This window comes from Ambystoma mexicanum, chromosome 10, assembly GCF_040938575.1.
Source record: "Ambystoma mexicanum isolate Mex_15411 chromosome 10, UKY_AmexF1_1, whole genome shotgun sequence".
NCBI classification, from domain to species: domain Eukaryota; kingdom Metazoa; phylum Chordata; class Amphibia; order Caudata; family Ambystomatidae; genus Ambystoma; species Ambystoma mexicanum.
In genome coordinates, this window is record NC_090932.1 from 296,951,425 (window position 1) to 297,095,603 (window position 144,179).

Genomic DNA, 144,179 nt, shown 5'->3' on the forward strand with positions numbered 1-144,179 from the left:
CAGGTTGAAACAGTGGGACTCGCTTTACAGGAATCACGCTGAAGTGTTTGAGCAACACTTGAATGTGCTATGCAAGAAACCCGGAAGGTGATCACAGCATCCTTGCGTATACTCTTATTGTTATATTTAATGCTATAGTAATTCTGATTGCTATTTTATTTAAGGGTCACATGAGCACTGACCTGCAATATATATCCTGCCAATTTCTTTTTTAAATGGCGTCATGTATCCTGACCTATATTGTCGGTATTTTTCTCCAGTGCTGTGGGGCACACTGTCTCAAGTTTGGCTTCAGTGATGTATCGCAAACGTTGGTCCTCTGTGGATCCACGGTTGGCATCAGTTCCTTGTGGAGCACATGCCCGATTTGCTGCAGAGAGATGGGCGCGTGCACTGCGGCAGATCTCGCGCCTTCGTTATTGGAATCTCGTGTGCTCCCTTTCACAACTAGCTGTAAAACCTTTGGATCCTTTTCCACTTTTCTCCTAGAAGCTGCTATTAAGCGCATCATTTCTAACCATTATTTGAACCCGCCTCCCTTAATACTTCAAAGAACCATCATCTTGCTTGCGTCATCATTCTCTCTCCCATTGGGTCTGGATAATTACATCCTACCATTCTGAAAGTTCACCAGCCTCCACTTCCCAGGTATGAGGCGTTGTTCTGCATAGGAAACAGTTGCCAACTTTCCTGTTGAAGCACTGGTGCGGGATCCAATATGTAGTAGGTGACTGCCACCCATGCTAGTGGCCCAGGACTGAAAGAGATGGCTTCTAACTAGGGCAAAGATCACCTAGCACACAACAGACCATGCTGAAAAGAAAGGCCTCTAATGCTATTAGAGCCCATGCAGGGGCAAGGGTGGGGGGGACAGAACCCTCAACTCAGGTTTCTGTGATCTAGCTTTTCCAGTTCCTAGAGTGAACACATCACAAAGGGAACCTTTAGAATGCTGGCTTTTACAGGTGGCTAGAGCCTGCATTCCAAGCATGCCGCCGATTGAATAACGAGAAGCATGAAATGCAGGCTCATACTTGTGGTTAGAACTTGCTTTCCACACTTTCTAACTGTCTTATGAGAAGAAAATCTACTCTTATTAGTCAATAAACCCCAGGCAGGCGTAATGTAACCGTTGCTAATTGCCCGCCAGTCCGAGGTAACCACCTGAGCAAAGTGAGACCCAGAAAAGTCCCCCTGCCTTGCTTTCATCAGTATTATCTCCTATGGGCCAAAACCTGGTGTGGTAAGGGCACATTGATGGAAAATTCAGTCAACACTAAAACGAAATTCATCAACTTCTAGAACTTTTGTCCATTCTAATCCTTGAAAAGGATCCTGGCTGCATTCAGCTAAAGCAAGACCAGCCTTCTACACAAAAATAGCAGTTGCTAAATTTTATAAACATCAGGGGTGTTGATTCGTGCCACTCCAGGGAGGACGATTGAGTACAACACTCCAAGATAGTAAGCCAGTTATAGTTACATCAAGATGGAATCTTAGACACACAAACAGAAGAACGTGCAAATATGTGTTTGTGTATTAACGGGGAACAAGATTGATCTACCACAAAGTAATTGCTGTCCTGAAGATGGCCCCATACTCATTTTAGTGACCACGGTTGACAAAAGTGTTATGTTATAATGGGCCGAAACATATGTCGACTGTCTAAGGAAAATCTAATGTTTTTTTCCATGTCCAAAATGCATACTCTGATTGAATGTAATGCAAAACGTTTTTTCTTAACGATAGAACTCCCCTGTTAGATGTGATAATTGAAGACTGAATGGTATGATTGATAATCAATTTTGAAATGTTTTTTAAGATTTGTAAAACCATTAAAGAGATAGATTTTTTGTGCAATAAGTTGCAGTGTTTGACGCAATTTTTCTCAACAAGGCGACAACCTAAACAATGATGCAGATAGGTTGCCTTTAACTCTCACTTGAGATCCATATAAGACTAAAAGAGAGGGGTAGTCTATCTGTCTTTCAATTTTTTCTGGAAAATTCAGTCATACAGGGACCCCCGTTTTTCCAACAAAAATCCTACGCTAAAGATAGCCACCACGCAAATGAAAGCCAAGGTTCCTAGTGGAGGCCTTCTTCCATTTCCGTTATGTCAGCGTCAGAAGGTGTGATGGTGCAGAAGGGCAAGTGCAGAAGAAAGAGCAGTGGGTGTGTGGCTGAGCAGGTTACTGCTCTTAACTTAATGTAATACATATTTGGTGTGAGCCGGTTCCAGTGCTAGATGGGGCAAGGGATGTGGGAATTGGAATGCTTGAGGAATGTGGGAGAGCACCAGCAGCCTTCGGCTTGCTCTCAACAGGACGGTATACTGTCTGGTATAGCTCGAATTAGGAGCAATATGGTTGGCTGCTCATGCCAAACAGGATACTAATTATCCTTCAGTCCATTAAGGAGGGGCAACAGTCCTGGCATGCTGCGTTCCACGTGTATGGAGACTTGGTGCCCCCTAGAGGTCGCCATACATGTTACCCTCTGTCCTGCTTCCATATGCCAGGCTGTCAGTATATTCTGAGATGCCCCCAGATCAAGTGGGTCACACACCGCATCAGCCTACATGAGTGATGGGAACGGTTAGGGAATCTTAGTCCAATTGAATGTGAAGCTATGCTGCACTGGGATTCCTACAGACACTGTGTGTATATATATCACATTCATGTAGATTTCATCATGAAAACCAGACTGTCTTCAAACGAAAACAAGGAGTGCAAGTCTTTTGAGATAAGCATCTTTTTATTGCTCTCAGGAGATATTGCAAAACATGATCCAATTCTGCTATGGGTTTGTAGAGTTCCTAAAAGGTTATCAGGATTTAAAACCAGAATTAACTACTGGGAACCGCAGCAAGTTTTTGGGATCTACCAAAGTTATAGATCTTTCAGTAGAGCAGAAACTAAGTGGCACTCTTAGAACAAAAGTCCATGGACAAAGCATTATGTATTATTAAATGGTTTGGATACAATACAGCTCTTACTACAGCGCCAATCGCACAGCTGCATTGAAATAAGAGACATTTATCAACAATATGTTATTGAAATCTATACCTGTAACAGTAATATTAAATCTGCTGTGGATATGTCAGTCTTGCTCATGAACAGACCTACTCGAGAAGAGATTACAATACCAAATCAAAGTAATGGACTGATTCAATTTCACTGATATCCTGACAGTGGCTAATGTCAAAACGCAACCTGCACTCCCAAAGTCCAAATTTGCTTCCCCACCTGCACATGATAGCAGATTCTAATACTGGCTCATGTCTGGGTAAAGGAGGACGCCCATGAAAGTGGAATCGTTAACATTGTCGGCGTAGATCCCATTGTAAATTTCTTCGCCATATACTTGCAGCCAGATCTCTTCTCCGGCCTTCAGGTGAAGCAAGACAGACCCTGAGGCCTGGTCCACGTTGTTGGCCTGGAACTGATCGAAGGTGAACATGATTGGCTTCTCGCTTTTATACAGGCTGACCTTCACATCTTTCAGGTACACGGTGAGGTGGTACGAGAAGAAGTAGGTGCCAGGAATTACACATGTGAATTTGCCAGTGCTCTCATCGTAGTGCTTCTGCTCGTTGTAGAAGATTTTGGTGAACTTTATCGGCATGTTGGGTGGTGGTGCCCGGTTTTGTAGCCCAACACTGAATGCTGACTGATGCATGAAGGATCCTTCGCCTTTCTCACCCTTCAGCCCTGAAGTTCCTGGCAATCCTTGTGCGCCTTCGGCACCTGTTGGCCCAATCGCTCCCTCATCGCCCTTTGAACCTTGTTCACCTGTAGGTTTCAAAAACAAATACATTTACATTAAAAACTGTTTTTATTATGGAATTTGGGGGTTAGACATGCATTCCCACCGCAGGCACTCACCCCATTGTGCTATCGCACTGGCTCAATATCCCAAAGACGAACACAGATCCAGAACCCCATCTAATATAGCATCCTGAATTTGTTGCAGTACATTGAAAAGTAATTGCTATAAAATGAGACACTTGGAATTCATTCAGAAAAAAATTAATGTGCAGCATGCTTATTGATGGGACCTATTTTTCAGGATGTGTTTCATGGCTAACAGATTGAGAAACATCACAGAACCTAGTATTTTTTGCATTTCTGGCTTCATAGTTGATTTTGCTACAAATTGTTAACATTTTCGCCTCGATCACACACTTGATATCATGGGGGTCAGCGTTCACGTTTTATTTCGTGAATGCAGAAATGTGTTGTGCACGCACTTTGTATTCAATTGACTCTTGGCTCATCTTTCAAAAACGTAGATGACATATATTTGACAACATCTTAATTTGTAGAACAGTTCCCACTTTTAGGATGTTTCATCTCTAATCATGTTGGAAAAATGGGACAAAATGTCAACAGAACCACATAAAGTACAAACATTTTTGTCGCTGAATTGGAGACACTGAAATGGTAACTTGGTTGACCGATAGTAGCAATCTTGCCCAAAAGACCGAAGTAGAATATGACACATTTTATAATTTTGGCACACGATTTCCATCAATCGGCCAAGTTCACAATTTGATGTTCAGGTCCTGGCACATTAGCAAATATCTGCAAGGCAAGTTCACTTTTTGTCAGGTTGATCAATGGAAACTCGACTGAAACTATGAAGTCATTGTAAATTGTTGCGGCTTGATCAATCTAGCAAGATTACATTGGCTAAATCCGAGTCTGAAAATGTGAATTAATATGTGAAATTGACATAACCTGCTAATGAGTTTAACATTCACTGTAGTCACATTGTAAGACTATTTATCTATTCTGTGAAAATCAAATAAATGAAATACCTGAAAAGGTTAAATTATAAAGCCTTTAAGATGTACAGTCCTGCATAGCAAAACAATCAAAAACCTAAGAAATCACAAATGTGTAATTTAGAAACAGACAAATGGTAGCTTTGTTCGCTTGTTGTAATAAAGTTTAAATGTTTTGTAAACATGGATTTAAAAGAAACACATGCATGTGTGCAAATAATGTAAGGATCCATTCATATTGTTCTAAACAGCAGATTCTTCACATTCTGTGATCTCCATTTTGATTTCAAAAAGGTACACCATTTATTTATTTGCATTTATAGAGCGCGCAAAACAGCCAGGAGGCATCATGGCGCTGTTACAAGAAAGTGGCTTAGTTACTTTACAGGGAAAGTGGCTAGGTTACATTAGCCCATACATGAGTTTAGAAATGCATGATTGGTTACACATGTGATGAAGCAGCACAGGGTTGCATGTTGAGCTGCATATCATGATTAAATATAAATAGGATACAGTTGTTCGTCTTCGGGCACACAGAGGTAGCTGCGTAAGGGCCTTAGTGGCGGTGCATGAGGTTTTTAAACAAATAGTCTGGTTTTGATTTGCAGAAGGTGAGATGGGAGGGTTCAGCTCTGAGAGCACATGGGAGAGAGTTCCAATGCCTGGAGGCAGTGAAGGGGAAGCTAGCACCCCCAGCTCTGGCACACTTAACTCTAGGAACAGGCAGTAGGTTGGTGTATGGTGTTCTTGTGGGTCTGGAGGCAGGTGGAATGATGACTCTATGGGAGAGGTAGGCAGGTGCTGTGTGGTGGATGAACTTGTGAGTGAGGGCATAAAGACCCAATTGTCCTTTTTTTACATGTTATTATTGTGCTGGTTAGTTCAAACCTTGTACAATAGAAAAAAGAAAAGGAAATCGGAAAATGTGTATAGAAACATAATTGACCGTTTAAAATGTTTACAAAACCAGAATAAAAATACAGTTCAAACACATTCTCACCACTTAAAACATAGATACAATCCCTCCATATTCCTTAATTAGATAATACCAGCTCCAGTAATACATCAACATTTAAAATTAATTAAATCAATTGCTTGATTTTTTTTTTTTTACAATTGAAATTAATGGAGCAATTTTGGTTCCACTATACACATTTCTATACAGTTCAGCAATACTAGTACCTACCCCTAAACATATTTTCCACAACATGGGGTTGTTCACAAAAGCGACAAGATTGTGACGCGTGAGGAAGAGCATTCCTTATGCCCAGAGCCTCCCTTTTTAAAATCAAATTTAGCCTAAACCTCATAAAAGCGTTCCTATACTTAAAATCTGCAAAGATCTCAAAATATTTTGAGCGAGTACCCAATTTTTGTTTTCTTGTGCCATAGACTCATAGTGTTTATACTTTTTCCTCCCATCACAGGTTTTGCACCCATCATATTGGTATAATTTCCTTTTCACCAAATCACAATTGGTTTCTAAAACATCTTGCTTTAAATGTATGAATTCTAGGAGATCTAGGCTGTTTTTCTCGAGGTGCTCCAAAATTCCTCCCTTATCTTTTCTCATTTGCTTACGCAGATTATAAAGGTTGTCCCCAGTTGCCAACAAAATGCGCTTATACAGACAACCATCCATGACTAATGAGCCATTGAGGATGTTGGGCCCAATTCAAATCGCAGAACGGTTACAGAAACCCATTTGGGCAATGCCAAAGCCTAATGCCAGATTTTTCCCTCCATCCACTCCAATAGAGCTGTGTCCAGCTGAGCTGAACTCTATGAACGGTTACAGAAACCCATTTGGGCAATGCCAAAGCCTAATGCCAGATTTTTCCCTCCATCCACTCCAATAGAGCTGTGTCCAGCTGAGCTGAACTCTATGCCATACCTCACTGTGGGAACGACTTTGGCTAGATGGAAGTTGATCAAAGGCATTATCGTAAACGTTCTGTTTCTCAAATTCTTAGATTTCATTTGGACCCCAATTTCCACTCAACACCAAGTTTACACTTGGATCCGGAGAATCTAATAACCTTTGTTTTAATCACACTTATCTTCAATTTGTTTTCAACAAATATTAGTAAAATTGGTTAATTAGACATTGGGGGCCCACTTCTGTATTATCCATAAAGATCATGTCATCAGCATACGTGATCCAGGAAATTCTAGTATCCGCTATCCTTGGAGACAAAAGCCACTTTCTGCAGGTACTCACCCATGTCTGACAAATATAAATTAAAGAGAGAGGGTGCCAAAACGCAATCCTTTCGAGGTGGGAATTTATTTTGATAGCTCATCCTGCATGTTCATGTGGACTCATTTCATTGCATTTCGGAATTTTGTATAGCGCATATCCGTAGGTAACTGGGCAAAGAAATTGCATCTGGGCGCAGATAGTATTTCAACTGGAAAAATAACTGACATGAGCTACTATGTTTTAAATAAAAAAAAATGTTTTTAGTTTTTTTCTGAACACTAGCAAGGATTTAACTTCACGGAGCTCATATGGTAGGGCATTCAACACTCTAGGTCCTGCATGCGAAAAGCATCTGTCACCCCAAGAAAACGTAATTAGAATGGGGGACCTTCTAAAGTCTTTGCTTAGACGCAGACAACGTTCAGGTTGATAAGCCAAGATTTTTGACACAAGGTATCTCGGGGCTGCTCCTTGCATGCACCTGAAAAACAAACAGAGGGTTTTAAACAGCACCCTCTCTTGTATGGGCAGCCAATGAAGGTCTCTCCAAAATTGTGAGATATGTGTCGTTTTGGCAGAGAAAATATCATCCTAACGGCCACGTTCTGTGCAACCTGTACGTGAGGAGTTTGTTTCTTTGGAATACCTATAAGCAGTGCATTACAGTAGTCAAGCCTTGAATCTACCAAGGCACCGACCATCATGGGATAATCTTTATGCGATATCAATGGTAATAGCGGTTTTAGCAATCTGAGTTGGTAATATACAGATTTCACTGTATCGCTAATCTGTTGATTACAACTAAGATCTACCTGCCAGGTGCAGACAAGGTTTTTAACCGTTGAGGTGAATGCTGTCAGGGTCTCAAAAAGCTCAGGACTAGACACCTGTGACAGAGTTCTTGCCAGTTTTTTGTTGTTGATCGAAGCAAGATGATCTTGGTTTTATTTGGATTGAGCTGGAGCTTGTTGGCAACCATCCAGCTCTTAATTTTTCTGGCACAGGCCAACACTTTCTGTATGGCTTCCGTAGGTTCAGTTAGGCGTACATAGATCTGTGTGTCATCGGCGTAAGAGTGGTACAGTAATCCAAATTCAGCAAAGATTTCCAGCAAGGGGTGGATGTAAATATTAAAAAGCAGTGGTGATAATGACGAGCCCTGGGGGACTCCATATCTGACTGCCAGGAAATCTGAGATAAAATTCCCCAACTTAACCTGTTGGGAGCGATCATTTAAAAGGGAGGTAAACCATTTCAGGGAGGCATTTAAGTATCCCAAAGTGCACGGTATCAAAGGCAGCCGAGAGGTCCAGCATAACTAACATGTTAATGTCCCCCTCATCGGCTGCCTTCAAGATATCAGCCAAGACGGACAATAATGCTTTCTCGGTCCATGACCAGGTCTAAAACCAGATTGATACAAATCCAAAGTACCCTGTTCCTCCAGATGAGCCTGTAATTGGATTGTAACAACCTTCTCCAAGATCTTGGCCAACCAAGAAAGGCCTGCAATAGGGGGTAATTTGAATAGACCTTGGGATCCAAAGTATTTCTCTTCAACAGAGGTGTGATATATGACCACTTTAGCTCACTAGGAATACAACCTTGCATTAATGAGGCATTTAGAATAGCCAGCAAGGGTGCACTTAGCACTTCCGCATGTTTTCTTGCTAAGTAAGCATGGATCGGGTCATAGATGTAGTTGGTGGGTTTTAATTTGGAAAGAAGACTGCTGATCATATCCAATTCCACCGGTCTAAGATCAAACTTTAAATATGTTTGGTCCGATTCGCACCCCATATTGGTGTTCAAATGAGTGCTAGATACTGACAGTAATGATGTATTTGAGTGTAAACAAATGAAGATAGTAATTCCCCCCGAAGTTTCCAGGCTCACAACTTATTCCATAGGCGGTCTCTATCTTCCATGTTGAAAGCTAGGGATAGGTCTATATGAAAGCCACTTACAGCGATACACTGTCTTTGATAGACGGTTTTTGACAGACAAACTCCATAATGAGACCATTTAGGGTAGTGCTCACCCTCTACCCCCCTCCTGAATCCAGTTTGGAAATCTACCCTCATTATTGGCCCAAGTCTCAATCGCCTCTAAAACCAAGGCAGCAAAAGGTTTGCTTTCCACAACCGAAAGGGCGATAGGTCTATAATTAGTGGGATTGTTTCTATCGCCCTCTTTGTGGATAGTAATAATATTGGAGATTTTCCAATCATTAGGCAAAAGCTGATCGTAATAAAGTGCCATAAAATTACTGGTCCATATAGCCTCACTTATAGGATTCAATTCAACTGCATTCTCTTTCTGTTTTAGAAGAAGACACAGAAATACTCAACATTTGTTCTCCATATTTTGCAATACAAGATGGCAATGACTCTTCAGCCAATTTTTATAGTTTTGGTACAGTTTATGCTTTTTTGTCATTTGTTCTAGGTCTGAAAGCGTTTGTCTATTTAACCGTCTAATTTCCACTCATAGTTCTTTTTTTTTTTTTCAACTGTATTTGATAGTCAAAAACATGAAAGTGGTTACACTTTAGGCTCTTATTCTGTTGGATTCTATCAATCTGCTCCTGTATAAAGAGTGAAAAGCTATCAACCTTAAATTCATAACTTTATTGTCATGTTGGTAAACAATTGTAAATCCTGAGTGTTGTGAAATGTTATATTCTTATGATTCCCTGATACCCTATTCCTATTATAGGAATATGACAGACTCACTGCTGACGTGCCTTCAGTTCTTTCCCTATCCCAATTTATATTCACAGTCAACATGTTATGGTCACTTTCTGAAGTTTCCATAACACTCAGATTCATACATCTTTTGTGCAAGAAATCTGACATAAAAATGTAATTGTTCCTAGATGAAAGGGGGCCCCTATACCATGTTTGTTTACTATGGATATCCCCACTTAGATTGCCATTCAATCGAATGAGGCCCCACTTTTCCAAACAGGCATTCCAATGAAGCCCATGCATTCGTTTTTGTACAGAGTGCAAATTATTACCATAATAGCTGCTTTTCCAAACACATAGAATTATAATCTTCTGCTACTATTATCTCCTACTTGATAGCATATTAATTTCAGATTTTAGGAAGGAGTCTAACCCTTCCAAAACAGCATCAATTATAGAGTGTGTGAGGTTCCAATAAAAGTTAATTAACGGGACAGTTCTTCTTAATGTCCCATCAAGTATTGTCACATTTACCACTAATTTGCCTCGAGATTTATTAAAAATGTCTGTAATTTCAAATATATAATTTTTTAAGGCTTTCATTAATCTTCCAGAACGACGGCCACCCATAATACAAACGTCCTTTTGTTGCATTACTTCACAACCGACCCAGTGTAACTCAAAAGTGGAAAAAATTAAAAAGGAGCCAAGGAAAACACATAGCCTCTCGTTTTGTTTTCAACAAGCCCCTTACGTTCCATGACAGAAACTGAAAACAATTGGTCAGACTAATGGCAATGCCTAGTATGGATCTTTAATTTGTTGTCCTTTGATAAAACACCCGACAACCAGGACCAGTCACTCTCCAACTGCGATCTGCCTAGTACTTGTTCCGTTAATTGTACTATACAAATTAGACGTTCCATTACCAGTACATGAAATTTTGAGGTTTGGCCCGTACTTGTAGATTTGTTGACTTGTATTTGGTCCTCCCTTAGATCTATATTTCAAGTCACTTAAGTTATCACATGGGGTCAGGCCATAGCCCATTAACCTTAGGGCTTCCGTTGCAGCAACCAGCATACAGACACTGCTCTAAAGGGGATTTTTAGCGCTAGACTATCAGTACGTACTGGGTCGATGTATAGATGTTTGTGTAGAAGCTGCATGGCATGGATTTTCCTTACATTGAAGGGAATTACTTACCGTACAAGAACATTTAGCTGGTATCAGATCTATCGGGTCATCCCAATGTATGCCGATAGATTTATATTATTATAAGCGAATGCACAGATTGATCCAAACTCACACATGAATTCTACAGACATGTCCCTTCTGGCTGGGCATGTTTTTGTAATTTGGCTTCAGAATATTTTTATGCACCCTGATCGAGTACTTTCTCTGTGTCAGGAATCGAGGTGGCCGTGTCAAGAATGGATCAGGGCAAGCGCCGCCCTCGTCTTGTCAGACACAACAGGGGCATTCCAAAATGCGCCAGTTACACCATCCATCATTGGTACAGTTTCGTTCTTTCCCTCTGAAAAAAGGGTTAACTCACTGCCGCACCAAGTTCGTAAAAAGTTATCCTTCATTCTGGTCGTGGTGGCGGTTGCCATGGAAATTGGGGAAGGGACACTGACTGCCTCTACGTCAGACGCACGTTATAGTCATGTGACCATCACTTGATAAACTCTAGTTTGCAGTGAGTTCATTGCTTCTGATTTTGCATGAAGTGCGCTACGTTCTTTTGATCAAGACTGTTTCTGCTATTTGACCTTTTTGTTGTTCCTGTCTTTCCTTCCATTTTCCCTGTTTTGAGTTTCCTGCACCTTGGTTTCACAAAGCTAAGTCTTCCATTCCTTGTGTACCCGTCCTGCCCTACACGTCCATTGTGTTCCTCCCCCTTACTTGTTGCCTTCCTACTACCATTTCGAATTCCCCCAAAACTGCAAAAGGCTTCATTCTTGCTGTGTTATCTCCCGTTGCCGAACCAGAACTCTCCCAGGACTGTGTACTGCCTCACGTCTTGTCATTGTTGAAGATATCCCCTTTGCTGACCCGGAATGTTTTCAGGACTGCTTTTGTCTTGCGATTGATCACCGTCTATTGCCAGCTCGTTACTGACCCGGACTTCCTTGGATTGTTTACTACTCTTTGGAATCTACATGACTGCAAGGGCTCCATAAGACTGCCGGTACCTTCCTCCTCACCTCGCCCTGGTACGGACTAGAGACTGCGGGCGTACCATCACAGGGTGAGGGTGGAGTGTCCTTGTTTCGTTGGGTATTCCTTGCTGGACTTCTGTACCCATAGGCATTTGCGTGCCGGCAGGAATAGTCCCATACCCCCCTGTACCTGGCGGTCTTACTGGGAGCATTTGTTCTATTTGGAATATCATCTGACCATCCCATGGTAAGAGGTGTCTGTCCATATTCTTGTTTTCACTATCCAGTTTGGTCTTTGTAAGTACTAAGCCTTCTATGTTCTTGTTTATTGTAACAGATATTTTCCGGCATTCCTTTGATGTTCATGTTGTTACAAAACAAAGTGTGTCATCTTGGAATTTGATCAATAATATGAAGTGAGTCCTCTGCAACGCGTTTGGGTCCATTCTTCCAAACAATTGACCCCTGGTCCTGGTTTATTTGTATCCAGAAACAGGGTTACATTGTAGGGGAGAATACTTCTTCTACACTACGGGGGCAACTTGAGCAGGCTATCTTGACATAATCAGAAGCTGCCATGGACCCAAACGACGCCTTGACCCAAATCATGAAAATGGTCACTGACTTACGAGCGGATATGACAGCAGCACATACCGCTACTCAACAACGCATCAATGAGATACAAGCAGGCATGATCCCTACTGCCCCTCCGGTAGCGGATCCTATGGCCCCTTCGGGCTCAGGAATGGCTAGGTCAGGACAGGAGACAGGACCTGTGTTTATGACAGCCCATTTCCCTTTAGCCCAACCTGAACGGTTTTGTGGCGATCCACATCCTTACCGTACTTTCTTGAATCAGTGCCGCCTACATTATTTATGTAGCCCTTCTTCGTTCCCCGATTCCAAGACAAAGGCGCCTTTTCTGTTGTCTCATCTCGGTGGGACGGCCGCCTCATGGGCAAACCAGTTACTTGAACAGGGTAGTCTGCTGTTATTTGACTGCAATGCTCTCATTGCAGCAATGAGTCAGGTGTTTGATACCCGGTACAAGACTCGGGCCACGGACCTTGAACTTTTGAGTTTATATCAGGGTGATTCCACGTTGTTGGCATACTTGGCCCGGTTTAACCAACTCGTGGCTGAGACTGGTTGGCCCGAAGATAAAAAGGCTTTTATGTTTTATCATGGATTATCAGACTCCCTGAAAGATACTTTATCCACGGTTCCTATGGTACCCACAACCTTTCCTGAGCCCTTAGATATGGTGCTCCAAATAGACTCACGAAGAACAGAAAGGAAAGGAGAGAAAAGGTCTTCTACACCTTTGGCCATGTTACCCCCAACTCCAGCTACGGGAGGACTGGAACCCATGCAAATAGGAGCCGTTCGGGGTCCGCTGACCACAGAGGAAAGGGAACTTCGAAAAAAGAACAATCTGTGTTTTTACTGTGGGTCATCAGAACATCTGTTGAAGGCTTGTCCCAAGAAGTCAAAGCGTCAGGGAAATGCCAAAGCACGGCAGTAGAAGGAGTAAACCTGCCGAGCTCAGTGTTTCTTGACGCCCTGACTACAAGACCTTTTACCATTTCTACCCGATGTTCCCTTTCTCCTAATCATGAATTGTTCATTGATGCGGTGTTGGACTCTGGAGGAACCGGAAACTATATTGATGATGCTTTTGGCAAGAAATTGGGCATCCCGGTAACCACGAAATCTCAACCAGACATGGTCAATACTGTGCATGGTTCCATTTTGCTTTCCGGCTTGGTCACGGAACAAACGGTTGACTTGATGTTAACCACAAGTCATGGTCATGAAGAAACCATCGTTATGCTACGTCCTGACGAAGATGGACATCATCTGTAATCCAGCTAGATGTGTTTTCCATCGAAACTACCTGGTTTAAGGCGCCATGCTCATGATACTGTTTTACGTATTTGTGGTTTATTTCGCATGTCACCTAGGTAGTTGACGTATAGCATCCCATGTTAGACTTTTTAGAGTATGGGTTTATGAATATCATTTTTGTGAAGACCTTTCAGTTTCTTGTTTATTGCAATGTTTAAACTGCCAGATTCAGAACTAACGACTTTTTTTGCTGCCACTATCAGGATTTAATCCATCTTCGAATTCATTTCGAAACCATCCTGACTATATTCGGTTGACTAGGATTTTTTCCACCCGAGGGATTCCCTTCTCTCGAGTGGATTTTATCCTTCGACATTGACTTGGACTTATTTTGGACGATGGGGATTATTACCCAGCTTGTAATTGGGCAGCAAGTTCCCAGCAGCTCTATTGTGATATTAGCATTTTTCTTCACATTTTGCACTCTATTCATGTTGTATAACTGTATGTCCTATATTTATACTTACTCTTATATGAGCTCTGATCTATTTAATAATCATTTTAATGTTTCTAATTAAATAAAGAAAAATAAAGACATTTTTCAAAAAAACTTGTCTATGTATTACGTGTAGTGATCTGAGGGGTTGATTGAGGGACCACCCCGAATACTGGTGGGATTGTGTTGTTTATAATGGACTTGTTTATATCCGCTGGCTTGATTTCTGTGCCTTGTTTATGGTTGTTTCCCCTCTTGCCAGCGATGTAGGGGGTACCCATCTATTGTATTGCTGTTCTAAGTGCAGTGAGTTCACTGCGTGGGTTTCTTCTTCCTCTTAACCTCATTGAAAGGTTTTTTGTTTTCCGTTTTTCTCTGGAATTGGTCTTGCTTCGAGTAAAATCTACAGGTGGCCAAACTATTTGGGATTTTCTCATATTGTAGTATTTTCTCTAATTATTGTTTATCTCTTAATTATCATTTCTTGTTGAGTTGTTTATTTTGTATTTTTTATTCTTTTTGGCTGGACATCTATTACCTTGACCATGGCTGCTTCAGACACTTACTCGTTTAGCGATGAACAACTAGCAGAAGCTATTCGTGTGCCATCTTTCTTTGAGTCATTAAACCAATCTACAGGGGAAGAATCTATACGGGCGTTACCAGCGAAGGCATCCTTAAACTGAAAAAGAAGAAATTTAGGACTGAGATGCACAGGCACTTACTGACTGAATATCTCAAGAAAAACATTATACCACAGGGACTCCTAGTGAGTAACGAACCCTGTCTTTTTGTCGACGATTTAGAATATAAAACAGCTTTCTCTGGGGTAGGTACTAAATGCAGCCGAGACTTGATGCTATTAACCATCAACACGGCCCTCAAGAAAAGCATACGCGTCCGCAATGAAATTGATGAAGCTGAAGCCGTATTTGCCCTTGATACGACAATCCTTAATATCAAAGAAAAGCTTGACCTAACAGAAAGCATACTAAAGAGTTTATCAAACTTACTACTGCTAAAAAAAATGGATAAACTCAAGAAAGACATTTCTACTTTTTCTAAGGAATCTGCCTACCCGTATCTGAGTCCCGATTATGCGGGTCCAGGCCTTTGGTATGATCCGTCTCATCCTAATCAGGGTCCGCAGCATTATAGAAAAAGAGTTACCTTTTCAGATAGTTCCTCAGATGGGAGTGGTTCTTTTCCTAACCAAAATACACGCGGCCCACGAGGTCGCCAATGGAATAGAGGCTCACGTAGACGGAGAAGAGGACGCCAAAATTGGCCCTACCAACAATACATGCAGATGCCCATGTTTGTACCTCAAGACGCTTATCAGGCATTTCCTCCCCCGAACCTCCCTTTTCCTCCCGCCGAAGTAGGACCTCCGCCTATAGAGAACATGTTTCAGACAAGGAGGAGGTCTTACCAACGTTAACTAACACATCGGCAGTTTACAACATCTCGAAATGGATACTTACCACCAATGAAACTGCAGTACTTGAGAAAGGTTTTTCTTTCATTCCTATGCGCAATCCAAGCCAGATGGACCTTGAATTACAACTTCAGAGCTTTTTTAGAAAAATTCGGCTTAGAGACCATTTTGGCACAAACGGCTGTGATTTAGAAAACAACTATACTCCGTTCAGGCCCAAATCGACTTTTATGCCCACATCACAGATGGTCTCTAGCGAAACGATCACTTTTGAACGTGCTGTTCTTCGTGATTTCCATTCCATTTTCTCAGCACAGGCTAATCCCACTTCTAATCGATGTTATAACTTTTCTAAAAAAGAATGGTCCTGCTTGCAAGACCTTAAAAGAGACACGTCTATCATCATTAAACAGGCAGACAAAGGTGGAGGAGTGGTAGTCTGTGACGCAACTTTCTATGATTCAGAAGTACTTAGACAATTGGACAATGGGATCTTCGATCTTAAACTCAAGGGGGACCCTACAGAGACTATACAAGGTGAAATCTTAGCCCTGGTTACACGGGCTAAAGATGCAGATATCCTTAGTACCAAAGAATTTTCATTTCTTACTGGTAAAGGAACACGCATACCTCTGTTCTATATCTTGTTGAAAATCCACAAGAATATATTAAATCCTCCAGGTAGACCGATAGTGTCTCTTTGTGGCTCTATCTTAGAACCTTTGGGAAAATACATTGATTATTTTCTCAAACCATTGGCAGCCAGTACACCGACCTATCTGGCCGATACCACTGATGCTATTGTCCATTTGGAACATTTTCCGTTTGATCCAGACAAAAACTTGTTTATCACTCTTGATGTCGAATCCCTTTATTCGAATATCCCACAGTCAGAATCATTGCCCATTATTAAATGTTTCTTGGATCTCAGAGATGACCCGCAGTTGGTCCCAAGCGAATTCATTGTGGATCTCCTCCAAATTGCCCCTGACCCAGAATTACTTTAGGTTTAAAGAAAGTTTCTAACTACAAGTTAAAGGCACCGCAATGGGTGCAGCATTTGCACCCAATTACGCGACCCTTTTTATGTGGGCTTTTGAGAAGGTCTCTATCTTTGATACCTCCAATCCCTTTTTGCCATCTATTCTTTTTTATAAAAGATATATAGATGATATAATTGTGTGGGACAAAACGACGGGAGATCATGAAGAATTCCTGACTTGGATTAACTCATTGAATGACCATCTCAAGTTTACCATGTCGGTGGACAGTGCGTCTATTTCTTTCCTGGATCTAATACTCAAACACCAGAATGGTGTTATCATTGTGGACCTTTTCCGTAAGACTACGGATCGAAATACTATCCTCCACTTTGATAGTTTTCACCCGCAGTCTTTAAGGGAAAGTATTCCGTACGGTCAATTTTTGAGGGCTAGGCGGAACTGCACCAACAAGAAAGATTTTATGTCCCAATCTAACATCATAGAAAACAGACTTTCCCAGCGAGGTTATCCGGCTCACATATTGCGGCAGTCCCGTAAAAGGGCGAGATATCAACATCGCAAAGTCCTGTTGACTAAAAATATCCGCACCACCCAGAACCAGTCACGTATAGTCTGTGCCATGACCTACAACACCCACCATGCCAAAATCAAGAAGACTATTGCTAAGCATTGGCATTTACTTCAAATGAACATGCCCGATTTGGAACATCCCATGTATGCATTCAAAAAGGGCAGGAATTTGAAGAGCTGGCTATCTCAGGCAGATAGACTGCAGACCAGCCAGGCACCCAAAACCATCACTGAAATGTGGGGTATGGAAAGAGTTACTGGCAACTATCCCTGTGGCAATTGTTGTCAGTGCGGATCTACTACAGTGACCAACACTGTCACCATTAACCACAGAGTCTGGAAACTGAGGGATCACACTACGCGTAATTCTAAAAAAGTGATTTACGTGATTATGTGTTCATGTGATAAATCGTATATAGGAAAAACCTCTAGACCTATTAAACTGAGAATCTCTGAGCACAAGTCTAGAATCAGGACTCGCAATCTTTCTTCTCCCTTAGTTGCTCATTTTGTTGAACACCAACATGACTGTGAAAACTTACGTTGGTGGTGTCTTGAAAGAGTTACGGGACCAGACCATTATGCCATAGCCACGAATTTGTCCCGAAGGGAACAGTGGTGGATATTTAACACCCAAAGCCATATACTGGGCCTGAATTCCCATGAAGAATGGCATGCGCTATTTCAATAGATCCTCTATGTCGTGACGTCTTTTGGACTCAGCTTTATAGGCTTTGGTTATTCCTGGTGCCTTTGATATGGCTTTCAGGCGTTATTAGCCTGTTCCATTCCATTGTTAATCATTCTACGTGTTATGTCTACCTCTATACTGGTAGAGATCTACCACTGCATGGGGTGCATTATAACTTATTTTTTCCTTTATTTTTATTTTTCCTTTGTTGTCTTGACCCCATGGTGGAACGGGTAACGCTGGGCCACCTGTATACCTTCAGGGGGCGTGGTTACATCCATTCGGCTCCCTTCCATTGCACGGTTTGCGGCCCGAGATTATACGTGCCTTTCTGTGCCACTAGTCACGTGCACTAGAGACGTTATAGACGTCAGTCCTGATACGCCCATTGACGTATTTAACCCCGGACAAATGCCAACACAGGAAGTTTGGTTACCGACTTCCTGGTTTGGTGTCTATGGCCTTTGCCGCTGAGGTAAGTAACTTTGAACGGGTAGCTAGGCGGAATCTTTCACGCTTTTGGCTTTGTTTTATTTCTCATTTTCAAGATTAGGTCAAACATCTATATAGATTTACCTATATGTTGGGACCTTGTAGTACTGCCACTTAGACTATACAACAGACACACAGATCCTGTTTGGACTGATGTAAGTTCAGTTTTTTCACGAACTTTCAGATTACGCTTCATGACTTGATTCCATACAGCACAGTGTTGCATTCTATGTATGTGATACTTTGGGACATTACAGATGTCTTACTAGTGTGTTGTACTTTCTATTGCCCCACAGACTTCGCCTATCCTTTAATGACATTTGGAGATTCACCCTTCTGGGGAACTTTCGACATTCGATTCTGTACATGTAGTGGAGGTCGTTCTACACATTAAGGAATCATCTGTTGATGGTTCTTGATTGACAGATCTGGGCTTGATCAATGGTGAGCATAATGACAACTATGATGTCGGTTTTATCCTTCTTCTTTGGGTGCAGGATCTTCCTTTATTTATTTTTATGGATACCACTGCATCACTCATTCGTTTCTTTCACTTTAATTCTCAATTTCTTTTAATTTATCTTTAACATATGGGCAGTCCCATTTTTGGGCTCCTCTTTTCTATACATATGTATTTATTTTTGTATGTTTATTTCATTAGAGTTATATTTATCTATTTTTCTACTTCTGGTTTTCTCTTTGGCTGCTTGTATCTTGCTCGAATCTGTTAACCAGAGAAATTCATGACCAATTTGTGGCCTTCTTTTCTCTCATTTTTTACAGATCTAATTAAATTGTGATTTGTTTTGGTGTGGCCGGATCGCTATTTCCTGGACTTTTTTGTCAGGCTTCTGGGCCCACCCCCAAAGGGTCTGGGATCATGGTAATTAGATTTTCTCCCCTACTAGCCAATATACACGTCCCAACCCAGTGTTGGGGACCGGGTCCTTCATCGGGATCCTCAGATCACTTGTTTTTATGGTCATTATGTATGAATGATTGTGCGGCCTATATGAAAGGCTGCTTTGATGTTAGCATTACTATTTTCTCGTTTCTTTTTCTTTATTTCACTGTTTGGAGAACATACATTTTTAGTGTCTCTTTTTAATCTATAACATTTGTGTAGGTAATTTCAAGACACAGATGAATCTTCATGAATGTTTATATGGGAATGCTACGTCCTGACGAAGATGGACATCATCTGTAATCCAGCTAGATGTGTTTTCCATTGAAACTACCTGGTTTAAGGCGCCATGCTCACGATACTGTTTTACGTATTTGTGGTATATTTCGCATGTCACCTTAGTAGTTGACGTATAGCATCCCATGTTACACTTTTTAGAGTATGGGTTTATGAATATCATTTTTGTGAAGACCTTTCAGTTTCTTGTTTATTGCAATGTTTAAACTGCTAGATTCGGAACTAACGACTTTTTTTGCTGCTACTATCAGGATTTAATCCATCTTCGAATTCATTTCAAAGCCATCCTGACTATATTCGGTTGACTAGGATTTTTTCCACCCGAGGGATTCCCTTCTCTCGAGTGGATTTTATCCTTCGACATTGACTTGGACTTATTTTGGACGATGGTGATTATTACCCAGCTTGTAATTGGGCAGCAAGTTCCCAGCAGCTCTATTGTGATATTAGCATTTTTCTTCACATTTTGCACTTTATTCATGTTGTATAACTGTATGTCCTATATTTATACTTACTCTTATATGAGCTCTCATCTATTTAATAATCATTTTAATGTTTCTAATAAAATAAATACATTTTTCAAAAAAACTTGTCTATGTATTACGTGTAGTGATCTGAGGGGTTGATTGAGGGACCACCCCGAATACTGGTGGGATTGTGTTGTTTATAATGGACTTGTTTATATCCGCTGGCTTGATTTCTGTGCCTTGTTCATGAAGAAACCATCAGCTTCAACCTTATTGCAGCCCCACAATATCGCTTGATCTTGGGCTTACCTTGGTTGAGATGCCATAATCCAGTGGTAGATTGGAACTCCGGTGAACTGGAGTTTGTGTCCTCCTATTTTGAGACTTCATGTTTTTCCTTGAATTCTGAACCTGAGAATCCTTGTCAACCATTGTTACGCGGTATCTCTTCTATTGGAGCCACTGTCGCTAACCCGTTACCTGAGGAACATGTTTCCTTTGGTGATGTCTTTGATGCTAAAGGAGCAGAGACCCTTCCGCCTCATAGACCTTATGATTGTCCTATTGACTTGGTCCCTGGGGCCAAAATACCCGCTGGTCGTATTTACTCACTTACGCAGAAGGAGGACGTGATTCTAAAAGAATATATCGATAAATCTCTAAGAACTTGGTTTATCCGTCATTCGCGCTCACTGGCGGCCTCCCCATTGTTTTTCGTACCTAAGAAGGAAGGAGATCTCAGACCATGCATGGACTACCGTGCCTTGAATGCCATTACCATCAGAAATCAATATCCGATTCCCTTAATATCTGTCCTCCTTGATCAACTCGGTTCTTCCAAGATCTTCACCAAACTAGACTTACTTGGGGCTTACAACCTAGTAAGGATTAGGGATAGGGATGAGTGGAAAATGGCTTTTAAGACCAAATATGGTCTTTTTGAGTATTGTGTAATGCCCTTTGGGTTGTGCAACGCTCCGGCCACATTTCAGCATTTTGTTAATGATATCTTTAGGGATATGACAGATCGTTTCCTCGTCATTTATCTTGATGATATTCTGATTTATTCCAATTCCTATGACAATCATGTACAACATGTCCGCCTGGTTCTACAACGATTAAGGGAGCATTCGTTGTATGCTAAACGGGAAAAATGTATTTTCCATGTGAAATCTGTTGAGTGTCTGGGGTACGACATAACGGACCAGGGTATACAGATGAGCTCGACCAAAGTTAAGGCGGTTCTTGATTGGCCGGTTCCAAAAGACCTCAAAATGTTGCAGTCATTCTTGGGGTTTGCCAACTTTTATAGGCGTTTTGTATGTTCATTCTCGGAGATTGTAGCACCTTTGACAGCCTTGACCAGTAGTAAGAAGTCATTTGCATGGGACCAGGTGGCTAACAACGCTTTTGAAACCCTCAAACTAGCCTCCACGACCGCCCCAGTGCTCCAACATCTCAACCCACTTCTGCAGTTTGTGGTCGAGGCAGACGCTTCAGATACAGCATTAGGAGCTGTTTTATCCCAGTCTTGTCGTGATTCTGCAGCTTTAAATCCTGTAGCCTATCACTCTAGGAAGCTTACCATCCATGAGTGAAACTACACTATTACTGACAGAGAACTTTTAGCCGTGAAAGACGCATTCATGGTTTGGAGACATCATTTGCTGGGCACGACAATCCCTGTTCAGGTGTACACTGATCACCGTAATCTGGTAGCCCTTCAGACGGTGAAATGTATCACTGCTAGACTAGCTGGTTGGCATGAGTTTTTTTCTGCTTTCAATTTCACAATCACATATCGTCCCGGCTCTTGCAATTCCAAGGCAGACGCCCTATCCTGTATACTTGGGAATGATATGTTGAAACCTGCTCCTACCTCTGTATTGCTTTCGCACCAGGTAATATGTGGCTGTACGGTTGACCCATCGTTAAGTTCCCTTCTAGCCACCTGGGTGGAGCAATATCCACAGTCCGTTAAGGATGAGGGTATCAGGGTCATACATTCCTTACCCTATCTTCGTGAGAAAATATTTCTTCCCAACGATGCGACTCGTTCTTTGGCGTTGAAATGGTGCCATGATTCGAAGTTTTCTGCACACCCAGGAATAAGTAAAACATTGAAATTACTAGACAGATGGAGTTGGTGGCCTACCATGAAGGCAGATACGAGTCAGTACATCAAGACTTGTGCTGTCTGTGCTCAAGGTAAATCCTCTCATGCTAAGCCTATGGGACTGTTACACCCGTTGCCCGTGCCCAGGTTGCCATGGAATATGATATCTATGGATTTCATTGTGGATTTACCACCGATCACTGGTTACAACACCATCTGGGTTATTGTAGATTACCTAACTATATACGCCTTGTTCATTCCTTGTTTGGGGTTACCATCTGCCCCAGTGTTGGCTGACTTATTCATTTCCCATGTGTTCCGGCGGTTCGGTCTCCCTAGTGTTATCGTCACAGATCGGGGGTCGCAGTTCACCTCATGTTTTTGGAGGGCCATCACCTTGTCCTTGGGCATCGAAGGCAAGTATTCCAGCGCCTATCACCCCCAGACTGATGGGCAAACCGAGAGGATCAATGCAACTCTTGAACAATACCTCTGTTGTCTCCTACTCCATCATCAGGGTTCCTGGCTGTCTTTATTGGCCATGGCCGAATTCGCTTATAATAATTCCTTGCATACGGCCACTGGGACCAGCCCGTTTTTTGCTCTTTTTGGACACCATCCCCGCACTTTGCTGTTGCCTTTGTTATCTGGTTCCAGTAACCATGCAGCTAATTCTTGTGTTCAGTCACTTACAGTGTTACATTCCCGAGTGAGACAACATCTTTTGGAGGCCCAACGTCGTACCAAGCGACATGCGGATGCCCACCGCTTGGCGTCTCCGGCTTACTCCAAAGGGATGCAGGTGTGGTTATCCACAAAAAAATCTACGCTTACCTGGTCGTAGCTCTTTGTTACCACGATTCTACGGTCCTTTCCCAGTTTCAGAGGTAATTAATCCAGTAGCGGGTCGTGTGCAACTTCCACCCACTTGGAAAATCCACTCTGTTTTTTCATGTCTCACTTCTGAAACCCGTTCAAGGGGGTTCTCGGTTGATCGTCCCGAAACGCCCCTTACCTGTGATTGTTTCAGATGAGTATGAGGTTCATCAGATTCTGGACACCAAGGTCTGTCATGGGATCCATCTTTTTCTAGTTGATTGGAAAGGATATGGGCCTGAGGATCGGAACATATTTACGCCCCGAGTTGTTTGAGGGATATTTGGTCTTCCGGTAGAGGGAGGCATTCTTTGAGGAGGGGTACTGTCAGGAATCGAGGTGGGCGTGTCAAGAATCAAACAGGGCAAGCGCCGTCCTCGTCTTGTCAGACACAACAGGGGCATTCCAAAATGCACCAGTTACACCATCGATCATTGGTACAGTTTCATTCTTTCCCTCTGAAAAAAGGGTTAACTCACTGCCCCATCAAGTTTGTAAAAAGTTATCCTTCATTCTGGTCGTGTTGGCAGTTGCCAGGGAAATTGGGGCAGGTACACTGACTCCCTCTACGTCAGACGCACGTTATGGTCATGTGATCGTCACTTGATAAACTCTAGTTTGCAGTGAGTTAATTGCTTCTGATTTTGCATGAAGTGCGCTACGTTCTTTTGATCAAGACTCTGTTTCCGCTATTTGACCTTTTTGTTGTTCCTGCCTTGCCTTCCATTTTCCCTGTTTTGAGTTTCCTGCACCTTGGTTTCACGAAGCTAAGTCTTCCATTCCTTGTGTACCCGTCCTGCCCTACCCATCCATTGTGTTCCTCCCCCTTACCTGTTGCCTTCCTGCTACCATTTCGGAATTCCCCCAAAATTGCAACAGGTTTCATTCTTGCTGTGTTATCTCCCGTTGCCGAACCGGAACTCTCCCAGGACTGTCTACTGCCTCACGTCTTGTCATTGTTGAATATATCCCCGTTGCTGACCCGGAATGTTTTCAGGACTGCTTTTGTCTCGCGATTGATCACCGTCTATTGCCAGCTCGTTACTGACCCGGACTTCCTTGGATTGTTTATTACTCTTTGGGATCTACACGACTGCAAGGGCTCCATAAGACTGCTGGTACGTTCCTCCTCACCTCGCCCTGGTACGGACTAGAGACTGCGGGCGTACCATCACAGGGTGAGGGTGGAGCGTCCTCGTTTCGTCGGGTATTCCTTGCTGGACTTCCGTACCCATAGACGTTCGCATGCCGGCGGGAATAGTCCCATTCCCCCCCCTGTACCTGGCGGTCTTACTGGGAGCATTTGTTCTATTTGGAATATCATCTGACCATCTCAAGGTAAGAAATGTCTGTCCATATTCTTGTTTTCACTATCCAGTTTGGTCTTTGTAAGTACTAAGCATTCTATGTTCTTGTTTATTGTAACAGATATATTCCGGCTTTCCCTTGATGTTGATGTTGTTACAAAACAAAGTATGTCATCTTGGAATTCGATCAATAATATGAAGTGAGTCCTCTGCAACGCGTTTGGGTCCATTCTTCCAATCAATTGACCCCTGGTGCTGGTTTATTTGTATCCAGACACAGGGTTACATTGTAGGGGAGAATTCTTCTTCTACACTACGGGGGCAACTTGAGCAGGCTATCTTGACACTCTGCCAGGTTATCATCCCCCGAACTGCTGCTTCTTCCGCTGCACGTAAGGATCTTACAATTGGTTCGAGAACTTTTCTTTTTTGTTCTCTTTAATTGCTTGTTTTGCTATTTTTTTCTGAGGCATATAATTACCCTTATTTTTCACCAGAGAGAAACTTTATTAGCACCAAACTTGGAGGCACCTGAATTTTCACTTTGCACATCAGCCGTATCGGTTATCTTCACCCTCAACGGGACTTTTACTACTGGTATTCCAACCGCTGCTAAATCTGTGACTATCAGGCTATTCTCCCTATTTCTGTCATCGACAGATCCAAATTCTCCAATCTTCATTCCATCTCCCCTTCGTATGCTTACAGCCTTAAGTGATCATTCAACATTTTCCAACAATATTTTTATCTCACTTAATATTAACGTGTGCGATTTCACTTCATCCCTAATATTGTCGTAAAAGTTAACAAAGGAACTGAGCACACGGTTAAGAGCTGAGATAGTTGAAGTGGTTAGTTGTATTTGATCAGTGTCATCTCTCAATGTATGATGCAAACGCAGCGTTTCTGCAGCAAGACTTGAGAGATCAGAACTGATTGAACCTTTTGTCATAATGTCTGTCAGAGCCAAGGAAGTCTGTGAACGGGATAAACTTGAAGCATACTCTTTCTTTTGAGTTTTATTCTGTCTTTGGCCCAAGACCTCGTAGTGTAAGATATTTTCAATAGTTGGCCATTGTAAATTGTCATCAGCATCATCAAGCTTAACATACTTAAATCAATTATACAATTGTGTTCACCCGTGACCCAACAAGCCACAGTATTCTGTTTTATTTCGGTGCTAGATCATTTTAAGGGGAAGAATTTAGTAATTGTGTTCCGAGGCGTTTTTGCAAAGGGTGTAAGTGCCTTTCCCCGGCTTACTACGTGTAAGAGAAAATAAAATAACCACCCCTGTCGGGGAAGGAGGCCTGGCTGCAAGAGTTCAAAGGATGGTTTATTTCTCCAGCTAGGAAATAACCCAAAAAACCCTCTCCCAAACATTTACTTCATACTTGTATATATATATCAATTAAAGTAACTCTAACAAAAAATGCTAAATGGACCCGATTGGCCAGGCGGTGTGGTGCTGTAGGTGTGGGTGGCATCTCTTCCTTCTGGTTGGCTGAGTGGCTGACGAGATGATGGACGTCAAATATCTTGTGCTCCACGCAGGTCAAGGTCCGGGCACTGTGGTCACTACCTAAGCTAATATGTTGCATTCAAAAAACACTAAATAACAAATTATCTAAAACATTTTATGCTACTTTTCATATTTCTACACAAGTTACACAACAATTATTGTCAGTATAATTGGGTCATTCGTGGCTCTAATTAGAGGCCTTGACCTTTATTGTGTATGTAAAAAGAATCAAGCTGTGTTTCACATATCTCCTAAACTTCAAACCTATTAGTATGAGTAAAAACATATATTGTGATAAGATGCTTAAGGTTAGTAGTGGGTGTGTTGGGTGGGTTTCACAGCACAGGCGAGGGTCTGGCACTTGAAAGAAATACCTTACAGGGAGCGCAGGGTCAAGATAGCAATAAATTGCTCTAAATGGGGGTGGGTGGCTTTGCACGTTTATGGGGATGAATGAGCAGAAAGTGCTTAGCTCATCCTGGTTCACATGCTGGTACTCATGCTAGCAGTGATCTCAGAGGAAGAAAACTGTATCATATTGGTTGTTGCAACTTTCTCCGGCTTCAGCATGAGAATGGGAGCGCAGAGCTTTCCTTCGCAGGGGGAGTGCAAGGGTGGGGGCCAGCCAGCTGCCTGCGCGCCTTGTGTGTGTGTGTCTCTGTCCTTGGCTGCTGTGGTGGAAGGGGAGCTGAGCATTCCTGTACTATCGCAGTGAGGCCTGTTTACCCAAGATGGAGTCGAAAGGGGGCACAAAAGATGGATGCCTCGTGTCCTACTCAGTAGTCCCATCTATGTAGCAGTCAACCGTGGTTAACTTTACATAAAGGCAAGGGGCAATCCCACTACCGGAGGCACGTGGTCCAAGCCTTGTACCGAGGAGTGTACAGCGTGAGGGGGCCTGGGGACCCCTCACTCCCATACATTCCCCCCTTTCGTTACATCTAAAGTAACAAACTACTTATCTCATTCTTTCCGTTCTCCCTTTGGTAGCGCTCAGCTTCAGCCACAGCCTCATCCCAAGCGGGTGTACCCTTTATTGGCATCCATGCTTTGCACACACTTCTTAAGCTGTTTCCTCTTCTTGACACTCTTCTCGGGTGACCATTAAGTATATTCCACCATCCCCATCTAAATCTATCCAAACCTCGTTATACCACAGCAAGTTCTTTGGTTCTTTAATGGTAGTGTGATGTAGACTATCGACCACGTCCCCATACTGCCTATAGATGGCAGTCATTCTATTCTGCGGTGTGGTGTATTCTCCAGTTTGTACTTGGGCATCTATCATGGTAGCCACCATTGTCTGTCGGCCCACTGTTACCATCATCATCGCTGAATTAGGCATATTATTTTCACAGCATCTTAGTCCCAGTTGGCACACACAGAATATTAGGAGAAGAAAGACAATAATGGGAATGAGTATCTTCGCTGCTTTGTTCACCCATGATGGTATCCAGCTGAACAGATTGTCGAACCACGTGTTGTTGTCTGCTCCACCTTCTGTTCTCATTTTTTCTTCTAAATTATACACTGCTGTTATCACGTGTGACAGTGTCCCTTTATCAGCATCTGAAGTTGGTACGAACGTGCAACACGCCCCCCCAATTTGTTTACAAACACCGCCGTCCATCGCCCTGATAAGATCTAAGACATATCTATTTTGCATCGTCATTAGGCGCAGTGCACAGAGCTCTATTTTTCTGATGTTGAATCCTTCTTCAGTGTCGTTAGCCAGCTGGATGAGCTCCCAGCGTGTTATCTGCAGCCATTTCGTGTTTGCCCTTGCTTGAATGCCTGGTGCTAGAAATGATGCAAAGAATGTCTCTGCAGATGAGAAAAGCTTGTACTGCTGTGGGATTTCAGCAAGGAGTTCTGACGATTTGGACGAAATATAATTGGATCTTTTGCTGCGTGACAACTTGGTTCTCATTGTTTCTTCTGACAATAGTTCGCATGCTGGGGATCCGTGATTGTCTCATCGGGCGCTGTAGATGGTTCAGCTGATTGCCCTGCTGCCGATATGTCAGCCGATTGGCCTGCTGTCGAACTGTCAGCCGAAGGCCTTGCTGTAAACTGAACGTGGCTCTCTGGTATCACCATTAGTGCTGAGTGGAGTGTGGCTAGGGCACAAGTGCCCCTCCAGGATGCTGGAAGATGCAGGTAAGCTTGTTTGCCACAGATCCAGTATATGTCCATTAATGCAGCAGTGCCTTTTTTCATATCTGGTATTATTAAAGTCTTCTTGCACTGCTGTGCGGTTCCCATATTCACCTTCCCTTCTCCATGGAAGCAAAGTTTGTGCAGTATTTCCCTTTGAACCTTTATGGGTCTCTCCAGGGGTGTGACCCATGTCAGCTTGGTGATATGATGTGACCAGATGCGGATGCACGTTTCTTTTGCCCAATCGTATGTTTCGTCTAGCAGCCCTCGAAGCCTCTCAGCTTTGCATTTAATCGTTTCATCATGCCACTTGTCGTCTGCATACCTTGTCCCTTTTATGATGAAAAATGGCTCTTGGAGGCAGATTACTCCTTGTCGTCTACTGGTGCATGTTTGTTCGTTTCCCAATTTTTCCATGGCGACTGTGTGTGCCTGAAATGTCTTTTTTTATTCTACACAGCATCAGATGAATCAAACATTGGGCCTCAGACAAGGGTACTTTCTGTGGAACTAACATTTTTGGGGTTCCAGTTGCATGAGGAATAAGTGAGCACACGTAGCAACTTTCATTACTTGCTTGCTTCGCTGCGGTGCTCATGTCTGAATACCATTTATTTGATTGGTCAGGGTGTCGGGGTCCTCTATTTCATCTAACCCCAGGTTGTGATAAATATCATATCTGTTTTTTCCTGCCCCCCTTTTTCTCCTCCTTCTTTTGTTTTTTAATTGGACACCAACTCGTTGGTATTGCAGCGGGAATATTCTGGACCATGCATCATCAATGTTGTTCATAGTGACGTGTGTATTCAGTAGTGGTTTCTGGTGTCGTGTGTGTGTGTGCATGCTTGTATTTCTGGAGTTAGTCAACCAATAGTAATCGTCATTTACATTCCATCCAAGCTCTATTTCCTTGGCCATAGTATTACTCAACAATGGAATAGCAGTTTTGTTTATATGCAGTTGTTCATAGGGTGACGTTGTATTTATACTATTTGATTCAACGTTATAAGTGTCCTTCAAAATGGTTGTTACTCCAGTCCATATTAGTTTAGACCCTGGTTTTGTCATATTAGCCCCACTTCCCCCTTTGTTCATTTCATTTGCCACAAATAAAACAACGTTATACCAAATAAAATAAAACATCGTTATTTCAAATAGTATGGCAGCATATTTTATAATGCATTCCACATTACTTAATCTACTGGCCCTAGTGGCATCCCTATTTCTATCTAACATTTCAGCCTGCTCAGCCATTTCATCGCATTGGCTCATGTTGAACCTATGTGGGCAAGACAAATTCGTTAAGTCATCATGAAAAGAAACATATTTGCAATTGTTCATTCTTTTTCATTTTTTTGCTCAATTAGGCATTTAACAATTTCTTTCCATTTATCATAAAAACAATGAAGAAAAATAGAAAAAATAACACCATTCATATGAGATTTAAAAGGAAAAAAGAAAGAGAGACAGAATATATATATAAAAAAACATTTTGCTTTTTCACTATTCTTTCCCTGTTTTAGTTGCAGTTTTCATCGTTTCAGACTGTGTTAGCGATGCCATCCACACACTGTTTCATTTTGGGGGAGTGCGACACCGCACGCCCTTCTCACATCTGAGAGGTGCACCCAGTATTTCAGTCCCTTCACTTTAACTGCAGTTAGGGTGCTGTATATCACTGTGTATGGACCATGAAATCTTGGTGAATTCCACCTTCTTACAAAGATTCTAACATAGATGTGTTGCCCTGGCATTAATGGCCCCTCCGGGCTATCTGCTGCCGGCATGGAGGTGTCTGTTGCTACATTTTCAGTAAATGGCGGAGCAATTTGTTTTGCTATGCTGCGTACTGCGTGCGTTAGCTATGCTAGGTATTCCTTAAACTCTTCCCCCAGCACTGTGGCAGCCCTGTGTGCATCATACGCCCTCCTAACAGGAGAGAGCGGCGTGTGCATTCTTCTCCCCGTCACGATTTCGTGCGGGCTTAAATGGTGATCCTTGCATGGTTGATTTCTGAGTTGGAACAGTGCTAGGGGCAGACAATGGGGGTCATTACGACCCAGGCAGTAAGTACGCCAACTTTACCACCATGGTGTAAACTACGTTTACACCATGGTGGATGGCGGATTTACCGCCCCATTCCAAGGTGAGTGGGCGGTAAATCCCCATTTCCCATTTTACCCTTCCCCATTCCCATTTTTGCCCCATAGGGCATAATGGGAGTGGGGAAGGCGCTAATTACGCCACCGTAAATTACGGTGGCATAATTAGCACCAAGGCAGTTTAGCGCCATGGATTTTAACGGCTGCTAAAAGCAGCCGTTAAAATCGGAATCAGGCGTTAAGGGTTAACAACGGCGTTAACCCTTAACGCCTGAGTTGTAATGAGGCCCAATATACCCAATTTTTTTTCAACGTGCTGCATAATTTCGATAAATTGCTTTTGAGCAGCCCGTTGATCCTTTCCACAATTCCATTGGCCATTGGATGATAAATCGAACATAGTTTATGTTTCACCCTCAGAAGGGAGGTTACTTCTTTGAAGAGATCATTCACAAAGTGCGTGCCGTTGTCTGAACGGATCACGTCGCATATTCCCCACCGCGAGAATACTTCTCGCACAAGGAACTTGGCAGCACATTTTGCATCAGGATGGGGACAGTGGCCCGCTTCCACCCACCGTGAAAAAGGGCATACCACCACCATCAAGTATCTCGATCCATTACATCTTTCTCCCATATCGGCGTAGTCGATATGTAGTTCTCTGAATGGACCTGTAGGCCGTGGCAAAGTGCCACGCAGAGTTCGTAATGTCATTCCTGAATTGTAAGTTTGGCATGTAGTACATTCAATAACAAATTTAGACAAGTATTCGTGCAAATTGGGAACAAACCAATCCTCCTAAATGTCTGAGGCGATGTGTTGTTTTACAACGTGAGCTGGGAAATGCAGTAGTTGGAACGCTACTTCTAATAATTCTACAGGCATCACTACCTTGCCTGTCATTTCCTGTCTCCAAAAAAGAGATCTATGGATGATTGTTTACATCCTCGTTTGCCCCACAACTCCTGCTCTTCCATTGGGGCCCTTCTCTGGAGTTCTATCAAGTGTGCTATGGGCGTATTACTATATGCTTCTGCTGGTTGTTCTGCTGGTTGTTCTGCTGTGGCTGTTTTTACAACGTACTCTGATGTTGGTGTCTTATTGAAGTACGAGGCCTCCTTCGCTGCTGTGTCAGCTGCCGCGTTCCCCAATGACACAGCGTCTGTGTTATTGGTATGGGCTTGGCATTTAACCACTGCCACTACCGATGGCTCTGCTAAAGCTTCTATTAGTTCGTTTAGTAACGTGGCATGTTGTACGGGGGACCCGTCTGCTCTTCTGAACCCTCTCCTTCGCCAGCGTGATAGCCCTGAGTGAACTGTGGTGGTGGCGTAAGCTGAGTCTGAATATATTGTTACGGCACAATCTTTGGCTGTGTAACGTGCTGATTAGTGCAGTCAGTTCGGCTGCTTGTGCAGAGTAATGTGAGGGGAGGCGCTTTTGAACAATCACTTTGTATGTGTCTTCTTCCATGCACACTACTGCCATCCCCACATGTTTCTCTCCTGTCTCTGAGTTTATGGATGCTGTCCCATCTATGAAATAGATTTCTCCTTCTGTAAGGGCATTTTCTCTTGCTTTGGGAATGTCATCGTCCTCTCCCTCATACGTACTACAATCGTGTTCCTGTAAATCCTCAGTTGTGCATGGCTCTGTAATGAATGTGGCTGGGTTCACTGTCTTGCATCTGACCACGTGTACATTCGGACTGGATATTATTATTTCATAAGCAGATGCTCTCTGTGTTGTGAGAGTAGATTTTGAACCTATCTATCAATCATTACCCTACCACATACAGGAACAGTGAAGCCCCCACCCTGAAGATGGATCACTAGATCCGAAACGCATTGGTTACCTATGTTACCCATTAAAAGGGGCTTCCCTGAATGGAGCTACCTCACAGTATAAAACCCCAAGAGGGAACTTACTGCTGGTTGTCAAGTTTGCATCTAATGATTGCAATTTGTTAATGAAACGTATACATGTTCATTTGAATACTCACATTATGTTAATACTTATGCTATGCTTTGGGCTTTTTGCTTACTGCTTTTGTTGCATTTATGTATTTTCACTAACCAGGATATACTCTGTTTGAAAATCTGGATAAGAATTCCTGGATGCCTTATCATTTTCTGTGAATAATTCTCTTGTACATTATTTTTTGAAAAAAAACGATCTGGATAGGTCTATTAAAAAGTACCATATCCGTGAATCTGGCTACAAAAGTCAATTTATATATTGGGTCTATTCTGTATTTATGGTATTTATTTTCTAAATTGTTAAAGTTAACATTAAATCAACACTCTTTCCACATGAGAGTAATAAGTTATCAACCAAGAGTGAACATTTAACTTCCGAACGTAGGTTAGGTAGGAGTGCATTTGGGCTTACTGCCTAGCAATAGGTAGTTCAGGTTGTTTTAGATTTTGATCTTTCCAAGATAGCAAATTATGCGGAACACTCATTTAGCGTCACTGAACATCCCATTACGATCGTGGAACTTTTCTCAATGGCGAAGGCCGCTGCAGCGAGGGCCTGTTCGCAATCGAAATGTCCCTGCATTACTGGGTCTAATATTCTACTGTAGTACGCTAATGGTTTGTGGCCTAGCGATGTCTTTTGTGTCAATACTGCTGTCATCAATGTTCCATTGCTGTGTGAAAACAGGAAAAATTCCCTTTCATAATCTGGATTTGCAAGGACTGGGGTGTCTGCAATAAGGTCTTTTAATCGAGAGAATTGGGCAATTGTCTCAGGTGTCCATTTTATTGGGGCCCTATTCTTCTGTGCTTCCTTCAGTGCTTGTAGCGTTGGCCGTGTGTATGCTGCATAATCGAGGATCCATGCTCGGCAATAGTTACATATGCCAAGAAATTTCTGCATGTCCTTCACTGTTTTTGGTATGACAATGTGTTGAATGGCAGCAGCTCTGTCTGGTAGTATTCTTTTTCCATCTTAAGATATTTGCTGGCCAGGATATACAACGTCTGCAAGGCAGTATTGTAACTTTCCTTTGTCCACCTTGTATCCCTTGGCAGCCAATACATTAAGCAGTGTTATCGAGTCTTCTCTACACTCTTCTTCTGTTTTGCTGCAGACGAGTAAATCGTCCACGTACTGTATAATGGTGCTTCCTACATCTATGTTGCCGATGTCTTCTCGCAGTACTCTGTTAAAAATGCTTGGGCTCTCGCAATACCCCTGTGGGAGTCTGCGGTGTTCATATTTGCTGTTTCCTAATGTAAAGGCTGTAAGGTACTGCGACTCTGGTGCAAGTGGCACAGAGAAAAAGGCATTTTTCAGATCAATGACAGTGAAGCAAGTTGCCTCTTTTGGTATACTGCACAATATTGATGCCGGGTTAGGCACTAATGGGAACTCTTTTTGGATGACATCATTGAGTGGGCGGAGGTCCTGGACCATTCTCCACGCCCCTCCTTTCGCTTTCTTAATCGGAAAAATCGCTGTGTTGCATGGGGAAGTTGATGGCACTAAGATACCTTGGCTTAGGAGTGCATTCACTGTTTCTCTAATACCTTCCTCTGCTTCTTTGGATATTGGGTATTGTTTCACTCTGGGTGGGAGGGCACCTGGCTTCAGTTTTATCTTTATGGGAGTCACCTCATGCAACAATCCCACATCTTGTGGTCCTGTAGTCCAAATTTCAGGTGCTACCCTGGCCATGTCTTCCTCAAATATTGTCAGTGGGGCCTTTATGTTAGCCATGAGTGGGTTGTGTATTTCTCTGTATTGGATCATAATGTCACATGGTATGCTTATTTCCATTATTATTTCTCCATCCCCCTCGTAATCGGTAAACAATTCTTCATCAGTTCTATCTTTTAGCATTATGTTTGGCTCAATACATAGCGCACTTCTCCCCTCGCGTCCCTGCGCATCCAGGCCTATGACCACAATGCGTTTGTTGGAAACTTGAACTGCCTCAACGTCTATAGATATAATTGTGCCTGGCACTACATCTGTTGGTGTGATTGGGCGAAATATGAAGTCTGATGGTATTCTCCACTCTTTTTGTGTTATTTCAGGCACTACTCGGGCTAATACCTGTATTCCATAGACGAACATGTCCATGTCAATGGGGATCCCTCTTACTGCAACTTCCTTTGTAATCGTGCTTATTATCAGGAGTGCTCGTACGGGTCATACCCCTGGCGTCGAGCACACTATCCCTCTTTCAGTAAAGGCTATGGTCATGTTTAACTTACTGAGCAAGTCTCGACCCATCAAATTGATTGGCGCGTCTTCATAATACAATAAGGGTGCGCGCACGGTTTTTCCCCCTACTGTTACATCAAGATCATTTGTATAAGGAACTTTTAAAATAGCCCCAGAGAACCCCTGCGTCTCCAAATTTCTTCCAGAGAGCTGAAACCGCCCTTCTGTGAGACATGATTTTTCTGCTCCAGAGTCTACCATGAAGATTAACTGCTTGTTTCCTATCTCTGCCGCCACTAGTGGTTCCTCATTTGCACTTTGTGTGGTGGATAGGACTGGGCACGCAAGTACTCCCTGTGGGCTGTCCTAGTCTTGGTATCTTTGCTGACCTGGCACTGAAAAAACGTTGTCACCTACGACCATTACGCCACAGAATGGTGCAGGGGCTCCGTTTGCGGCTGCTGCAAAAAGGTTTTTATGTTCCCTACTGAGTTTTGTCTTGCCATGGGCTGTAGTGCATTTGCTGTTGTGGCTGCTGCTGCTGTTGCTGCTATTGTGGGGCTGGCTGTCTTTGTTGCATTTGGGGGTCATAGCAGTACTGATCTTGTTGTCCCCCTCTCCCCTGGGTGTGGGCAGCCCCACCTCTGTTCATTGTTCATGGGCTGCTGCTGCCCCTGAAAATAGCCTGATGGTCGCATTCTACAATCTCGTGAATAATGACCCCATCTTCCACAATTCCAACATGACCCCTGTTGTCCTCCTCTTGGTCCTTGCCCACCATACCCTCCGTTTCCCATGCCTCCATATCCTCCCCTCGGCCCACGGTACCCACCTCTTCCTTGGGCCGGCCTGTTCTGCCACTGTGATCCTTGGCATGGCTATTCCTCTCCGTTCCATTGTCCTTGGTCCTCTCCAACCCACTGCGCTGCTATCCCAATGGGTCTTCCTCCCGCGTTTTCCTCTCCTTCGTTTCCTCTGTCTGCGGTTATGCTGGCAGTAAGGACGGCAACTTTCACTAATTTCGTCTACACTAATTTTGCTTCGTCGGCCAGCCTCTTTTGCGTGACCTCCTTTTCTTTCTCTTTGATCCTCCTCCAATGGTGTACAATTATGCTCCGATTTTCAGGCCACCCCTTTGGCTTCTATCCCAGCTATTTTGTCCAAGGCCTTCTGCACCTCTTTCGGCAACCCCTTTTTAATGATAAAATAAAATAAAGCTGTTGATTGATTCCATGCCGTACCAGTTTCGCTTCTCCATAAGTCTTGCACTCGCAAAATGAATTGCGCAGGGTCCTCGTTCTCCTCCATCGTGCACTGCATCACTGGATGTAAATCTGGAACGTCTGGAAATGCACGCCGCAATGCATCCCACACTTGTGCTCGAACATTATTGAATGGTGATCCATCGTGGCGATCACAGCTCATTGTTACTCCCGGGAACCCTGCCCTTTCCCAGATTGTGTCTGCTTGGTCCCCGATTGCTGATACTAATTAGCTTTTCACATCACCTATAGCTAACGGCACGCCTGCCGTGTTCTTCTCAAATACATGTATCCACTTACCTGCTCCTCCCGTCAGCGGGGGGAGGAGTTTTAACAGGTTGTTTTTGTCCATTTGGGCCCACGGGATATAGTTTGGCCTACCTGCTCCTTTATGTATCAGTGGCATTTGTAGTTTCTGTTTCTTTCCCGTTTTGCTCGTTCTCTCTTTTTTCGTTTTACCTACCAGTATGCGTCCTGTCCTCCCTGTTCGTTGTCTTAATCTACCTTGCCATAATGGTGGTGATAGTGTGTCTGGGTAACGGCAGTTTGGCAGTGGGGAACCTTCTGCGGCAACTGCCTCTTCGTATTCATCTAAATCATCCCATACTCTCTGACTCAAGCTCGTTATTATCCTCCCAGTTTTCCTTAGGTTCGCTTCCTTGTCTTTCACCCAGATCTCCACTTTGTTGACTCTCTGGTGTATCTGGGCGTATAATTCTCACTGGCTTGTTATTCAATTGGAATAGGAACTGTCCTGACTGCCACTCTTGTTCTTGTCTTTGCTGTGATGACGTCCCTTGCGATGCTATAGATTGTCCTGATACTGAGGCTGCTGGGGTTGCATTGCTTACTGCCCCTATCGGGGGTGTGAGATCTGCCAGTGACAGCAGGGGTACCTCCCCTCACCCTGGCAACATTTGCCCTTTGTCACATAGAGCTCTTAACCGCGTTATTTCCATTTGTGCGTGTGCTAGCTGGCGATTTAAATCGCCTGTTAAACGTGCTATGTCCACAGGAAGCGCACTTGTGGGGCCGTACAGGCCTCCTTTGTCATATGGTGGAGGCTCGGGGGCTGTTGCCCCGCCCTGAGCAGTGGGGGTGGGTGGTATATACAGGGGCTCACTAAACCCTACTGCTGGCCTGGTCATTAAGGGATAGATTTTTGTTACTTCGTTCTCGGTTGTAGTTGTTGAGCACTCCCCTTTTGGGGTCCCGCTTACTACTTCAGGTATTTTCTGCTTTTCTATCATTCGGCTGGTACCTACCTCTGCTGTGGGGGTAACTTCCTCAAACATTCGCCATAAATCTAATACTTCTCTCCGGTTCTGTAACTGTTTCCCTTTGTATCGTGCTAGTAAATGTGGTGATACTAGGTCCAACACTCTTTTGTCAAATGACCCTCCTTCTGGCCAAATTGGTATAACCCCATCTCCTTTTATCTCAGAGATCCACTGATCATGAAACTTCTGTATCCTGTCGCTATATAGTGGAAGGTGCTGGCAAATATGTGCCAGTGGTGTTACTCCCCCAATGGCAATGCCTCTTTTTCTTTCTTGTGTATTCTGGTACTCTTGAGTCCCTTCCCACCTCTCACTTGATATGTCAGTTACAATATGTGAAAAATACATTCTTTATCAATGCTTGCAATTATGTTATATCACATTAGCTGTTCTTTCTGAGAGGTGTTACCTGGTCACCTCTCACAATTTATTTCTTTGCCTATTATTCATCAATCAAAAAGGTTACTTGTACTGAAATACTTCAGCGTGTTCAACAAGACATGTACACAAAGCAGACCGACAAACAAATAATCATGCAACATACACATGCACTGCCTGCGCGCGTTTGTTCTTTCCCTATTCCCGTTCCTGTCCCTGATTTTTCTTCTTCCCTATTCTACCTACTATTTCGCATTCGCTCCCCACCTCTTTCACCTTTTTTTATGTCTCAAGATTTCTTACCTCCACGGAAAAAGAATATTCTAAAAACTACTCCGAGTCTACTTAATATACGAGACTCCGACTATTTTTCCCTTTATCTCTATTCTGCACTTGGTCGGGACAAATGCTACGCGGCGCCGTCTTCTACCCCGTACGGGCTAGGATACCACTTCTCTTCTTCTCACTTCTTACAACACCTAATGGCCATATAAAGGATGGATCAGAAAAGCCTCACCATCACTCACACAGACCCTATTCTTAACTACCTTCCCTTTGTTTGCTAATTCCCTTCTTCCCGTATTTTTCCCCTTACCTTCCTTTGGGAGTCTTTGCAACCGGGACTCCACGTGTTCAGTCAGGTACTCTGAGGGTCGCCGCTCACGGCCGGACCTCGCTCAGGTCCATCCCCCAACCAAGCCGTGGCCTGCCTTGGCGAGCAGCCTTCTCGATCGGGTATTCGTCAACCGGGAACCCTTGACCCTTTCTTCTTGGTGTGCACAGTTTGGTCAACCGCGGAGGCGATGGTTTTGCGGGGGGCGCCCTGGATCTCGCTGCCGGGCAGTGCAGGCCTCGAGGCACCTCTCTAAATCACGTCGCGGGGGGTCACCAAAAATGTAGGTGCCTTTCCCCGGCTTACTACGTGTGAGAGAAAATAAAATGACCACCCCTGTCGGGGAAGGAGGCACCGAGACCCGGCTGCAAGAGTTCAAGGGATGGTTTATTTCTCCAGCTAGGAAATAACCCAAAAAAACCTCTCCCAAACCTTTACATCATTCTTGTATATATATCAATTAAAGTAACTCTAACAAAAAATGGTAAATGGACCCGATTGGCCAGGCGGTGTGGTGCTGTAGGTGTGGGTGGCATCTCTTCCTTCTGGTTGGCTGAGTGGCTGACGAGATGATGGACGTCAAATATCTTGTGCTCCACGCAGGTAAGGGACCGGTCACTGTGGTCACTACCTAAGCTAATATGTTGCATTCGAAAAACACTAAATAACAAATTACCTAAAACATTTTATGCTACTTTTCATATTTCTACACAAGTTACACATAACAATTATTGTCAGTACAATTGGGTCATTCGTGGCTCTAATTAGAGGCCTTGACCTTTATTGTGTATGTAAAAAGAATCAAGCTGTGTTTCACATATCTCCTAAACTTCAAACCTATTAGTATGAGTAAAAACATATATTGTGATAAGATGCTTAAGGTTAGTAGTGGGTGTGTTGGGTGGGTTTCGCAGCACAGGCGAGGGTCTGGCACTTGAAAGAAATACCTTACAGGGAGCGCAGGGTCAAGATGGCAATAAATTGCTCTAAATGGGGGTGGGTGGCTTTGCACGTTTATGGGGATGAATGAGCAGAAAGTGCTTAGCTCATCCTGGTTCACACGCTGGTTCTCATGCTAACAGTGATCTCAGAGGAAGAAAACTGTATCATATTGGTTGTTGCAACTTTCTCCGGCTTCAGCGTGAGAATGGGAGCGCAGAGCTTTCCTTCGCAGGGGGAGTGCAAGGGTGGGGGCCAGCCAGCTGCCTGCGCACCTTGTTTGTGTGTGTGTGTGTTTCTGTCCTTGGCTGCTGCGGTGGAAGGGGAGCTGCGCATTGCTGTACTATCGCAGTGAGGCCTGTTTACCCAAGATGGAGTCGAAAGGGGGCACAAAAGATGGATGCCCCATGTCCTGCTCAGTAGTCCCATCTATGTAGCAGTCAACCGTGGTTAACTTTACATAAGGGCAAGGGGCAATCCCACTACCGGAGGCACGTGGTCCAAGCCTTGTACTGAGGAGTGTACGGGGAGGGGGCCTGGGGACCCCTCACTCCCATACAAGGGCAACGCACTTCTTGGATTGGTAGCTGGTGTCACCTTTTGTAGGTGATGTTTAGGTGATGTTTAGCCGGCCTCTGTGATTTAAGTGCATTTAGATTTGCAGTCACCATAACTTACTTCCATAGAATCTTCATTCAGGCAAGTATTTACATTTGTGTTGACACAAATATTAGCCGAGATATTCAAGCAGCTTAGAATTTCTGAATCTGACTTACTGTGCAGATAGTAGGCACGTACTGCAGGTCTCTTGCTCTTACCTGCCATTTAACTGCTAGGTAACTGCAACACTCTATCACACTCTCTCTTCGGGCGCTCTGCGGGATCGTTTTTATAGTGCTCGCTCAGTGAATTCTCGTGCATGGTGCTACCCTTATTAGGATCCCCAGGGAAACAAGAGTCTTCCAGCCCCCACGAGCGCTGTCTCAGTAGGTAAATGCAACACTCTATCGCACTCTCTCCGCCCTACCGCACTCTCTCCGGCCCAAGTTTTCCTAAAAGATCCACCCACGGGAGACTGCATGTTGCTCTACCTAAGTGTTTCCAAAATAAAACACTTTTCCCAAATTTTCTGGGATTGGTGTTGGAAAGGTCAATTATAACCTCCTAGAATATTTCGGGGGTAAAGAACTAACCTATCTCTAGTGTTTTCTTATACTTTTTACTTCATATAAAAAACTTTAAAGTGCGATATGGCCCCGGGTACCAAGCCACTTTGGGGCACTATTGAGAGAACCGTTAGGAGAGCTAAAATCTGCATGATTTCTTTTGAGAGATGTCCCAGGCAGACACATCGATTTGTACTAAATACTTCTTGGAAATACAATAACAATGGAAATTACTTGATCTCATGTATGAATCTTTCGAATGCTTTTTTTTTATAAAAGTTGTGTTGCAAAGCAGAAATTAACTTGGTGCACTTATTACACTTTTGCTCGCACCATTGTGAATTTGTAACGTGTCACTTCTCACACTTTACACTTTAGGACTCAGTATCACTTTACAGTTATTTTTGCCTGTGAGATATGAATTGTCTGATAACCCAAGAATCTTCCAAACAGTGTTATAACCCGAGAAACTTTCAAACCTGACACGGCTCATCTATGAAGTGCCCCCTTTTCTTTTGGTTCCTGTAAATCCAGGGCCATTTTTCGCCCCTGTAAACAGAATTTATATATTTTTTTATGTTTCTTTTTGTATAGCGCGAAACATGAGTCCGGGGGCATAAAGGCACTGAACAGGACAAACAAAGGTTTTTTACATAAATGAGTGAAGACTAGAATCGGAAAGCAGTGACCCTTTAGGACTCAGTATCACTCTACAGTTATTTTTGCCTGTGAGATATGAATTGTCTGATAACCCAAGAATCTTCCAAACAGTGTTATTTAATAACCGAAAGTTTTTTAACATAAATGAGTGAAGACTAGAATCGGAAAGCAGTGAAAACATGAAAGAAACTGTCAAACCTCCCAAGCGATTTAAGTAGAGTGCGTTTAATGCTACAAAACAGCTAAAAACTACACTGATATAGTCAGGTGGCAAAATTAGATTTATAATTACAATTGTTAGTTTTTCAGGTTATTCAAAACCAGAAACGTGGTTGCAAATAAAATGTTATTTCATTCAGCAAAACCATTCTTCAAGTGCGCAAGGTGGCTGAAATTCCATTAAAGACTTGCCCTCCCACTATAATGGGAGATCCAGTCTTGGGTATCCAAAGATGCCAGAAAGGTTTGTCTCTTTTGGGACCGAGGGTACGATCCCTTTTGGCAGAGGCACAGGGAAAAACAAAGTGCTCAGGCCCTCCCTAAGCCCCTGGATGATTTAAGGAAAGTTCCTGATTGGTGTGATCTTGGTGATTCAAAACTGCACCCTGTTAGGGCTACTCAGCACCATTTGACAGCTAAGAGTTCATGTAATGGCACAAAAGACAATGCCGGTTACAAAGAGCTTAACCTCTATATGCCAGAGCAGCACAGACCTCTGCAGCACAACTGCAGGTTTAGTTCCAGGTCTGCCTGCTGGAACCCCTGTTCTCTCTGCAGGGAAGCAAATGCCTGGCATTTGTGTGGAACCTCGCCCATGGGCGCCATTAGGGGATTCCCAGAGGTAGCCCTTTTCAGTGCTCAGGTGAGCCGTCTGCCGAGTCTCTGGCATCCATGGGATTGCTGATAGGGTGTCTCCAGTGTACATCCCCTTCCTGCAGGGGAAAGCAGTAAGAAAAGAATGGCCAGGCATTCCTTGGCCAAATAGATCATGGCTGCAGTGTCATTTACAACAGATTTCTTAAATTACTCACCACTTTTCCATGTTTTTTGTGAAGTCGCTCATTTACCTGATCCCTACACTTAGAAGCACGTGCTCACCAAAGTGGCCAAATGCCAAAGAGATTCAGCAACGTATCTCTGTTTCCTATTCTACCCCACTCCTAACATTCAAATGTGATTTGTGTGTGTGTATAAGACCGCACGCATTCCGGTGGGATTGTGTGAGCGAGAGAGCTGCATCCATATGTTTATTGATCATTTCATATTTGGTTCTTGTGTGAAAAGGTGAGCAACGTAGTTTTGGTCTTTAATTATATTTTGTCACCTTTGAGGGATTGCATTGTACTTTTAAACTCCGCTCGACTACACATAGTCCGCTCCGACAACTAAGGCTCCTGTCTGAGCCTGGATTCCCCATCCTGCACTAGAAGCATCACACAAGCCCACCCATCATCACCGTGTGCTGCTGGAGCAGCGCGCCACATCTTGGGAACTAGGTAAGCCTGCTTGCTCTACCGCATCAACGGGATACCTAAATGCAGTTTTAATCTAAATTGAGCGGAGCGTTCAAACGCTCGTTTTATTTTTCCCTTTGGGAAACCTTCCATTGTTGCAACAACCTTTGCACTTGATGGTGCCTGTGGATGCCCAACACCCTTTGAGGCAACATGGCCCGGTAAAGAAACATCCTGACCCTGCATCCTCAAAAATGGCCGCTGTGTAATTTCCCTCGAGCAACAACCCACCAGCTGTAGCTGCTGGGATTTGGTTGGGTGCAGATACCATCTATAGCCAATCCAGAATTGCCGGCAGGCTGAAGCCGGCCCCTCTCACGAAGGCCCAACAACTAAGTATTCTTGTCTGAGCCTGTCAGAGCATATCAGAGCGGCAGGAGACCTCGATCGCCCCACTCCTTGCACCCCTGCCGACACCCTCTCCCTTTCGCAACCCGAGACAAGGTGTCCCAGTGACCGTTGCCATGGCACCCAAGTAAGACAGCCTGCTGATCGCCTACCTATTGTACCTCAGCCACACCACTCCGAGACACCACTCTATGCACATTCATCGGCAGCAGATTAGTCAAACGTTGTGCAGGCCCTTGGCCGCCATTGCAATCTGGGTGCAATTGTTAAATGATCTGCAGGTCCTTGGCTGCCACGCTAATTTTGATGCTACTTTGAAAGTTCTACAGGCCCTTTGGCCGCCATTCCAATCTGGATGCTATTTTTTTTAATGTTCTGCAGGCCCTTGGCCGCCACGCTAATGTTGGTGCTACCTTAAATTGACTGCAGACCCTCTGGCCGCCATTCCAATCGGGGTCCAAATGTTTTGCTGGCCAAGGGCCATGCTCATTTTGATATAACTTTGAATTGTTCTGCAGGCCCTTTGGGCACCATTCCAAACTGCGTGCAATTTTTAAATACTCTGCAGGCCAGCTGGCTGCCACGCAAATCTAGTAGGATTTCCATTCTGCCAGTCCACATCCACCTTGCACTCATAGACGACAATACCTCTCACAATGACCCACCCCATCCCTGTCCCGCGCACCTAGCCAATGATGCCTGTCTCCGAACAGTCAGCCTCTACACCCACTGTCCAGAAGCCATAGCCCAACTCAAATATCTACGCTCCCTGAAAGTGGCACTTGTGCTCCCTAACTGACACAACATCCCACCATTCCCCTTCCTTCCCAAGGCCCGACCTATCCACACATCTACAACCCTGCAATCCCCTGCACACAAGACCACACTAAACTCAAGGGAGCCATGCCCCCTTGAGCATAGAAACAAACGTCTAGCATCTCTCCTATACCCCAAGATAACCCACACCCCTACAACACCGCAAACCACTACACACAAGTTCACCCAAAATTCTAAGTATCCATGCTCTCTTAAGAATAGGCACAAGCGTCTAGCATCCCGCCTATCTACTAAGCTAATCAACACCCCCACAATCTGGTATACTGCTGGATACAAGTTCACCCCAAAAAACCATGCTCCCTTAAGCACAGGAACAATCGACTAGCTTCTCGCCTAAACACCAGCCAACAAACCCCATTAACTACCACTCCATCATCACCCGAAGAAACAAACAACTCGACACCAGAACGATAACCTCCTCAACGTCCAGAAGTCAACACAACAAGCCCACCACACAGCCCTGGCACTCACACAAGTCCATCACACAAGTCCATCAGGGATTACGTAACCCTATCCAAAACCACTGAAGACTACAAGGTGCAAACTTCCTTCAGCCACAGAACCTATGCCCATAAAAAAACACCTTTAGAACCTAACATTACAAAAGTCACCACCCTGGATGACCAGTAATAAGGCACTAAAACTCACCTCAAGGGTGCCCTAATCAATGACGTATCCCTCCTGGCACATGCCCTTTACATTGCTTATCTCATCTCTTCAAACAACCTAGACCTCCTAGCAATTTCAGAAACTTAGTTGCACCCAGCCGCAGGCCCTGCCCTTTCCCTGGTCATCCCTGAGGGATGCACCATACTCAGAAAAGACAGATCAGTATCTAAAGGAGGCGGGGTAGCTGCAATCACCAAAAATAACCTTCCTTTGAGAGAAATTCCCAATTTAGCTATCCTTTCGAGTGAACTCTTCACACTCAAAATGTCCCTGTCTGCCACTTTCACCCTCACACTCCACCTAATTTACAGACCCCCAGTCCCCTTGCTATCATTTGAGGAAGACATAGCACATATGCTCTCCTCCAACACCAAGCCCTTCTCTAAAATCATCATTCTGGTGGACTTCAATTTAGGTCTCAATGACCCATCAGACTCACAGGCTCTCACCCTTGCAAACAGTATCGAAGCACAAGGCTTTATCCATCATATCTCAAACCCCACGCATGACAAAGGACGCATGCTAGACTGGCTAGCAGACTTCAATTGCCACACCAAAATACTAGCCAACAACCCATGCCCCTGGTCAGACCACAACATCATCTATTCTCTATCAACAATGTAGCCTGGCCGAATAACCCGCCTCAACATAATGCACCAGCACTCTCAAACTCTCAAAACATCACTCCAGACAACATGTTCCCCATGCTTCTACCACTAACCACCTGCCCTCACACCAACACTGATCCCACCTCTATGGTGACACTCTAAAATCAAACTCTCCTTGATGACATCAACAAAGTTGTGCCTCTGGGCAACTGCAAAGACAAACCAACAGCCCACCTAAACTCCTAATACAATTCCAGCCTCAAAGACCTACGAACTGGAAAAAGAAGTGCAGAGAGCGTGTGGAAAAAAACACCTTGTTATGTGGACAAATTAGCCTTTAACACCCTATCCACCCAGTATAAACAAGCCACTATCCACTCAAAAGGTAACTCTTAGAGCGAATCAAAAAAGCAAATTCTGGCACTAGAGAGCTCTTCACTGTATTACGGGAACTCAAATCACTAGCCCCCAAGTCCCCACCATACCACTGTAACAAAGACCTACCTTGGTGCACGAACATTCAAAAAGCCCTCCTCAGCAAAATGTCATCACTCCAAAACAAAAAGAAATGCTAAGAAATATAAACTTGCCCCAGCCATCCAGACCACTGATTTTCCCCTCACATCATACACTTACACACCCAGATTCGAATTCACCCCCGTTACCATCACTGAAGCTACTAAAATCATTAATGGTCTGAAACCATCTAGATGCCAAGGAGACATCTGCCCAGCCTCTCTTATCAAAGATTACGCTGAAGAGCTGGCCCCATTCATCACAGCCTTAATCCATAACTCCTTCTCCTCCAGTAATGTACCAGAAAACCTGAAAAAAGCTTGGGTTCTCCCACTGCTCAAAACACCTACATTGGACCCCAATGTCCCCACAAACTACTGCCCTATCACAACGGTACCTTTCCTCCTAAAAATACTCAACAGAGTTGCATATGTGCAAATTCAAAAATATCTGGAAACTCACAACCTCCTTGGCCTCTGCCAATCAGGCTTCCGGCCAGGACACGGTACAGAAACCGCCCTACTGGTCCTTAAAATCCAAATGGATGAGATTAAAGACAAGGGCATTTTGGCCATTCTCTTCCTACTTGACCTCTCAGCAGCCTTTGACTTAGTAAACCATAATATACTCTGCCAACACCTTGCCGTTTGCTGCCCACTTCTCGGCCAATGCCATAAAGTGGATCGAATCCTTTTTATCCAACCGCACCATGAGAGTATTCTCTACTACCACAGCAGCCCCCACGTCCACAGTCAATTGTGGAGTGCCCCTAGGCTCCTGTGTCTCACCGACACTATATAACGTGTTCACCAAGCCACCTTTTGACCTACTAGACAAACTGGGAGTCGTGTATACCAACTACGCGGATGACACGCAAATACTCCTACAAGTCTCTGGCAACAAAAGACACTGACTCCAACTTACTGAATGAAATCTACCTTACTATCCAAGCCTAGATGGCACATGACGAACTATGTCTGAATGACGAGAAAACTGGACTACTCATCATTGGCAGTCAATCTCGCATAAACCACCTACCCACTCCCACACATCCTTTACCATTGACGGTCACCTCATCATGGTGGCAAAAAAAGTTAAAACACTAGGAGCCTCTCTCGACTCCTCACTTTCCCTAACAAGGCTATTGCATCTGCAGCAGCCTACACAGCCAAACTGATCAATGCCAGTAGACCCTTCCTGACCACCAACAACTGCATCACTGTCACAAGAGCCATCATCTTGTCAAGGATTGACTACTGTAACTCCCTCTTTGCAGGCTCTAACGCCAGAAACATCAACAAACTACAAATCACCCAGAACAATGCTGTAAGAGCTGCACTCAACATACATAAAAAAGAACATATCTCCTCAGCCAGACGAAATATCCACTGGCTAGCGGTTCGGGATCGCATCACATTCAAAACCCTTTCTCTAACACACAAATGCCTGCCAAACAGTCCCCCGGTCTACCTAGCCAGACAAATTTCCAAGTTCAGTGCAAGAGACCCACCCGATCTGCATATTCCCAGTGCTTTGCTACCCCTAGATTCAGATGCCAAAAAGCTTGAGGAAGCAGCTTCCCTGTGATTGTGACTAAACAATGGAACTCCCTGCCCCCAGCACTGAGAACAGATCCCTCCCTTCTGTAAAGGCTTCAAAACCTTGCTCTTTAACCAAGATAACTAGACGAACTACATGTCTACAGCCACCTGCAACCAGGTACCTGCATCCTAACTATACCTGCATCGATTTGTACTCACTATGCCATGACTGTACTGTATCTGCCAGAAAACATCACCATCAAATTGTAACTAAATGTATCTTGCAACTACTACAACTGAATACGTATCCTAATATAACATGCAGACACTGTAACCAACTTCTTATGCAACAAGCGCCTAGATGCCTTTGGGCTCGGTGCGCTTTACAAATGTCAAAATAAATAAACATGTTTCAGGTAATGTTAATGTTAAATATCATTTATAGCGTGCACTGTCACCACCGGAGTGGTCCCCTGGTGCTCTGGTGGATCTGAAAGGAAAGAGTGTGGGATGGGTTAGTAGGGCATAGCGGCAAGAGGTAGAGCAAGAGTTGTGATGTCCTATTGACAGCTTCAGTTCAGCTTGCACCGTTCGCCGAGCTTGGGTGTGATTTACGTCTCGGTAGACTACTATGTGCTGTTGTGCGGGACTATGTGTGGGTTGTTTGTTGTTGCAGTGAAGTGCATGCAGATTTCTGTGCAGAGAAGAGGTTGCATTTGTTTAGTGTTTAAGAGGTGTATTTGTGTGTTAAGTGCTGTGCTAGATTATTACAGAAACCTATGTAAAGCAGGTAAAACTAAGGTCCGTTTAGGTAGAATATTTTCAGTAGCATTTCTTATTTTGTTTAATGGTTTGTTATGTGATTGCCTGCTCAGAAACGACACATTTGTTGAATCCAAACTAAGCAACCAAATCATGTGACTTCAACTCAAGTACATTTTTAATAAAAGTTGACTGAAAGGGAAAGGGGCTGATGCAATTTGACAGAAGATCTGTTCACCATTAAACACTCCATCACTGTTCACAAAAAGGCTATGTTCATAGCCAAGCAAGGCTTTCTTTTCAGACATAATTCTTGGCTATTAGGTATTTCTTCTGTCCGACTATTCCTACGGAGAAATCGAGTTGCTGGTGCTCCCCAGTCCATTCCTGATAAAGTGGCTCCGTTAAGGTTTGGCTCTAAATTGTATTCAAGGCGCTAGCTGTCAAGCCGACATATTTATGGGCAGCCAGGGTGCTTTTACGTCTCTACTCATCTAGTCAGGTTGAGCCATCATTCAGCTTTTAAAACCCTGAAAAACCCTGTTCCAAGGATTCAAACTGCCAATGACATTATGGGATCCAGGAACCAATCAGCATTCTGTGGATCCTTTCAAATGTACTGCACTTTCTCGTGTGCATTAATTTCAAGACATAACAGAATTGCTGACCAGCAACTTTGGTGTGAGGGGTGTGCATAGTCTCAGGGGGTCATCTTGATGGCTAAAAATTTGGCAATGCGTGTACTTTAATTTCTCGAGATGGAGGCTGCAGTGCTGCCACACACAGGCATGTCCACCATCGCTTCAACATAGGTGAGAAACAGCAACCATTTATTTCAGATATGGGTTTAGATAGGAGTTCATCTTTAGGTGCACATTTTCTAGGGTCACCAGGGGTTGTGACCAGAAAGTTATCCACTCCTTAATACTGAGACCAGTTAAGTGGTAATTGACCTGGGTGCAGAGGGGGCTTTCTGAAGGGCAAGCAATGAGAAATAGAGGCATGTCTCGAGTCTCTAAGTTTCACAAAGATTATTCAACTATCATATCATCAGAAGCACTCTAAAATTCTCCTGGTTGCAAAGCATTTAAAAAAAACTCTGGATCCGACAGATTTTGTCTGTATGGCTCACAATCTTAACAATTGCTAACTCACTCTACTTTTCCTTCTGGATCTTTTGGTTGTCGTCAACACCCTTGCACATATTAACTGGACCACATTATGGTAACAGTGGTGAGCTATAGGTGCTCATTACGAGTTGGGCGGTATTCTGGTGTTAAACCCAATGGAATTACCATTACTGCCACTTTGTCCGGCAGAATTACCACTGCATTACAAGTGGCAAAGTCAATCCCAATTTCTAGTGTCCTGCTGCGGTAATTCCTCCAAATTTGCTGCTTTTTGGCAGAATGTGGGAGGATTTACCTCCAGCAAGATGAGATAAATCCTCCCCCCCACACCAAGGCCATACGCATAGTATGGCAAAGTTGAAAATGTTGCGGTAATTCCCTTACCCCCAATTTATTCCTGTACTGCTGTAGTCGTAATGAGCCCAGTGTTTGGCTGGTCTCGCTCATTTCTTTGTAACAGAGAGAAGAGCAGTCGAATCAGTTGGCAGTGTGAGTATGTGATGCTTTCATGGTCACCAGTGGCATCCATCATTGTTCACTTTTATCCCTTATCCTTTGGCCTAAGAGGTTGCTGAGGAACCCTGATCTCTAACTAGACCTATGCAGCTCCATTTGCATTCTACTGATCCTCATAACATGTCCTCTAAGGTGTGCAAAGGACGGTATCAGGTAATCATATCGCCCGATATATGGTCGCTGTAAATAATATCGCCGGGAAAATGTTGTGGCGATATTATTTGGGTGACCATATATATGGGGACAGGGGGGAAAAAAAGTTTTTTTTTTTTTAAACAAAAGTTTGGGGGTTGCAGGGGTGTCCCCCGCATGTTCCATGCAATAATGTCGCCACAAAAAACGGCCATTTTTCGGAGATATTTTTGCATGGCGAGATTTTTGTGGCGACATTATTACATGGAACCCAAAGGACTGAGTGTAATAGTAGAGGAGTGGAGGTCTGGGAGTGGGCTAGCGCTGAAGGGTTCCATATGGGCATCAGACTCATGGGCCCTATGTACCTTCTCAACACACATACAAGTTTACCCAGCTGCTCAGGAATATGTCAGTCCTAAATGTCTATCATCAGACAATGAACTACCATGTATGCGCTTTCACCAAAAGGGATTTCTTCCTTCTCTGACTCAAAAAGTTACAGACTCCAGCAGAGACAGACAGCACAATAGTTCTAGGACCCTATGGCAACCTTTGGAAATTTAAATGATGTGTAGGCAGCACAAATCAATGAGGGAGAGAGATGCTTGTTGCCAGGACCCTGCAGCATGTCAGCTCTGTGGTCTCTCAGCCTGCCCACCTCCAAGAATGTTTGAAAGAAGAAGTGCTCCGTGGGGGGCAGACAGACACCAACAGGCACTGAAAGAAGAAAGCCACTTGCCCCATGCGACTGCCCTGCTCCTCTGCCTCTCAGTACCATCGTCCTCACAGGTAAAAAGAAAATATATGCTATCCCATCCAAGGATACTAGGTGAAGGATGGGAGCCTGCATCTTTCAACATATTTTTGGATCTAAGATCCTGGAGAAATGTCCTTGCCAGGACACTGGCGGCAACGGGCTGGCAAATCAATTATACTCGAATTTACCCGATTCCCAAATGAGATTCTAATTTTATGATTAGTACATTTTTCACATCACCACCTGACCACTAACACTAAGAGTGGATGTGAAGAGGGACTACTGTTGAAGAAGCCCAGTATGTACCACCCAGAAGGTCTTCCGTTTAAGAAAAGTGAGGTGCAATGGGGTTGGAGGAGCCTTTATAGATGATACTCCTACAACCACTCGGGCATTCCCTGGCTTCACTCTATGCTCTGCCCCCCCAAAATGCTGTTTGATGTTAACATTCAGAGGCAAAGCAATAAGAAAGCTCTGATGGAACATGTTGAGGGAAGGGGTTCACATGCTGAAGGCTCCCCAGAGCAGTCAGGTATTCCCTGAGTGACCTGGTCTGAAGTTTATTGGCCTATCTCTCCTCTTCCATACATTTCTATCCAGATTTTGAAACTCTGGTTCTACATTTATGCTTTCTGGTTGCTTTAATGTATCATTCAGTTGACCCAGGTCCTAGTGGAGGGTACACAGTCTTCCCACATTTGATTGCATCGGTCCCAGACTATTTGGCTGATATTCTGCAGAACACCATTGAGACGCATGTACTGAAATATCAGGAGATTGAAGATGAGACATTTTGATGTTTGATTAAACCCAGTAGTGCTGACTTCTATTCACATTCTAATTGTTTAGCAAATTGGTGATTTGATAATGATGGCAAGCAGACCAAATAGGACACAGTTCTAGCAAATATCTTCATAAATGATCAGACCTTTGCCCTAGGTAACTTGACTGGTAGTGCTACTATTTGGGCAAATGACCCTGTACTGGGTAATCTTCAACAGCATTGTCCCAAGAGGGGCCTCTTAATTAATCTGAAACCGAGTCATGTTAGATCACTGGGTTTTAAAAGATCAACAATATCTGTTCTTTACAATAATAATATTGGAAACGATATTTTTATCTTCTCGGAATCTGAGTCTGGAAAATGGTTCACACAACTGGAAAAAGTAAGCAGATGTTCTCCCCTTCACGTGCAGTTTTACTGCAATTTAGCGAAAACGCTACACATTTTATATTAAATGAATCGCCAGTGAATTTTTATGCAGGCAGAGGTTTTAATAAGACAGCAATCCAATGCTAGTGTCTTTCTTATCTCCAAAACGGTTAGTTTAGGTCGCTATCAAATATACTGCTGTTGTCTCAATGAGAGTACAACCTTTGACTGATTGAATTGCTTAAGTTCTTACCTTCTTGTGCGGAAAAAACATGCATTTGAAAAATACAGATGTGCCTCAGAGGATGTCTTGACAAGGAGTGGCACTGGCATCCTCTTATGCGTAGCCTATATAGTCTGCCCCCAATTTCCTTGTCCTGGTTTTGAGAATTTGTTTAATTTTATTTTTAATTGGAGCGCTTTCAGCTCAGATTACAATATAGCCACTTCAGTATCAAGTGCAGTATCACCAAACCCTTCCATCACTGTTGGCTAGAGGCGAGGCCAAGAGGTTTTGGGAAGGCATTCTTAAGTGTCGGATTGGCTGCTATTGAGTGTATAGTTTGTTAGTGTATTGAGGTGTATGACTGTAGCCGGATCTGTGGGTCAGCCTGAGAATATTTAAATTGACACACAGCTTTTGAGCAGAAGCCAATGCGGAGACCTTAATAACACAGAGATATGGTCAAGAGAGTAAAGACAAGGTGGGCTGCGTAGTTCCGTACTCTGCATTTTTTGAGGTGTTTTCGCCCACAGCTCTACAAAGATCCTATGGCCAGAGTAGATACAGGACAGGACAACTGCAAGAAACTGAGTGATTTTATGTGTCATCTGAAGAAGCGACGGGTTGGACTGTGTTCACTTGAGGAACGAAAGAGTCAATTGTCAAGTTTAACTCCCACGCTTTATACCTGATGATTGGGTAGGGGGCGAAGTCACAGGGTCAAGTGAAAGGTAAATGCAAATGAGGAGAACCACAGTTTTGAAAGTATTGAGTCAGCAACTGTTCCTGTTCACCCGAATCTGTATAGCATAATTGATAATCCACATTAAAATACTGAAATGATGTGGATTGCCCAAAGGAACCCTTTTCTTAGCAGTAGACATACGGCAGCAGAGCATTTTTTATTTAACATATCAACTGGGAAACAAAAAATTCTGGGTTGGTGTGCCTGGCACCAATGAAGTCCATTTCTGACAAATGTAAGTTGATAGTTTTGCTATTGTTCATAAATCAGTTTAATATGTTGCTTTTTATGAGGTGTGTTCCTTTAAGAGTAAACTGCAGTGCATGTCACCACACATGTTGAATAAATAGGGATCACGTGACGTGCAAAGGCAGTGCCCGAGCGGATACCCACTAGTAAACCGCCTCGGCGCCCGTGTGTTTTTTTGCAGTTGCCTCCTGTTGTTTTATTAGCCATAGGGTGATTGCTCACTCACCCATGCACAAGATAGTGTTGGGAAGGGGACACAATCGTACCACACACCCCCCCAAGCTCTTCAAAATAAGGCAAAGGTCGTTACAGGTATTGTGAGAGACCAAGGGAGAGGGGGGGTGCCCTTAAACACTTCTATATGATTACATTATTGCATGCTTATGGATGTAGCGCACATATGGGGATAGCAGTAATCTTAGATATTAGCAGTCATATTGCAACACAAGGCTTCATCGCAGCACAGTAACCAGCAATTCAGGTCTGGGCCACAACATAAGCAAAGGAATAGGTTGTATCCCGGGGACTGATGAGAAAGGCCAGAGTCACACAGATCCATAAACCCTTCATTGTCTAAAAAGTCCCCAGCCCTCGCACTCTGGGAAGAATGTGCCCTGCAAGGCCAAGGGAGGAGGGCTAGCAGCATCTTTGTATGATACAATCCCACGAGAAGTAGGGCACGGGCCTCCGACCCCCACCAGTCCCAATTCTAAGTACTACCACAGAAATGCCCTAGCCTTAAGACCTCTGAATTCCAAGGTACCAGCCAGCCCCAGACCACCAACCGACTGGACTCCTGATCGATCAAAAAGATCAGAAAGTTGGCCTTTCCAGCCTTCACTTCTAGGCCACGTGATTGGTGCTGTGAGGTGCAGGGAGGGCTGAAATTATATCCCAGAACGAGGGTTAAAGACCTTGGAGAGTTGCTGGCCTGTCTGGGAGCGAGTGAAGTGTGTGAGTTAGTATGACCTCGGCTTTCCCCCAGGACCCCTCTCTGCTCGTACCAGGTGCACTGACATAGATACAGATATGTGGTACACATAATTCACCTATGGAGCAGGTGAACTAGTGTAGGGTTGCACCAACCAACCACGCAGGTTTCTACTGTTTGTAATGATGTCACTGGTGATGCTGTGTACCTTCTTAATGTTCGGCTCATGCAGATTTTGCCAGAACGTTCCCCAGCAGCAGAGTTCTTTGTTGGCGCTTCCATTTTTTGTGTAGAAATAAACCTTCTTATCCTTGCAAGAGGTGTATTGGGCCTTTTTTCGCTAGTGAGTTGTATTTTTTCTGGTTTGAGCGTCTAGGGGCTTTCCTACAATAGCATTGGGGACAAAGGTGGGGACCTCTATGCAGGGGAGAGGATTGGAGGCTGCTGAGCCCAGTCATACTAGAACAGTAGATTAAGACATCTCTATCGCCGTCACGTGACGCAGGATCCCCTGCAGCTGCAGGGTGCCAGTGAACCCCTGCCGTACAGAATTTTCAAGACTTGGAACCCTCTGGACAACTCATATGATGCTGCTGAGCAAGCTTTTCAGCGCAATGGTCAATGCTGATTATAAATATTTCCTTCTGCGTGATGCCAAACAAAAAGAGGAGGCGACACTGGATGCAGTTCATGCACGTTTGAGACAGCTTGCATTTACGTGTGTGCTCCTGCACAAGGAGGACGAAATATGAGCCCAAGGCTATTTCTCAGTCATACTAAGGCTACATATACTCAGAGAACTAGGCATTCGTCTTACCAGAATTCCTGAACTAGGAAGGGCTCATGAGGTGATGGAAGTAAGCGCCTCCAGGACGGATTTGGCTTTGATAGCAGTCAAAATTGAAGAAGCCTATGCAGTGACCAGTTATACCCTGCCTCACACGTGAGATTGCCCTATGAAGGGTCACGTGTGGGAGGTGTGGTTGCTGTGGTTGGATAAACCATTTTGCGAAAGCGTGTAAAGCACCACTCCCGCCACTTGCATCATTTGTAAAGAGTAAACAATGGCAAACCTTCTGAAATAGACACCAGAAGGTCACCCAAGTTGGCACATCAGTACCGGTGGTGGATAACAAATCTGTGGATGAAGAACACGGGGATGTCTTTTTCATAACCAGTGTTCAGTGTGGGTTGAAAGCGCAAAAATAACCCAGATAAGTAGTTTGCATCCATGATATCAATACTCTTGTTCTGATAGACCCTGGAAATTCTGTGAATGTCATGGCTGTGTCGCATTATCGACGAATGCAAAGATATTCTCGGTTGATATGCACCCAAGGAAGGATTTTCACATTTTGGAGTGTGAAGCCAATTCCTCTTGAAGGAGCTTTTGTGGCCACGGTACAACATGGATAACAACAGATAAAAGTTAGGTTTAATGTCACGGCAGCGAGCGAAGATACTTTGCTAGCCTGTGAAGCAGCAGAAGCATTACTTATTGTGAACTTTGCATGTGGTGTGTATGTTGAAGATGTGACCTACTTGATAGAAAGTTTCAGCTCGCTCTTTGAAGGTATAGGAGATCTCAAAGGTGGGCCCATCTATCTACATATTGATGAAACCATCCAGTCAATTGCCCTAATGCACAGAAGTGTTCCGTTTCACCTAAGAGGAAAGTGGAAGAAGAACTAGGCAAACTCGTGGAACAGGACATTATAGAGAGAGTGGAAAGTACCACACCTTGGATTTCAGCAATAATGGTCGCCCTAAACTCACAAGAACCAGGATCAGTGAGAATCTGAGTTGATGCGACTACCCAATAAGTTAATAAAAAGAGAAAGCCATATCACGTCCATCCCACCATAGAAGACATTGTGGCAGACTTGCAAGGTGCTGAATTCCTCTTAAAACTTGATCTGAAAGTAGGTTATCATCAGGTGGTGCTACACCATTTGTCTAGATACATCACTGCATTCACCACCCATCAAAGTTTGTATTGCCATAAAAGACTCTGTTTTGGCGTATCATCAGATGCTGAGGTGTTTCAGCACACAGTTAAAAGGGCCCTAGCAGGATGCCCAGGAGTACTGAACATCGGTGACGACATACTGGTGTGTTCAATGTCAGAGGTGGAGCACTGTGAACGATTGGAAAGAGTCCTAGAGGGAATACAATTGTTGGGTCTGGAACTTCACAAAGAAAAATGTGTCTTTCTTCAGAGAAAATTGGAGTTCTTTGGTTATATTTTCCAAGCGGAGGGCATATCTGCTGATCACAATAATGTAAAGAAAATTCATAAGGCCTCGGCTCCTACAAACATATCGGAAGTGAAGAGCTTCCTTGGAATGGTCACTTATTTTGGTAGATTTATCAAGAATTTGGCGACCATGCCAGAGCCTCTCCGAAATTGACCAAGAGGGAGAGCTTGTGGCAATGGGCTCTGCTGGAGGAGTCAGCGTTTCAGGAGATACAAGGGGCTCTCCCATCTGAGGTCACAGTGGTGTTCTTTAGCCCAGAAACACATTCGGAGATAGTGGGAGATGCCAGTCCTTTTGGACATGGTGAGGTACATCTGCAATCAGAACAATGGCATACATGAGCAGTGCCTTATTGCCAACAGAACAGCGATACTCACAGACTGAAAGTGAAGCGTTGGCTGTTCTGTGGTGGTGTTGCCATTATCATTAAAACAGTTATGTGATACCGATCGTGGTAGTTCCGGATCACAAGCTGCTGTGTCCCATCATGCTAGGTTTGTTATTGCACCTCCCAGCAAAAATTGGGAAGTGGGTGCTCGAGCTGCAAGACTATATGACAATCTCTTACTGAGCTGGTGGTGATAATCCTGCAGATTACCTTTCGAGACATCTGTCTACTGACAAGACAGGTGTGCAAAATGCGGAAAAGGAACGTGAGAATTACTTATGCATGGTCGCAGAAAATGTCCTAAGACCATATCGTTGGAAGAAATGTCAGCAGCCTCAAGGGAAGATTAATGTTTTGTGATCATTGGCTAGCAATCAACAGCAGAGATTGGAAGCACGCCCTTCACTCTGTGGACAGAAGCACACAGGAGGACAGAGTGACACTTGAAACAGATGCTTGCGCCTAAGGGCTGATACTCCGAAACTCGAGAATAGTCATTCTGACCAAACTGGTACCCAACGTCATAGGACTAGCTCGCCATCGCCACCAGGATGAAGCAAAAACAAAGGCAAAGTTGCAACCGAAAGTTTGGTTTCCGGGATTGGAAGAAAAAGTAGATACCAATGTAATAAAATACCTGTGGTGTCACGCAGTGATGCCGGAGCTGAGGGCCCTTCCTATTTAATCGATGGCAAGGCGCGGCGTTCCATGGGATAAAGTGAGTGCTGAATTTGAGTCCTCAAGTGTACATAGACACTTTTTGGCAATAGTCGACCAGTAGTCGAGGTATCCTGAGGTCGAATTTCTGTCCCCACACACCAGCTAATGATGTTAGCCCAGCACTGAAGAAGATATTTGCAACTCATGGCTATACTGCTGTGCTACTGTCAGACAATGGCCCATATTTCAGGGTCAGACTTTCGTCAATATCTAATGGAGAGGGGTGTGCGCCATAGAAAGACTACGCCTGTATGGCCACAACCAAATGGCAATGCTGAGCGTTTTATGAGAACCTTGAATAAGGTTTTCTGAATTGCCAATGGGCAGAATGCATGTCTTGATCGATCCCTGTACCAGTTCCTGGTGGCCTATCGTGTGACACCTCACTCTTCCATGGGGGTTGCACCTGCTGAGGCACTGCTCTGCTGATTCCCCGAGGTCTCGTGCCACATCATGTTTCTTAAGAAACCAGGAAGATTGATGATGAAGTGAACAGAGGCTAAAGAGTACGCTGGAAAGAGCAGGAGGACAGGCACTGAAGACTGCGTGATCAGAACTTGATAATTAGTGATACTGTGGTGGCACGAACACGCAGACAGATGGGAGTGTTGAGTCTCACGTATGAGCCTCACGCATTTTGGGTAGTGGATAAAAAAGGTTTGATGATTGCTGCGTCCAATGGGTAAGAAAGTTTAACAAGGAATTCAAGTTTCTTCCAGAAGTTAAGTGGCTCATTGGAAATATTCAAATGCATGGTAATGTTTAATGAAGATGATGATGATGATGATACAAGCGTTGGTCCCGCGTGCATACGGGCAGGATGTTCCCCGCCTGAGTCCGATTGTGGGACAAGAGATGCCTGTTGCTGCCACCAGCGACCAAGAAAAAGGAGGCGTGCCCACATTGGGTGATCCCATGACCCGATATCCTCAGAGTATCCAGGAGGAAGTATTTATGCGTTGGACGAATAGCTGGGAAGCTGCATAAATGGGTGTTGGCTCAATCACTCATTTGTACACATGTAACATGGTGCATTGGCTGGGTTTTGTTCATTGTTACAGGAAAGGAGAAATGCCATGAAATGTTTTCCTTTAAGAGTACACTTCGGTACACGTCACCATGCATGTTGAATGAATAGGTGTCAGGCAACGTGCGAGGGCAGTGCCTGAGCAGACACCCGCAAACAATCACCCCCAGTGTGTTATTTGCAGATTTCTCCTGTTTGTTTATTAGACATGGGATTCGTGTTCTCTCACACCCACATAAGATAACATTGCTCATAATAGCCTGAGTAGTAGAACAGGCTTTTTTCCTAACTGATTAACAGTATTGCTAAGCTAATCATAGTTAAAATGTGTGTGTATAAAATAATCTGGTATACACTTTGACAAAATTTAGCAGACATGGACATGTGCACAGTAGAGGACTAAGGCAAGCAATTACACAGCCGAGATAGTTCTCACTTCAGGAATGGGAAATAGTATTTATGAAATGTTGAAGTGCATCTGTGCAAAGGGGAGCAATACAAGTTAGTTAGATACATTGGGCATGGTTTATTTTGTAGTGAAATGTGTGTTTTAGGATTTCCTTGTTTTGTGTGGCAGTGATTATTTTGGTAATGTGAGCTGATGGGTATGATACGATAGTTCGTTTATAACGCGTTTAATACCCAGAGGTTTCTAAGCTCGGACCCGGGGATCGAAGCTGTGTTGCTTTGTGTCGTCTTGCTTCCAAGGCAAGCACGCGTTGTCACTGAGTTATCCTCCTGCCCAATAGAAACAGGCACTCACAACCTCGTGACATTCCCTCACATTCCTGTCACAGCGCTGAGACACCCAGTGATTGGTCGGTGTAGGCCGATTTTACAGAGAAAAAATGGTCGCAATGACCAAAAGTTCTAAAAATGCTACCACCAAAGGTTCAAACACCAAAAGTTCGAACCTTTGGTGGTAGCATTGTAAAAAAAATAAACGGGGCTGTGGTGGCGTCCTCCGCATCACCCCACTCACTACACTTCATGGTATAATGCCGGGGCCTGCGTGGGACACCCCCGCAGCCTTCCGTTTAAAAAAAAAATAGAAAAGGATTCTGTGGTGCCGGTTCCCCATCACGGAAGTGAAAGGGAACTGGCACTGCAGGGAAACAGCGTGAAGATGAAAGTAACTGGGGTTTGTTTATGTTGGGGATGTGGGTGTGCTGAGGGTGTGGGTGGGGGGGTGTTATGGGTTTGTTGTGTGTGTGTGTGTGGGTGTGAGTATGTATGTGTGTTCGCATTAGAAAGGTGCGAACCTTTGGTAGTTCGCACCTTTCGTATGCAAACGTTTTGGCAGCAGTAGTTTCAGCCACGGCCAAATCACTTAGATTCTGATTGGTCAGCATGGGGGCGCTGTAGCTGTCCGAGTGAAGGACGGAGGATGAAATGGTGAAAAGTGAATGGCTTGCGATGACAAGTGTGGGTGTTGCGCTGTTTGTCGTGTCTGCCTCTTATGGTCCCAGACTCTTTCACCTCCTGGTTTATGTGAGCAGGATAATTCAAAGAGACAAATAAGGGGTACAGTCCGAAGAGGTACTTGGAGAAGTGGCAATATACTCATTATACTGCCACTTCTCTAAGTACCTCTTCGGACAGAAGCCCTTATTTGTTTCTTGAATTATCCTGCTCACATAAGCCAGGAGGTCAAAGAGCCTGAGAAAAGGGAGGCCCGGAGGACTTAACAGCGACAGAAAAGAGCACTGAAGGAAACTGGTGCTAGAAGGAAGCCAATAGAAGAAAAGGGCACAGTGTTGGCCGGGGAAAGTCTGGAAAAGGCGGGCAAGGAGGTGTTGATAGTGGTTTTCGCTGAATGGGGCCAATGCTGGGGCAGAAGCTGCAGGCTCTCCCAGCTCCTAGACACTGTGAGGCAGATGCATCAGGAGACAAAAGGACATGGAGAAGGCCCAATATGCAGACGCGTGGCAGCAGGAGAGGAACCAGGAGACAAAGGCATGTGTAGGGGAAGGCAGGAGAACACAGATGCTGGAAGTCGGGAGATAGAAGGAATCTGCAGCTCAGGGCTGGGTGCGCCTACCTTTCCCAGGCTCAAAGTACGATTCCCTCCACCTTTCCACCTGCCTGCACTGACAAAGAATTGGCAGTCTTTTCTTTATGTCTGTGCATGTGGGCAAGGATGGAAAAAAATGAGATGCATCAGTCATTTGAAGGAGACAGGTAAAGTGACACTAAGAGAACACATGGAGACCTTGTTTCACATGTGTGGTGGTGCTTAGCGTAGTCAGTCCCAAGCCTAACCATGTGTATTACAAGACGCTGTCATCCCGAGATGCCAAGGCTGCATCTACTCATTACTCGCCATCAACGCAGGAGGAAGCGGTCTAAGAGCGCAACCAAAAGGGTCTGGTTCACAGGTTCCATCTGCGACTTGTGAAAAACTGATGGCCCCTCCAAGTCTCGGGTAAACGCAGATCAAGAGCAAACAGTATTAACCAATCCACCATGAAATGACCATACATATTAGGGAAAAACTTAGCTGGAAAACATGGAGCAGGGCAAAACTGTTTGAACAACCACACCTCACGTTGGAGTAGATCTTTCAAACGAATCAGCAAATCTTTTTGTAATCTGAGCCACTTTCAGATTCTGGACAACAATCTCTTCTGGGAAGCAGGCACCAATTTACATGGCAGAATAACTTCTGGACAAATCATCAAATGCATCCTATGTAGACGAAAGAAAGGTGACACCCGGGTAGCAGAAGGCATATAATTATTATATCCTGTAGAAGGCAAAGAAACCCTCACATTATTCTGAGCCAGAATAATCATTAATTAACGTTCTCTGACTGTGAGTTTGAGCCAGAACAAAGAGCCTGTTTCACGGCCAAAGCCTTATAAACAGCTTGCCAAAAATGTGCATATGTGACGTTAATGTTAATGTTAAAGTTAAAGCATTTCTAAAGCACAGCCTTCACCGGCTAGGGCATCATGGCGTTGGGAGAGCAAGTCTGTAGAGAAGTCTGGAAAAACAAAGGCTGTAATCAGGTTTTGAACAAAAAGGACTCCAGGGCCTGCTGGAATGGCAGTTGGTCACAGATCTTGCGAAGGTAAAGAGAAATGCAGCTCCACAGTTGCGCTGCAACAACTAAAAAGGAATGGGCTCACACCCGAGAGTACTTAAAACACGGGACCAGGATGTGTAGGGATGTAGCAGAGCAGAGAGCGCGAGAAGGAGTATATTGACAAAATTTGGATTGATGGTACTCAGGCCCCATTTTATAGAAGGCCAGATGCACAATACACAGGATCTTAAACTTGATGCGTTAAGCCAGTGAAGGGAATTCAGGATGGTGGAAGCAGAAGCATAGCGGGAGGCACCACTGGCCAGCCTAGCCGCAGAATTTTGAAGTATTTGTAAGTGATGTAGGAGGCATGCTGGTTGTGCAAGATACAGAGCATTACAATAATCCAATGATCCTGGGATCATGGCGGATACGACCAAGGGACAAAGCTGGGAGGGGAGGGGAGGTATGGAAGTACTTTACGCAAGATACGCAGTTTGAAATGGACAGACTGGCACACACCGCTCACCTGGGCTTGCATAGACAAAGAAGCATAAAGCTTCACCCCCAGATCCTTAACTACTGCAGAAGGCAGTGGAAGGGGGCCAAGGTCAATAGGCCAGAAGCCTGAAGACCAGGGTGAAGTCTTAGGAGAGGAACCAACAATTGAGGCCTCTGTCTTATCGCCATTAAGGCAAAGACAGTTATTGCCCATCCAGCGATGGATAGCAGAAGAGCAAGAACAGCCCTCGGCAGTGACGGAAAGCGAAAGACCTAGCCACACCAAGATCTGAGTGTCATCCGCGTGCGAGTAACACTGAAAACCAAAAGAGGGAATTAATTGACCAATGGCTGAATATAGACATTAAAAAGAAGAGGGGAAAGAGCAGAACCCTCGGGTACACCACATGGGAGGGGCCTAGTATGTGAGATGAATGAATGGGGAAAGAGAAAAAAAGGATGGAAACCAGTCCAGGACCGAGCCGGAGAAACCCCAGCCGCTGACAACCGCTCAATTAAGATGCCATGGTCGATGGTGTCAAATGCAGCGGAGAGGTCGAGCAAGAACAAGGCTCCAACACCACCCTAATTCACGATCTGAGCTGAAAAAAAACATAGATTCACTTTCTCGGCGAGGCTCAAACCCAGACTGGAAAGGGTCAAGGAACCCAGAGTCCTCGAGAAATAAGCGAAGATGGGCTGTGTCAAGAGCTTTCAAAAGCTCGAAAGGAAAGGAAAGGAAAGGAAAGGAAAGGAAAGGAAAGGAAAGGAAAGGAAAGGAGAGAAATTGGGTGAAAATTTGAGGCAATAGAGGGATCAAGGTTGGGCTTTTTAAGGAGAACTTTAGTCAGAAATAGTGCTGTAAGCCATTCTTTGAAAGCTAAAGATTACCACCACAAGGGCAATTGCCATTATTGCAATGATACATTCAGACAGAGACAATTTGATAATACTTTATTGACAGTAGAAGTGTGCCATAGCTCCGGCATCACTTGAACGGGTATCAATAGGTCCACTGGCCATGCTCTCACTTTGAGCACACACCAGGAAAAAAAGAATACAACAGCGAAAATATGCATACACTGTAGGCCTCCAAAACCTCCAAAACCTCGACAGTACCAACTCCAAAGTAGCCTTTTCTTCCTTTTACAACCAGCCATCGCTGTATGATGGCAAACATCGAAAGAACTCTTGTTGCTAGAGAAATCCTCCCTAACCAGGGTTGTCCTAGATGGGTAAGGAGACACAACTTCCTTATCTAATTCCATGCCTTCCTTATCCCTCAATAGGTGGAACTTGCACAAGCCCCATGATCCAACTCAGCCATCCAAGTCCCCTTTTAGAGATTGTAAGTTTCATGAATGTATGTTATCATTGAATTCGATTTGGTGAAATAAGTAGGCCAACTCATCTTGGTGACTATTCCATCATTGGACTGGTTGCAACGTTTGCAAATTGACGTGGCCCGTTCAAATCTTCAATGTAAAACAATCCCACATAATAACTGTCTCCCCTCAGAAGATGACTCTTTAATTGCCAACATTTCTTTATCAACAGCAGAGTAGTTTCAGTCGATCAACCTACATCTACTGCAGGCTTTTCCCCAGCAGGCGGTCTTTCCTGAACTGCATTCTGTCAATTTTAATACGATATTTGCACATGCGTTTTGCCACGGAAACCGGAACAGGAAGTGAATACAGAAAGGTGATGTTGGATGGAGGAGGGCAGGCTGCACATGTGGTACAGCATGGGATGGTGGAAGGCTGGGTGCAGATCAAATAAGGAGGATGAGGAGATGGTGGATGGTGGGTTGCGGGGGTATCCTGCACACTAGCTCAGTCAGATTCTGGGCAAAGATGGGCCAGGGGATTGGGAATTTGTTGGGACATGTTCCGTCGCACTGAGACCTACATGGTGAGCGCAACTGATCTGTGCTGCCTTGCAAGACATCATGGATCCGTTTCTATCACATGCAGTTAACATAGCAGACAGGTATAACAACAGGGGCCCATCTGAGGATCCCTCTGTAGCTTTAAAACAACTGCTCATACAGCTCTGTCAGAAGCATTATTCTCCCTACGCGCGATCTCCACGTTTGGGGAGTATCCATACAGTACCAGTGTAAAAGTACATTTGTCATCTCCAGAAAGCTCTTTCAGCCACGAAATCATAACAAAAGCTTTTAACCTGATTCTGCTTCTTCAAGACATTTCACAAGCATAATACCAATAGTCTGGCAGAACTGGCATTAACAATGGGCATGGTGGTGAGATGTGAGGGTCAGGGGTTCTCAGATGCACCAAAGCTGTGGAACCAGCTGTGTATGGAAACCAGAACTGTCCCATCTCTGATGGCTGCCAGTAAGGTAATTAAACAGCTCCCTTTGACCTCAGTTGCCTGTCATGAGATCCATGTTCTCTTCTCCTGCACTGAACATATCAAGCAGGGATTAGGTGCACAGCACAAACTGCAAACCCTGTACACAAATAAGCAGAGAGCGTACCTTGTTCTCCCTTCTCCCCCTTCTCGCCATCCTTCCCATCTCTGCCGTCTCTTCCTGCAACACCATTGTGGCCAGGATAGCCAGGGGCTCCTCCCATCCAATTGGCACAGGGTCCTCTAGGCCCCTGAGTGTCTGAGGGATCCTTGGATGAAGGGTCATCATGTTGCAGCTCTCCTAGGTACTTTTCTGCATGGCCCAACTTGGCAACTAGGAGCAGACACACAACGAGGCTTGCGAAAAACTTCATGCTGAGCCCTGGGAAAGACATAAATCAAACATTTTGTAATATAAAATGGCTTTACACCCTAATCTATATGTCTACTTTCTTTGTTGTGGGATGAAAGACATTTTATTCATTGAATTTGTTAGCTATCAGTAACATGTTTTATTTGAGGTAAATGGTTAAGCTGCGCGGCTGAATGAAGCATGTGCTGTAGAAATCTATTGGTGATAGGCACACAAGCTCTTTTAGCCTGACTCAGCCTTTTATCATTCCAAGGATGATAAGAATGAGTACCTAGATGTGTATCATTTTCACTTTGTTTATTGCAGAGTGCTGTGTTCTTCAGGTGCTACATAGCAAACAAATACATCTTATACTAACACCGTTTACATCAAATGTAGCTTTATCCAACTAGTGGAGGTGCAGAAGTAAGGCTCGGACACAATGGTTGTATGTTTCTGGGTAGAAACCTTTATTAAATGAAAAAGGGTTGGAAACTGCCTCTCTGTCCATAAAACTAAGAAAGGTTTCCCTGCCTAAGGAAATTGTCAGAATATCCAAAGTCTGTCCCTGATGTGTCTCAAAAAGCCCACAATAGCCTAAACCTACTGTGCAAGGACACCCTATTCCTAATGTAAAGTGTTCTGTGTAGATCTAAGCAACAGAAAAGTTCCCAGTCATTTGGGTAATCACAAGTGGCAAAAATAAAGACATGTTGAAAACTGCAGGTCTCCAAGGTTAGGGCTATGTTCCTTTCCCTTAGATTCCTTCTTTTACTGCTTCTCTCCCTCTGGCGCCCTTCAGGCCTATTCCTGCTTATGTAAATGTCAATAGGCAATTCACAAGAATATGCTCCTTATGCTTCTCCTGTTTATCCCACCCACTTGGCACACTCCTTTTGCCCAAGCATAGGATTTATTTGCACAATGTATTGTTCACTTATTTTGGGTGCAGGTCCCAGACTCGCAGTATTCCGAAATAGGTTTTTTTCATGCCAAGCCAATGTCCTCTCGTGGACTGTCCCTCTTTTGGGTGTAAGTCACAGACTTGCACTATAACTGTTTGGGTCACTCTCCTGCCAAGCAGTTATCTTTTCATAAACTTCTTATTTGGGTGCAGGTCCCAGACACGCAATGTGCAAATTGGCTTGGTATACTCACCTCCCAAACTTTCATCCTCTCAAGTACTGTCACTCTTTGGGTGGGAGTCCGAGACTCGTAATATTCACAGTTGCTTGGTTTACTCTCATGCCAGGCAACTTTCCTAACGTGAAATTTCTCTGTTTGGGTGCAGGTCCCAGACTCGCATTATTCTATTTGGCTTTGTTTCAGCTTCTCATATGGATGCAGGTCCCAGACTTGCACTTCATTCCCAGGGTCCCAAACCCTCTTGACCCAGCTTCCACCTTCACCCTCTTCCTCCCCCAGACCTCTGGCACCACTCGTACAGACTGTGTACTTGGTTGCTTCTCTCTGGTAGGTACCCGGGTTTCCCGAGTGTCTGCTGCATCTCAGGAGGCTATGGTAACACATTCAGGGCTTTGTCACAGTCGCCAGCGGCTTTCCTCATGTCTGTTTCTCCCTCGGCGGTGCTCCCTCTCTCCTGGACGCTTTGCTGGTGCGATGGATGCCCAGAGGTTCCACACTGTAGCAGCGCGAGGAGCAGTCCTTGTCACTGAGACCTCGCTCGCGTTCTCCTCCTCTGCTCTCGGCTTCCCTCCTGCTCGCTCTCATCCCTTTCGCCACTGCACAGCTTGCCGGTTTCCTCAGAGGAGGATTGCTCTCCTGCATCTTAAATGTGGGATGTTTACACTCCTGCATTGGAAAAGTGAGTCGCTCTGGGCCAATCACATTAACTGAGAAGCTAGAGCGCTCACTCTCGTCCTCTTCTTCGTCTCATTCATCGAGAAGCTAGAGTGCTCATTCCGTTTCTCCATAGCGATCCTTGGACTCCTGGTCATCTTCTTCTCAGTACATTACATAGAGTCAGATATAATATACTTAGCAATTCCTAAGGTTTGAATCTTGTCAAGTCTATTATGTTGACTAACTTCACCATAACAGAAATTGGCCTCATCAAAAGTAGGGAGGGGCGTATTGAACATTGGGGGCATACTGTGTTCTCTGAACATGATCATCCCTAATCCCATAAGGAGGTTCCTCCATCATGTGATCCTCCCTTGGCGCACTACCCCCAGGGGGACTATTGCACTGTGGACGCACCACCCTGGCCCCATGGGAAAGATCTCCCCCTAGGGGAGAAGGGATGACATCCTCAGATTCGTCACATCCCCCACCATAGGGGAGAACGGGCCCCTCTCATCCATCCCATCCTCTCTCTCTGTAGCTGCATATCTTCAATTCGCCCACATTATTTCTTGTCATTTCACCCCTGTGTCTCATTTTATTTTCTTCTGTGGCGACCTCCTGAATAACCAGTTCTCTTGGAGATATTCTGCTCTCTGGCAACAATATTACCAGGGCAGGATTTTTGATGGCAACATTATTGAGGTAAGATTTTGGAAAGAGGCATTTTTCAAAGCAAACTGTTTCTATCTTTCCAGCCGCTCTGTAAAACACCTTCCAGGCACAACAGAACAGGACACAGACATGAAGTTTGAGGTTACAAACAGATCTAGCAGCAAATAAATGACCTATTGGACCAGCTAATCAGTTTCCGACAAAAAAAATTATACTCATAAATGCTATTCAAGCTGTTTTCTGAACAGCAGGACTTGTGTAAAGGTTAGATAAGGAGTCAGGCTCTGTAACTCTTGTCCTATCTGAACATACCCTTAACTTCAACTGATGCTCATATTCTTGGCCCAAAAGTGTTGGCACAGTGTTTCAAATGTTGTCTACGTTTGTTAGTTTATCGCCCCTGTTCCTCATTTTAATGTAACCACAATGCATGTAGATCCTCGTCCTGTCCCTCCATCAGTCAAGCACAGTGCTCCCTTTCTTTTTGGGGAATAGGTGTTTGCTATTAAAATGCCACGAAGGAAAAATATAAATGATACTATCAAATGTCTTGATGGGATAACTGAGTGTTTGGACTGTTGACCCATTTAGTATGAAAATGCAGTTGTTTTCAGAGTGACCATATACATTTGTAAATATTCAAATTAATAATATGTAAATGTTTGGTAGTGGGTCTATTGCTCGACCAAAAACTCCTTGAATTTATTTGCTATGTTTTGTGCTAGATTTTTACCACCAAAATGTATATTGTGGGTTGGGGTAAGGCAATATTTGCGGGGGTGGCTGTGGGCGGTCTCTCCTCATATTCTATGGTTAAAAAATGAAAGCAAAAGAAACGAGCAAAAGAGTTTTTTTCGAGCCATAAACATGCATCCAAATGTTTCTCATACATCTTCATTGTGGAGATCCTGAAAACCCGGCTGAATTTCACTACTTAGCAGGTGGATGAGCCCAGCCCAGAGGGACGCATGCATCAGTGAAGCTGGATAATGAAGTGAACGAGCTCAAAATAAAGTATTATTACAACAATATGTTATAGAATGTGCCACAACATCTCATTACATTTAATGTAAGCGAGCATGCATTTATTTATTTTTTCCAACGAAAGACACCAATCAGAAATGCATGGGCATTAGTGAAATATGGCAAAGCATTTATTTTTCGAGCCTTTGAGAATAGAAAGCAACATATACATTACTAAATATTAATTGAGTTCTGAACTGAAGAACTGGATAGTCATAGGATAGGCCTGCAATGCAGTGACCGGAGTTATTTTAGCGTTAAACTGTGCCCCAATAGATAAAGAGGTCATTACAGTCTTTTGGGCTCTCAGGAAAAAAACGTTTTCAAGAGTGTACAAACAGCCAGTCCAAACACTCCTCGATGAAATTCCATGAGGTTGGTTTCTATGCACAGTTTCAACTAATTAGAAAGTTGATAGAGAATTTTCAGGACTTTGCGTACTGGGAAATTGTGGAAAAAAGCAAGTAATCTGATTCACCATGAAGAAGCATTGAGTGTTGGGAGACAAAGAGAAAGCACCCCAAGAATGTCCTATTAAAACATCTCTAGAAGTTACATTTATTGAAATAAAAGCTGTCTAAATAGCATCAGCCAACTGTTTGCTGTTTCCTTTGCAGGAGAGTTCAGCTGTGGTCCACGTTGACAGGTTATCATCCCCGTGTTTCCCCGACTTACTTGCCTAAATCCAACCTATCGCTGGTAATTCATGTAGACAAATAGAGATTTACCTGACCATGTTTAAAAATCACAAAATTCTGAGTTTTGATACCTCTTATTGGACTAACTGAGAATATTATGCTGTGATGGAAAAAGCATTAGCTTTCGAAAGTCTCAAAGACCTTCTTGATCAGATCTTAAAAGACAGAAGTGAGGGGAGAGGCACATTCTGGGAGTGCATTGAATGCAGTGCTCTGATCTGATCATCTTAACCAGCAGTTGTAAATGTACAGCATCGAAACCTTAACTTGCAGACAAAGCAGTTAGAAAACAGCGCACTGTTCAGGACATACTTGCATTTACATCATTTAGACACTCCATTCATTTGTGCTTTCCCACTTATTTTCTTTACATAGGAAATATGTCCCGGAGTGTAGAGTTTTAAAAAAACAGATGGGCCAGGTTTTTATTGTGTATTCAATTCGTTTTACAGGTACCATTGCATTGCCGAAAACCTCTGCACCAAAATGTAACATTTCCAAGTACTGACTGCTTGTTCTGAAGGTTCAGTGCTGGCTGGCTGTAGTCGTTGTAACATTTAATAGTTCACAAAAAAAGATTTTACGCCGCTGTGCAAAGTAGTTGGTCATTTCTTTTACAAATGGGCGCAAACACTGTCCGAACTTTGTCTTGGCAAGGGAATATGTTTTCTAGCATGTACATGAAATCAAGAAGTACATTACTAGTGTTTTTATGTTATGTTACCTGATGGAGTTGGCTTCCATAGTTTGCAGTAGTGAGACACAAAACCCATGTCTCTTTTCAAACCTCTGAGCATTGCCATATTGTTCTGTGTCTTGTATTTTGGAGATCCCCCTTCAGTACCCAAACTGATATGATATGATGTGGCATTTATAACGCTCCTGTTCACAAATGTTTCTGATAGGTCTTTTAGTGTATGTCCATCTTGAGTGAAGTGATGTCCTGCCAGTGTTTCTATTTCATGGTTCGAGATAGTATGTCTGTGTAGGTTCATTCTTCTGTGCAGTTCCGGGTGGATTTCACCTATGTACTTTCCTAGTGGACATTTCTTGCATTTGATGAGGTTCCTTGAGCCGGCAGTCTTCAGTTCTGTGGGGCTGTCATAGCGAATTCAGTACAGATGTGTTGGCAGGGTTTGCATCTCCTCGTGTTGCATGGGTACTTTCCAGGTCCCATTTGTCCTTGATCCATTGGTAATGTGCTTCTGGTCAGAGACTGTGATAGATTGTTTGGTTGCTTGTATGCAATCAAGGGGGGGGAGGGATTCATTGAAAATGGCCTTTAGTTCTTCTCTGCTGAATACCGGTGGTAGGGCCTTAACAATTCTGTTCAGTTGTGTTAATGCTGGGTGATAGTTTACCACTAGGTGTATTTGTTCTGTATTTCTGCTTCCTCTGTATTTTAGCAGGTTCTCCCTTGGAATTTTCAGTGCATGGTCTCACTCCCTCTTAATCTATCTTTTGTGTGTCCCTTTTGCAGAAACGATGTATGAGTGCAGCAAGTCCCCTTGGTGAAGCATATGTATTGGTACCTGATTGCCTGGCTGTAAATGACAGATCCTTGTGTGTGGCTCTGATGAAAGCTTGTCCTTTGCAGTTACTTGTTCTTGTTTGAGGGTGTCTGGCATACAGCTGTTTCTAGCCGACCAGTTCTTCCCTAAGAGATAGTGGGCCTCATTATGAGTTAGCTGGTCTGGATTTAACAGTGCCGGTAAAACTGTACCAGCACAGTTTTCCGGACCGGCTAACTCTGACTTAAGTGGCTGTGTGGTGTTACACCCACCAGGTCTGACCTGGCGGGTGTAACGCCACTGACCACACACGGACGTGGAAACACCGGCACCATTACCGCATGGTGCCAGTGTTTCCACTGCCCCCATCCCCGTGGCGGAAATGGGGAGTAACGGAATGTCGGCTCCGGAAATTACCCGGTGATTCCGGCAAGTCTGGAGCCTGTAAATCCCCATGAGTTCGGCGGCATCCTGCTGGTTATACCGGGACAGCTACCACCAGACTCGTAATGAGGCCCAGTGTTATTGGAATTCAGAAAATGTATGTTCATTTTGGAATCACCCATAGTACATGTAGCGTGGTGGTGGAAGCTATTGATTGATTCATGGAATTGTTTGAATCTTCACCACCTTTCCAAAAAATCGTGAAAATGTTGTTGATGTATCACACGCATGTTTGTGGTCTCAGAGATTGTTGTAGGAACTCTTCCTTGAGGTCTGCCATAAACAGGTTCATAGATTGAGGCACCGCTTTCTTGCCCATGACCTTTCCAGTGTTTTGTAGGTATCCAGTAAAATAAAGTGTTGTTTGTGTGCGAGTATGAATCTCATGAAGCCTGTTATCACTCAGATTGGTGTGTCTATCTTGTTAGTCATTTTTTACAGAAATCTCAGTCAGCTATTCGGACTTCAGATGGAATGTTGAAGTAGAGTGAGGTGACATCCAATGTTGCCGGGAGTGCATTAGTTGGTATACACCCAATCTCTCAAGTCTCCTGAGGGAGCGTGTAGTGTCCTGTACAAAACCTTTGTGGCCATTACTAAACGATTCAAGATAGACTCAATGTAGCCAGATACCGGTTTGGGTATTGTGTTCATGCCAGAGATGTTCGGGCAGCATTTATTATCTGGTTTATTCATTTCCTTCATCAATAAATATAATGTCCCAGGAATTGGTTTGTCTGGATTGAGGCTTTGAATGTGTTCACCAATATTATTGGGCATGACTTGACAATTTGTTCCAGGACATTTTTGTTCTCCACAATATGGCCATCACTAAGTTAATTGTAGTAATTTGTGTCAAGGAGTTACCTTTATAATTCTGTTTTTTGTATTTGACTATATCCATGATCACAACAGCCCCAGCCATGCCTGCTGTTTTGATTATGATTTACTTGTTTGCCTGGAGTGTTTGTATGGCCTTTCCCTCTTTTTTGGGCTTATTTTTGACTGTCCACTGCTTGTTGAGCATGTCATAATTTACACGTGTTCTAAGGCAATAAATTTAAGTTTAACGTTTTGGGTTCTGGCCAAAAGGGGGAGACTAGTTTGAGTGTGTTTTGTGGCATCATTATCAGTGGTAGTTTTCTGTGCATTGTTCTATCCATGGAAATAGTCTTCCGATGTAACTGTTTTATGTAGTCTTCAATTTCGCAGCAAAATTGAATTTTGTCCAGTTCCAAATTGGTTCAGAATGTCAGCTCCTTCCCTTACCAAAGTCGAATACTACATTTACTATTTAACTTGTATTTTTTATAGCATTCAAAGACTATATTTAGTCCTTTTTAGTATCCCATAGTATTTGTTTTAAGCTGCATACTATAGGAAGACTATTCAGCGTGCTGAATACTAGTCGATTACTCAGAGAATAGTAAACAAATACTTGCTTCTAGTCTTTTAGTCTTCATTTAGTATTGAATACTGCATTACTACTGTTGACCACTACTGAGAAGATAAAATAAGATGAAAATAAGATCTTCCATTTCAATGAGTGTCTCTGACTGTGAATTGATGTTCAGAGAAGTTGATGTTATGTTGTTTTAATAGCGTTCAAACTCAGGGGTATCAGAGCACTCTGCTACATCAAAATAGTATTCTGTTGCCAGCAATATGGACTGAAGTAAATGTTAAATATGGATAGCTTTAGTCCTTTCATAAGTAGGGCCTTATTACATTGAAATTTCAGATTGTAAGGCAAATCCTTCCAAATGTTGGCATATTGCTCAGAAAAACTCTGTCTGCCAGCAGAAAACAGCTAAAATCTTGGTGCAACCAGATGCAGAGTATTGGTGGAGCTTAAAGTTCGAGTCAGAGTATAGAGTTTGCTTCTTATTTTTAGATATTGAGGAGTCTTACCATAAATACATTTAAGTGGGGTCAGTATGCACCAAATTCTGGCCATGCCAGGGAGCAAGGAGCCATTGGAGTCTGCAGAGAATAGGGTTTATGTGGTGTGGGATCTAAACCCTGATTGACACTTACCCATCAATGTATAGGTTTCCAGGAAATCTTGAAACTGGATGCTAACTACTTTTTAAAAATTATTTTTGTTCAATAATGTTCTGTTCCATGAGCGCTTAAAGTAGTGGGAATAATGCCTGTAGTAAGTGATTCATGTATCATACTTAACAGAAATGGTAGACTATGATCAATACATTCCTGTATGATCTGTGTGTGGCAAAGGTTACCTGGGCAAAATGTGGCTCTAACAGAAATAACTATTTGTTGTAGATGTTCTATAGAAATGTATCTAAAATTATAGTGTGGTATGGTAGGATGAAGAGCAGTTGTAATTGGCGTAGATTGGCCTATTATAGAAGCTTATTATAGAAGCTTGACTTGAGTTTCTAGTTAGGTCACTCTTGCTTTCCATCGTAGATTGAATATCTTGTAGTAAATACTAAGTCTACCACATCACAGGGATCTTTCAACCCTTACATTATCATATTATCTGGTCTTCAGGACAAAATAACAATCTACAGAGTACTTAGAAACATAATGGCAAGAAATGCATAGCATTCTGTCTTAAGGAATACAAAGACAAAGCGAAAGTAATGGATTTTTAGAGTAATTTTTTAAAGGAGCTAAAGGTTTGGCTAAAAGTACCCCTATTGTATTTTTTTGGGTTAATAATTATTCTTGATTTCTTGATTTCCACCTAGATTGCTCAGTGAGCTAAACAATTGCCCAGGCATCTATGTTGAGCCTGCATGACAGAGGCTTGAATTCTGGCAGTTGTGACTCTGTGTTTCATCCCTTAGAGATTGACTAATTATTTACCATTTAAGTCGCTAATAATAACACTTACTATTACAGTGCTAAGGGCTCTATCACAAGGTTGGTGGTATCCCAGTGGTAAATCTGCTGGAATACCACCAACACAAATAGTCTGGCAACTCGGTCTGGCACTATTACTGCTGGATCCTGAGTTGGAGTAAGGCTGTAAGTCCCCACTTTTGTAAGAGTCCATAGGACTCTATGGGGCTTGCTTGGCACTATTACTGCAGCGCAGTTTGCAACCTGGTTATAGTGCTGCAAATGGGCGGAAGGTGGAGGTTTTTACCTCCAGCAAATAACTGGAGGTAAACCTCCCACTTTCTGCCCAAACTCGGAATTGGGCGGCATGGTAACGCAGCGGTAATAGCGTTACAGCTGCATTTGTACTGCTGCGCCCAACTCCTGATGACCCCCTTAGAAATCTAACGTGGTGCGCTACATACACATGACTGTTAAGCAATATTTAACATATCGGCATGAAGTGAGAAGTATAACATTGAAATGCACGGATAGAAATGCCTTTTGTGGAATTACATCACTTAACGGAGCGTTAAGACACCTTGAAAATGTTTTGAATAGGTAGGGTTTTGCTCGATTCTCGTTGGAATGGATGCATATTGAAAAATATGTTTCAGCACTCTTGCTCAGAAATATATTCTAGAAATAATAAGCATCCGCTTAAAAGGTATAATGAGTTTGTAGGCAAGACCCAGCCTTCAACTGTTTGCAAAGCAGTTTGATGCTGTCCTTTTGAAAAAGATGGATGAAGCTGGAGTTTGGCCAAACGGATCTAGCAGAGGGAAGGGGAGCATGGAACTTAGAGCCAACATTGGAGACTGGACAAACATGGCGGGAGAGTAGATCAAACATTGAAGCATTTTATTTATGGCTTTGAAAACATGTGTCTTCAGAGAAATTGAAGCTCCTGAACTTCAAGGGCTTTGCGATATTGAGCAAGCTTTGTCCTGGGAATTGCATGGAAAAGAGGACTGAGCTTCAAGGGCAGTATTATGTTATAGGTGTTAGTATTACATTATTGCCACATTGGGAAATCCGGAGTACACGTTTTTAAAATGGTTGCATGCTCTGTTTCTGTATTTGGACTGCTATGTATCTGCTGCTAAATTGTCTGTAAGGACGTTGCGTTGTTAATGTAGTGTCAAAACGTATTGTCAAAGGCAATACATGAAAAAGAAAAAATAGCAACACAAATGAACACGCACAGAGAAAGAGGTTCACTGCAAGAGGTGACATTTTACGAGTAGCAGCAGCGTAACATGAATGATGCCATGTAGAATAATATGCACAGGCGATCTGCTGGCATACTAGGCCACCCACACAGCGGGCCCCATTGACACACACTACTCAACATAAGTGCAGGCCCACATTGAGTATGTGGAAACTGAGGTGTAACTTGCAGAAAGTCATTTAGATTTCAGGCTTATACGATAAACATTGCATATTTCCATATTTCTACGGGGGGGGGGTGGAGGTGTGTGTGGTTTATTAAAATCACAAAGAGGTTGGGGTAATGCCTACCTTGCCTGATGCCAAGGTGGGATTTCCCTACCTAACTAAAACTAATGATAGTCTGTGACCGGAAGTCCAAAACCTATACTTGCCCTCACATCCATTTGTTCAAACTGTGTAGGGATGTCAGCATCAGCTGAAAAAAGTGCTCAAACTAAAGGTCAAAGCTTCTTCCAGCTCTTGGTCCCAAAGGGGCTCGCCCTTCCCCAGGATCCCAAATAGTTCACTTTCACAAAGGGGTCCCCTTTCCCTAGCTTTCAAGTCTCTCTCTGTTTTCACAACACAATTGCTTGGGATTCTTCCCAGCATTCAGACTTTTTGGCTCTTTCATCAATTTCATAAAGTTCAACTATTTCAGTTCACAATGTACAGGTTTCTCTGGATATTCAACCATAAATGTATAGATGAGTCAAGTGGCTTCTCTTTAGTATGGTGTACTCGGTCTAGGCACAGTTGTCGCACCACGCGGTCCACCCATTACAGGTCACGCAACCGACAAACCTAATTGGCTTCTTTTCCACAGTTACATCACCACTGCTTCAGCTAAACAGTGGTATTGGACTTAGATTCTTTTTAACACTTGTTTTGCCACAATTCACTTGTTGGAGTATCAGCCTTTCTCCTATTGTTTCCTCAGTTTCAACTTGCAACTTGTACAGTTCCTCTTTTCCTTATGCCTCTTGCCAATGCTTGTTTTCTTTCAACTTGTACGATTCACAGTTCTTTAAATTTATTACTAATGCTTGCTTTCTTTAATTTTCATAATTCACAGTTCCTTTGTATCAGGGAATGCTTTTCTCCACGTTCCACTTGTGTGGCATTCGCTCATTATTACTTTCCTTTTATTCGTATTCAAAATTGCAGCTCATTCATATCCAAAACAATGTAATTGCAAATTCCCAGTTCATTCTCGTGCTGGGAATTTGCACCCTGCTAACAGGCTTCTCATTCAATTTCAAGTTTTCATGTTTACTACGTTTCTGGCCCCCTCCGAGGCCTTCCCAATTTTGCTACAGTTCGGTATTCACAAGCCGCTACTTTCATCACATTATCGTAGCTGTTAAACATCAGTGTTTTACAATTGCTGTACCGGCAACCGCATTGCCTCCACTGTCATTCGCTCACACCAAAGCGCACCAATCTTTCTTTACCATGTGGCTTGCAGCACAGTGTTCAGGAGTCATTCAGCCTCAATTGACTCACCGGGAATGTTGTCTTTGTGTGCACTTCTCCGCTTCGGTTGGTCCTTCTTTGCTGCAGCATTTCCCGGCTCGGCAAGCCCCTAGTCCTGGGCTCCAACACCTTGGGTTACCAGTGAGGGGGTCCTCTTGACTCCAGGAGGTCGGAAGCCTAACCCTGCCATCGGAGACCTTCTGACAATGCCAGCCACACTCTGCTTCCGCTGCAGCGACTCTGCAGCACCTCAGCGCATCGGACACGCTTCTCTCTGCCTTTTCCTCCGGGTTCTCTGTCTGCAAGCACCTTCTAACCTTCTGCTTCTCCCTTCACAATTAGCCTCACCTGAGCAGGCCATTTATACCGCCCCTTTGGTTCCAGGTGCAGGCCATTGAAATTGAATTCACAACAGTCTTGGTACTCGGCTTCCCTCTTCCTTGTCTCAGTACCAGAGTGGTGGTTGGGTATGTCTGAGTTAGTAAAGGATGAATGTAAGTTCCTATGTGGTCTCTTCCTCGTCTAAGTACCAGAGTGGTATATATTGGGAGATGGTTTTCTAACACAATAGGGAAGGGATTGGAAATATCCCTTAAAAGTCTGGGGGACATTTGATTCTTTATGAAAGGGAAATGGGGGATACTGTGTCTCATCCAAGGGTGCCTCATCCCCACTCCCCAAGTCTCCTCCCACCAGGTGATCCTCCCTTGCATTTCCACCCCCAGGTTCGGGATCCAAGAGCGATGGCCTTTACCTGGCTACCTGGGTGGAGGATATTTTGGGTAAAGAAGTGAGGACACCCTCAGATTCCTCACAGCATATAGCATAACACATACCCAGAAAAATGTGTGTCTGTTTGCATGTAGAAACATTTAATTTTTTAATATGTGATTTCCTATAACAAATGGTTTTGATGTTAGGTATCTATGATGATTTGAATACACGTTGGGTCAAACCCATAGGAAAACGTTCTGTGGATCAGGCCCATTGTGTTCAACGATCTGGAATGCAGTCTGTCGTAAATGAAGTTGGAGCTTAGGAGAGTGCAGGAGGGAGCTTGCAGGTTAGAAGCTTACTGGTCCACTGAAGCTCCTTCCATGCAAGGTTGACACAGTTCCCCCATTACAAGTCTTCAGTGAGCAGGTAAGAGTTATCAGTAAGACAAGGGGAACATCCACGGGTGCACCCTCTCCTTGGCAGGTCAGGGTCCAACTTACACTGGCAGTAAATTCACCCAAGACATGTGCATATTATTCATACAGCATCACCCAAACATTCTCTCCCACACAGTGGGAGTCTTTTCCTGTAAGCAACCGACACTGTCTATACGTCACACACTGGAACTGAAACCTGCATTCAAATAATAATTAACTGACCAGTTTCTACAGTAAGCTAGGGCTCTCCCCGTGATACGACTAAGAAATGGTGGAAGCATTAGTTTGACCTCCCACATTCTAATTAATTCCTGTGTTAATGATTCAAACAAAGTTAATGGCATGGGGGAGGCATATTCTTCCCCCAAAGTGGATACTTTCGGGGGACCTTTAATTCTGCATTTCTATATTCAGAGTCGGCAGAAACTTTTTAAGAAAACGCGCACTACATTGGAAAATATGCATATGTACAACTCTGCCATTGAATATCGTGTGTGAAGGTGTCCCAGAATGCTAAGTGAGAAACAACACCATTTGAGGACCTGTGTGTTGGGTATCCCCCTCTCGTAGGTTTTCCTCACTGTATCGAGTTCTCAATCGTTGCCGGTTTAAACCCCCACATTCATATATGTTGAAATGGGAAGAGGATTTGAATATTCCCGTTGGAGACCTTACATGGTATAATGTGTGTACTAGAGCTAGTAAATCATCCAGGTCTGTGTTGTTGAAAGAAGTTGCTATTTCAATGGTATCTCACTCCTGTACGACTCCCTAAGATGGACCCTGCTATCTCAAACCAATGCTGGAGGTGTGTGCAGGATCCAGGGACCCTCTTCTATATATGGTGGTCCTATTTGCTGATCCAATCCTATAGGAAAGAGATTCTAGCTCAGATTAAGCGGATTAGTGGGACAGAGGAACCCTTGGTGGTATTGTTGGGAGATGAAGATCTCGAGGGGCACTACAAGCTGACAGCAACGTCAGCCAAATTTCTGATGCATTTCCTGGGTGCTGCCAGGGTAGTTCTGGCGCGTAACTGGAAATCCCCTAATGCGCCCGACATAAGAGAATGGTGGGTCAAAATATTGTTTGTCGTAGCTATGTGTAAGATCGAAGCCACCCTTATGGGCGAAATGTCCAAATTTCTTGCAGAATGGGAACCTTTCATTCAGTTTATAGCTCAGAATGACAATCCTCCTCTCTATTATAAGCCAACCGATATGATGTCTTCTGCATTGTTGTGATGCTTTATGCCCTATGTTGTTTATGTCTACCCATTGCTATTGCTATTGGACTGTTAATCTCCAGTGCCGAATAATGTGTGCTCTTTGGGCTGCTTACCTTTTCATTTGTTTCCCTTCATCTTGTGCCGTGCTGTAATAGGCTCGATTTTTCTGTTTGGGGTCCTGGAACATCCGACTATGAAGCTATTTCTTCGTTCAATGATATCATGCATTTTTCTAATATGCCTGTTGTGATATTGTTCTGTGACTCTGTTTTCAATAAAAGAAAAAGCGTACATATGTTTACATTAAATTGTTTAGCTAATTCCTGGATATGTGCCTGGTCACATCTTGGAAATTATGACATTGTCCATTTCTAATATGTGGATGGCATAAAGGAAGCTACCTGCTTGACAAATATAGTGTGTTACATTTTTTTAAACAGGGCTATACCACATCATGGCTATCAAATGACCAAGGTGGTATGAAAGAATGCAAGTGCAGATATAAAAATGTACAGAAACTATTTCTGTTTCTATGGGAAAATCAAGAATGCCTTCTACATTGGGATTTCAAATTGCTAGTCGTACCTCAAGAATCTGAGCGAGATGTTTACTATTTTATATTACTATATATGCAAAAAGCGTTTGGATGCAGGGTAGGCACTGCACGTGCCACTTTGAAGGCTGGCAACAGTACTGTTCCCAGTCTTCCCGCTTTTGTGTAACCTTTTAGGTTACAATACTCACCATTATGTATGCTCACCCTCAAACTCTGAACTAACCACAACCATACCTCTACCACACACACTTCACAACACCCAACATGAAACCAAACCAGGCACAACCATACCTCAACACCACATGACGGCTACCAACCGAAAATGCCCCAATGGTCAGTAACTGGTTTCTCTGAACTGAAGCTGCCAACAGCACATCAAAGCTCTCTTGCTCTTCTCCCTCTCGATCCGTCTAACATACCCCCCAACCCTCCTTCCATTGAAGATCCACCAGAGTGCCAAGGGGCCATGGAAGTGGCAACAGTGCACGGTACAAGACTTAGTAACATTAACAATTGGGAACCTAGCCATGGCTGGGCTGCCTTGGCCCATACCCTTAGCATCAGCTTTAGTTCCAGGGTTAGATAATTAATCTGCCTCCTTGGCATTTTTTGCCAGATGTTTGCTTAGTGTGATACAGAAGGAAGTGTTTTGTGTCTTGCAACAGTGACTGGTTTTGTTCTTAGATAAATAGAGGCAGGTAGCTACCCACCAACACTAAGTTGGTTAAGCAAACATAACAGTTCAGGCCTCAAAATGGTGATAAAGGATGAACGAGTTGAGAGGTTCGACCACTATCTTTTTCAGGGATTGAAAGTCCTGGATTGCCTGTCGATTGCAGGAGCGTTGAAATGAAAGGCGGAAGGAGAAGAATTCTGGGAAGTCTTTGCCTTCTACTGAGATAGTATTGTATTGTATTGTATTGTCTATTTATAGAGCACACCAGGCCTTAAGGAATCTGGGCGCTATAAAGGTTTCTTGGTTACAGGTTGCAGACAATAATGACACTTAGAAGCATGAATGCAGAAACATTACATACTGATAAAGATTTGTAGTAACGGAGGATATGTACAGTAATATATAGTAATATACAAACATATCGTACGTTATGCAATCATAAGTAGGGGATTAGAGCATCAAGAAGGCTAGGACAGAAATAGTCAATTGACAGCAGAGTGTAGCCATCTCTTAGCGCATGAAGGTATGCGACTCTTCAGACACAGAGTCAGAGGAGGATAGGGTAGAAAAGAAGTATAAAGGGTGGACGAGGATACGATTGATAAGAAGGAGGTGATGGGTGACAAAAGTCAGGAATGGCCATGTAGAAGACATCATCAGGGGCAAGAAAAATAGTCTGAGACGAGAATGGGCAAGGATAGGATGAGTGAGCAAATGATATGTAAAGAGAGTATGGGGAAGGGGAGGAGAAATGAGATGAAGATGCAAGGGTGATACGAGGATTGGTGACATGAGGTTAAGGTGAGGGTTTGTGACACACAGTGAATTGGCTGTGGCTGAGATGAGTGTGACTGAGGCCAGGCAATGCTGCTTGAGGCAATGAAATGTAAAGCAAAAGTCCATATGCTGGTGAGGGGTAAACATAAAAGCCCTATTTCTATTTTGTGAGCACAGTGCCAATTTGTAGACACAGGACTGAACCGTTTTATGTGCATTTCTTTGTTGCACTTTTATAACCATTATGCAATGCTGTGTTGCTTCATATTTGCATAGCGCTTTATTGCCATTGTTATGGCTTCAAAGTATTGAATGGCCCTTCAACAGACCAAAGTCTGTAAACGAATTTAATAAAAAAAAAGCCATTACATTGCAGGCAACTACCATTTATAATTTCAACAACTGTTGAATTATTAGCAGAGATGACTAGTGTAGCAGGCCTTATAATAGCCATAGTATAAAGACTTTGCAGGTGTGGTGTAATTGCTGGCTCAGCGATTCTGTGACAGCTGGCCAGAAATTATTGTAGGACTCCGCCATATTCTATGGGGTTTAGTGCTAAAGGTGGAACAGGGGTTTAAAAATAAAGCCCAAGGGCAACTGTCTACAGCTTAGAGCACTGCTGTAATTTACATGGAGAATACAAGTACAATATAAAACATGCAATCACATGCAAGTGAAGTGCGCGTTAGTCATATACGTCAAAGATACATTCAATGCATGTCTGTGTGCCAGGGAGTATTTGGGAATAACCAGACATATGTGACATTCAAAGGACAAATAACTGGCATTAGCCATATGTGCATAGAGTATGATGAATGCAAACAATGCAATACAACCATGTTTTAGTTTAGCGGTTGTTGAGATGAAATATAGATATCGGTGTTTTAACAAGAAGCAAATGTAATCGAAGGAAGTAACAAGAGCTTCCCTTATTGGCTGCAAGACCATTCAAGGAGGCTGTTACTAGTGCAATGGTGGTATTACGTTAAGTCATGTTGTGGAGGCGTGATATCCTTGAGGTGTACACAAGAGTCCCTGGGAGTTGTGGGGCTACTAACCAAATAATCATATTGAATCTCCTACTGCTGATGGCCGGTGGGGTATTTGGTAAAGCCAACACTGGTAACACAGGGGTCAGATCCAGAAATTGGCGGTGTGCTGAATGATGCTGGGAGGGAGACTAAAAAATGAGAGTTTGACAGAAAGTATCTCCCTCACCCAGAGCCATGCCAGATTGGCCTCAGGTGGAGAAAAGAGAGCGAATGTTGCCCTTGTATCTTGTGAATAAGCCAGTGGAATTCACTAAGAGAAAATTACATTGCAGTCAAGGTTGTAAAATGATGCATGGCAGGCTGGCTAAGCCAAAGTGAAGCTCTAAAGTGCAGACAAACACACACACACACACACACACACACTTACAATTACCCCCAAAGCCTGCAGAGAGCCAAGTTCTATAGACTAGAAATCTGGGAGGAACTGCAGGCACTCTTAAATTAGGGTGGCTTTGCGTCTGTGGCTTCAGTGGGAGATAGGCCCTGTAACGGCATGCCTGGAATATCTTGAGGCATACTAGAAGCTTTATAGGGATGGTAATGATTGTGTGGGAGGTTGGGTTCCTCTTGGTTGAAGGGTGGACTCTACTGTGAATTAATCTGCATAATTAATCTCCAGCCTTGTCTCTGCATCATAACATGGGCTGCAGTTACTTTGTGCTCTTAATAGACAGAGGCAGCATCACCTTTGGTTCATGAATGGTTGTAGAGTCTACTTTTTCAGATCTGCATTGGGTGATGTGACCCTTTACCTGAACTGAGTGCTGCTAACATGTATTATTTAATTATTTGGGGTGTGTGGAGTGCTACATGTCACCTTTCCGCAATTTAACAACCCTTGTGCGCCTTGTAGAAAGTGACATGACATTGCAAATGTGGCATGACATAACATGTTATATCATATCATACTTGTATAACAAAACTGCTGTTATGTCAAAAAATTAGGATCGGGTGGGAAATTAAATGAACACATAGATAAAAACGAAAAAAGAGTGCAACTCTCCTAAAAGAAAAAATGGTGTGCAACTAAATCGAAACTTGAAAGGAAGAATTCAAATAAAATGCCAAAATGAAAGGAAGTGGAAGTCCAACAGGTCTGTCAGGGGAGTACAGGTTGGGAACACCTCTATCAGGGAAAACTAGGGGGGCAAAAATTGGGATTCTCACTATTTTTCAAATCTATGATTGCACGCCGGTGCGATTGCATTAAAATCTGTCAAAACACACATTTATTTCCTCCACTGCAGACACCCAGACCTGTGTACCTCGCTGGCAAAAGCATAAATAGAAAAGGGACAGAATCTATGCCGGTAAATCCTTTGCAAACCCTTTTGAAACTCAGATGGGATTACATTAAATCCTATGAACCCCACATTTATTTTCACCAAGTCTGTCACCCAGAATAGACCTTTTTCATGCAGCAGGGAGATGCCAATTGTAGTCCATTCACTCAAAATATTTTAAAAACCTCTTTCCTTCAAGGGATTTGGAGCACACAGACACGCATGCGTTTATTTTTGTGTGGCCAGATGGTATCCAAGAAACCTTTACACTTTGCTCACATTGGTGATGGTGTCATCTTGACATCTGGGGGTGTCCAGTCAACTCGTTGAAAAAAAACTGGTCGACTGCAATTTGGTCGACGCAATTTGGTCCAAAACCAAATGGTCGAATTATTTTTTTTATTTATATATTTATTTTTCGGGTTTTCGTTTAGTTAAAAAAAGGGGTTTTTAGAGAAAAAAGGGGGTTGGGGGGAGGGGGGAACCCCCCCCAAAAAAAAAAAAGGGTTAAAATAAAAATAAAAAAAAATTTCGACCATTTGGTTTTCGACCAAATTGGTTCGACCATTTGTCTGGTCGACCAATTTTTTTCGACGAAATGTCTGGCAACCCATCTGGGCCTGTCAATATGCATACCAGGCCAATTAGGCTTACCTAGGAAAACCTAACAAAGTTATATCTTTTGGGTTACTTGCATCTTCCAAGCTTCCCTGCAGTTTGGGAACCCATTGTTAGCGAGACATAAGTCCTGTATTATTTGTAAAGCTTGGTCAATAATGAGCTCATATTTTTGAGAGGCGAATTGATTGTCTGGAGGATATTATTCAACCAATGTCTGTCTAGTTTCTGTGGGTTCTTTTAGCTTTGGTGCTCAAAGGAAGACAGCATGCAGGGAGAACACGCAGCACGCATGCACATACAACCAAGTTAGACATGCATGGAAGCAGAAGGTTGGAAGATAAGTAGAAGACTGTCTTTCAGACGCCCTGTCGTCATTCGGACCGTTGTTTAATTCCCTCTGGTCTATGCAACGCTCTAGCAGATGTTCAGATATCCGTGGATTCATTTCTTTCTGATATTTTGAGTCATGTATTAGCTACGTATTTAGATGATATTCTGATCAGCTTATCTTTATGGGAGCTTCATGGGCCTTTACACAGCATTTTGGATCGCTTGTGCAGGAACCGTCTACAGACTAAACCAGAAACGTGTGTGTTTGAGAAGCAAGAGTGGCAAGGATCTCCGGTGTCTGCTTTCTTTGAGTAGGCCACCTGTGGCTCCAAAGGAGGAGACAGCTGTTTTGAAGGATGTATGCTAACTGACCTTTTCACAATTGACCTCAGGAAAATTGACCTTGGGAGAATTGACCTAATTTAAAAGGTCAATTAGGACATATATGCAGGGGGGAACCCCCTGCAGCCCCCCACCCAATCCAAAAAACCCTGCAACCTCCCACCCAATCCCCTTATATTATTTGTAATGCAAAACCACCCCATACATATATAAAATAACTAAAATAATATAAAGTTCAATTGTGCAGAAGGTCAATTAGGACCACTATAATTAGGTCAGTTAGGCCCAAGGGGCAATTATAAAAGGTCAATGAGGGTAATACCATTTTGAAATGGTCTGCCCCAGGGGACTTTTAAGGAAACCAAAGATGTTTTGGGGCTTTCAAATTTGTATACACCGTTCCTTAAGAATATTCTAATGTTCATGTTAGGCTTCGAGTTTATTGACGACTGAAGGTGTTGTAAAAGGGGTTTAGTTGGGATGAGTGAGCTAAGAATGGCCTTAAAGCTGTACAAATTCTTAAACAACTGAGCCCTATTGTGCTGGTATGGCTCTCAGAGTCCTTTCATCCTATAGACATTGCTCTGAAGGGCCTATTAGCTTGGGTTTGTTGCACGTTCACTGTGATGACCTTGCAGAGCATCATTTCTTCACTCCATCTCACATGCTTACTTCCGTTCCGCATAATTATTCAGTGAATGAACAGGAATGATTGGCCCTGAAAGAGGGTTACTCTGATTGGAGGCATTTGTTGCCGAGACCTCAGACTCCCTTTCAAACCCAAGCTAACCATCTTGCCTGGCACGTACGTCAGCAGGGGCAGTGTTGAACATACTGACAGTTATGGTGGGCATAACTTGTTTATGCAGTATGTCTTATTCATTAGCTGGATTGCAGGTACAGATAACGTTATAGTGGATGCTTCGTCTACAAGTTACTTGATGCTGGTGGAAGAGGAAGCTTCACCCCAACAGTACATGTGCATAAGCAGATAGTTGGTTTAGCCATTTCCTTTCTTGCCAGATTAAGACAGGTTTTAATAGTTGGTCCTGGATGGGAAAGGGAAGAATGTCTGTTGGCAAAATGTAATTGGAGTATTCCGTCCATAATTCTGCTCCACTTGTGGACCAGGTTTTCCACCGATTACGCTGCTTTGGGAGGTACAAATGTATTGCAGATGTGTATCATAGAGCATATTTAGTATTCTGACACATTCCAAATAGTTTTAAACGAAAAGTATCAACATGGAGCATGGACAAGCATCAAGTCTTTCCCTTTAATTGCTAAGAGATTGCAAACTTCTCCAGAAAGATGTACTCAAGTCGTAGCTGCTAAATTGTGAATTCCTGCTCCAATTATTGAGATTTCCTATATCAGACGGATCTGAGCATTCAGAGAAAAGTGGGAAACTTGTAGAGAGTTTAAGAACTGTAGATGAAACCATGAAGGCTGGTTGTGACACTGTTGAAATGGGAGTTTAAAACATGCCATCCTGGCATCAGGGCCAGCAAGGTCTTGGGCCAGAGTGTCTGGATTAGTTCCAGCTGCATGGGAATAAGCGGCAGTGTGACATATGATATGATAGGTTATTTATAACACACTTAATACCCAGAGGTTTCCAAGCATGGACTCGGGTATTGAACCTGTGTTGCTCCGTGTCGTCTTGCTTGGAAGGCTGGCCTGTTGCCCCTGAGCTATCCTCCCGAGACGTGAAGTAGGAATAGGGCCAAAGCAACCACTAGTCAAACTAGTCAGTTGCCTAGGATGGCACGTTAGAGGGCGGCATTTAGGCAAAAACATGAAGGGTGACTTTGGTTTGCCTCATTGTGCATCAAGATAAAAAAGAGTCAGTAGACCTCAGATAGGAATGGGCGCAGTTTGGAGGCACTGGAGTGGCCTTTCACACATCAGGGTCAAGGGCTGGGAGAAGTACAGACTACCTGGCTCCTCTTCCAGAAGCAGCAACCTGATTGCCGGCTCTGACACCTTCCTGACCAAAGGCTTACAGTTACAGTCTGTCTTCCTTTTCCATGGCTCTTCTCCCAACTGCAGCTCGACCGCCCTCAGCTTCACTATGCTAGGCCTTTTCTCCTCCGGATACACAAGGAACCTGGCATGGGGCCGACATGCTCGCAGCCCTGGCGAATTACAGATCTGGGGACCTCCTTCATCACTCTGCACATAGAACAACAAGTGGTGCAAGGGCAGCCAAGTTGAACTGCACATGTGTCCGTTGAGTGCCTGATATCTTTTTGTCTGGCCTTGCTGTGATCAATTCCATGGCAGTAGAGCAGCTGCTTCAGCCTTTGAAACGTGACATTAATTAAATAAATCAGATTGTTTGCTTTAACTGTACCTATTGTGTTTAAATGCCTTGCTGTGTCTATGGCCCTCATTATGAGGTTTTAAGTAATGGGTAATCCCTCTTTTTTGATAACGGGGGGTCTGATCTGAAGGAAGGGACAATCTTTAGAGAAAACAAGTGAGAATCAGATCGACTACCCCTCTCTTTTAGTCTTGTATGGAACTTAGGAGAGAGTATCAGGAAACCTAACTGTATCAATGATTAGGAAATCGCCAGCGGAGAAAAAATTGCACTGAACAATTCAAATTGTAACAAGGGTTCTGTCTCTTTAATAGTCATAAAACGTTTTTAAAAAACCAACATTTGTGAAATAACACTCAATCATACCACTCATTCTACATACATCTCATCTAACAGGGGAATTCTAAAGTGAATCTAAATCTTTATAGACATAACATTGCTATTTGAAATGTGCATTTGTGACAGAGGAAAAAACCATTTGTTTTTCCTAGAACAGTCGACATATGTTTCGGCCCGTTGTGATGTACCACTTTTGTCAACGGTGGTCATCCAAATAAATGTAAGGCCATCTTCAGGACGCCAATTGCTTTGTAGTTGATCAATCTTGATCCCCATTTAGTACATACACACATCTGCAAAATAATTTTTCATATATCAATGTAAATATATTCATCTTATATAAGACTTTGCTGTAAAACATTTGTTTTTGTAAAATGAAAACGACAGACCAAGGTGCATATCTCCCTAAAAACTCAATTTAAGAGCGATGGCTAGTTGTATATTGTGCTAAACCTACCTTTACCCCACTAAGACCATCTTAAGCTATTTAGACTATTGAGAAAATATACAGTCAAACGATGTCTCTAAACTGTACTACTACTTTCGTCTTGGGTTGGTGTCACTTAATGGGACCCTGTGATCTAAATTCTTTTTAGACCATTTGCCAGATTTCGAAATATATTGAATACACTTACAACTACTTTCGTATTGGGTTGATGTCACTTAATGAGACCCTGTGATCTAAATTCTCTTTAAACAATTTGCGAAATTACAAAATATTTTGAATAAACTTACATGTACACGTTCTATGTGACTGGAATTCTTCGTTTGTCTCGCTTGTCTGAGCTTGTTGCATTTGAATCTTCAAGCGCAGGTGTGTTTGGATTGCGCTCTATGATGCTTGTACCTAAAATTAATTAAAGGAACTCTTTAAAGAAAGCGCCTATGGATAATTTAGTATCGCTATTTAAATATATTACAGTTCGTCACTGGCCTCTTTTAATAGAGTGAAAAAAAGGGTAATGACTTACAAATTAGCATCCGCTGTTGATAGTTGTTAATGCCTTAGTGGAAAGTTGCCGGATGTCTTCTAGTAGTTTAAGCTGGACTGAAGGGCTGTGAGTAGATTAGTTACCTGTGGTAAAAAACACCGAAGCTAAGTTAGCCCGAAAGCACTTCAATGTGTGAAAAAACAATTGTACGAATGTTCGTAAAATAGAAGCTCTATTGAGGCTGAGAGGCACGCAAACATTGCAAGTGTCTTTATTATTGTTTTGAAATCCATTGTTGCCACAACCCATCGGTTTTTATGCCGTTGGTATTAAGTGTGCCCTGAAGCTGTTTGCTAGCCAACATATTATTGGATGCATTCTAATGCAAAAAAAGGACTCATTGGTTTCGTTGTTTTAAATCTGTGTAAGCCTATTGGTTAGTTACACTCCTGGAGGTATAAAAGACAGGAAAGGCAGGCAAAAGATATTTTCCTGTTACAATCACTCGGATCGAAAGGCTATTTGCCTTTAGAAATCGAACAGAAAGGGCGCATATTTTACCTCTATTAGCTCTTTAGTCCTCGGCAGGCATTCGCTCGCTGGCTGACTTGTCACGGGCTTCGGTAACAAAGCTTGAAGTGAAATTGAGTCTAATTTATATACGGTCACATGATCTACAGTTGTCGACACGTGATCGCCAGTCTATTGTTGCACGCTTAAAGGATGATGGAACTAGTAGTTTGGAACGCTACCGTGATCACAATATAATTGTTAGGTGTTACTGTTCTATATATTGCAAAGTGGTCTTTACTTGGGTTTGTTTGATCTAAGTGTGTACGTACGACTCGCGCGGTAGTAAAGATACTGTTGAAAGCCTAAATGTAGGTAAAACTAGTGATGTATAACATTGTGACCTATATTAGTTCAATTTTTTGGTTCGTATTTACCAAACGAGTTTTTCTAGATTTTATCTGATTTTCATATATCCGCTCAAATGGATTGAATGAACTAATTAAGACTGTTACTTTGTGTAACTTTGGTAAAGCGTCTTGAAAGAACTATTAGTCGATGTAATATTAGGCCCTATAACGGAGCCTAATTTCTAATTTGTGCTTTTTGAATCATGTTTCTATTTGGTATATTTGTTTGACGTAATTAGTGTTCTGTGATAATAGCGCGGGTGTCATGACCCTTGGGTTCGAGGAACCGCGTCTCTGTGTACCTTAAAGAAGTGTGTTCCATTCTATGCCGATATTAAGGCCATGTTTCACAGTATCAAGGTTATATATCCATTTCTGCTCGCATCTGGACAGGTTAAGGTCCATGTTGCCGCCCCTGGGGGATGGTTGGATCACTTGAATTACACACCAAAGTAATTCTGTATATTTGTGTTGTTTGAGGACATAATGTGCCACCAAAGGTTTGTTGTCTAGTTTGTTTCGAATACAGCATTTGTGTTCGCAGATTCTTTGGCGTACCTGTCGTTTGGTTTTGCCTATGTAAACTAAATCACATGGGCATTTAATAGCGTACACTGCCCATTTGGTGAGGCAGTTGGTAAAGGTCTTCAAATGGATGGTGGTATTACATAGTTGAATGCTTTTCATTGTCATGGTCTGTGCACATACAGAGCAATTGCCGCAACGATGATGGCCTATCACCGGTGGTAAGCCCCACAATTGGGTTTGGGTGGTATTTGCCTTTGGGGGTCTCGGATATGTGTGGACTATAAGATCTTTTATATTACGTTGCCTTTTAAATGCAAAACGGGGCATAGAGGGACTAAAATCCTCTGTTTTAATCATGTGCCAGTGTCTTTTAACGATTTTTCTGAGATGGCTGCTAATCGGGCTATATGTGCTGACACATGTGATTTTGTCTTCTTTGTTGCGTTGAATGGGTTCTAGACATGTGGTTCTATTCATGTGTAGTGCTCTTTTGTATGCCTGCTGCACAGTTTTTTTCGGGTAGCCTCTATCTTGTAGCCTTTTCTTTAGTGATTTTCCATGTTGTTTATACATCTCTATTTGTGTACAGTTTCTGCGTATACGCAGAAATTGCCCATATGGCAGGCCTTCTTTCAAACCCAATGGGTGAAAGCTTTGGTAATTCAGCAAAGTGTTTTTATCTGTCGGTTTTCTGTATAGACTGGTTGCTATGTCTCCTGTGTTTGTCTTTTGTATTTGAAGATCTAGGAAAGGAATGGTATATAAATCTGTGTGAATGGTGAACTGTATGTTGGGGTTTTGAGTGTTCAACCATTTATGAAAGAGTGCCAAATTGTCTGGCGTGTCTCTCCATATCATATAGACATCATCTATATATCGTAACCATGTTATGATTGATTTTGAGTAAGGATTTGCTAGATCGAAAATGGAGTGATGTTCCAAGTCGTCCATATATAAATTGGCCAAGTCTGGGGCGAAAGTTGCTCCCATGCTTGTGCCTTTGAGTTGATTGTAATAACGTCCGTTATATAAAAAGAAGTTTTCAGTGAGCGCTAATCTAATGCATTCTAATATGAATGCTGTTGGGACGCTGTCAAGTGTTCTAGTGCGTCTATTTAAATACTTAGCCATCACTCTTAAACAATCGTTTTGTGGGATGCTGGTATATAAGCTAACCACATCTAGAGTAACCAAGATATCTGTTGGATTTACATGGAACATTTCCAAAGTCTTAAGCATGCTGGTGGTGTCTTTCACATATGACTTCATTTGAGAAACAAAAGGTCTCAAAAACCAATCTGCATAGATAGAAAGGGGCTCAAGAATGGAATTGATGGCCGCTACGATTGGTCTACCTGGAGGTGTTTTGTCGTTCTTATGAATTTTAGGTAAGATATAAAAAACCGGGGTGGTAGGGTGTAGATTGACTAGAAAATCTTTCTCTTCCGGATCTATCCATCCCTCTTCCATCGCATGTTTCATTAGACTGGCTATTTCATCTTGCAGCCTTGGTGTAGGGTCTTGTGCCAGTTCCCTGTACGAAGTATTGTCATTCAGATGTTTCATGACTTCTGTTTCATAAGCGTCTTTCCCCCATAGGACTATTCCGCCCCCCTTATCTGCTGGCTTGATTACGAAAGAATCATTTAGCTGTAGAGATTTGAGGGCTTCTCTTTCTGATTTTGTGAGATTATCTCTGGAATTGTTTTTGGTGTTAATAATTGTTTGGATTTCATGGGAAATCCTTTGTTCGAAAGCCACTATAGCTGGACTGACCATTGTGTTGGTTGGAGTGAATTTTGAAGGAGGTTTTAAACCTGTAGTTGTTGGTTCTTTTCTAGTGGACGTGGGATTCCGAAAAAAATACTTAAGGCGTATTTTTCTGTAAAATTGTTGCAGTTCCATTTCCGTCTCAAAGGATTTTGCTCTTGTTGTGGGTACGAAAGACAGCCCTTTGGATAGAACACTGATTTCCATAGCTGAAAGTACATAGGGACTGAGATTGAAAATGGGGACTACCATATCGGTGGAGGCCCCTGCCAGTTCCTGGTGTTCATTCTGGGTGGTCCTTGGTTCTTGTTGCGGCCCCGTTGTCCTCGTCCTCGAAAAAATTGTGGAGAGGGTCCTGCTTGGTCATTGTCTGAACCGCTGCTTGTGGACGCATTGGAGGAGTTGGAGAAATTTACATAAGGTTGCTTCCTGTTTCCTATGTTGTAGCCTCTACCTTGATTGGCTTTCTGTAAATCTTCATAGTAACTTTCTATCAGATATGGATAGGTTTTTGTCTCTTTATATTGTTCCACATCTTTCTTTAATTTCCAGATTTTTTTGTCTAGAGTCAGCTTCTTAAATTTGATGATCTCATCTTCTATTTTTTCCAGAGTTGACTTAGCATCTTTGATGATTTTGTCTTGTTTGATTTTGTCTTCTAGTGCTGTTATTTCTATTTTTTGTAGGTTAGCTTCTTCTTCTGCTGTATCTATGATTAGTATCAATAGATCTCTTGAGCATTTGTTGCTTACCCCACTGAACTTGCATTTGAACTTCGAATTGTTTGTAAATACTCTTGGAGTGTTTTTTATTTGCAAGCCTTCAGGTATTGTACCTGCTTTTAGATAAGCTAACATTAGTTGGCCATGGGATTCGGTCCGAATTAATTTTTTCTTTTTCTGCATCAAAAGGTCAACATCATTTGATTGTGATGCAGGGACTGTCTTGTCAAGGTTTTCACCTAAAAGTAATGGCATACTCATTATCTTCTGGTAATATTCATCTGTGAAAGAAACTAAATTTCCACTGTCCATTTTAGCGGTTATCAGTACACTACTATACGTTTACAATCACAGTAAACCCAACAACCAAGGGTTGTCCAATGGAGGTTTTAAGTAATGGGTAATCCCTCTTTTTTGATAACGGGGGGTCTGATCTGAAGGAAGGGACAATCTTTAGAGAAAACAAGTGAGAATCAGATCGACTACCCCTCTCTTTTAGTCTTGTATGGAACTTAGGAGAGAGTATCAGGAAACCTAACTGTATCAATGATTAGGAAATCGCCAGCGGAGAAAAAATTGCACTGAACAATTCAAATTGTAACAAGGGTTCTGTCTCTTTAATAGTCATAAAACGTTTTTAAAAAACCAACATTTGTGAAATAACACTCAATCATACCACTCATTCTACATGCATCTCATCTAACAGGGGAATTCTAAAGTGAATCTAAATCTTTATAGACATAACATTGCTATTTGAAATGTGCATTTGTGACAGAGGAAAAAACCATTTGTTTTTCCTAGAACAGTCGACATATGTTTCGGCCCGTTGTGATGTACCACTTTTGTCAACGGTGGTCATCCAAATAAATGTAAGGCCATCTTCAGGACGCCAATTGCTTTGTAGTTGATCAATCTTGATCCCCATTTAGTACATACACACATCTGCAAAATAATTTTTCATATATCAATGTAAATATATTCATCTTATATAAGACTTTGCTGTAAAACATTTGTTTTTGTAAAATGAAAACGACAGACCAAGGTGCATATCTCCCTAAAAACTCAATTTAAGAGCGATGGCTAGTTGTATATTGTGCTAAACCTACCTTTACCCCACTAAGACCATCTTAAGCTATTTAGACTATTGAGAAAATATACAGTCAAACGATGTCTCTAAACTGTACTACTACTTTCGTCTTGGGTTGGTGTCACTTAATGGGACCCTGTGATCTAAATTCTTTTTAGACCATTTGCCAGATTTCGAAATATATTGAATACACTTACAACTACTTTCGTATTGGGTTGATGTCACTTAATGAGACCCTGTGATCTAAATTCAATCCTTTAAGCGTGCAACAATAGACTGGCGATCACGTGTCGACAACTGTAGATCATGTGACCGTATATAAATTAGACTCAATTTCACTTCAAGCTTTGTTACCGAAGCCCGTGACAAGTCAGCCAGCGAGCGAATGCCTGCCGAGGACTAAAGAGCTAATAGAGGTAAAATATGCGCCCTTTCTGTTCGATTTCTAAAGGCAAATAGCCTTTCGATCCGAGTGATTGTAACAGGAAAATATCTTTTGCCTGCCTTTCCTGTCTTTTATACCTCCAGGAGTGTAACTAACCAATAGGCTTACACAGATTTAAAACAACGAAACCAATGAGTCCTTTTTTTGCATTAGAATGCATCCAATAATATGTTGGCTAGCAAACAGCTTCAGGGCACACTTAATACCAACGGCATAAAAACCGATGGGTTGTGGCAACAATGGATTTCAAAACAATAATAAAGACACTTGCAATGTTTGCGTGCCTCTCAGCCTCAATAGAGCTTCTATTTTACGAACATTCGTACAATTGTTTTTTCACACATTGAAGTGCTTTCGGGCTAACTTAGCTTCGGTGTTTTTTACCACAGGTAACTAATCTACTCACAGCCCTTCAGTCCAGCTTAAACTACTAGAAGACATCCGGCAACTTTCCACTAAGGCATTAACAACTATCAACAGCGGATGCTAATTTGTAAGTCATTACCCTTTTTTTCACTCTATTAAAAGAGGCCAGTGACGAACTGTAATATATTTAAATAGCGATACTAAATTATCCATAGGCGCTTTCTTTAAAGAGTTCCTTTAATTAATTTTAGGTACAAGCATCATAGAGCGCAATCCAAACACACCTGCGCTTGAAGATTCAAATGCAACAAGCTCAGACAAGCGAGACAAACGAAGAATTCCAGTCACATAGAACGTGTACATGTAAGTTTATTCAAAATATTTTGTAATTTCGCAAATTGTTTAAAGAGAATTTAGATCACAGGGTCTCATTAAGTGACATCAACCCAATACGAAAGTAGTTGTAAGTGTATTCAATATATTTCGAAATCTGGCAAATGGTCTAAAAAGAATTTAGATCACAGGGTCCCATTAAGTGACACCAACCCAAGACGAAAGTAGTAGTACAGTTTAGAGACATCGTTTGACTGTATATTTTCTCAATAGTCTAAATAGCTTAAGATGGTCTTAGTGGGGTAAAGGTAGGTTTAGCACAATATACAACTAGCCATCGCTCTTAAATTGAGTTTTTAGGGAGATATGCACCTTGGTCTGTCGTTTTCATTTTACAAAAACAAATGTTTTACAGCAAAGTCTTATATAAGATGAATATATTTACATTGATATATGAAAAATTATTTTGCAGATGTGTGTATGTACTAAATGGGGATCAAGATTGATCAACTACAAAGCAATTGGCGTCCTGAAGATGGCCTTACATTTATTTGGATGACCACCGTTGACAAAAGTGGTACATCACAACGGGCCGAAACATATGTCGACTGTTCTAGGAAAAACAAATGGTTTTTTCCTCTGTCACAAATGCACATTTCAAATAGCAATGTTATGTCTATAAAGATTTAGATTCACTTTAGAATTCCCCTGTTAGATGAGATGTATGTAGAATGAGTGGTATGATTGAGTGTTATTTCACAAATGTTGGTTTTTTAAAAACGTTTTATGACTATTAAAGAGACAGAACCCTTGTTACAATTTGAATTGTTCAGTGCAATTTTTTCTCCGCTGGCGATTTCCTAATCATTGATACAGTTAGGTTTCCTGATACTCTCTCCTAAGTTCCATACAAGACTAAAAGAGAGGGGTAGTCGATCTGATTCTCACTTGTTTTCCCTCATTATGAGGTTGCTGGTAAAACCTGCTGGTAAAACCCCCGGCCGGCAGCAGGTTACCAGAAACCCTGTAACACTGTTTCCACCACCTGACTTCCCCGCGCCACCGGGATATTATGGAGGGTGTTGGGAACAGTAAATCCCCATTCCCGGGAATGGGGAGACTGAAGCACCGGCACCGTTGCTAGGGATACGTTGCTACCGGCACCCTTATTTCCAGACCACCAAACTTATAATGAAGCCCAATGTATTAAATAGTTATTGCAGAAACAAAACATTTACATTTATCCCTTATTTTATGAAAAGGTGTATGAATGTAGTATATTCAAAATGAGTGGCCTTTTCCAGCCACTAATAAATGGGGAACTGTAATTATAAAAATTACTGTCTGTAGATGTGTGTACGTAGATTACTTGCTGACCTAATCAGAGTTCTCATGCTGCCCCATTGCACCTGGTTAGCTCGTTGACTCGCCTCTTTTTTTCTCTCTGCATTCTGGAATTTGTAATTTTGTATTTCCCACTACAAATGCAGGGTTACAATTCGCAGAATGGCAAATAAAAAACAGAACTGCGAGGGCTACTCATGTGTGGCATGACACAACTTGAGAGTTTTACCATAAAGGGATGATTCCCCACCCCCCCTCCCCCCGCCTCCTCCCCTGCCACCCTTGTTTTTTTACTAGCAATGTTTAGTGGCAATGTGTCAGTTGTATGCTGGTGTTTGCTCTCCCACCCGCCACCTTTGCCAGTGTATGTTTATTTAACAAGCAATATGGGTATAACGTCTAACGTCTAGCTTGCACGATAGTAAAACAAGCATTGACAACTATTGCATTTTACATGTAGCATGCATGCATGCATTACACATGTGGGTCCTGCATAACCAGTAATTACAGCAAAAAGGAAGTATTTTTACTATTTCTATTACTGAAGTTATGTATCTGCAACACTCAGTTGCAGATATTTTTAGCACTTTTAAACTAATATCTGTAATTGTTTGGTCCAGATATTTACTGCACTCATGCCTATTAATGTAAAATAGAATAAACAAGTGCACCTGCTAAAGCTATTGGCTCTGCCAATGCTGGTTTTGTTATATTCTGCAGTCTCTGTTGCTGTTTGCAATTAGTTTGGCAAGAGAGTGGCGCTTTGGCCAAAATCAATAAGGTAGGGCTCCTAAACGCAGAGTCTCTCTTGAGACTGGGCACTCTCGGACATGACACTTGAGTGACTTTGCAGGTCTTTCAGAGGTACTGGCCACTCAAAGGATCTTCAGATTTCCAGATGGGCGACTCCGCCTAATGTTTACTAGTTATAGATCATAACGGGGCAATATTGATGCCAAAACGTCCCATCTTTAATACCATCATTGTTTTCCCGGCTGCTAAATTTTTAAATCAATGCTGTGGTCTCCCAAGAGGGCCTGATTAGACCATGAGAGCGGCTAATGTGTTCACTCTGGCTGGTCAGGCACTTCCTGGCAGGGGGCTGGAGGAAAGGGAATGAGGTCATAGAGCTAAAAGCAAGACAATGGACCTCAATGTGTAATCACCCTGCTTCCCGCTGCATGAAAGATGAATGCACGGCATTGGACCACATTGTTTAAAGGAGCAATTGCTCATAAATGATTTGACTTATTTTGGGTGAACCTCGCCTCAGAAAGCAAAGGAGCACTGTACTTCGTTAGTGGTAGCAGGCAGGGGCGTTGCTGGGGGGGGGGGCTAAGTGGGCTATAGCCCCTGATCTTTTGCTTGTAGCCCCTGATAGAATCTCAGGAGCTACAGCCAAAAGACTAGCTAGCCCCCAGTCCCAACAGTTCCGCCATCAGCTTAGCCTCGGGTCTTTTCCAGACCTAGCAACTCCCCTGGTAGCAGGCATAGATTAAGTGATTACCTGGGCAGACCAGTGACTGTAAATAAAGGCAGGCAACTTGTACCTAATCTGTCTCTGTTTAGTATTCCCAGGGTAGGAAACGGGCTGCACTCCAGCAAAGCCTGTCTTGCCAGTACCCTAAGTCGCAGATCTGTTCTGAAGCCAAGTTCTTGCACACACACAGCAGAGTGCACTTCAGAAGACTCAGCACAGAAGACGAATACAGGAACAGCCAAAGCTTCAGAATGTGTTACTGCTGTCCAAACTGGTATATATGTCTTGCAATTATCAGAAATGTTTTTGTTAGGGTGACTACTATGACCAATAGAAATAGCAGATTTCAATTTCCTTGATTGTCTCAAAAGGGTTTCTTGTTCAATCACTATAAGACATGTTTGAAATTGAAAATTGAGGCCATTTTTATGTTCCCATAATGCTCTTTGCTTTTACGAAAATTTCCATGATTTGGATCTTTGAAGCATAATGTGTTGTGTGACCTTGCCTGGGGCCACGCCCCTCGGCCTCGCCCCCTCAACTGCACGGCCCCACTTCTCCAAGGTGGAGAGGGGTTCCTGTGTTGTTCGTTTCCATTTCCAGCACTGAGTATTCCAAGACTCTGGTTCATTTCAGCTCTGCCTTTGCTTCCTTACCACTGAGAATCAATGTCAGTGCCCTGCAAGTCTCATCCAAATGTTTGAATAGTATTTTTTTCATTTTTAGTGAAGGATAAATTGTAACTTTTAAATACCCCTTTCAAAATCAAGCCGTGGTGTTTTCCCGCACCTTTATTTCATTTGTTAATTTAAAAGATTATATAGGTTTCGCTCCACTTTTAAAGCTCCCCGTTGTCGGGTATGTTCTGTGATTGTTGTTTACTTCAAAATATAAATGATAGCATTCTGGAAGTCAGGGACTGGTCCAGCAAACATGGTAAAGGTTAGGAACCTCAATAACCCATCTATGGCTCTTGCTATTTTTACGCCCAGCGCTCCTAGTACAGTAGGTTTCCCATCAAAATATACGGCTGTGCCATTGAGAGGTCGCTGTAGGCCCTCACAGATTAACTATAATGTTCGAAATTGGAAGCTCTAGTGCCGACATATCCAGGTGTAGTGTCCTTAAAAGGCAGGTACAAATCCCTAGGAAGGCTGGAGCAGCAGCGTCCTCAAAGAATAGCAATATAACCCTCATAAAGCAGCTATACTCTGCCTTCAGAAAACACATCTAGTGCCTTCAAAACAGAAGTAATAGCCACAAAGGGCCTCTGTAGTGCTTTCAAAAAGCATATACCGGCCCTCAAAAACAGGTGCAATGTCATCGAATCACAGTTAAAGTGCCCTTAAAAATAAGCTACAGAGCCCTGAAAAATCAGACAAAAACATCCTCATCAAATACTACCTAGTTGAAGCTCATAGAAAACTGTCAGGATAGTTCTTCAGGTTAGGGCATCTGCTGGAGAGATGTAGGCACAATCTGAAGGTCACATTTTGGGATCCTGAGAACTGGCTCCGCAGCGTTTCATCCTTCCAAGGTAGATATAATGAGAACCAAGTCTGTTGGCCAATGGGGGCTCCGTTGCAAACGTGGAAAGGGCATTGAGAGCTGTATCAGCACAATACGTATAATAAGAAACTGCAGTCGGGTGAATTTACATTTAATTTAACAGAAAATGAATGGAATACTTCCACAGAGAAATGATGCACTGTGAAAGGAACAAATGGGATACACATGTGAAATGGAACCCATCACATAAGCTACAAAATGTCTTTCAGTCAGGGCTGTTAATTAATAAATAATTAGTTCAGTGATATGGCCAAAATAAAGCTTTGCACAACATTTTACTGCAACGATTTATGTCTTGTCAGGTTTGTTGATCATGTGATTTGTGTACTTTCAGCCTTGTGTTTCATATGATATGATATGATATGATATGGTATTTGTAACGCGCCTATACACAAGTGTTTCAAGGCGCGACGAGGCAGGGAGGGAGGGAGACAAGGGGAAGACAGACAAACGATCCTACTAGGCCAGGTGTCATTCAGATCGGGCAAGTGCAGAGGTAAGGGGAAAAGGAGAAAGTGCAGGGGGAGGAGGTGGGGGGGAAAGTGCAGTACACGGTAAGTAGCGTAATAATAATAAATAATAAATAAAAGGGCCAGCTGGTGGCAAGTGCGAGGTAAGTGCAGAGCAAGTGCTAGGAAGGGGGCTGTAGGGATACAGTGACAGTCCCACAGTGCAGGGGGCGCCAGGGAGGCAGTGCAAGTTGAGAGTGGCTGGGCCTTGGACCGAGGTCGCTGAGAGGGCCAAGATGCAGGTTTAGTGCAGAATTTAGTGGGGAGTTAAGCAGGTTTAGCAGGGGAGAGGGAGAGAGAAGGCAGAAGCGAAGAGGAAGGTTTTGAGGTGCTTCCGGAACCGGAGATGGTTCTCCTCAAGTTTCAGGGAGGCAGGAAGGCTGTTCCAGAGGGAGGCCCCTGCTGCGGAGAGAGATCTACCCCCAGCTCGTTGCTTCGAGAAGCGGCTGACCATGAGGGAGTTGGAGACGGATGAGCGAAGGGCCCGTGAAGGAAGATATTTAGGAAAAGAGAGTTGAAGGTATTTAGGCCCCAGGCCCCAGAAGGCCTTGTGGACAATGCAGAGGGTTTTGAACTTAATCCTCGCAGCCACTGGGAGCCAGTGAAGAGATTTCAGCCCTGGAGAGATACGGTCCCTGGGCTTGAGGCCAAGGACAAGTCTCGCAGTTCTGTTCTGGATAAGTTGCAGAGGGCGGAGAGTGGAGGCAGGCAGATTAAGATAGAGGCTGTTACAGTAATCCAGCCTTGAGAGAACCAGGGCTCGGGAGACAGTGAGCTTCTGGGGGAAGGAGAGGAAGGGAAGAATACCTCTGAGGAGGTGCAGCTGGTAGTGTGACTTCTTAGAGACGTCAGATATATGAGGAGAGAAGGAGAGTGTGGAGTCGAAGATGACCCCAAGGTTTTTAGCCTTGCAGGTAGGGGCAGGAAGGGGGCCAAGGGAGGCCGGCCAGAGAGCTGCAGGGAAGGAGGGAGTGGGTGTGCCGATGAGTAGAATCTCAGTCTTACTGGCATTAAGGCAGAGGTCATTGGCGGCACACCATTCCTGGATAGCAGACAGACAGTCGGAGATGAGGGAAGAAGAGGAGGCGGCCGAGGGTAGCCTGAAAATGAGCTGGGTATCGTCCGCATAGCACTGGAAGTGGGGGCAGAGAGCGGCGATGCAGTGGGCAAGGAGTGCCAGATACTGGTTGAAAAGCCAGGGAGAGAGGTTGGATCCCTGGGGGACACCACAGGTGGAGAAATAGATGTCGGAGAGGAAGGAGCCCATTTGGACCTGGGATGGTCGACTAGAAAGGAAAGAGGTCAGCCATGCCAGAGCCTGACCAGTGATACCCAGGTTATCACGGAGACGGTTGAGCACGCCTTACACGCCTCTCTTGCCTGTCATTACTTCTCCCCCAGCAACAACCCCATTGCTCAGCCACTTCCCAGAACCCCTACAGGTTGTGGGATCACTGGGTATTTCTTTTCTATTCTCATCAGTGTACATAGATGCCAAGTAAATTAATATAAAACAATTGTGAGCACTACATGCTGCCATTAGAGAGAACATTGTCTATTATAAACTTGGAACTTAAACTCTGAAAACCTACTGGATCAGATACTTCTATAAATAACTTGCCTTAGATACACAGATTCATGGCATGCCATATTTATCAACTCAGAGAAATGGGGATCATTATGAGTTTGGCGGTAAACTACAGCGGTAGAATTACAGCCAACATCCTCAGCTGTCATTCGATTCTGTGGAATTACCATAGGATTCCGAATGGTTGCGCGGTAGTGCCATTCCCCAATCCCCAGAGGACTTCATGGGGATGTTGGCAGATTTACTGTGAGCGGTAATTCTGCTGCTGTAAATCGGCAGATTTTGGGAGGTAAAGTGGAGGACTTTCCTCCAGTATTTTGCTGGAGGTAACTCCTTCATATTTTACCGCCAAATCTTGTAGTATGGTGGAGCAGTAACGTGGCAGTAAAGTGAATGTGATGGAATACCACCCCTTTACCACTGTTTTTACCCACTCCGCCATACTCATAATGAAGCCCAAATGGCTAATATACAAAAAAGGAAAACCTTTAAAACACATTTCAATGAAGTCTGCACACAGACACGCTGTTCGCTTTCTTTGTACAGCCACGGCCTGGCCTCACCTACCTGCAGCTGGTTGCTACTCTCCTATCTAGCACATAACTACACAGAGCAGAGTTCAGGAAAGTAGCAGCACCAGATCTGGGCGTATATACAGAGTAAATGCTCAGAACAGTTTCAAAAGCAAGAGACAGTACAACTCTCTCACGGAGCAAAAAGCAGACCTTTAACACGTGGGTGGCATGCAAAGGGCCACACTGCACCACAGATAATCTAAGTGTATCGTCCACCGGCAATGCAGCTCAGGGGACCCTCTCTAGCGCGCTCCCACCCGGCATGGAGAGCCCACAATGCACTGCCAGGGGGCGCAGATACCCCAATCTTCCTCTGCAACAATAATAACCGGTACCCCTGGACATCCTGAGTGGCTTTTCTTCCTGTACCCCTTAATCTGCCTCCTAAGAACTGCTTATAATATGGCCTGACAACTTGCCATACTACTGCTCCGCATCCTTCATCCCGAGCGGTCCACTCAGATAACCTACATCTTCCTGAGCTCGTCACCTTGATGCGCTCACCCCCGTGCATGGCTTCCCTGTGATGGAGCTCAAAAGACAAGAAATGCACTTACCTTTGTAAAGCAGAGGGTCGGCCTTTACTTCCCAGGGATATCAAAAGGAATCCGCCGCAGGATGGTACAGAGCAGAGAGTAGCTGGGTCACCCCACACAGTTGCAACTCCCGCCACTGCCCTGGGCGCCGCATCAGAGCCACTCGCAATCCCTGAGGCCACCATCCAAGGGTCGTCCAGTGGCAGACAATGATTGTGTGCATGCTCCTGAGCGGGCACCCAGCACAAGCATGCAAGCAAATTATTATTATAAATGCATAAGCATGTGCAGCTTGCAGGTCACATGGGCAAGGGGTCTGGCCAGTGGGTTGCAGAGTGGTCAACCTGATGCTATCACCTGATTATCCAGCATCTAGTCCAGTGGTATTCAAACTGTGGGTCGCGACCGCTTAGGGGTCCGCGGGTGCATCCCAGGGGGGCCCTGAGAGCTCAGCATGAATTATAAAAAAAAATATATATATTTTTTTTTTTATATTGGAAGAAATGGGCAGGGGTGGCCCACATGGGTGGGCTGAAGCATGAAACTGTCTCAGGCAACAATGAAAAAGTGGCCCACAGTTGTAAATGGATATTCATTCCTTTAGTCACAGACTGGGCCTCATTACTACTATGGCGGTACAGTAACAATGGTGCCGGTAAGCTACCGGCACCGTTGCTACCGTTCCGCCATAGTAAGAGTTGTGCTCGTGGGTGCTTGACAGCCCGCCAGGTCTGACCTGGCAGGCCGTGCGGTACCCGCGAGCTCAGATCGTCGGATGCACCGGCACCGTTATTAACTGTGCCGGTGCATCCGAGCTCCCCATTCCCATTTGAGCCATATGGGGCTCAAATGGGAATGGGGATCTACCGGTACCGGCACCTTCGAAAGGGCAATTATCATGTCCGCCTAACTCGGCATGACCTGGTAATTGCCCATTCGCGGGTGCCAGACCCGGATGCAACTCCAGCGGCAGCCGTGCGGGTTTTACCGGCACAGCTACCACTAGAGTAGTTATGAAGCCCACTGTTTCAATAGTAGCCAAGGGGGTGCTTTGTGTTAAAATGTAAGTAAATTGTGATATATTCAGCAACAATGGTCAACATTACTAACTGCATAGTTAAGTAACTCATCAAAATGGTCCACATTGGCCAAAATGGTGGCCCATTTTGATTGGCCCAAACTAGCATTTTACATTTTTGGTACAGGCATTGCCCTATAGGCCTGTCCGAGCCTGGCGGCTCATCCATAATGGCAAGAGGCGCCCACCCAGTGGCCCCTCACTCATTATGGAGGAGCTAAGGAGCCAGCCCAGTGAAACAGTGAGCACTCCCTCAGCTGCTTTATCCAGCTAATGGAGTGCTCCTGGGCTGGCTGAACTGTCAAAGGGAAACACTGTTTCCCTTTGACAGTTCAGTTTAGTTCCCCAGCCGCACATGCTCACTGAGCCATGCAAGTGCTGGGGCGTTTTGCTTCGCCAGCATTGCATAGCTCATTGGAAATGCTGGCTGGGGCACTGCATGTCTGTATGTCCGAGGGGGAGCTCCTGCGCCTCCTCGCACATACGGACAGAGCAGCTGGAGCAGGCCGTTTCAGCATCCACACGCAGGCCAATGCAGAAGGTACGTTTATGTTCATTGTTTTTATTTAAACATGTGTATGGATGCGTGTATGCTTATGTTATGAGTGAGTGTATGGTGATGGATGCTCATGTGAATGATAGAGTGATTGCTGTATGAATGTGCAGCGCCTTGCATACACACATAAGCATGTTCATTGTGTTAGGACCAGTGGGGCCCAGGGGACAGGGATGGTATCTTTTTACCGGACATCTATCATTCAAAACCCTCTGCCTTGTCCACAAGGCTTTCTGGGGCCTTGGTCCAAAATACCTTCAGCTATCCCTCCGCAAATACCTCCCCTCTCGAGCTCTTCACTCCTCTACCTCCAACTCCCTCAGGGTCAGTCGTTTATCAAAGAAACAAGCTGGGGGTAGATCTCTGTCTTCGGCTAGGGCCTCCCTCTGGAACAGTGCCCTGCCACTCTAAAACTTGAGGAGAACCATCTTTCTTCCTGCACTTATCAGACCTACCCTGTCTGCTGCCTTAAACGTAGCACTTGCAAATTGCTGGCTGCACTACCACTGTTTGTTGCCTTTATTATTTATTTATTGTTATTTATCTGTTTCTCCTCTGCTTCGCACTTTCCACTTCTCCCCCATTCCATGCACTTTTCCCCTCACACTTGCGCGTTCTCAATGTCACTGGGCCTAGTAAGATCGCTGTTTTATTCTCCTCTGTTCCCCTCCCTTGCCTTGTCGCGCTCTGAAACACTTGTGTACGAGCACGATAGAAATAAAATATCAATATAAATATCAATGCCTGCCCCCTGGACTCCCAGCAACAATTGCAAACTGTTTGGCTATTTACCCATTTTTTGTTAAAAGTATGCTCTACAATGCAACATTTTAACCTATTATTTAAAATAAATTCACAGGGGGAAACCCCCCCGAACCCTCCCTTAATGCCCCTCCACTTAAAAAAGAATCACCAGCCCCCACTGGCCCTCAGACTGTGTTGGGAACGGGATGGGGGAACCCAGGGACTATGGTGGGAGCACAATGGGCGGGAACCATGGGATAGTGATGTGAGCAGAGTGGGGAGAGCCCTGGGTGTGTGATGGGGTGGGGAGAGACCAGCGACTGGGTAGGAGTGGGATGAGGGAGCCCAGCGACTTTGATGGGAGCAGGTGACGGCGCGCGATATATACTGTCCATTTGGCATTTCTGGGGGGTCCCGAACTGCCCAAATTTTGCTCAGGGGGGCCCTGGCCAATAAAGTTTGAAGACCACTGATCTAGTCTAACAAAACCTAATAGGTTTAAATGGTGGACAACAAAGAAAATAACAAATTGCCATTCGGCTAATAAATGCCACATGCATTACCACTAGCCATGCCAACCAGATATTGTGCTTCCCAAAACCCCTACCATTCTCGCTTTTATCCGTAGTATTGGGTTTGGCTAGATAGTGGCGCTAAACGCTGCCATATTCAGGGCCAGTTTTACGGGGAAGACTTGTGCCACTGCAAATGTTCTTTATCATCATTCATGGTATTAAATGCCCATGTTTTGTATTTTGTAGATTCATTATTTTTTTATTTTAAAAGTGTATATGGTTTCAAATTAAAATCTTTTACAGATGAGTCAATAACAATTTGCATGAAAGTACAAACAATCATTAATAACAGTAAAATTACATACAATCATTAATAGCATCTATGGAGCATTGAGATGCACTTAAATTGTACAATAAAAAAGGAGCACATGTATAAAATGTCCTCAAAATGGTATGGATCATGATGAATTAATTCTATAATATTGACACTAAGAAAGACGTAATTTATCTCAAATCAGACAATAGATTGGGAGCAGGAGGGGAGGAAATATGTTTCTGCCTCTAACCAAACATGCTATGCTGCTCCCGCCAAAACCACAGAATTTGCTGATATTATATATGCCCAACATTGATTCATGCATATCTTTATTAAATCACATTAAGTTATTAATCTGTATTAAGTTAGTAAACTTAGGGCATTGAGTCAAAAGGTGACGAGAAGGTTCAATTTGACTCTGACCTATAGGACAGATTCGGGTTTCAGAAGAAATATTGTCCCATACACCTATGTACGAGAGCGTATGGAGACTGTCAAATCGAAGACGCGTGATAAATCTCTGAAAATGGGAATTATTCAGCTTAGTAATGCAGCTAAAAGGAATATGAAATGGAATACCCTGTTTGACATATTCTGCATAATTCTTATTAGTTGCAAGTTCTTCGAGATTGTGTGTACAATCCCATTTTAGATATTTTGCTTTGATTTCCTTAGAATAAATGTCATAATTGAAAGACTCACAATCTTTCCTAAATTCAAGAACCACGGAATTAGTTGAATGATCTCGTTTGTATATCTTTGCAAATAGGGCCAATAACGAATTATCGTTACCAAATGCTGCTTGGATTTTCATATAAACGCTGCCTTCCAGCGCGTAAGGAGTTTGCAGCAAATGTATTTATTGGGTATTCATAATGTGCCTATACAGCAAATGGTGTTTCAAGGCACCAAAAGACAAATGAGGGGAGTGGGGTCGGGGAGTGGGGGGCAGAGGCATAGCCATGGTTGTCTAACAAGTGGGTCCTGAAGCTAATGGAGTTGGACCCACCACAGTGACATTAACATCTGTAAATGCCCACACAGCGCTACTGAGAGGGGATTTACAGATTTTGGGTGGGCCTTGCCTGCTCATGCCCTACCCTGTATACGCCTCTGGGGACAGGGAAGAAGTATAACAATGAACGGTCCTACTAGGCCTTGTGACATTCACATCTTGCAGGTGCAGTACCAAGAAGTGCATGTGGGGATTGGGGGTAGTGCCGGTCAGAGGGGAAAGTGTTAATACTAGAATGGGGAGGGAAGAGTGGAGAGCACACAAGAGGTGAGGGTAAGGAGGGGGGAGGGGCTCCTGGGCTAGGTGAGTGCTACAGGGAGGCCAGGTGGACAAGTGCCAAGAATGAGGGTCTCCATGTGCTAAGTGCGAGGACAGGGCTGGATTGGGCTCAGTAGGAGTGTAGGCCCCACCAGGCTAGTACAGGAGGAGCAAGCCCCGGAAAAGGGGGACATTTGCAGGGGAGGCGGAGAAGGAAGAAGAGAAAGGGAGGGTCTTGAGAAGCTCCCAGAACTTAAGGAGATCCGGCTCAAGCCTAAGAGGGGAAGGGAGGCCATTCCAGAGGGAGGATCCAGCATAAACGAGAGATCTACCCCCCACTCTCTGCTTGGAAAAGCGTCTCATCTGCAGAGAGTTGGAGCTAGAAGACCGAAGGGCTCTAGCAGGGGGGTATTTAGGGAGAGAGAGTGGTAGGTAGCGAGTTCCCAGGCCCTAGAAAGCCTTGTTGATGATGCAAAGGGTCTTGAATAGGATCCCAGCAACAACTGGGAGCCAGTGGAGAGATTTTAGGGCTGGGGAGATGCGGTCCCTGGACTTGAGGGCAAGGATACGTTTTGCAGTCCTTTTCTGGATTAGTTGAAGGGGCGAAAGGAGGATTTAGTCAGATTGAGGAAGAGGCTGTTGCAGTAGTCCAGCCTAGAGTGGACCAGGGTTCTGGAAACATTGAGTTTCTGGGGGAAGGTGAGGAAAGGGAAAATGCCTCTGAGGAGGTGCAGCTGAATGTGAACCTTCTTGGCAAGGTCTGTGATGTGAGGAGAGAAGGAGAAAGAGGAGTCGAAGATGACACCAAGGTTTTTTGCCTCACAAGAGGGCGAGGGGAGGGAACCCATGAAGGGCGGCCAGAGAGTAGAATGGCTACTGTGGGAACTGAGTTAGGTAGTTCAAGAGTCGACCACCAAACACTCCCTCCTATAAGTTTTAACCAGGTAATGTACTTCTCAGGAAAACTCCCCAGGCCATAAATCATACCAGGAATAATACTTGCTTTATGCATCTTAAGGAGACCTTCTATGGAAAAGTGACTTTAGAAGAAATATATCCCTTAATGACACAACATTTTTTCAAGGCTTTTAAAGTCCGATTATTCTCAAGGTGCTCCTGGCTAAAATGACTATATAAAGGAACTCCAAAATAAATATAAGTACTAACAACTTCATTGGGAGTGCCATTCATCTTCCATACAAAGTTGTTCTTTCTCCGGTCAATTAAGATCTTAGTTTTATTTAGGTTGAGGTTTAGATTATTCTCTTTAGAGTAGTTATACAAGGCATTCAAAGTGCATTGAAGACTGAGCAATGTTCTATCTAAGATCACTGAATCGTTTGCGTACGGCAACCATGCGATATGTTGTTTGTCAATACATGGAGGAAAATTATGACAGTCCAAAAGAGCATCAGACATGTCCCAAATGTATAAATTGTCAAATTAAGCATCAAGGATACATCCCTGTTTGAGCCCATGATTGGTCGCAACAGAGGAAAATAAAAGGCCTTGTTAACTGAGTCTAATAGTGACAGTGGTGTCTTGATAAATGTGTCTAATTAGGCTGGGGGGGTCAAGCCCCCATTTACACAACTTATTCCATAATCTTGAACGGACCACACCGTCAAATGCTCTCACATAGTCAATGAAACAGAGGTATAACCGTATGTCCGGGGTAGCTACCGTAGAGCGAATAAAGTATTGTAGAGTCCAGATGTTATTTAAGGTGCCCAGGCCTTTACGGAAACCAATCAGTTACTTGAAAGCTGCTTCTCAAATGCCCATGTATTTAACTTTTCCAATAAGATGTTAGAATAATTATTGCTCATGGAATCAGTCATTGCCAATAAACAATAATTAGACAGGTTCTCACGCTGACCCTTTTTATGCACAGGAATAAGAATGGATGTCTTCCAGCTATACGAAATGCAGCATTCCTTTGAAACTTTGATAAAGATTTCTTGTAGATATTCAGGCCAAAAGAAAGGAGCTTTCATAATCACTATATTGGCAATGCCATCAGGGCCGGGGTCCTGAGGTGGTTTTAGTCTCGGAATTATACTCCCGTGGTCCTCTATGGTAGTAGTATAATGAAAAAAGAGGAGCAAATGGGAGCCACAATCAGATCTATTATCGTCAATATGTCGCTTGTAGTACAGGGTTCTAATATATTAAATCCAAGAAGAGGCCCCAGACACACGTTTATGAAAAAGGTACTGACATTTATTACTATCATTAACAGGTAGACTGATAGCCACTGAGCATTCCGCATGGTAAGTTTATGCGCTGTTACCCAATTTATTTATTTTGTACGAACATTACTTATCATGGAGGCCATTTTTTTTTGTTGCAGAATACAAGTAATTACGTTTAACCCATCTGATGTGAGGTTTCAGCTCTCTTTTCTTTGCTGCAATAGCTGCATCATATAGCCTATTAGGGCCCAGTTTAGAGGAGACTATACTTTTCTTGGAAGCAGCTCCACAAGGCAAGAATTGGTTTCATTCCTCCAGATATGAGTCTATACTAAGACTATGCAAATGATCAAATAAGGTATCACTTCTCATTAAAATTGAGTTGAAGTTATCCCATATTCCGCTCTTTCCAAAATATTCTGTTTCCTTGTATGTTAATCCTGTTTACTCAAAGGAAGGAATTTAGATGTAAGAGCACCATGTATGTTTAGTTTGAGTTTCAAGGCGGAATGGTCACTGAGTTTGTTTGGCATGCTCACAAAATCGGCTACTATCTTCTTCAAGGAGCAAGGAACGAATATGGAATCTATCCTGCTATAAATTCGACCATTAGTCAAGGTGTATTTCGAGGAGGGATTACCCGTATTGGTAGGGTCTAGAAACTCTAGTTCATATCCCTCCATGAAAGATAACCATTTGTTCCCAGTAATGACTTGTGGGGACCTAACACCAGGTAGAGGAAAAGTTTCTTTAGCAATATTAACATAAGTAGGATAATTATCCAGATGAGTAAAATTACCCATGTCATTGCTTGTTCCTTCTTTTGTATTCCTAGCTACTTCACAGTAGGAATTAAATTCCCCCAGAATGATAACATGTGTCCTAGGATAGTGCCAATTCCATGCAGTGAAACTCTTTGTGATAAAATGAATAATGAAATATGTCATAAGACCCTCTGGTGTGTCATATTTGTTGATTACAATTAGCGGTGGATAATTATAATTCATGGATTGATAGAAAGCTGTACATAATACCTAAGGATGAGATATCTCAGGCATATATTCCATCAATTTTCATTTGGATTTATCTACAGTAACCAAACCACCCACTGGTCTACCAGCAGGTGTTTTAGTGGCCAGTCTACCAATTATATCATAACCATCCAGGTGTGGTCTATGACATAACCATGTTTCCTGTAAAACAAATAGATCACAAGTAAGAACACAGCTACCCAAAGGATTATCAATAAAAGACTGATAACCTCCAGTGTTTCACAACATCAATACAAAAGGAGCAGCAGATTTATATAAGAATGGTCAATGCTATAGATTTAAAGGCCAGCAGGCAACCACGTTGAGTCCTCTGCTGGCTGAATCGATTTGTCCTGACAAGAGGTTCAGGATTTAGGTAAACCCTCCTACTATCTCAATTCATTGTAATTTTAATGTTACTAAATTCTTGTATTTGATGAGCTGAAAAAGGATCTATCAAACTATTACCAGGGAGGACAACAGGTATATAATAACCCATTTTTAAGAAAGTTGGAGTGAAAGGAATATGCCAATCCACAATGACTGCAGTGTAAAATGAATCAATGCCCAATTACTCACACTTTATAACTCTGTAAGTTCAGCCAGTTCAAGATACTTTGTACTAATAATCTGAGGTTGCGGTATACAATGTATAAACTGTAATACCCTTACTCTGTTTATAAATGGACTATTATCAGTCTTGAGAAATTCAATAATTTTGATTGAGCTAGCCTCTTTTCCCTGTTTATTTTGTGGCCCTCCCAAGCACCCCAATGTGGGCTTGATGCATGGTTTTTTAAGTGCTGAAGAACGCCAGGAACCAGGAACACTGGTGACCCCTCGACCGCTGTAAAGCAAGCAATGGGTTAGTACAATGGCAAACAATATACTGAATAGTGAGGTAACCAATATCAAGGGGCTTACCAAGGGTTTGGGGACAGGAAGAACAAAGATGAAAATGGAGGTGTTCCGTGTGGCTGCAGAGTGTAGCAATCGGCAGTGGTGAGGAGTAGATTGTTGTAGAAATAGGCACTGCAAAACCTGTATGGAGAGGGTACTCCAAAAGGTATCAGAAGAGGAAAATCCGAAAACAGTCCGTTAAGAGTTCCAAGGTCAAAAGCCAGCCAAGTTCGTCGTAACCAGGGGGTAATCCAAAGGAATCCAAGAATACAGTTCAAAGGTCCTGAAACAGCAGAGCAAAACAATATCCAAGGGCTTGACAGAGGAATCCAAGAAGAACAGTCCGTGGTCCAGGTTCAAGGTGCAGAGACAGGAAGACGCCGAACAGTGCCTGATTGGGTCAGCTGTGAAGCACTGAATGAGCGTTCCCTCTCTGGTTTTAAAGGGGCCTAGGAGTGTCACATGACCCATCACGTGACCGATGATGTAGCATGTTTTGTTGTCACATGACCCAAGTTTCCAAAACGCCGCTGCCGGGTCTTCCTGAGGGCGTGACGAAGCAAAGGAAAAAGCCGGCGTCTCCGTTGACTGTCTCCAAGACGTCAGGGCAGCTGCCAACGTTGCAATGGATGACCATAGCACGTTAAATGCCCTAGTGTGCGCCGCTGCCGTGCTGCTTGAGGGAGTGAGGACATGAGATCAGAAGAGGAAGGCAGAACAGGAACTGAGATGGAGGGCTTAGTGACTGCACGAGCATTCGTGTGCGTTAGGTGACCAGTGGATGGTGTAACAATCAATAAGAAACGCAATGCTTCAGTGAAGAAATATGTCCCATGCCGAGCCATTTCGATCTATGAACACATAACTGGTTTTTCAGAACCAGTGACTGAGCTCTGTAATGCACCATTAGCATCAGGTAGCATCCTTACTTCACATAAGGCCATCACTAGAACACCACTCCCAAATAGCCGGATGATATCGAACATCTCCTTCCTTGGTAAAATAATAGAAAAGGTCAATAAATCTCAACTGGCCCATCAGTGATGAGCATTCCCTGCTTCATGAAAACGACCCTGGATTTTTTCTAAACAGGAGTGCGGAAACACGCCCCATTTTCACAAAAGAGGACATTTTGAAATCTCTTGACAGCAGCATACCAAAAGCCTGTGAACTCTCCTTAGCCTATTGACTGCTTACAATACAGTAAACCATCAAACACTGATACAAGAGTAATCATACAGATGGAAATTACCAGGACAGGCTTGGTTTGAATCACCACCTATCTAGATATTTGCACAAAATGAGGGGGTTTCATCTCAAGAAACTTGCCTTTGGAGTGAGGACCCCTCAAGGTTCCATTGTATCCCCTTTGTTATGTAATGGTTATATTAAGCCTCTAGCAGCATGTCCTGGCTCATTCTAGCTTTACATTGATGATTCACAGGTACTTCTAAACCTGGAGCCAGGTGACAGCATCCCTCCTATCACTAAATTGCTTCACCAGGATTGGACCATGAATACTGGTCTCTGCCTTAACGCCTGTAAAACAGAGTTTATCTTTTTTGGGGATCCCATCCCCCACAATTTTACGACTCAATTGACTATTGGGAATTGTATTCCAGTATCTCATCGTCGGTAACGTGTGATGACGTCTTTATCGTGGGTTCTGATGGGTTCCCGCTTTTGTTCACATTAGCAGATGTAAATAAGACGTTAGCTTTAGTTGCTGTCCCAAACGCATTACTCCTGGCAGGGGACCTCCGGCCGATTTACAGCGAGACACGCCCTTGGTTTTGCTTCTTAATTTCGATTGCAAGGGGAGCGGGTCCGCTTTCCTTGATTGGGGGAGTCACATTTCGCAAAAGCTCCACAGCGACCTCAGGCATAGCGGATTCCAGAGTATACATATCATTGGAGCTACACCACACAATTGTTCTTGCAGAGGCCTCCACGAAATAATAAAGTTAGACAACAGAAAGGTCTGATGCACAGGCCAACGAGGGCTGTTCGGCTGCTCCGCTGAACAGCCGCACAGCCTCGCAATCAGCACTCACGAGAAGTGACTATACCTGATGGGTGCAGCATGTACACAGCGTTTTATGGGCTTCTGGGTGAAGGCAGGATTGCCACGTTGCAAATGTTAGATTCCAGAGGCAGTCAAAGTTCATAAATTGATGCGTGTAATAACAGAGAACCCTGCCAAACTGCCCTCGCAATCAGCACTCACGAGAAGCGACTATACCTGATGGGTGCAGCGCTTAACACCTGAAACCAAGTGAAGAGCATAGGGATCAATTGCCATGCCAAGCCCTCAGGGCAATCGCAAATAGATGCATATCCTTAGAAATATGTGCCCGTACTTGGAAATGCATCAACGTAGCAAGGGTCGCCAGAGTGCTCATCCTCTGACACCTGTGGTATTGTAACAGCTTCTACCCAGGGCGAAATAAAAATCAACAGATCCATAATAAGGCAGCAAGACTTACTCTGGGAACCAATCTCAGGGACCATTTCCCAAAGTGCCCTGAAGCGCTCAATCAGCTCTCTGTTACTCAAGGAATCCCACAGAAAGTCAACTGCATTGCATTCTGAGTCCACAAAGTCAGCACGCCGAGATGAATCAGCTCGTACATAAGCAAGCAAGCACCAACAAGAACGTTAGGATCAACCCAGGGCAACAGTTTAACAGAAGCCAGATTCCAAAGAATGAAGCACAGACGGAGAAGCCTAACAGTGCCAAGCTTAACGGAGGCCTGAAAGTTTAGGACGGTCTCCCCTCATGCCAAAAAACAGAACACAACCTCAAGTGATTAAAAATGGTTCTATGTGCTAAGCACGCCCATTGGAGGCCGCCTCAAAAACAGACCACCTTTTTTTAGACTGCCTTGTATCAGCTTCCAAAAAATGTGCCGGCATTGGGGGGTTTAACCCAAGTACCCCCCTGCCCATGGCATATGCTTCCACCTTCACCCTGCCTCCTGCTGGCCTCACCTACTATGTCCAGTACCATCCTCCAACTGATTGGCTTTGTCAGCGCTCAGCTCTCTCGCAGCCCTACTCGGCGTGCTAGCTTGGAAGCTTTTCATCCCTCCCATCCCTAATATGCCCCATCTAGGTTGAAGGACTGCCACCACCAGCATTTCAAACACTCCTGTTTGGTCTATGAGTCGTAGCTGGTCCTTCAAAGTTGCAGTGCTCTGACCACTGCTTCCTGCCCAGAGGCTGCACCCTAAAGGCCAGGATGTCTTGTTCCCCCTCCACTGCTCCCTTTGCTCTGATTCCACAGCACAAGTGCTCTCTGCTTGCAAGCCCTGCCATGAGTGCTGCATCTACGCCAAGTGAGGCAGGTGATTTTTGTCTGGATTGCAGACTTGCTTGGTTGTCCAATGGGGTGTGGCAGGATGGAGCTGATGTGGAAGATTGCCTTTTTATTGTGATTCACTAATCAGAGGGCAGTCTCCTTTGTCTAAATTATTCGTCCAGTGTAGTACTGCCCTGCCATGTGATACCTTCTTTCTCTGGACCGCATCCTTTATGCGACGGCTGCACCGCCACCGGGCCACAACAATCAGAACAGTTTGTGAAGAAGAGCGACCATCTTAATGCCCCTTAGATACCACTTTATTGCATTGTTTTGAGTAACTGCAGCCAGTGGAATATGAGGACACTATGAACAATCATTTGTAAAGTTGGATCTTGGCCAGTCATAGGAATGGAATCAATCCGAATTTCTCCATGACCTGGACAATTGCTGAATACAGGTGGTTATTGAGTGCCAAAGCCCTAATTCCCTTTGACCTGGTCCCATTCATTTTTTTTACCTTCTCTTCACGTTGCCATTAAAAGTAAGGCAGTGAACTGCCTCCCCTGTCACTGAAAGAGCACAGACACATGGTCTAATGACCCTTTACCATCAGTCTTGGGCTATGTTGCTGGAATGCCAACAGGGATTGGCCTTAACAATAGTTCTATTTAGCACCTGTGCATTGCAACTTGCTAAAATAATAGGTGTTACATGTTATAACTACATTGACAATACACAAAACTTACCCACTCTAAATATAGGGTTCCATACCCAACCATCCAGTATATGTGCCGGGGGCAAATATCACACAGCCATCCGAAGCTCAAGCACGAAAAAAAGGAGTTTTGGCAAAGCAATACACACGTACTTATGCACCAATTAATTGTAACACTCACTGTGGAAACCAGCTCCATACCAACACACAAGGCAAACACCCATTGTTGTGTAATTGATGCCAACCTCCAGTTACATCCAAGAAGAGGACCAATGACCAAAGCAAGCGATTTCCACCTAAGAATTCCTGAAAGAATACACCCATTGCTGGCGATGTTTACCTGCAGTGTCTGCACTTTGTGCCCTCGTTCTTTCAAGGGTTGATTATGCCAATGAGATCTACCTTTTTTCCACCATATCTATTTAAGAGATTGCAATGCTTTCCAGATGAGGCTACAGCCTAGTGCTCAGGTTCTTTCACAGGAAACATTACCCCAGCGGTCATTCCCACATCTGGAGAATGGATTTTAAGGCTCTTTGTATCATCTGCACACAGAGACTGCAGATGCTGCTCCGCTCCAGACAGCGATACAAACCTTGCCATTCAGTAGCCCGCCTGTGCAAGCTACCACCATACCAAGAAGTGGGTGACTCCACCCTCATCACATTTGGATGACAGCTTTTACCGCTTGAGGTATCTACCTGTCTCAATACTGGCGACTCATACGCCAGCGTGTCATCCACACAAGGGTGGATGCCCTCACTTACCCCAGCACTGGATAAGTCTTTAATAGAGACCCCAGGACTCTGATTGACTCCATCATACGTCCTGATGAAGGCCTGCACACACAAGCTGCACTCTACAGCTCACTTTTGGGCCGAAACACCTTAGTGTCGACGATCATACCACATGTTCAGTGTACAATCCATGCATTGTCTTTTGTTTGTTTATGTTCATTGAATTTGTTTTTTTTGTTCACATTGTACCTGCATAACTCAATATGTTGTCTAATGTCAGCAGAACATGTTTTTCATCTATCTAAACCCAGTGTATTCCACTGGGTTGTACCTAATTGTATTGTCTCTTCAATATTCCTGGGTGCTCTATCCCCACACTTTGTCAATTATATGCGAATTAAATACATAAAGTGGAAACACGTGCTGTGATTGACTTTTACATCTGCTACACTACAGGAATGGTGTGACCTCTCACCCTGAAATTTTCTTTTGATTATTCAACTACGCCCGCCTGGGTTTTCCAGGGCATAGCCAGGTGCCCTTAGATATATTTTGGTCCTAGTACCACTAGCAACACTACTGCTGGTAGTAGTGTTACTGTTACTACTTACTACCACTATTGGAGCACTTAGCATTAACAGTAGTATTTCTTATACTGCTCATAGTTGTACCACCCCTAGCATTACTGGCGTTAGTACTACTCCTAGTAAAAGTGAGAGTAACAAAGGTGATAGTAGTAGCTATTACCAGTAAAACTGGTATTAATAGTCGTGCTGCTACTAGAATGAGTAATATTGTTGGTGGGAGGAGAAGTACTTCAGCTTTATCAAATGTTTATCAATTTTACTTAAGACATGCAAACTGCAGACATTCTTTTAAAAAAGGCCTTCATTCTAAATATCCTCCATTTGCTTGAAACTGGATATATATTTGACCAGTTTGGCTGCATGTGACTTCAATTTAATGAAGGATTTTTTATTTATTTGCATTTAAAGTTTCGAGGCGCTGTTACAGGAATTCTTTGTGTAGTTGTAGTTGGTTGTCTTAGTTTACTTATTTATAATGTGCTTAATACCCAGAGGTTTCTAAGCGCAACCCGGGATCGAACCTGTGTTTTGTATTGTCTTGCTTCCAAGGCGAGCAAGTTGCCGCTGAGGTATCCTCCGGGATACTAAGGATGCTGACACTAAGTCCACCTGATGTATCAGCATTTAAGAATTCCTGTGAAATCTCTGATGACACACTGTGCCTCAACGTCCACCCACAAACGGGTTAAACACATTTCTCTCGTCCAATTGGATTTGACTAATTTGTATCCAGCACATCACCAATTCGCAAGATGTGGTAAACAGACTGAATGGGCATCTCACTGCCAGGTGCTTTGAGCCGGCCACCATTTTTAAAGCATTCTTGTAAAATATATTGTATTGTGAATATAGTGTTGGAGCTCAAACTGCCTGCACAACACATAGTGGATTCATACAGCCTGTCCTTCTTAAATGTGGGTTCATATAGGTATAATAATCCCCAATAAATATATTGTTATGGCTTACTTATGGTGGGCGATGCCCAGGGAAGAGAGGGGACTGCACTCCGCAGTCCTGGTTGTCTGGTCCTCCACACTCAGGAGAAGCGCCCTGCATGCATTTACTCACAGGCAGCTGCCCGAGGCGTTGCTGGGAGGAAGGGGGCGCTGAGGGGCTATAGCCCGGCTCTATTGGTGGTAGCACCAGATAGAAGCTGATTGGTTACAACCAAAAAGGCTGGCTAGCCCACACTCCCGACAGTCCCAAAATTAGCGCAGCCCCGGATCTTTTCCAGACCTAGCAACACCCCTGGCAGCTGCATTTGCGAAATGGAAAACATAGTGCTTCTAAAACACACAAAACTCTTCTGGCTTCAAGGCACTTATGACTATTTTGCAATTCGAATATTCCTTATGGCTCCAATATAAGGTAAAATGATGTTAAAGTCTGCTTACTTCACTTTTAGCCTACCCACCAGAGGAAACGACACAGAGCGATTGAATTTAGTTAGTTTGGACATGAAACAAATGCACAATTTTAAGAGAATGTCCCCAGAGGACAGCAATGAACGGCTGCACTCCTAATGTCAAACTATATGCAGAGACTGTAATCTAAACGGGGATCCCCAGCACAGGTCCTCCTGTATCAAAGCGCTATTGGTCATGAAAATATCTTTGTTGATTTTGTAGCATATCAAAGACCTTGGGCTGTATTCATTAAAAAAAAATCGGAATCAAACAGTTATGAAAAATAAAGGCTTAGCCGGGTGGTTCCTTACCGGTTGCTCTGGAGTCTTGCTTGGTTCCCCTCTGTCCCCTTACAAGAGTTGTAATGTAGAAGACCCCTGACACCGGATCTGGCTCCCACGAGGCCATGTGCACCTGCCAGTTACAGAGCTCTTCCTCGGGCCGGCCAGATAGACGGCTTATTTAAAGCTCGGTATTCAAGGCGGCTGCTGCACGTGTTTCCAATCGCGGTGCTTGCTCTCCTCGTGGCTTGACCTCAGAAGTCTGACCCCAGTGGAAGTCACGACAAGGTGTTTGCACGTTCATTAGGAGCCATGATCCACAAATGGAGAAAACATGTCCTATAACTTCAATATAAATGTAATGAAACGCATGTTGCATGTACTTTTATCCATAAAGTTTACCAGCGGCTAATTAGATTTTGCACCGGCCACTATCTCCATGTCTTGCCAGCTGAACCATGCCAGCGAGTCTGAACCAGGAAGCAAGCGCTTCTCTACCTAAGGTCTACCCCTCTGGAACAACGGCCCAATGTAAACCCAGGAAGAACTGAACCCCCCGAGAAATTCAGGAGGCAGCACCCCTGAACACCTCACCTGGGTTCATTTGCCCAACCCGCCCGGAAGCCTGAGACCACTCAACTTGGGAGCCTGTGAGACTATCCCAGGAAGACACCCCCGTGGAGCTGCGTTTTGGAAGCATTTATCTTTTCATTGACTATTCCTTGCTCCCTGAAGAGATTGTATTGGTGCACGTTGCGCCTGTTAAAAACATAGAAATAAATTATCCTAGAAGAAAAACATCACGTGTTGCACATTAGTTTTATATATGGAATAAAGTACCCACTACCATACGTTATAAATATTATTTTTTTATTGACTCACAATATACATTATAGGCAACCTTTAGGCACGACTTTGGCCAGATGTAACAAAATTTAAAATCTGCGAAAGTTCACAGATTCTTTCGTAAGCCTTGTTTCATGTGTCTCAGCCGTTTCTGATCGACTATTCTGCTTTTCCACTTAAATCACCTTCGTCAATTTTCTTAAATATGCTCAACAGGAATTTGATCAGAGTCAGACTGATGTGTGTTTTTTCTCCTTCCACCAATATCTTCCACCAGTCGTCTGTCGACCTGCTGCTGTACGTTTTCATTGCCTCGCCTAAGAAGAAGTCTCTCTCCTTTCTCGACGCTCGGCAAATAAGTATCAAATGTTTCAGTGATTCAATTGAGTCCTTTCTCTTACATAATCTACATACACTGCTCGTGTCCTGGTTTTTTCTCTTGTCTAAGACTTGTCTAGTTGTACTAAGGTACGCAGGTAACACGTTCAGCTGACGTGCTCCACACCAAAACTCTTCGTGGTGTTTGTATAGTTTCTTCTTGATTTTACTGGGGTCTCTTGTCAGTGTCTCGTCTGATTCGTTCAAGTCTTTGATGATTGCTTGGCAGATGTTTTGCCACTCCAATATCGTTTTTTCACTCTGCTCTTCTAATTACTTTTCAAGACTTGGAATCCTCCACCAGGATTAACATCAATACATTTACGATAGAATGAGAGCGATTTCCACACTGCTATTGCTTTAAGGGATGTAACAGTGAGCTCTCTTCTTACTAACTTTACTGGTAGGCTCATCGGCAATCGAAGGACGGTCTTCCAGAAAATGCCTTCTAATAACGACGTGTCTTCCGGAAGTGACAAGGAGGTCTCAGCGCCATAGGTCAGAATAGGTGTTACTTTCGTTCGATAGACTGTCACTAGTGGCCTTAGCGTGAACCGGCAGTATCTGTTTAACAGTATGGGACCTTGAGCTACCAGGTTGTTCATCTTTTCCTCAGTATGTCAACTCTGGGCGCCTTGCAAGTGCTGGTGTTTATGCAGATGCCTAAGTAATTAAATAACTTGACCGCCAGGATTTTTTCACCGTCCATTGACCACGTTGGCTTCTTCTTAGTGCCTCTGAAATTCGGTGCGCCAAATCTCATAATGCGAGATTTTGCTGAGTTTATTTTCAAGTTGTTGTTTTCTACAAAGACTTGGAGGGCCTCAAGTTGGTGCTGTAGACCTTGTGTGGTGCATTTACAGACCCTAACAGAAACCCCTTCAACTAAAAAACATATTAAACAGTGCCACCAAAAATGGCTGTGCTTTGTTCCCTGCCATATGTGTGGCAAGCAGTTGAACACTGCATTTAAAAACGGCTCTACAATTGCTTTCCTTTCATCTGAATAATCAAAAGTTATGCCCTGCATTCAGAATGGCCCTGCGTTTGCTGTTCTGTCATCTGAATACCAAAGTTGTGCACTGTACTCAAGACGGCCCTGCGTTTTTTTTCTTTCATCTGAAATACCAAAAAGTTATGCACGGCATTGTAAAACAGCCCTGCATGCTTTATTTTTATTTATTTGTTTTAGTTTTTGTAACGTGCCACATGCCCGTGGGCCTCAGGGCGCACACAGAAACAAATAACAGAGACAGACAGACATGGCAGAGGAAAAAAAAACGAGGAACCATGAGCAAGTTATTCCAGGTTAAAGAAATTAGTTTTTATGGCCTGTTTAAACACAGTGTAGCTTTGGATCTGCCGTATCCGAGCTGGTAGTGCATTCCAAAGAAGGGGACCCTGTACATCAAGGGTGGCACCCCCAAATCTAGCTGTCCTAAATCTGGGGTGTTTGAGGACGACCGCTGTGGATGAGCGAAGGTTCCTCTCATTAGACTTAATGCTAATGCGTGCAGACAGATATGTGGGGTTGCTAAAGCTCAGGCATTTATGCGTCGTAGTTAGCACCTTGTGTGTTATATGATGTTTTACCGGGAGTCAGTGAAGTTTCTTCCTAAAGGTGGAAATATGGGTGCGACGTCATCCAGTCCTGTATGGCTTTGTATATGTTATTGATAGTTCTAACATCATTACTGTATGAGCCAATCAGTTGTATAACTACCTGAGTGTCGTCTGCGTAGTTTGTATATTGAACTCCAAGTTTACTCTAGAGGTCGAGAAGGGGGCGAATATACAGATTAAAAAGCAGAGGCGACAGACAGGAGCCCTGTGGAACTCCACAAGTCTGAGAAATGGGGGAGGATTGATTGTTGCCTACACATACCCTTACCATTCTAGGGCCTAGAAAGGAGGCTATGCATCTAGATGCTGTCGTAGAACAATTGGCGATCTCTCCGAGCCTTGACACAAGTAAGCTGTAATCAACCAGCTCATAGGCTGCGGAGAGGTAAGCAGAGCAGCTTGGTTTTTGTCTGCTATGCCAGCCAAGGTGGATTTAAGATCGAGCATGGCCGTCTCGGTCCCATGACGAGCTCTATAGCCCGACTGTCGGGTGCCAAGGATTTTATGTTCCTCGACATGAGCCTGTAATTGCAGGTATGCAAGTTTGTCTAATATCTTGAGGATAAAAGGCACATTTGTTATGGGCCTATAGTTATCATTGTTGGTTGGATACAAGTTTTCTTTTTTTAATAAAGGTGTTATCCATGCAGATCTTAACAGGTCCGGTACCAGACCTTCGCCAAAGGATAGATTTATCAACTTGGTAATCCACGGGACCAGGATGTCAGTGGACTCCTTGAGGATGCTTGTAGGACAGTCATCGGCAGGGCAAGATGTGGCCTTAAGATCTTGTATAACTTTGGAGATTTCCTTTTCAGAATAGTGAGTGAAAGAAAATTGAGGGATTGTGCCATCCACTTTGTTAGGAGAGATTGTTTCAGTAGGAGTTGGCGCCGGTACTACATTACTGAGGGCCTTCTTGATTTTTTTTCTTCATGTGAATCAATCTTAGATAAAAATGCGTCATGAATGTCCAAAAAGGTAGGGAATCCATCCGAAAACAGCCTTGCCTTACTGTTCATTCCCTACCCACTGCGCTCAGAAATGAAAAATCATACACTGCATTCTGTTAAAAGCAAATCTGTTCAACTAACCTGTACAAGCCCATCAACCTGCCTAACTACCCATTAAGTCAAGGTTCAGCTGTAACCAAGTAACCCCTTGTCTGTATTCCCAAAAGGCTAACCAAATGTTTCATATCATGTAACTGTAATCTATAAGCCTTCTGTAACAAGTGCCACGATGATCATGGCCGCTGTGCGCTATATAAATGTAAATAAATAAATGAGAGGCAAAGATTTCACAAGTGCAAACCGACACAGCTTTTGTTTTCCCTTTCATGTGAACGGCAGCACTCTGAAACACTGCAAATGAAGGAAAAAAGGCTTGGCTATTTCTTCCGTGTTAAATCAAAATAACCCATTGCATAGGGTCTCTCCCTCCGTGTCTATGGACCAACTACAAATGCAAACCCATTCAAGAAGGACAAATCAAAAGAATCCCGTGACTTACCGAACCGCATTTCAAACATTGGATCAAATACGGCTTGCACACGTGTAAAAGAGGAAAAAGGAAAATCACTTTAAAAAAGTCACAGTGAAAAGGTAGCTTTGCTTGCATAGAATTGTTAGTGAATATGTTGTGGGTGGGGGCTGGAAAAGCCATGTATATTATGTTTTTCTACCACAAGACCTCAATCAACTTGGCAGCTGGCTCGGGGATACCAATAAACCCAGTTTGGCTCAGGCAGGACACTTCTCAATTGAATGCCTGGTCTCCCCATGGAAGTCACACTTATAAGTGAACTATTACACAATAACATATGAGGTGGCTGAGGGCGTGATAATTACCTGTTCTGTCAGACTAAAAGGCAGTACTAGCAAACAAGAAAAAAGAAAGCCAATGGGGCTAGTGCTTGACCAAGAAGTGCCAGTTCCTCCAGCACCCCCTCTGAAGGACAAACTGACAAACTTCAAAGGGGCAATAAAAGTCTTTTGTTGCAAGCTGAGCCAGTGGGAGACAAATTACTGTGGGAATGAAGCACCGCCCTCATATGTGACAGATCCTCCAAATTGACATGTAAATCGTGATTCACTTTAGGCATTTCTCCCAGCACTTACAATAAGAAAACAATGTTGTTTTATGCTATTTGTCCATGCAATTTCCAGGCGGATGTTAAGAGACTAAGTACATTTTCCTAGCACTTTGTGGACTGAAATGGCCAGTAAAGAACTTGTTTCTGGCTGATGTATAAATGGGACAAATTTGACACTTGGTGGAAGGATGGAGATGTACACATTATGATGTCATGAGCCTTGCCCCTGGCCCTCACTGGCAAGTCAGCCTTCCCGTTAGGGCCAGGTCAAAGACCTTAAAACCTCATCCAAGACTCTCTTGGAGTCAGTCCTGGTGCCTTGGCGCCAGGCTCATAACCATCATGAAGACCAACATTAGAATGGGACTATTTAACTTGGGACTATTTAACTTGGGGGGGGTTCAGCCAACATGGAGGCACACACATAGCTCAGTTACAAGGAACTGAGCTATGCGGTCTAGTCTTTTTGGTGTGGCAGGCCTGGTACTACTTTACCGGGACTACTTTGGGTGTGGCAGGCCTGGGACTATTTTACCTGGACTACTTTACCTGAGACTATTTAAACCACACCCAAACAGCAGAACATGCTTTGCGTTATTCTGCTGTGGGCAGCGTAACGCTCACCGTGTCCAGTTCTTTGATGCCAGCTTACCTGAAACCAAGGACCTGCAGAGAGAGAAAGAACACTACGAAACTTACCTGGAACAGTATCCTGTTCTCAATCCACCGCTGAATTCAGTTCCACTCACCTGAAGGTACAAACTCCATCATCCGGCACCGCATGCATCCTGGTATACCATAACCTGGAAAGAGGAGAAAGAAAGACAGCATTAGTAAGAGTTTACTCAAGTTTCCTCCCGAATTAAGAAAGCCACACAATTCTTACCTGGGTAGTCATCTTCTGGTCAGTATCATTGCTGGAACATTACGGCGCTCGGCGAGGAACATCGCAACCTGAAAGGAGAGAAAAGACACAGGTTAGCAATATAAAAGGCGAAACAGCGCCGCGCATCGCGCATTACTCACCGGACAGCATCGCGCACACCGCGCTTTCGCCTACCGGCCCATGCTCATCTTCAAACTTCATGACAACACCAAAATACCTTTCCATACCTAAAAGGAAAGTAGCAAGGCATTATTATTCGAACTAAGAGGAACATAAGAACTGCATATAAAGACTGTAAAGCAGAAAACCTACGGAGTCGCAGCAGGCCTGGATTCCCACAGGGGGCTTGCACCAGTGAAGTAACTTGGTCGCTGCTCGCCCCCCACATCTACACGCCCCTGCCACAAGGAGCAGGACGGAGAATCCACCTCTTACAATATTAAGGTGAGGAGAAGGCCCAAAGGGGGAGGAAGGAGTTGAGGCCAAGGGAGGTGGGAAAACATAAAGACAATCTGGTATTGAATCCAGCTCTCCTATATTGCAGACCCATCTTTAATCAGAGGCCTTACCAAAGGACCGGGAGAGGGTTCGAGAGTGCAAATCATCCAACCAGGGCTGGGTGGTGTCCCCGTGGATACCAGGTGAGCGTAACAGAATGCAATGCCTCAATAATATTATCCACCTGTGCGTCATGGAGACCTCAGAGACTGACCAGTTAGTTCAGTTGTTGGGACAATTACGCGCTGAGGTACATTCAGCCAGGCAAGAAACCAACGCTCTTAGGAGGGATTTGATTGTTACTAAGGATCGTAGCGACGAAATAAGTAGACAATTGCTCCAATCACAGGCAGGACAGACCCCATTGCCTGGTAACATTCCGCCAGCACCTGTACCAACTTCTTCCACCAATCCAGTACAAATAACCCTTCCTGGGGCAGTTCCTTTAGCTCCACCTGAACGATTTACAGGGGACCCCAAGAAGTAAGCAACGTTCATGAACCAGTGTCGTCTTCATTTCCTTTGCAGACCTGGGGTTTTTCCTAACGACCAAGCGCGGGTTGCTTTTGTCTTGTCATATCTGAGTGGCAGTGCTGCGGATTGGTCCGTACCATTGGTAAGTCAGGATAACCCGTTGTTACATGACTTTGGGGGTTTCCAGATGGAAATGGAAAAACTCTTTGCTCGTCATACCCAAGGCCAAGCATTAGACAACAAACTTTTGTCACTCCGTCAAGGAAGTCAAGACTTGCTTATATATAGCAACATTTAACAGACTAGTCGTTGAAGCTGGGTGGCCTGAGGAAAAAAGGACCACACTATTTCATCGGGGTCTACGAGGGGAACTAAAGGATGTCCTTGCTCAAGTGGTTAACCCACCTAAAGACTGTGGATAATTCATCAACCTTGTGGTGCAATTAGATCACAGATTACAAGACCAAAAGCGGACTGGATCAGGTTAGACACTCGAGGTGTGTATGTCCGGTCAAAGGATAATGTTCCACGTATTTTGGAAAACATGGTAGAACCCATGCAAATCGGAGGTGTACGGCCCCCTTTAACTAAAACTGAAAGAGACAAGAGAAGGCAACAGCAATTATGCTTATATTGTGAAAAAAATCAGGCCACTTCCTCAAAGAATGTCCAGTGAAACCACCAAGGAGAACAGTTGGAGCCGCAGAGAAGGAAGATAAAAACAAGGAGTCGGAAAACTACCAAGCCCGGCAAGCGTAGAGGTCCGCTTGTCGAGCGAGAAGGATGAGCCACAGACCTCACACTTTGCATTACCAGTAATTTTGATCAATCACCAACAGCCGTCTCGGATGCATGCTGTCGAAGCATACATAGACAGCGGAGCAGTTGGGAATTATATAGACCAAGATCTGGCAGCAGAGATGGGGCTTCCCTTATGCTCTAAGTCGACTACTGAAAAAGTTACTACTGTTGATGGGACAGAAATAGCTTCTGGACCAGTAACCCAATGTACAGCAGCACTAACCCTACTGTGCCAGGATGGACACCGAGAATCTATTGCATTCGATCTCATCAAAGCTCCTCAGTTTTGACTAATCTTAGGGATGCCATGGTTGGTAGCTCACAACCCTCTAATAGATTGGCGTACCAAGAAGTTGGCCTTTTCCGATGATTGTGCTCGCACCTGTTATTACCAAGAAAAGGGGAAAACAGACTTATGTATATCTGCTACTCCTAGTACGGCAGCAATTGTACTAGGTGTGACTAGTACTCTACCAAATGAATACCAAGATTTTCAAGACGTGTTCCAGAAAGAACAAGCATATACTCTACCACCGCACAGGCCCTACGATTGTCAGATCGACCTCATACCCGGTGCGCAAATTCCTTGTGGTCGACTCTATGCACTTACTGAACCAGAAAACCTCCATTTGAAATCTTATCTTGATCAGTACCTGGCAAATTGATTTATCGGCCCATCTAAAACACCGGCAGCCAGTCCCTTATTCTTCATACCAAATAAGGAAGGAGATTTGAGGACTTGCATCGAATATCGCGCATTAAACCAGATCACAGTAAAAAAACGTTATCCACTTCCCCTTATTCCCAAATTATTGGATCAAGTCAAAGACGCCCAAATCTATACCAAACTGGACCTTAGGGGGGGCGTACCATCTTGTTAGAGTGAAGAAAGGAGACGAATGGAAAACCACCTTTCGTACCAAATACGGCTTGTATGAATACCAGGTAATGCCTTTTGGACTTTGCAACGCTCCTGCTGCATTCCAGTACTTAATGAATGATGTTTTGCGGGAGTTAATCAACGTTTGCGGCCTGGTTTACATTGATGACATATTAGTGTATTCTGCTACAAAAGAAGACCATGTCAGGCAAGTCCGCTCCATCCTTACTAAACTCTGCCAACATAAACTGTATGCTAAACTCGAAAAAATGCTCTTTTCATGTCACCGAAGTGGAGTTCCTCGGTTTTATGCTCACACCAAAAGGTATCAGAATGGATAGGCACAAGGTAGATGCCATTCTTAACTGGCCGTCACCAACTTCATTTAAAGGAATCCAGAGTATGTTGGGCTTTGCAAACTTTTACTGCCGATTCATCCCAGATTTTTCCCAAATAGTGCATCCAATTACATCACTATTGAGAAAAAACAATAACAAGTTCCATTGGACCGAAGAAGCAGAGAAGGCCTTTCAAGAACTTAAGAAAAAATTCACTTCTGCTCCAGTTCTACAGCATCCTCGCCCAGACCTCCCTTATATAGTTGAAATAGATGCCTCTAGCATGGCTATGGGAGCTGTTCTCTCAAAAAGGGACCCAGGAACTGGCCAGTTACACCCTGTGGCCTTCTGGTCACGAAAATTCTCACCTCCCAAACTCAACTATGCTATCACAGACAACTCTTGGCTATAAAATCAGCTTTCAAGGCATGGCAACACTATCTCCCTGGTGCTAGACATGCTGTCACGGTCATAACTGATCATCGAAACCTGCAATACCTCAAAACAGCAAAGGCTCAATCATCCAATCAAATGCGGTGGGCTCTTTTCTTCGCTGAATATGGCTATGTGATCACCTACTGGCCAGGAGTCCGAAACGGAAAGACTGACGCCTTGTCCCTCATGGGTGTTGATGAAAAGGTATACATAACTTCAGATCCAGTAGCCATCATTCCAGAAGACAAACTCCTGGGTCTTACGACAACATTGACACAGGGTGAACTCCAAAACAAGATCCAACTCTTAATGGATCCCACTTTCTCACAAGAGTGGTGTACTCAAGGAGAACATTGCACCATTAAAGACCAGTTACCATATTTTAGGAACCGTCTATACTTGCCAAGTAAAGATTTACAAGAGCAGGTTATTTCGGGTTATCACGACTCCCTGATTGAAGGTCATCCTGGAATTGCCAAAACTCTAGCTAAGGTAAAACTAAACTATTGGTGGCCCACATGACTAAAAGACATCATAAAATGTATCCAATCTTGTGGTGTGTGTGTGCACAAAACAAGTCCGAAAAGCAGAAACCAGCTGGTCTTCTCCAACCACTGGAAATTCCTCCCGCACCATGGCACACACTGTCCCTTGATTTCATTAGAGATCTACCTCCCAGTCAAGGATTCAATAGCATCTTAGTAGTTGTAGACTTGTTCTCTAAAATGGCACACTTTATTCCTTTTAAGGGTCTTCCAAATGCATCCAATTTAGCAAAAGTATTCCTGGAGGAAATCGTATGGCTACATGGCTTTCCATCGGTCTTGATCTCAGATCGAGGTAGCCAGTTCATATCCAACTTCTGGAGGAAATGCTGTTCAATGGCCCAAATTGACATTCGACTATCCACAAGTCACCATCCTCAAACAGATGGCCAAACAGAAAGAACAAACCAAACCCTCGAGCAATACTTACGTTGCATGTTACATCAAGTGTAAAGAAATTGGAAGGACTTGTTATGGATAGCTGAATATGCCTATAATTCATTACACACCAGCACTGGACAAACCCATTTCTACACTATATATGGTAGACATCCACATACTTCAGAATTGGATCTCCCAACCCCTTTGGAAATGCCAGCAGTTAAAACCCTACATACGACTATTTCCCAGGCCTTCAAATAAGCAGCAGAACATTTACTCCAAGCCAAAAACAAACAAAAGAAATTTGTTGACCAACATCGTAGTAAAGCCCCCAACTATCAAATTGGAGACAAGGTCTGGTTAGCATCAAGATATGTGCCCATAAAAGGGACTCTGACATTTCGTCCCAGATATCTGGGAACTTATTGAATCCATAATAAATCCAGTGGCAGTTAAATTAGCGCTACCACCCACTATGCAGATTCATCCTGTGTTTCACGTATCACTCCTGAAACCGGTACAACCAGGTACTCGGGTTACAACACCACCAAAACCAGTATTATGTCAGGGCTGGGACAATTGGCAGTGTTTTGGGGGTTTTGGGAGGAGGTAAAAGGGCCCTGGGGAGTCCCATCACCTTGTCCAGGCGTGTTCTCCTTCCGTTTTGCAGGACAAAGGCCTTTTCGGGAAGGAGAACCTCCCAGGGACTACATTACCCAGCAGGCCGAGCACATCACGGGCCTGCTGGGAGGAAAAGGATCACACGCGCGCTAATGCGCATGCGCAAGTCGCGCCCAGGGAGCAGCGCTCGCAATCCTGGCCATCGGCGAGAGAGGACGTGTTTCCCTCGAGCTCCTGCAGGCACGCCTACGCGGGGCACCGCCCGCCAGCTCTACCCCCGGCCCTGCGTACATGAAAGAGCTAAGTACAAGTCTTTTACTAAACAGCTGATTTCTCCCGTGGGGAGTGAACGTGTTGCACGCTGAGGAATTATACTGTTGACGTTTTCGGAAGCACGACATTATTGCATGCAAAGCATGATACTAACCCAGAGTTGGAGTTAGCTTGGCGGTGAAGCAACCGCACCGTTAACAGATCTTTAACCCTTTAGGGAACGTGCCGTTGGAACGGCAATTTCGCACGCACGTGCACTGACTTTGTTTTGCTATTTTCAGCTCATTTGTTTGATCGGATCGGTGAGACATATCACGCCTATCAACCCGAAAAGGCGGAAGGTCCCAGAACTCCACAGAACATTGAGCTAAGTGCTTTAGCACCTCGTGTGCATGTTATTTGTTTGTTGCTACTTTTGCACAGGGTGTGGTGGGGAGCACGTAATCTGCATATTGGTGGGGAGGTAACCACGATATGATGTGAGGTTGGCAGGGTTTGCCTTCATGAAGTAATGAGGGCATAGTTCATGTTTGAGAAGGCAGTGTGAGAATCATTCAACACTAGAGAACACTGTTCTAGGTGCAAGCTGGTCAGAGGCTCCAGTACAAAGGCCTCCAAGGAGAATTTCTGTGAGAGTGATGTTAGTGAGAAAGTGGTTGAGCGAAGTCAACGCCTACAACCATCCGCAAGAGGAGCCTTGGAGCCGAGGAGCATGTTTCCCTGAAACCCCCTTTCCCATCCATTGTGATACCCTAAACCTCTCTCCGGTTATCCTGAACTCCCTCCACCCATCCATTCAACGAACCCTAACCCTCTTTCCCCAGAGGGTTGCGGTGGCCTGTGGTTTTCATTTCCCAGGTGCCAAGACCCAATGGGGAGGGAGGAGTTTGTGCTGCCTCTGCGCCTGTCAAGAGGAGTGAGGATCTGACAGAATTGCGAGCCCACGTATTCTTTCGGCGCCTAGGCAGCACAATCATGGCAGATGTAGTAGCCCTTCTCCAGGACCTCAAGGCTGAATTGGCAGCAACCAGGCAGGACTATCAGAACTTAGCAGGTCAAGTCCATACCCTGACTATCCAGACTCAGGCCAAAGCAACGCCCTTGCCCAGACAACCCCCACCAGTGCCAGTACAAGTGCAGGTAGCCACGGAACCATCCCTGCCCCTTGCTGCACCCGAAAGATACCATGGGGACGCACAGAATTTTAGCCAGTTCATCATGCAGTGTCAGTTGCATTTTTTGACCAAGCCAGGAATTTTTAGAACCGCACAAGCCCGCACAGCATTCGTAATATCCTATCTCACGGGGGATGCAGCTTCTTGGGCAACACCACTGGTTCGCAAAGACGATGCCTTATTGTACAACTGGGATACCTTTGTAGATGAATTCGGTAAAATATTCAACCGTAGGGCTGCAACATTGATTAAAGATCGAGAATTGCTGACACTGAGGCAAGGAAGCAGAGACCTGGTTTCGTATGTCACGGCTTTCAATCGATTGGCTGTGGAAACTGATTGGCCCCAGGAAAAGAGAATGGCCCTGTTCTATCAGGGTCTAAGGGAGGACCTGAAGGATTTAATCGAACAAGTAGGCCCCCAACCAGAAGACTGTTCCACCATGATTGATCTGGCATTACGATTAGATCAGAGACAAAGTGAACGTCGCCAAGACCGTCGTAAATGGGACAGTAAGCCTATGGTTCGGCTAGACCAACAGAAAAACTCCAAGTTATCCGAGAAGGGAACCGAGGAACCGATGCAGATTGGAACCATACGAGGCCCCTTAACCAAGGAGGAGAAAGAGAGAAGAAGGAGAGAAAAATGATGTCTTTACTGCGGAAAGTCGGGCCACTTCGTCCGAGAATGCACCAATAAACCATCCACCAAAGGAACCCAGTTGGGAAACGCCCCAGCTCGTCCGTGAGGGGGGTGAGGGCGAGCGAATCTGAAGATACCCCAAAGATGCTAGCAAATGTTCATCACACTCCGTCAGCTCACATTATGCTGGCTGGCCATCTGGAAGTACAAGGAAGGCGCATACCAGTGTCACTGATGGTCGACTCAGGGGCCACTGGTAATTTTGTAGACGATCAAGTAGCTAAAAAACTAGGACTTTCATTGGTAACTAAAGAACAGCCAGAACAAGTGAAATCAGTGGATGGATCACCGTTGGTTTCAGGCCCAATCACTCAGCATACACAGCCCATGCAATTAAAGTGTGGGAAGGGACATCAAGAAAGTATTGAGTTCAATGTGATTTCTGCACCAAAATTTGAATTCGTTTTGGGCCTAACTTGGCTAAGACTCCACAACCCAGCCGTGGATTGGGCCGCAGGAACTCTGCAGTTCTCGTCACTGCATTGCCAGGCTAATTGCAGTGTGGGGAAGTGTTGTCCCCACTACGTAGGAGGCAGCACAGAAGTGGTTTTACCTGAAGAGTATGTGGAGTATCGGGATGTCTTCAGTAAGGTGGCCGCCGAGACTTTACCACAACACAGGCCATTTGACTGTCGCATAGACCTAGAAGCGGGTGCTGTGCTACCTTGTAGCAGAATATACGCACTCACAGAAGCCGAGAATGAACATCTGAAGGAATACATCGAAACCAATTTAGCAAACGGCTTCATACGACATTCTACGTCCCCGGTATCCTCCCCTTTGTTTTTCATACCAAAAAAGACGGGAGACCTGAGGACGTGCATCGATTATAGAGCGATAAATCGCATTACCATCAAAAACCGTTACCCGTTGCCCTTAATCCCGGTGTTGTTGGACCAAGTACGAGGATCCACCGTATACACGAAGTTAGATCTGCGAGGCGCGTATCATCTGGTGCGCGTCAGAGAGGGCGACGAATGGAAAACGGCCTTTCGGACCAAGTTTGGTCTGTACGAATATCAGGTCATGCCCTTCGGGCTGTGTAACGCCCCAGCAGCATTCCAGCACTTTTTAGCCGAGGTGTTACGTGGTTACTTAGATGTCTTTGCCATTGTGTACATCGATGATATCTTAATCTATTCTCGCAACGCTGCTGAACATCAGGGCCATGTGAAGGCTGTCTTACAGAGGCTACGGGAACATAAATTGTATGCCAAGCTTGAGAAGTGCCAATTTCATCAAACCACAGTTGAATTCCTAGGATTTATCCTGTCACCTCAAGGCATCACAATGGATCAAAAGAAAGTGCAGGCCATTGCCAACTGGCCCTCTCCGAGTTCAGTGAAGGACATTCAAACGGTGTTAGGATTTGCTAATTTCTACCGCCGGTTTATTGACGCTTTTGCCAAGAAGGTCCAACCCATTACACAACTACTACGAAAAGGAGTTCCGTTTCAATGGAACGAAAAGGCTGAAGCAAGTTTTCGCACTTTGAAAGAAGCGTTCGTGACAGCACCAGTGCTGCAGCATCCGGACCCTGCTAAGCCTTACATCATAGAGACCGATGCATCTAGTTATGCGGTGGGTGCTATTTTGTCGCAGCGTGACAACAATGGGCAATTACACCCAGTCGCTTACTATTCGCGAACATTGTTACCGGCAGAACAAAATTATGTTATTGCGGACAAGGAATTGTTGGCTATTAAGGTGGCCTTCGATGAGTGGCGTCATCACCTCATGGGAGCCCATCATCCCATTACCATCCATACCGACCATCGTAATTTACAATTCTTGAAATCCGCCAGGGAGCTTAGTCCAAGACAACTCAGGTGGGCCATGCAGTTCTCAGAATACGACTTTGTCGTCACATATCGACCTGGAGTAGAAAATCGAAAAGCAGATATACTCTCTGGGTATCCGGAGGCAAATTCGACTCTATCAAAGACCATAGAAGAACCCAAACCAATTGTGGACCCGGCACGAATAATTGGAAGTGTGGTGGTAGACGCCATATTTGAAAGAATCCGAAAAGCCATGTCAGCGCAAGATCTGGTGCAATGGGCTAGCAGGAATCAAGAGCAAACTATCAAGGATGGGTTACCATTTTACAAATCAGCGCTATACTTACCTACTATACCGCTTCGACAACAAGCCATCAGGTGGTGCCACGACTCCCCTTTCGTGGGTCATCCTGGAACACTGAAAACCAAGGAGCTAATCATGCGTCATTTTTGGTGGCCTAGTGTACAAAAAGATGTGAAGCAATATATCTCAAACTGTGAAACCTGTTTAAGGAACAAAACTGAGCACAGAAAACCTGCAGGTCTGTTGAAACCCCTTCCAACTCCTCCGGCATCATGGCACACGGTATCATTGGACTTAATTGTCGAACTACCACCAAGTCAGGGGTTTTCAGCTATACTGGTAGTTGTGGACTACTTAACTAAAATGGCTCATTTTGTACCGTGCAAAGGCACACCAACAGCCAGCATGCTAGCAAACTTGTTTTTACAAAACGTGGTACGGCTTCATGGAATACCGTATGGGATAGTTTCAGATCGAGGGCCTCAATTTACTTCGCGATTCTGGCAGGCTTTTTGCAAAACAGCAGGGATTGAGATTCGGTTGTCCACCAGTTACCATCCTGCAACAGATGGTCAAACCGAGAGACTTAATCAGACCTTGGAACAATATTTGCGTTGTCTGACTCAAGGAAAAGAACACGAATGGGCAGAAGTGATTTGGCTGGCCGAACTGGCTTACAACAACGCCGTACATGCATCAACTAAGGTCACCCCATTTTAATGTGCTTATGGCTATCACCCACGATTCCAGCCTGTGGCACATGAACCAGTGCCCGAAGTCCCGGCAGTCAGGGAGAGACAGAAACATTTGGAGAGCATCTGGCGAGCTGCGCAATACAGTCTAAACCTCGCTAAAGCAGCTTACAAACACCATGCTGACAAGAAGAGGAGACCAAGTCCTCCATGCCAGGTGGGGGATCAAGTGTGGCTTTCGACACGCAATCTTCAGCTACAGGGCTCCCGCAAATTTAGCCCTCGATACATTGGCCCATTTCCAATTAAAGCTCTGGTTGGTCCTGTAGCAGCAAAGTTACTCTTACCCCCATCCATGAAAATACACCCGGTGTTTCACATCTCATTACTCAAACCAGCCCCAGTTTCCATAACATCCAAGAAACCCCCACCGGTCTTAAAAGATGGCATCATTGAATATGAAGTCCACAAAATCCTAGACTCACGCCGTAAACAGGGATCACTCTGGTATTTGGTGGACTGGAAGGGGTATGGCCCAGAAGACCGCTCATGGGAGCCAGCATGTAATATCCATGCTCCTCGGCTCCTCCGCCAATTCCATGTGTTACATCCCACTAAACCAGGACCTGCTGGAGGGAGGGGGAGTACTGTCAGGGCTGGGACAATTGGCAGTGTTTTGGGGGTTTTGGGAGGAGGTAAAAGGGCCCTGGGGAGTCCCATCACCTTGTCCAGGCGTGTTCTCCTTCCGTTTTGCAGGACAAAGGCCTTTTCGGGAAGGAGAACCGCCCAGGGACTACATTACCCAGCAGGCCGAGCACATAACGGGCCTGCTGGGAGGAAAAGGATCACACGCGCGCTAATGCGCATGCGCGAGCCGCGCCCAGGGAGCAGCGCTCGCAATCCTGGCCATCGGCGAGAGAGGACGTGTTTCCCTCAAGCTCCTGCAGGCACGCCTACGCGGGGCACCGCCCGCCAGCTCTACCCCCGGCCCCGCGTACATGAAAGAGCTAAGTACAAGTCTTTTACTAGACAGCTTATTTCTCCCGTGGGGAGTGAACGTGTTGCACGCTGAGGAATTATACTGTTGACGTTTTCGGAAGCACGACATTATTGCATGCAAAGCATGATACTAACCCAGAGTTGGAGTTAGCTTGGCGGTGAAGCAACCGCACCGTTAACAGATCTTTAACCCTTTAGGGAACGTGCCGTTGGAACGGCAATTTCGCACGCACGTGCACTGACTTTGTTTTGCTATTTTCAGCTCATTTGTTTGATCGGATCGGTGAGACATATCACGCCTGTCAACCCGAAAAGGCCGAAGGACCCAGAACTCCACAGAACATTGAGCTAAGTGCTTTAGCACCTCGTGTGCATGTTATTTGTTTGTTGCTACTTTTGCACAGGGTGTGGTAGGGAACACGTAATCTGCATATTGGTGGGGAGGTAACCACGATATGATGTGAGGTTGGTAGGGTTTGCCTTCATGAAGTAATGAGGGCATAGTTCATGTTTGAGAAGGCAGTGTGAGAATCATTTAACACTAGAGAACACTGTTCTAGGTGCAAGCTGGTCAGAGGCTCCAGTACAAAGGCCTCCAAGGAGAATTTCTGTGAGAGTGATGTTAGTGAGAAAGTGTGTGAGCGAAGTCAACGCCTACAACCATCCGCAAGAGGAGCCTTGGAGCCGAGGAGCATGTTTCCCTGAAACCCCCTTTCCCATCCATTGTGATACCCTAAACCGCTCTCCGGTTATCCTGAACTCCCTCTACCCATCCATTCAACGAACCCTAACCCTCTTTCCCCAGAGGGTTGCGGTGGCCTGCGGTTTTCATTTCCCAGGTGCTAAGACCCAATGGGGAGGGAGGAGTTTGTGCTGCCTCTGCGCCTGTCAAGAGGAGTGAGGATCTGACAGAGAACCGGAGTTTGAAGTAAAGGATATCCTAGACTCAAAATACACCAGATCCAAATTATACTACTTAGTTGATTGGAAGGGATACGGCCCTCAACACAGATCATGGCAACCTAGTGAATACATCCATGCTCCTCACTTAATTAAAAAGTTCCATCAGAATTACCCAGCCAAACCAGGACCAGGAAGACGTGCCACCATGAGAGGGGCCTTGGGGGGGAGTGCTGTCATGACCCTTGCCCCTGGCCCTCACTGGCAAGTCAGCCTTCCAGTTAGGGCCAGGTCAAAGACCTTAAAACCTCATCCAAGACTCTCTTGGAGTAAGTCCTGGCGCCTTTGGCGCCAGGCTCATAACCATCATGAAGACCAACATTAGAATGGGACTATTTACTTGGGACTATTTAACTTGGTTGGGGGGGAGGGTTCAGCCAACATGGAGCTGCACACATAGTTCAGTTACAAGGAACTGACCTATGCAGTCTAGTCTTTTGGATGTGGCAGGCCTGGGACTACTTTACCTGGACTACTTTGGGTGTAGCAGGCCTGGGACTATTTTACCTGGACTACTTTACCTGAGACTATTCAAACCACACCCAAACAGCAGAACATTCATTGCGTTATTCTGCTGTGGGCAGCGTAACGCTCACCGTGTCTAGTTCTTTGATGCCGGCTTACCTGAAACCAAGGACCTGCAGAGAGAGAAAGAACACTACGAAACTTACCTGGAACAGTATCCTGTCTTCAATCCACCGCTGACTTCAGTTCCACTAACCTGAAGGTACGAACACCATCATCTGGCACCGCATGCATCCTGGAATACCATAACCTGGAAAGAGGAGAAAGAAAGACAGCATTAGTAAGCGTTTACTCACGTTTCCTCCAAAATGAAGAAAGCCACACAATTCTTACCTGGGTAGTCATCTTCTGCTCAGTATCATTGCTGGAACATTACGGCACTCGGTGAGGAACATCACAACCTGCAAGGAGAGAAAAGACACAGGTTAGCAATATAAAAGGCGAACAGTGCTGCGCCGCGCATCGCGCATTACTCACCGGACAGCATCGCGCACACGTGCTTCCGCCTACCGGTCCATGCTCATCTTCAAACTGCATGAGAATACCAAAATACCTTTCCATACCTAAAAGGAAAGAAGCAAGACATTATTATTCGAACTAAGAGGAACATAAGAACTGCATTTAAAGACTGTAAAGCAGCAAACCTACGGAGTCGCAGCAGGCCTGGATTCCCACAGGGGGCTTGTACCAGTGAAGTAACTTGGTCGCTGCTCGCCCCCCACATCTATGCACCCCTGCCACGAGGAGCAGGACAGAGAATCCACCTCTTACAATATTAAGGTGAGGAGAAGGCCCAAGGCGGAAGGAAGGAGTTGAGGCCAAGGGAGGTGGGAAAACATAAAGACAATCTGGTATTGAATCCAGCTCTCCTATATTGCAGACCCATCTTTAACCAGAGGCCTTACCAAGGGACTGGGAGAGGGTTTGAGAGTGCAAATCATCCAACCAGGGCTGGGTGGCATCCCCGTGGATACCAGGTGAGCATAACATATGAATATGCTTAATTATTTGCAGTGATAACTATTATACATTTTATGAAAATGGCCAAAAGGTGTCAAGGGGCCATGCTACCTCGCACAGGGTCAGTGATAGGCTTGTCTAATTCCCCTTAATCCTGTGAAACCACCTATTTCTTACGGCGATGTCTAGTATAAATTTGAAGTCATGATACATAACTCAGTTTTGCTAAAAAGTGGACCTGCGAAACAAAGAACTGTCATAAATGACCAAACAGGCAAATTATGCTCTATCCCCTGAACCAATAAGACCAGGGGGCGGAGAGAGGAATGATAGACTGTCCAATCCTGGGGGGCAGGGGTAATTTTAGAGTACTCCCCTAGATTGTAAAAATGAGTGATGTCATTTGGGTTATATAAGAGGGGACTGTACTAGACACGGGATCAGAGACACACACAAGAATCCAGGGAGACAGGAGAAAGAGGACGGAAGCAGCTGATCCCATCTAAGGGAGTGCAGAGACCAGACCCTTGCCTAGCTGATCCCATTCAGGAGAGTGCAGAGACCAGACCCTTGCCTAGCTGATCCCATTCAGGAGAGTGCAGAGACCAGACCCTTGCCTAGCTGATCCCATCCTGGAGAGTGCAGAGACCAGACCCTTACCTAGCAGTTCCCATCCAGGAAAGCGCAGTGACGAGATCCCATGCCTAGCTGTCCAGAGGGTCCTGTGATCCAGCAGACTATCCAGAATCCCAAACCATGGATTACTTTGTAAGTAGCAAATAACCCCAGCACTAAATTGCATAAACCTTTCATTTTGTAGCATTGCATCCCATTGAGAATCCCATAGAAAATCCTATTGAAAATCCCATTGAAAGTTCAAATTGCCAGTAAAATTCATTCACCTTTCCATAGAAGAATCTATATTAGCCTGTGTATGTTAGCACATTCCTTTGATAAATCTTTCAGTTGTCTGTGTAAATCCTTAGCATTATTTGGAAGTAAATCAATTAATTCCCCATTGAAATTCACGTTCAATATTGTTGCCATTCGAATTCAACAATTTTGTCGAGTGTTTTTACTAACTATAGTCATTAAAGTATAGCCTCATCAGAATTGGTCCTTGTCGCTGAGCACTGAAATTGTCTGTGTATTGTGTGCCTTCCTACGAATTCCTAATCTTGCATCTGTACCATTGAAACCCAAACTGTAGTCCCATTGAGAGCAATCAATTGGCCTGGCATCTTACCTGTTGTGTGCCTTTGTCCCTGTCCTTAAAACCAATTTCCGATTTTGACAGCTAATCCCTTCCATTAACTGCCTGTTATCACAAATCCAGTGTAAAAATGAAATTCCAACGCTGTGTATTTGCTTTCTTCCCAAAATCGATCTCCCTACCTTGTTGCCATGTTGTTCTGTGTACGGATTAGTATTCTATAAGCTTCCCTATCTCATCAAGTGTAGCAACACGAATTTCCTAGCATTCTGTCCCGTAGCCTTCTGCATAATAATCAAAACCCGATTCTGCTGTTTTGCTCCTAAAACGGGTTTTCACTTTCTTTTCTGGCCGCTCATCTTGGGGTGGTGGGCTGTATTCCAAATCCGATTTTTCCCTCTTCGTCCTTACTCCTTGCCACTGCCTTCCATCCAAAGGGAATTAAGTTAGCTTATGTTTGGGGCGAGGATTGCAGGTGGAGTGCTTAACCTTAGTGCAATCACATGTTTTAAAACTATTTTTCCTGTTTGCCATTAAAGATATATGAACTGTGTTAGGATTTCTGAACCAATTGTTCTGTAGGAAACATTATATTGTGTGCCACAACATTTGTGGCTGGTGTCAAATTTTTGATTTAGCTTTTGTCCATTAAATAATCAATTGATGAATATCTTATTGATACACTTCGGCCTGGTTCCTAGTCCATTGTGACACGGGGTGTTTGCAAAGGTGGGTGCGAGACGGGTTGGAGGCGTACTCATATAAAAGGACCTGTGGGTTATTTGAGATACAAAGTGTTTTTATTGTGTTCCACATTCATGGTCAGGGGAAGGAGTCCCTGGCTGGAGTGTGCCGTGTTCTGAAACAGTGACAACCTATGGGAGTCTGATCGATCAGTGCAATGTCGTCAGCGTATGATAATCTCCCAATAGGTGTTGCTGCCAACATCGGATTAGAAAAAAGGCATCCTCCACGTCTGACATGAAAAGATTAAAGCGTTCTGGTGCCAACGGGCAGCCTTGCTTCAGGCCTATGTTCATTGGGATGGTCTCAGACAAAAGGCCTGATTTATCTAGCCTTATTCTTATGGATGTGTCCAGGTAGAGGTCTTTTATGCTATTCAGCACCACGCTCGAACATCTCCAATCTTCCAGTTTTCTCCATAACATAGGTATTTTAACAGTGTCAAACGCTTTGGGCAGGTTGATAAATGCTATGACTATTTTCTGACCCTTCTGACGCTCAGTTTTTGATTTCAACAGGTTTAACAGAAAGATGTTTAACAAAGTCCCAAGCCCTTTTACAAAACCAGATTGCCAGCGATCTCTGTGGCCCGTGTCAGTAGTCCATTTAGAGAGTGATTTTAATACTATTGTCGCAAAGACCTTGCCAGCCACGTCTAGTAGAGCTATTGGACGGTAGTTGTCCAGGTTCGTCCTCAATCCTTTTTTAAAGATCGGGACAACTACCACCGACTTCCACAAAGTTGGTACTTTTCCTGAGATCATAATATATTTGAACAGGTGATGGAGAAACCTAGCCCGTTGCAATGGGTTTTCTTTCAGCATTTCATTAGACAACCCGTCCCGGCCTGGGGCTCTTGAGTTGTTTGCCCTCTTAATGAGGTCTTCAATGTATGACACATCCATCTCCAACTGTTCATCGTGGTCAATCTAGCTGTCTCTTCTTGGCCTGACATTGCTTCAATGTCCTGTTGTTTGGCATAGTAATCACACAGATATTATCGGGGATAGGATTTGCGAGCAGCGCCTCTTGTGGGGTGTCCCTTTCGGTAAGGATAGACCAAATGGCAGCTGTATTTTTCGATCTGATTTTATTTAACATTCGTTCTGCATCTTGGTTCAGCATGTTCTTTTGTGCAGGTATAACCAATTGCAGAATTGCTGTTTAAGTTTATGAATCTGAAGTGTATTTTCGCTTGATTTCTTGTATTTCAGCACTTTGATGCTTTTTCTTAAGGATTTTTTCCTTTTCACAATTTGTGTGTCGTATACATGACGATGCGACATATGTTATACGAATATTGTGTCACTGCAGAGTTTTGTAACTAAATAGAAGAATGAGGCCAAAGGCCAAGTTCCTTTATAAGGTCACGGAACTGAAATGGGACTGCCAATATCCTTTTTATGTATGGTAGGAGGCATTGTATTCCTTATAAAGCATAGCCACTCACTGTCATTCCCCTTTTTTTAAACCAATTTATTCAAATTTTCAACAAACAAGTAACACACAATGACTTCACTATATGCCACTTAAACCCCCTCAAATTCCACCAATAATTAGACCCAAAACCTACCCGCTAAACAATCCAAATAGAATATAATGTCCAAACTTAAGTTCTAGGGGAAAAGAGAGCGGGAAAAAAAAATCAAGAAATTATACACATACTTCCTTTAGCCTTATAAATCACATTAATATACATACATACATATGCATTTTATAATAATACAGAATATCGAAAATGTACTTATCTGCAAACTTCTCCTTGTGACAAATGCTCAGTCCAGATCCAAGCTCAAGAAAGCCCCCAAATTTTCTGAAATAGGGTTTCTTTTTTCTGCATTGTTAGAACCACCTTTTCTTCCACCCAAGAGTTCCATCTTAGAAAACCAGTCGACTTCCAATTTCGCAAAATGAGTTTATTTGCCACCAAATCCCCTTTTAAAATCCAGGTTACTTGATGATGACTTAAGTTCTCCAATAACGTTTCTTCTCCCACGATCAATGTCTCGAAGTCAAAATCTAAATCTTCCTTCACTACTCTGTTTATCAAACCGGTAATTCCTCTCCAAAAATCTCTAACCTTGTAACACTCCCAGAAAATATGTTCCACTGTACCCCAGGTGTGACCACATCCCCAACAAGTGTCTGTCATGATCAAACCCTGCTTATGCATTCGAACCGGTGTCCAAAACACTCTGTTCAAAATCTTAACTTGACGTGCCCTCTCTCCTATGTTTAATGACATCCTCTTGATGTTCCCACAGAGAGCTTCCCATGTACCTTGTGTCATCTTCACATTTGCACATGCCAACCATGTATCCAAGATCCTTTAATACTCCATCTCTTGCCTCATAAAAAAAATCTTCCATTTGCAGATCCATACAATCCATAACCGGTTGACACATGCCCCTAGCTGGAACCGAGAGTGCGCCCCTCACACCCTTTTCTGTCAAAGGTTCTTTGGGATTCCCGGGCTCCAGAGGCGGCGGCACCGGGGTGACACATGCCCCTACTCAGGAGAGCCGCACTGTTGGTTTTCCCCCCTCCCCCCAATTGGGGTTTTACACTTTGTAATTGGAGGGTGAGTTGTTTCCTGGCTACTTGAATGACTACAGCAACCAGAATTCCCTGAGGCCATCACTGGTAGTAACCATCAACACCTGAACAAACACCTGAACAGACTGCCTCCCTGATGATTGCAAGAGGCAAGAAAGCGCTCTAGGAGGAGAGCATCAACTGGATTGTGGAAAGGTACACCTAGCTGGGACCCAGAGTGCGCCCCTCACACCTTTTTCTGTCATATATATATATATATATATATATATATATATATATATATATATATATATATATATATATATATAATCGGTTTGGATTTAAAAAAGAAAAACGGCAGCTCCTAAGGTGGTGCAGAAACGTATTTCAAGCACTTTAATAAAATGTATTGAAAAATTTTCATTTTGTGCTTTACAATAAGTACTAACATACAGGTTCTTGCTCATAGGTGTTAAACTCCAGCAGTGCCCAAATTAAATATTCTACCAGCAATGTTCCTTGACACTTAATGGCTGTAAAGCGGCACACAAAGCTACTCTGCAAGCAAGGAGGTTGAAAAGCTTTTCACGGCTTTCACCAAGAAAGCAGTGGCAGCTGGAATTCTCTCTGCTGGCTCCTGCAGGAGGCATTGTGACGTCATAACCGAAGCGTAATAACTGATTGCAGAGCAGTTGTGATGTGATTTCCTCATGACAGTTCAGTTGTGATGTCACAATTACCCGGTAATAAGAAAGAAATGTCCAGGCTTTTATACAGAGACTGCAGGCTGCAATGTATTTATACATGTATAGAATACCTAGATTGCAGAAGATAATCTTTATCTGTCTGAGTCTTCAAAGGGTATGACGACGTTACATCGCCAGGCTTTTTTTCACTGAGTTTTTTGCCAAAAATGTTCAGCTGAAAAATCTAAAAAATAAATATGGGGGGTGGGTAAAGGGGTGTGGGCAATAGGAAATACATAATGTGGAAGGGGGGAATTGGGGGCAGAACCCCCAAATATATTTAGAAAAAATGTTGATGAGTTTTTTCAGTTGAAAATATTCTGCAAAAAGCTCACCAAAAAAACCTGGCGATCTAACAATATAGAACCCGCCAAAGGTTTTCTGCCACAAGTGAAAAAGATGGACTCACATGTTCGCTTGGTTTGCACCAGAAAAGCTTACGTCTCGTTCACAAAGGGCATCAGAATCAGATCTAGTCATTCATGACAAGTCCTGCTCTTCCTTATTTCTCTGCCTCGTGGGGCAACGAGTTGGACAAGGTAGAGGGACGAAGGAGTGATGTGTACATTTTCCACTACCAAACACAGTTGTGCAAAAGAGGGGGATAAAAGAGCAAATTTCTGCACATTTTAAAACACATTTTGAATTCACAAATGGGATGCCCTTTGAAATGCACAGAAACCAAAGGCTACTCCTGTGCCTGCTTGGAACAAGTACATCAGGGGTCAATTTCAGAACCATTCATGCTTTTTTAGGTCTGGCAACACATAGATGTGTCCCTTTGCCAGAACACCTCCAGCAGAAGTTAGAGGGGCCTTGGTGTCAATCAGCTGCTCTGTGATGCATTACGAGTACTTTGTGGTAAAAGCTCTATTATTGTGTTGAACATTTTAAAGAAACTAGTGCAACTATGCAAGTTTGGAAAACAATTATTTAACAATCCTTTTAAGAACAACTCTTGTTTGCAAGCTACTTCATATATATTGACATATTTTCCACTTGTGTGCTGCATTACAATCTGATTAACTCATTTAACAACAAGGCTTCTAATACATAATAACCTACATAATAACCGGCTGCTCCGTGATGCATAGACGCCTGTCATAGGGCCGCTGCAGATTAACTAAAGCAGTAGCTCCACAAGAACCATCTTGGAATAGAAGTACATGCATGAAAATAATAGTTTTACTTCTCTTTTCCAGCTCTTTCATAATGTTTCTATTCGGAGTGAGTTATTCTTTTGTGTGAAATCTTTCAGCATGTAATTATGCATTACAGTGAATGAATTTGTTTATTACATTATCTCTGCATGCACTTTGACTTTGAGCTCTGTGACTGGGGGAACAATGTTTGGTGATGGCATACGGGCATGTTATTCCTGTTAGGTGGACCATAGTTCTGCAAAAGGGATGAGGCGTCCATGCCCCAAAACAAGGGTCTGCATCCTTTGGCTCTCCAGATGTCCACCAGCCCTAGCCATCATAGTGAGTGATCATGGGTGTTGTAGTCAAAAACATCCGGAGAGCAGGACCCCTGTCCTAAAGTGTTGTGAAAATTGGTTTGTGTTTCCAAGGCATATTTGGAGAATTGTAAGCTAGGTAAGGCAATGTTGGATTGATGAGAGGCTCGAGGGTGGTGCTTGGGGAATCCTGGATGTGTGGTGGTGTATTTACCCAGGCATCTCTATACATTGTACCTCAAATCAAAGTTCAGAATGTTAATTGTGTGGCCCCAAAACTGAGCCAAGAGTGGCATAGTAAAGAATAGACTGTGTATTAACGTTATTGTTGTTGGCAAAGGAAGGTATGGGAATGGAGTGGTTACATTGAAAAAAGGTGTGTACCTTAATGCCAAAAAGGTTATCATTAAGAGTCTGCTCTGTGCCATAAAATGCTAGGCTTTATTTTAGTTAACAGTGAGACAGAGTGGTGTCTTTCTTGGAAGGTATAAGGTAGTCATTACAGTACAGTAATAGGCAGCCATCTATATTGAGGAACTATAGCCTGAGATCCCTATAGGATGTGTGCTTTATACTGTATGAAAGGATGAGGTGAATGTGTGATGCCCCGGGTAGGGTGGGACAGAAGGTCCAGAGGTCTGTCCACCTGTGTGCAGTGACAGTCTGGCACCCTTCTCTTCTGTTATGTTACATTATGCTATTATGCTGTGTTGCTTGTACAACGGTTTCGGTCACAGTAAGACCACCTCATAGGATTCAGTAGCATGGTGGGGATCTTTCAGGATGCGCGCCAACAATGGGAGCACCAGAGCACGCAAAGACCAGCACTGAAGGGCCCTAAGTCAGCTTGCCAGCCAGAGGTTATGGAAATTGACGTGGAACAGAAGTGAATTCACTATAAAGTGGAATGACAGGCAAGAGAAATGGTGATCTTGACACCAGTACACATAGAAATCTCTTTCAATAGCAGCAGTTGGGAATGGTTGTACGTCAGAAATGGCACTTTGTGATTTGCATTCCACCCTCCATGTGTTTGTAGCATCTATTTCCTGCTTTCTCATCCCTTTACCAGCTCATTGCTCATTTTCTTCACTCCTGCAGACCAAGGTCTGGATGGCCCTGGTGGGGCACAATATGACAGACCACTGACAAGCTTAAAAACATATTAACATAACATGTAACAATATTATAGTAAATAAATCTCTGAATTGTATTATAGGAGAAGCTTTTCGCTAACAGATTGTTTTTGCAAGATAGTACAATTCAATTTTGCACACAGTCTTGCACGTTATTTTATATTATGTTACTTGATATTGGTATATTGCTTTACTGTCATTGTTATGGCTTCGAAGCGATGTGGGGTAAATGGCCATTCGGCAGACCGTGGTATGGAACAGATATGCAATTAAAAGAGGTTTACCCTGCATGCAAATAGTATGTATAACATCAAGCGGCTCTTTAATTATTAGCAGAGATGACTAAAGTAATGTTATTATAATAATTGTAGTATGTTAGACTGTTCAGGCGGGACATGGGTTGATATGTCAGCTATTATGTAACAGCTGGCCCCTAATGCTTGTGGGACTCCTCTATATTCTACGGGGCGCAGTACAACCACAAGCAATAACATGTTTGGGTTTTTTGTTGTTTTTTTATTGCGCATTTAGTCATGGTTTGACTTTTTACACAGATTTTACT

At 43.8% G+C, this 144,179-nt stretch overlaps 1 protein-coding gene and 1 long non-coding RNA gene across 5 annotated transcripts; one reads left to right on the plus strand and one right to left on the minus strand.

Moving 5' to 3' along the window:
• Positions 1–2,737: 2,737 nt before the first annotated feature.
• On the minus strand, positions 2,738–116,776 carry ADIPOQ (adiponectin, C1Q and collagen domain containing). 4 transcript variants are annotated; one of them, XM_069617869.1, is made up of 6 exons: positions 116,643–116,724; positions 87,242–87,345; positions 87,006–87,117; positions 78,079–78,230; positions 63,670–63,924; positions 2,738–3,793 (listed from the first exon to the last, which is right to left on the minus strand). In XM_069617869.1, exons 5-6 carry the CDS (start codon positions 63,914–63,916, stop codon positions 3,267–3,269), a joined length of 774 nt encoding a protein of 257 aa, XP_069473970.1. In that variant the 5' UTR covers positions 63,917–63,924; positions 78,079–78,230; positions 87,006–87,117; positions 87,242–87,345; positions 116,643–116,724; the 3' UTR covers positions 2,738–3,266. The 4 variants fall into 4 exon arrangements, with proteins under 4 accessions (XP_069473970.1, XP_069473969.1, XP_069473968.1 ...); XM_069617868.1 differs by lacking the exon at positions 78,079–78,230; XM_069617867.1 differs by lacking the exons at positions 78,079–78,230; positions 87,006–87,117; positions 87,242–87,345 and having other exon boundaries at positions 116,643–116,776.
• On the plus strand, positions 93,060–94,192 carry LOC138493166 (uncharacterized). The gene is made up of 3 exons (XR_011276287.1): positions 93,060–93,167; positions 93,292–93,403; positions 93,846–94,192. It is a non-coding gene; the product is annotated as an uncharacterized lncRNA (long non-coding RNA).
• Positions 116,777–144,179: the final 27,403 nt, after the last annotated feature.

What these genes read in the sequence shown, in the direction of transcription:
- ADIPOQ (XM_069617867.1), bottom strand. Translation starts at nt 116,739, where the DNA reads ATGGCCTCGTGGGAGCCAGATCCGGTGTCAGGGGTCTTCTACATTACA. An exon ending in GCAAGACTCCAGAGCAACCG is followed by an intron (nt 63,925 to 116,642) that starts GTAAGGAACCAC and finishes TGTCTTTCCCAG; the next exon opens with GGCTCAGCATGAAGTTTTTC. An exon ending in GGGGGAGAAGGGAGAACAAG is followed by an intron (nt 3,794 to 63,669) that starts GTACGCTCTCTG and finishes TGAAACCTACAG; the next exon opens with GTGAACAAGGTTCAAAGGGC.